The sequence below is a fragment of the Chelmon rostratus genome, chromosome 3 (assembly GCF_017976325.1).
Source record: "Chelmon rostratus isolate fCheRos1 chromosome 3, fCheRos1.pri, whole genome shotgun sequence".
Taxonomy (NCBI): domain Eukaryota; kingdom Metazoa; phylum Chordata; class Actinopteri; order Chaetodontiformes; family Chaetodontidae; genus Chelmon; species Chelmon rostratus.
Window position 1 is genome coordinate 13,566,763 of NC_055660.1, and position 142,529 is coordinate 13,709,291.

Consider the following 142,529-nt stretch of genomic DNA (forward strand, 5'->3'; position numbering starts at 1 on the left):
CTGTCAGCTGCCTTCTCTGGCTCGGAAAACCAAACGACTAAATTAGCCTCTGATTGAGAGATAAGTCAGAGCGACGAGGCGTTTTTTCTTTTCTAGCTGTACAGCTGCCCTCCAGAAAACCTCAGTGTTGTTTTCACTGAAGTTTGAAATGGGATTTTACAGAAATACCGTCATGCACTTCAGTGTTGTGCAGCTGTTCATCAGCAGAGTACTGGGATCAGACAGCGCAGCATTTTCAGAGAGTCACAGATTAAATGGGTCCCACAGTGACCCTGACCTGGACTTTCACAACCTGGATGACATGCTAAAGCAACCAGGAAGGACGGAGCCCAAGACAAAATTCTAGAAATGTATGAATGTCACAGACATGGTGTTTTATGGCACGTCGTAGATGCTGTCAAACCAGGTGAGGGAGGGAAAAACATTCTGACGTGCCGTCTTTTTGTCAGGCTGATCGAGGCACATTATTGGTTGTCTTGCTTCATGAAACTCACGGGACAAAACAATAAATTATCGTGTTGTCATTTTTATTCGTGCAGCCTCGTGTCTGTCAGATGTAGGTCTGCACAATATGAGGAAACGAGCAATATATGATAACATTGTTCAATATTGCAATGGCGATGTGCATTGTGATTAAAAAAAAAAAATACTGATGTGTGCGTATTAGCTATAGGTTCCTGCGGTCTTTCTGCTTTAATAGGTACACTGCGAATATAGACCCCAAACACTGAATTGCCCATGCCCGCTGAATAAAGAAATGAAATCAATTATTTCAAGCATGCTTTTTTTGAACAAATTGCACATTAATGCCGTGCTAGCGAACCTCACGGTTGTGACCAGTCTGACCGCAGTCTGAGAGGAGCTGAAGGAAAGGCTAGCTGGGGCTGATTCTGATTGGCCAAATGTTTGCATTTTCTGAATCATTGCATTTCAGGCATGTTCATATTGTGATGACCATTGTTGGGCTGGTGTTGTTAGATCGAGGGTTTGGTTCTGAAAACCTGTTGGATACGATTTCTGGTCGGCAAAATGTCCAGGTTTGCTCAGCTCAGACACTAATAAATGTCTTGCAGAATCCCTTAGCTCCCTTCGCTCCTTTGTTTTAGCAAGCGTGCTTGTATTTTCAGTACGTTATATCTGCTGAAGTGGACGACTCAACAACAACAAAAGAGCAGCATCCCTCCTCATCGAGCTGACTTCTAGTTAAACTTTCATGCATATCATTTGAATAATTTAAGCATATCAAATTAATAGTTGTGCATCGAGCTCGCCAATCTTTGGAGCAAGTAGCGACACAACAAGCTACAGCTGTTAATTGAACGTGTCAGTTATGTTTAATTTACATTTCATACATTATGCTGCCCGTCTCATTTCCAGGTCGTAACCGCAGGTTGTGAACATTAATCAGGCTGCTGCTCTAAGATGTGGTTCTGCCTTCTCCACCAAGTAAAGGTGAGATCTTTGAGGTTTGGTTATTTTTAACTTTATTTACTTGCAAAGCTTGAAAACTAAACCTAATTAGATGCGATAAGGGGTTCAAAAGGGTTTGGAGTTAGTAAGTTATTCAAAACTGGACTGTTGGGTAGAGCTGTGAGGCTTCGGCATTACAAGGTACTCTGTTACTGCAGTTTCATGATAGTATCTTACAGATTATAAAGCAGTATTATGGTAAGGAATTTACAGAAAGCCCAACATCATTGACAGATACACTGAATGCCATCATTGTGATTTTCAGAAATATAATATCTAACATCTCTCACACATGCACCAAACAGCACCAACTTCGCAGCAGCAGCAGTGAACATGAACAGACTCCAGATTTTAGTCATTAAAAGTTTAAATCATGTTCTGAATGACTCCTGTGCCTCTGTCCTCCATTGACCGGCCTGCTCTGCTGGCTCAAGAAGAGATTTCGGCTCGTTTGCACAGACCTGAGTCTGCTCGTCTTTGCTCAACTCATGACCTTCACCGTGAGATAAAATAAAGCCAACGGAGCATGGAGGAGTGTCTGGCAGTGCCATGTACCTCCTCCCCTCCCGCATATTTGACTCACCCAGCAGCACTCTGGCACTGCTCTCCAAAGAGCCATTACCCAATTATTAGGTAGTGAGGCTTTTACAAGGGAAACGGAGAAGAGTGAGTGATGAGGGAGAGACAGAGACATACTGCAATGGAAAATGTGAAAAGGACACAGCAGTTAGATCACATCATTCACTGTCGCCTTGAAAGGACTGAGACACTTTGATTGCAGTCGTCTTTCATTCTCAACCTTGAACTGAAAGATAAGTGGAACTTTTGATTATGCAAAAACAAAAATATTTTATATATTTGGTGTTGCCAAAATCTATAATGTATTGTAGATCCTTTAAAATCCATTATGCATGAAATATAACACATGTAATGCACAGTTGGATTTTCTGTATGAAGTGTTTTCAGTGGTGGCCTTGTGTGATATCAGTACACTCCTACTGTGAAGGCGTTACAACCATAACAATAATCTCCTGCTATCATTGTTAAAGAATAAACTTTAATGCTAATTAGGTAAAGTGAATACGTGCTTTTGTGATGTTTGTGCCTGTAAAATATTAAGATCATTTTTGCATTGTGTGCCTTGTATGACATCCTAATCACCTGTTACCAATGAACCTGCTTACCTGTGGAATGATCCAAACAGGTGTTTTTGAACTTTCCCAGTCTTTAGTTGTTCCTGTCCCAACTTGTTTGAAATGTGTTGCTGCATCAAATTCAGAATAAGCAGATATTTACAAAAATCAATGAAGCTGATGAGGTTAAACATTAAATATACTCTCTTTGTGCTGTTTCAAAAAGGATTAGCAAATGATCATGCTATATTATTTTGTTTTGGACGGCATCCCAATGTTTTGGGAATCAGGGTTTTATTTGACAAAGTAAGCTCGTCCTAACCAGCAATAAGCATGGAATGACAGACTCATCATTTCTGTCTATAAATGTCTCCCATAATGCTGCCTATCACATCTCTTCTCATATCTTAAAGTACAGTTCATGAGAGAAGTCTGCAGGACTGATAACCCATGAGTAAACACTGAATTTGAATGAATGTTTTCTAATATTATGCACTATGTAGTAATAATAGAATAATCAAACCACAACGTCTCATCCCATTGCATTCCATCTGCTGTCTCACTACCCGACCGAATAAAGATAAACTGCACAACATATTTGGACGTCACTTTCCGGAGAACTGTCACCAAATAATCTCACCACTTAACGTTTCTCTCAGTTCCAATCCAACACGCCAAGAAAATATCACTTACTTTCAATTTTGATGCAAAAAAAGAAAGAAAAAAACAGCTGCAAACTGGTGCCAATGTAAAACTCAGACTGACCTCAAAGTGTCTCCATTAGGTAACACGCACACACACGCACACACACACACACACACACACACACACACACACACACACATACACACTGTAGCTCTAAACGGGCTACAGCTCTCCAACCCTCAGAAATGATGTTGCTTACTTTGGAGGGCATATGAAAGGTTAGTTGGCTCCCTCTCGGCATGCCTTCCTGTCTGCTCTGCTTATGCAGCAGTGGTGGATTGTGGATCTAGAAACTGTAGATTTTTGAGATTTATGTCTTGGGGTTTTTGCGTTTTAAGGAGTCGTAATTTTGTAATTTCAAGGAACTGTCAGGAACTGGGTTGTGTCTTTTCCTCTGCTGTACATATTTCCACTCAACTTCCTCTTTTATGATTTTTCCCTCCCATAAACCCCCCAGCAGCTCATTTGCTCCTACCTGTTTCCTCTTCCTCATCCCAATTGCTCTTTTTTTCCCCCTCCATCCACCCCTCGGTCCAGTCTCCCTCTGACTGATGAGTTTGGTCAGAGGTCATGTGGTTGTAATTAGGAGATCCCTGCCTCGGCTCTCTGCCCTGCTTCCTGTTTCTAATCTACGAGCAAACAGGCTTCAGTTCAGTCGGCCCTGAAAACAGCTGTTAGCCGCGGGGCTCAGCCTTCAAACTCCCAAACCTAAATAAAACAGTCTTTAACCTGTCTTCATAGTCTCATAACATTTATCATAAGCTTCCCCCAACCACGCCAGCCCCACCCTCCAATTTCCCTTCGCCTTGATCAGTTACGTAACTGCTGAACTACAGAGGCACTGGAAAGCAAAAGGCCTCCCGGTGCATATATGGTATTAATACTGTTACTGCTGATAATGACGGTAACCACTGAGCTGTAAATCTTTTTTGGATTTTTTTACAGAGGAATATTATTAGTGTGTTAGCTTTGGATCGCTAGAAAAGATCAGAGGTTTTGCTCCTTTTTTCCTTTTTTTACTACTCCCAACATCTTCTGCTCTTTTCACGTTTCTTCACTCTGCTTTCGAGGTGGCACTTGTTACCCAGGTGAAGTGTTTCTCCAGCTCTCAGCCTCTCAGCCTTTGTTCCAGTGCATCTGTCAGTGTGAAAGGTGTTGCACTTTAGTCCTGTGTTAACGTGAGAGAGCCACCTTAAAGAAGCCAGAGGTCTGGGCTGGAGGAACAAGATGAATTCGGTTAATGGCTATTGGCATGCAGTAGAAGAGTCGCTCATCTTTTAACCTTTTTCATGTCGTGCAGTATGATTTTTATGCTTCCTTAATCTTGACATTTCGATGAGAAATTGGTTACAGGGACTTTTATTTGAAACTTTTTGCATTCTCCTTTGTGGGAACAATGGTTATTTCAGTGACGTGACCCATTTACCAATTACAAGCTAAAGCAGCTGTGATATATAATACCAAAACATTAAAACATATTTGTTTCATGAGACCACTGCACAGGTGCAGCTGAAACCTCTAGCATGGCCTACAACCTGTCACAACCCAAAGATCCCCAGGCCACAGGTGAGTGAAAGAATAAGAGGCCACCAGCACCCAGTGGCCTCTTTATTAAGTACACCTGTACAATCTAATGCAGTCCAATACGACAGCCCTGCCAACAAAGTAAGTATGTTTACCCAAGTCCTGTACTGAAGTAGTTTTGATGTACTTTAATTGACTTTCCATTCTGTGCTACTTCTACTTCTACTCCACCATGTTGCAGAGGGAAAAATTTGAAATTTTCTTCCTCTACATTCATATGACACTTAACTTTGCTGGCTACTTTTTACACAAGGACATGTAATCTGCTATACGTGTTGATTTTATTTTTGGGTTACTGGATCAGAAAAAAACCAACCTTTTGTTGGCTATTTTTCTACCCATGTGTACTTTTTAGGCCAGTATTTCATCAGTGCTACATTGACCTCACACTCCATTAATGCCATTTTAACCGAGTGTTTTTTTGGTGTGTTCAGTGTTTGGTGACATTGTCAGTAATTAAACTGAACTTTAAGAGCTTAGCAGAGAGAGATGCTGCAGCAGGGCTGTTGTACTGGACTGGACCTGAGTTCAACTGCTCAATAATTTCCTCATTTGACGTCAAGTTGAATTTATTATCCAATAAGACTCTACTATAGCACAAGTACTGGAAATTATTTTCCATTTTTGTTGTAGTATGTTTAATTCAATGTCAGATTAATAATTTCCCAGTTGTCCAAAGAGGTACACTCAGTAGACACTTTATCCACACCTGTACAATCGAATGCAGTCCAGTACAACAGCCCTGCTGCAGCATCTCTCTCTGCTAAGCTCTTAAAGTTCAGTTTAATTACTGACAATGTCACCAAACACTGAACACACCAAAAAACACTGGGTTAAAATGGCATTAATGGAGTGTGAATGTGTAAAAAGTACACATGGGTAGAAAAATAGCCAACAAAAGGTTGTTTTTTTTCTGATCCAGTAACCCAAAAATAAAATCAACACATATAGCAGATTACATGTCCTTGTGTAAAAAGTAACCAGCAAAGTTATATATATATATATATATATATATATATGCTTGAGTACTTGTACATCACCAATAATTCCTGTGTGCAGGATGAGCAGTGAAGTGCTTATAAGAGACCAAGACTGTGCTCATATCCTACCACTCACATTAGTGTTTTACACTCAGCAGGGATAAGTGAAAGAAAATCTACAGCACTTGATTGTTTATTGTTGAACAGGATAAGACGAACAGCCCAGACTGGCCTGTTGTTTTCAGCAGTCTTGTAAAAGTTGAGGTAATTGGGATGATCGCTGCAACTGACTGTGATGGTACTTAGCTAAAGTGCAGCATGTTGTTATTTTTAATGGCCAACTAAGTGAGCACAAATAGGTTTAAAAGGTTTGGGCATGCACTCGTTCTCTAGTAAGTGCTAATATTATCGAGTTTTTCCATTGTTTTTTATCATTCGTTCAGTTTTAATTCATTTTGTTCATGTGGTCTTAATGCATTTTTGTTGTTTCCGCCCTTTTTGACTCCACTGCTGCATTTCATTGATTTGATGTGAACTGTTTTTTTTCCAACACATGCTAAAATTTTTATTCCGTCAATTTATGTTCCCTCGCTCTTGACTCTTTCATTTTACTAGTGTGTAAATATTCCGTCTTTAATAGCAAAACTAAGTTAGACGATGCTAAACGAGGCCAAATCGCACACCTAAAATGAGCGAAACCAACAGTTTGTCTACTGTGCATGTTGGAACAGCCAACACTAGTCTGGGCTGATGGTACAGGAAACTGTTCAGATGTCCTGCTTTGTTTCCCAGTAGAGCTTTTCAGATCTCCACTCAAGGCTTAAAGTATTTACAACGCTGCAGTCTGCTTTTCCTCTAGCAAAGCCTCCCTGAGGACAGCATTACAGCTAATGGGAGAGATATGGCCAAACAGATGGAGCTGGCATGCTGCAGAGCCATCCGCTGTCTCTGAGAGTTTGAGATGGGTTTTTGTTTGCTAGTTTGTTTGTTTATTTTAGACAGTTGGCCAATTTTGGGGGGTTATATCTCAAATACAATTTCCCTCATCGGATTGAGTGGCTTAATTCAGAGCCAAACCCTGAGCTGGATGGCGTCATTGGTAAGGAGTTACAAAGGTGACATATGATGATGTGCATTGTGGTGCAAAAAAAGTGACATTTCATATCTTAATTGAATAAACAGGCTCAAGATTCAATATGAACTTTTGAAAATGTTTAATTTTTCATAATCAAGCTTTCTGGTGATCAGTGATACTGAACAAAGAGAGACTTGGTTAGTAAAGGAAGAAATACTGTTTACAAATGAAAACACACACATACACAGTCCAGCCCCAACAGCAGGAATGGTAGCGCAGCTTTAGGCTATAAAGACAGCTATAATACAGCTATTTACATGAACTGCTCTGCAGTTTGAAGTCTCTGTGAAAATACATGATATTTAATCATTAAATTTAGTAATGAAGCACCATTATGTTTTTTTTTTTTGATATGTTGGGACATACTTTTGTTTAAAGGGTCAGTTCACCAAAAATGCAAAAAAGACAATGATGTGCTATCAATTAACAAGCAATCTTGGTTGAAAAGAGCAGCTACAGTACTTTTATAAGAACACATGCAAAGTCATAAACACTAATTATAAATTTCCAAAGACAATCAATTTAAAAGTTTTAGTCTTCCTCCTCAATCAAGGCTCATCTACACCTGATCCTCATGCCAATCAGCCACCACAGCTACAGGCGATCCATGAATCACCAGCCGCAGGATAAAAACCTGTTTCTCCTCACCAGGCTTTGCCAGATTGTTGTGCTCTCTAGCCTGGTAACACATCTTAGCTGCTCTCCTTGTGGCATGTTCTTTGCTCTACTTTTTTGCCTTGCCTTTTTCTGAATACCTCAGCTGTGTCTCGGGGTGATCGGTCTCATGTATCTGTCCACTGTGCCCAGCTCCAGTCCTCCACCTAAAATCCTGCTGCCTAACCTCACCTGCCTGCTCCCTCCTGGATCTGCACGGATTGTCTCCCAGTGATCGATCTAGCCCTTTTTGTGACAATAAATCCCTTTCTTAATTCAAACCATCTGAATCTGTGTCCTGCATTTTGAGTCCAGTTATTTACTCAGTCTTAACAGAATCAAATCCAAAAAAATAACTAACTTATTAGCTTTAGTTAACATAGGATACCAATTTCCAAACATATTTTCATCCACTGCGATTATGACGTACTGCATAAAACTGTTGGTACTGAATTACTCTGACCAGATACCCATAGCAGTAAAAAGAGACCCTAACCCACCAATCTAAATATAATTTAGACCTGGTTTCAACCCAGCCCGTCAGAACTAGTAGACCTGTGAAAACCTCTACTAAGCTCTACAGTGGGGGCACATCAGGTGGAAAAATTTCTTGACGTACCTGAATGTATCACTGTGTAACATTATTGTATCAGAACAGGTTTACAGAAATACATATTAAAGATATGTTGGTGAAGCTAAATGGCTATTTGCATGGCTAGACACCATCAGAGGTAAGTGTGTTTGTGGATTTTTGGTGAACTAACCCTTTAAAGTGAAGTGTTCTTCTACAAGGCACAAATGAACTTTTTTTTGAAGATATCTATTCCTGTTAAGGAGCACCATAGAACAAATACATACTTGATTGCACAGATTTATGACAACTTGTGTTTCTGCACAAAGTCCCTGAAAATAGTGACCAAAGAGGTAAACTAGCACAGCACAGAAGTAGGAAAAAATGATTTGCTTTGTACAAAAGTGGATTTCTAGTTGAAAGGAAGTAATTCAGCATTCCTTCCTAATTGTGTGTTCTGCTACCTTTCTCTTTTTTTATTGTTCCTTTTGATTCTAATACTTTTTGGGCAGTCCTCATATATGAAAGCGCAGCACGTTCCTCTTCAGGCTGAAAGGAATCCTTAATAAGCACCAAACCTGGAATGTTCTCTGTTTAGTTCTTGGCATAAAGCAGTATCCATGGCAAAAACACCCAATAATCCCAGAGATTCTGCCACTCCTTATTCCTTCTGTTCCATTTTCATTGGATGCTGGGTGCCACCAGATATCCATTGAAGGTGATGTAAACATCCACGTCGTCACTGTAAACCGCGTTCTCCCGCTCCCTCTTGTAGAGTCGAACCCAGACCTCGTCATTCAGCGCCAGATCCAGCATGACACTCTGGCTCTGCATGATGGACCTCTCACTGGGCTGAGCGTACAGAATCACCTGCTCTTTGTCGTTGTGCATCAGGTGGAGGTAGGTCTCCTTAAAGTTCCAGGTGTGGATGTTAATGTTGAAGAAGTAGATCCCCGGCACGTAGCAGTAGAACTTGCCCTTGAACATGTTGAAGTGCTCGTGGATGTTGACGAACACCGTGTCAAACACCAGCGCCTGGTAGTAGTCCACGCTGTGCAGGGACTTGCGACGGCCCACTGAGAAGGAAGAGTGAGGGATCTTGCAGGCGTCGCCAGGGGCACCCGCTTGGCCTTTGCTGCCTTTAGGGCCTATGGGTCCTCGGAAGCCAGGAGGTCCCTCTAAACCAGGTTTGCCAGGTGTACCCTTGTCGCCTTTGTCTCCTTTATCGCCTGGGTGGACAAGAGGAAACACAAAATGATGTATGATGTTGCTCATTGAGATAACTATCTGCTTTTTGTCAGTTGAGATGAAAATGAGTCCTCATTGTACCCACTAACAGTCAAATCTGATCCAAATTACATGGTTTTATCCCCAACTGGCTGTACCACACAGGTTTTCAAGAAGAATTCCTGATTTATAGATGTGAACTCGCCATTTACGAAAGTGCAGCTCTGAGTAAAAAACAGGTCCAAGACTTGATCAAAGCTCCGGCTTCATTGTGACATTCACACAATGCCATTAAGCTTTTTCTGTTGTTCACAGTGGTTACAAATCCAGAAATGGAAACAAATTGCAGCAAGGCTTTCACATCTGACATTCTCAATCCTACTTATAAATCTGAAGCAATTTTGTTAAACCAGTGCTTATCTTTATTTTGTGCTCCTCCTGGACTGTGAGACAAACTGTTCCAACAGATGCATGCACTGAGGGTCTGTCTGAATGTTCAGGTGCCAGGAGTATTAAATGCTGAGTCAATGCAGAGTTTTTATGTAATCTATGATCTTTATTGACCTCTACTGAAGACCAGTAGGAACTGCAATAATAGAATTTGCTCGGAAAGAGCTTGTAATGCCAAAGGGCATCAAAAAAGAGCACCAGGCTGGGAAAAGAAAATACCATGTTAGTTTAAATGCTTTCCCTCAACAAATACTTTCTCCTCATATGACCCTCACCCTAACTAAGGTTTGTTTCACATAGTGTGAACCCCGCTCTCCTAGGTCAAAACTGTGTTTGTTTGACCAATCCATCCACCCACCTTCCTCTGCTGCCAGACATTCTTGCTCTGGGCATCTAATACAGATGGGTTTATGGTGGACTGGAGAAAACCCAGCATGATAAAGCATTGACATCTAATGCTCTGGGAATGAAAGCAGGCTCGTACAAGAGATGTTGGTGTTCAGGGACTGAGTGATCACATGGCATTCACATTTACATATATACAAATATATATATATACAGTCAGGGGACAAATTAAAGGAATAAAGTGTCTTAGTAAGTCACTGAGCCACCAAGACCCGCCAAAGCAGCCTCAGTGCTCCTTGGCAGATACTTCAAGTTTCCAAAACTGAACTGGAAGAATGCTATTTTGATGGTGGTGATGAGAAGTTCAGTCTAACATGCAAGCATCCAAAATCTCCCACACTGTATGTGTCCAACTGGTTTGAGATCTGGAGACTGTGAAGGGTCACAGCATATGAGTCACATCATTCAAACCACCATCAACCATCTGAATTTGCTACGTTTCTCCACTTGTTTATTCAAGGATTTACTTTAATTTGCTACATACAAACCCCCAAAACCATTTCATTCAAATCCTCTGTTTCTGTGCTGTTAACCATGTTAAAATTGTGGTTGGATGCATTAAAACTCATGTGTTTATATCCTGCTTTCTTGTTGCATCCCTTCTCGCTGCCACTACAACACAACACTGTTTGTCTGGATTTTGAAATTACACTCCACTTGACGCCAAGCTCTGAAAATGATTAATGAGTTTCTGTACCTTCCGTCACCACTACTGACTGGGATGTCACTGGTTAAGTGAACATTTTGAGTCCTGCTTTTGTTCCAAGTGCACAAAAACCTCTTTGCTATGAAATCAAGTGACACTGCTTGTAGGACTTCATCACCATATCGCTCTGAAGCAGCTGTAACAAGGAAGGCCTGTGAGCTAAGCAAACACTCGCTGGATGACAAACAGAAGCCAATAAACTGAGAAACAAAACATCCATTAATAGTTGGGGGAAACGTTTTTTGAAAGTTTTAGTGATTTTAACATTCAGCTAAGAGGTCACATGTTCCTCTACTGGATGCTAAAGAGCCTTTAAAAAAAAAAAAAAAAATCTGGACAAAATTCAACACATCAAGGCTGTTAATATTCAAAATATATAGAAATATGAATATAATAGGTCTATGAGGATCTAAAGAAATCCTGCCATGCTGTTTTGGCTGCTTGTCTTCTAGATTTCTTTTTGCAGGTTCAGATGAGGTCATGAGTTAAACACCTCTGGGTTGGGTAAACCCCAGAGGAAGAAGCCACAGCGCTGCCCTCACTCACCCTGACCAACATTTCCTGGAGACCTGAGATAAATCCCAGTGATCCTCTGGACAGATGCTCAATGATCAGTACAGCTGTGACAAGTGTCCACACAAAGGGCCCTGAACAGGGTTACAGCAGTTTCCACAAACAGCAGCTTAGCAGCACCTCTACACTGGACGGCCATATAAGGGACTGAGCCTGCCTCCTGAAATCAAATAACAACCTCATGGCCACGTGACACGGTGTGAACATAACAAAGACTGTGGAACGGTAAGGGTGACATGACCAACAGAGCTGGTCATACAGTCACAGGCTGGTTGTAATGGCTGCGTGTTTTAGCATGGTGCAATGTTGCTTCAAAATAAAAATCACAGTGAAAATTCCCTACTTTTCAAAGTAAGAGTTTGACCCACATGCGTATGTGCAGTCCTAAAGTGGACCTCCGTCCATCATTTTGAAACCATGAATTAGAAGGTAACCTAACATCTTACTTTGGTCTCGTAACATCATTGAAGTAATCCAGTAATAAAAACTGACAGGAAATCACAAAAAAGCATTAAAGCAAATCACAGTATTTCAGAACCTAAAGGGATAATAAGGGAAGACATGAACCAAGATCTGAAGAATCCATATAAGATGAGAGCCGGAGGCCCCTGCTGATTAAAATATGTTGTAATTTTAGGCTTACAAACCACAAAGGTAAAAGCATTTCGTATTTGAACTAAACTTAAGCCAAGTGGAAACTCCTGAACATTTTAAGGTTGCGAAAATTTGATTTAATCCCGTAGCTGTAGATGTGATGTTAAAGATATGTGGGTGAAGAATCGCCTTTGTCCATGACTGAGGAATTTGGCTGACTGCTCTCTAAATTTGAGATTGGCTGACTAACTGGTTGTGGGTCACGCTGTTTAAATCCAATCACAGCAGCTTTGTGGGAGCAATCCCAACCGCACACACATACACAGCATGCAATCATACAAAGCACACACATACACACAAAGCAGTCAGTGAACCGGAGGAGGAAGAGGAGTGCTTGTTTGTGTGTATTATTTGTGCGTATCGCAAGAATCGCTGAAAACTAGATTCAGCCAAAGCCTAGCCTGTGCTTTTGCACATGAGTGCGTGACTACGCATATGTTCCTGCGTATGCATGCATGTTTCCTGCCACATAAGCAGGTTCGGTGCCAGGTGAAAGAGCCTGACCAGACCTCCCTCACCGCACAGCTGCAACTCAGTCACACTGTATACTGTTTCACTGCCTTGTTTGTACAGTAGAGCATCAATTTGAGCTCTGGGGTTGACAGCTCTCAAAATCTGTTATATCATCTTTTTTTTTTTTCACATTAGAAGCTCTTATTTTGTTCATTCAAGTTATCCAACCTTGAAAACAACTTATTGTAGCTGCACCCTGCACATGTCTACATGGTGTCAGTCAGTCATTTTTAATACGGTTCAGTTAATAAAGTATGTGGCCCAGTGGAAAGTATTGATTTGATTATATGATGTGAACTGTGGCCGAGACGTCAGAGCTTAGATTTCTTCACTGGAAAAGAAAAGAGCCTTAATTGCCTGAACCTACAGAGCGCATGTCCGTGCATTGTTTCTGCATGTTTGTGGGTGTGAGAGACAAAGAGGGATAAAGGAGGATTTTTCTGTTCGTGGTTCAGTAGTTGGACTGGTTCAGGGTTAATCGCAAGTCAGAACAGACTTGGCATGTCCAGTTATCAAAGGACCAGCAGATAAAACAGCAGAGTGATGACACATCCCTTGGACTGCTCTGGTTCAGTTGGCCGCTAAGTCTGTAATATTAGACACACATGTTCTCGGAAATCCCTCTCCAGCTGTAATTGTGTGGTTCATGGATATTAGAAAATCCTTGTATTTTTACAGCCTTTTCTCTCGTCACATTTTTCTGTCTCTTTCTGTTTCACTCAGCTGTGAACATACACTTGTGCATAAAAACGCGTACAAGTAAGGCCACACAAAAGCACAAACACTCAATTATCTTCTCATACAAGCTGTCACAGACTCGACTGTGACAGGACTCGCTGTGAGTAAAGCTTGTGTGACATGTAGCGGTCTTCATGGGTCCACCTAGTGTCTTAAGACCTGCCCCAAGGACTCGAGTCAGGCTGGGTAAAAATTATATTCAGTTTAACCTTGTTGGGTCTCCTTCTACTGAAGCAGCTTTTGCTTTTTTGTGTGTGTCAGTTTGTCTTTTGAGGCAAAACAGAAAGTGGAAATCGCTGCTCTGCTTGAGACTAGCTTCTGGTCCTGGTCAGGGCCAGATTAACTCACAATTAGATCTATCGAGGCCCCTCATAGCCCCAAAAACTAGATTCTGACCATAGATTAGGTAGGGTTTACTTTAGCATCCTCCACAGAGCAATTGGATTATAATGTTAATAGTACACACACGCGGCCTGGGGCCCTCAGGGCACCCTGATGGTCTGGGGCCAGTTGCCTGCTTGCCAATCCAGTGAGATCATCATGCTGCTGCCGGTATTGGTGGTCAGTGGGTTAGTTTGAGTCCAACGCAGTTTGAATCAGGTCTAATTCTCTTTAATTATTTTAAAAATTAATGTTTTCCATAGGTCCGTTCCAGATCGAGTCCAAAATTTTGGACTCATAAAGACATCACAGTCAGACAGTCACATGAAGTGAGGAGATAAGCCTGTAGTGCAGTGAACTGACATGGTGATGCCCTTCTATGACAGACGACAAACAGACACAATGATGTGTTTTTGTCTTCCGGTGAAACGTTTCCTTTTTCAGTCCAGTAAACGTTTTGGGATCTACTTAAACTTCATGGCTTACATAAATTCACATGTTGATATGCATTTTCTATGACAGAGACCGTCAAAGCTATTAAAGTCGCTGTTACTTGGCAGTCGGTTTCTTTCAAAAAATGCTGAAGCAAGTTGGATTTCTTTAAGTGGTTCCAGGTTGTTTCTGTCAGTGGAGCATCTAATTGCATTTTCAAAGACAGTCTCATTTTTGTCTCAATTCTACTTATCCATCAATGCATGATTACACTTACTGTTCCATTACAATATACATGATTAATCTTCTGATTAAACACTCGTCTTGACAGACACAGAGCCATCTGGGAAAGCAGAAGCTGTGAGCTGATTAAGGAAGTGTAGCTTGAAGCGGGAGACAGTAACACAGATATTCAAGGATGGATGGTTTTCTGTGAAAGAACATGTAATCGCAAACACTTTTTTTTCCACTAACAGCACTGTGCTAAAAGACACAAATGACAAAGGCTGACTTCTCATGTTACATCCTGAAAGACAAACGGGAAACGGAAAACTGAGCAACTGCCAAACAGACAGGAAGTGCCAGCCAACTTCCAGTCAGCAGCACTCAGAAGCTAATCCAGGGCCTGGTACCTTTGAGGATGGTCATGTTGATGACGGTGCGGACCTCAGGCATCTGATACTGGGCTGTAGCTGCTGGCGTCTCCGGGTGGTCGCAGCACCGCCTGCAGAGTCTGGAAGGAGGTCTGGAGGGGGAGGGGACGCAGCAAACCAGAGGGAGGAGCAAAAGCAGCCTCACACAAGCCGCCAACATGACTGTCACAACCTGAGAGTGGAATGAAACAGAGAGGAAGAAGAGTGGAGAAGATATAGGTCAGCAGAGTTTAATGCTTGTTTAAGTGAAGTCACGAGGAAGACTAATGACACTCATGGATCCATGTGACATCTAAAGCCTGTCACAAAAAACCCTATTCCCTTCTCCATGAGAAAGTCCAACAAGCTAAACTGACTGTTTAACCATTGACCCAAACCCAACATTTTTGGGGTCAGTTTTGTTGTTTGGTTGCTGTGTTTTTTTCACATTCCTGTGCAGAACAGGCCAAGTGTCAAAATATTTCCTGACAATAACAGTGGAGTCTGAGAGTCAAGAGGATCAACATGCAAAACTCTTCAGACTTCCCACTTTTATACAATAATCGCACAAGGAGAAATCCACTGTAAAATTAAAAATGTGGCGATGCCTTTTTTTTTGCAGTGACAGTTGACTCAATAGACCAGAATGCAATGCAGCAAAGACATACTGAAGTGTGAACAAAGGGTCCCAGTGTTCACAACCGTGCAAGCTAGCTGTCAACAGTTTCATCTTTGACGAACAAAAGTCCTCCACACCTCATCTCTGTCTTAAAAAGTTTTCTGGAAACTGTATGAAACCACTAATTAGACAGTGACAGTGCAAGTGAAAGCTGATGCACCAGAAAATAAAACGACCACCGTGCAGCTTTATGTGACTCCCGGCGCACATTGAACAGAGATTGGTGCAGCACCTGAGGGGCTTTTTTCCCTTTTACTTTCCTTTAATTTTCAAGGACATGAAGAAAACTGAGGCATGAAGGCCAAAGCTACAGACGGCAGATTGTTTTGTGACCTTAGAGTTCTCATATGGGATCCAGAGGTCTTTGATTAAGAAATATAATCCCAGCTCTTTGAGAAGATTTGAAAGAAAAGAAGGAGGGAGTTACGCGACCTTCCATATGTACACACATACATTATGCACACCTGGGCTCCATCGGGTGTGAAAACATCAGCCGCCATTTGATTCTCTCTGCCTGAACTCAGAGGAAGAAACACTTCGACACACATTTCCAAGGACAATATGTGCTGCTGAGTCCGTCACCCTTGGCACACCTCTCCTCTTAATCCAGATCCACACACACATTTCTCTCTATGCACATTCAGATACACCACAAACCAGAAGAAAGGAAAAAATAATGAGATCTGACAAAAGACAATAAAAAAAGATTTACTTATTTCACTACCCTGAAGCTTTCAGTTGTATTTAGCAAGAACAAGACTTTTCTGAGTGAAGGTTGCAAAGGCATTTCTAGTAGTTCTGTGTGGCTATGTAAAATAACATAACACAAAACATATGGTGCTTGTTTGATGATTTTACCCAGAATTCCTTATGGTAAACTGAGTGCATATGTTTCTAGGATGGATAGTCCTGGAGGGGGGCTGGAGTCTCCAACCGCTGACTCACAAAAGACCATGATGTGCCACGAAACCCAACTGGCTCAGAAAGTATTAAGTAAGTTTTAGCTGGTCTTTAAAATTGGAGTCAGCAATTTTAATCCTGTACGCTTTTTTGGCAAATTCAGCAAATATCTCCTCACAGTCGGCTAGCTGTCCGTTCTGTGTGTGCGCCCTGAAAAATAGCAGTTTTTTTGCACACAGCCCTGGCTCTGTAAATAAGAAACAAACAAGGTGGTTCAGACTGAGCCACACAACACTATTCCAGCCAATCAGCAACAGGTGGCGTTCATGCTTGGGCACAGGACAAAAGGGAAGGTAGCGGAGATGGGTACATGGTAACGTGTAATTGAAACGTAAAAGGGCCCTCTGTTTACAACCTGCCGTCATTTGAAAAGTAGACCGACAAAGTTGGAAAATACCTGGTGAACAAAGTGGATCATTTTGCAGCTTAAAGAGCCACCCTCAGGAGTTAGAGGAAACCAACATTGAGCTAAAAGGAGATTGAATGTTGGATTTACCTTCGCCAGGTGGCTATAACTACAAATGGATGGTAATGTTGTTCTATAGCTGCTAAATGCTAACACTCACTACATCAGCCAGGTCAGGAGATGTCGGTGTTATGTTCACAGCTTGTTTCCACTGGACAAAAAATTGGTTACTGCAGAATTTATGTGACGTCTTTTGATACAAAGATGAGCATTAGACAACAACATCAAATAATTAAAGTAGCATGGACTCATTTTTGTCCACAAAGGTGCAGAAGAACTCCAAGACGGTGACATATTACTGTATTATTACTGCATACCTATTTCCACACTTAGTTCTGGTCACCTGGCAAACATAAACCCAACATACTTCACTTTTATCTCGATTTTGGTTTGTGCTTTCAGATGCTAGATGCTCCACTATGTTCACTGGCTAGTCTCTTGTCTGTCTGCTGTTTGGTGTTGGGGGAGGTAGAACACAGTGGGTCTACCAGTGCTTATGTGCTGAAAACAGCTGCTCGGTCCTGTGGGAGACTAAACTGATGAGAATGGAATGACAATACAACCAAAACAATGAGAAAAAACAGTCTCAGGATAAACCCTAGCAGTCTTTCTGTTCTGTGTTCTCCATCCTTTGCTATCATGCCCTTCTTTTGTCTTTTTCAGTCTTCAGCATATCTCAGTTTCCCACTTTCTATCTCGTCCTCCCGCTTTTCTTTCCTCCTGCCATCCATCCTAATGTTTAGCCTCTGTAACAGAAATCCTCTGAAAGGCAAGATGGAGAGGAGAGAACAAAAACAAAAGGCGGATGAGAGAGAAAACTAAGAAAAACATTAACAGGAGAGAGAGAGAGAGAGATGAGCGATAACAGAGAGATTCCCACAGGGGTTTACAGTGACGGATGAATGTTAACTGGATTTGAGATGACGGATGGAGCATGACCGTGAGAAAATGAAGTGACTGGAGCTCTGCCACAATATTTATATCTGACTACTGATAGTAAAATATAATTATAACAGTTATTTTCTGAATCTTCTTCGCTATCACAGCCCGTAAGATTTCAAGGGATGCATTTATACTCACACAATATGTTTCAAAAGTTAGCTCATTTTAATTTTCAATTATTTGATGCCCTCCCACCCCCATCCCCCGCGCGTGCACACACACACAAACACACACACACACACATGGCTGCAAAAACAGAGCAGCTTCACGTCCTTCAATTTCTTCAGAAAATGTCCAAAAGCTGCCGTTTAGTTTGAGTCATGAAGGAAAAAGTATAAGAACTGGGTGGTTGTAACAGCTTGGAAGTACTCACATTGGATGGTGGGTGGTTCATCTTTACAGTAAATCCTGAATCACTTGAATGCAACAGGCCTCAAGGGAAACCCAGCTTTACTTCTACAATACTGATGTATGAGCAATGACTCACATATTACAGTTTAATGTCTCTGAGCAGCACTAATGCTGGTGAATGTAGAAGAAATTATATGCTTTATACATTTAAACATGATAAATGTACTTCCATCAAGTGAGCCTTGCTGCTACAGTATGTTGTCCCAGTGGCCAACCATGGTACTGCAAAATAAAATCCTCTGTTTCCATAAACCACTGTTGTCAAAAAGATGCCTGTAAATCTGAATACGCTGCATCCTGGAGTCCAGTATCAAGTCCAAATAATGCACCCATGACATGGACTTCATAAAATGGAATTCACCCTAGACTCCATCAGTCTAAGCGATATTTTTGTTAAACTACTTCACGTACTTCCCACAGCAAGTTCACCTTCTCAGCTGACGTAGTACAGAAAGCAAGGAAGTTCGCAAATGAAGGAAGCTGTATTCTGAAATACCTTAACAACTCTTGGATGTCATGACACTTTGTACAGGCATTCATGTTCTTCAGAGGATGATCCAGATCACTTTGTTTTTTTTCATTTAGTGCCAACAACAGGTCAAAAATTTCCAGTGAATATCTCGTTGACATCCAGTAAGATGAGATAAAACGTCTTGATTGCTTATGAATGCCTGGTGCGTCTCATACAGACGCTAGAGGATGTGACCAAGCGTTGGGATTTGCCGCTCTGGGAATGAGATCAAGTTGTTATGAAACACCACATCACCACATCATTTCAACCCAGTCGCCAGATTAAATGTTGGTGCCACATTTTCCGCAAACCACAGATAATTTAAAACTTTTCATTTTTTTTAATAATCAAACTTTACCTTTCTATTTTCAACTTTATGTTGTGACAATGCTGTAGTTAGTTCTGGCAAAGTTTAGGCAAAAAAAACTCCCCACTTGGTTAGGGTTAGGAAAAGACCTTTAGCTTTTTGTTTTAGCTGAAAATACCCAGTCTCACTGCCACAGACACGGCTGGAAAATGTTCTGACCTCTTGTTAAAAATACTCAGTCTCACTGCCACAAACAGGGCTGGAAAATGTCCCAATGTCTCATTCAAAATATCCGCTTTTGACGCGGCAAACAGGACTGGAAAGTGGCCCGATGCCTTCTTAAAAATACCAGGTTGCGTAGCCACAGATGGGGCTGGAAAAGACTGTGACATGTCATTTAAAATATCCGGTTTTGTAGCCCAGGCACGGCTCAAACAAACGCATTGCCTAGCTGTCCTGACCATCCCCACGGTTAACGGTTACACGTCCTGGTAATCTGAGCTACGTCACTTTGATAGCTGTTGTGGAAACATTGATGTGATACGTATGAAACGGAAAAAAATAACACATTCATGGTTTGCAGAAAACAAACAACGTCAACATTACATTCTGCTGACAGGGCTGAATATTTTGCACGTTTTTTCTTATTACCTGATCATGTAAAATGATCCCACGCACTGATTTCTTTGAGATATAATTAGGCCTACTTTATGCTGTAATTTGAAGCTGGCCATCTTGCATGTGTTGAGAGTAGTTTGTGAGGCATTTACCTGCTGGTTACTTTGTTTACTTTCCACACAGGCCATAAATTTCCATTCAAAATAATAATAATAATACCTGCTGTCTATTTAGTCTACTGACCAAAAGTAGGCGCATGGTTCCATCTGGGTCAAACTACTGTTGGAGGAAAAAGAAGTTTCCAACTCCAGACTCAGGATTAGACTTAACAAACACTGACATAGTTTCGCCATCCTTCAAAAAGACACTACCCTGAAACCAGATTTAACAGACTCCATAAAGTGTTTGGTAACCTTCAGGTAACCTTACATTTCCTGATACGGCACTCCTGTGTGCTAGGAGCCAAGCTGATGTCAAATCTATTATATCATAACCTCGTGTTAGCTCATCAGCCCTCCCCCCTTCCCACCCAAACACCGCCAAGACCACATCAGAGCCGCGCGCACGGTTTCGCACCATGATGAATGAAACACGCGGCTAATGAAGTAAACACGCGCGAGCCCAAACCGCACATGCAACAGTCATAATGAATCAATCTAAGAAGCCACGTCTACAACGCCAGAGCATCAGTTTGGCATGCAGCTGCAGTCCGGATAAACCGCACACACACGGCTCAGAACGCAGAACACACACACACTCTCTCTCTCTCTCTCTCACACACACACACACATGCCATGCACTGGAAAACCGTGCACGGCGATGTTAGGGGTAACTTTTTTAAAAGCTGCTGCTGAGTTGGCGACTTGTGAATAACTTCTTCAATCCTGCACGTCTCTGCAAGCGCGCAAACGCGCCGCCGGGTGTTTCTTCTTCTACTGTTTTTTTTTTTTTTTAAATAATATATATATATATATTTCTCAACGCTCCGGAGGATTATTATGCAGAGTCGTGTCGGCCGTGAGACGGATTGTCATAAAGTCGTTGTCACATCGTGTCAGAGTGTCTGGTCTCTTACCTGATGGAGTTTCACCACAGCGGAGGAGGAGAAAAAACCGACTGCTGGTGTCAGACTGAGAGGAGGAACTACCAAGGAGCAAACCTCTCTCACTCTCTCTCTCTCTCTCTCCCATACACACTCTCTCCCTCCCGCTCTCTCCTAACACACACACACACACACACACACACACACACACACACCTTTATTCCCTCATCAAAGAACATCAAAAGTCAGTCTCTCTCCCCCATTATGTCCCCCTTCTTGCTTTTCCCTCCTGTGATCATCTCCTGTTCTCCCCACCCCCCTCCATCCCCCTTAAACTCAACATCCATCACTCTTACTTAAGAGACTGCTGTACCTCTTTCCAGAAGTTTTGTAACAGAGAGCTAAATGCAGCATGAAGAAACTGGCACCACCCAAAGAGAAATCCAGGTCAGCTCTCCGTTTCCCTCTTCGCATTTTGCCTCACTGTGTGCATGACTCAGATTCTGGACAGTAACCACTGCTTTTCCCTCACTGTGTCCCATACCTTCATAGTCTGCATGCCAAAAATAACTACAGTCTATCACCTCTCATAAACTTGCACTGTGGTTCTTAAATCAGGCTGTAAAAGTCTCTGTTATATTGCTGCTGTTTCATCTGATCCTCTCTTTCTGTGGAAATGCCCAGCCCATGGATGAAACAAAGCATAGGAAATATGTGCTTGTACAGTGACTCAGATGAAGCTAAACAGAAAGAGATCAGCCTTTGTTCCTCTAACGCAGGAATTTATTTTTCTTAATTAAAGTTATTCTTTCGCTCGCTGTACTTAGCATCCCATCTGTGGGTTCTGGGGAGTTCGAGGAACAAATCACTCTAAAAGACGTGGTGCTCTTTTCCAGATGTAGTTCTAATGAATCCAGCAGTCACTGCTGGATCTAACATCTGGGTGTCCTGGGTGCCCAGAGGCCCAGTCTGCCAGTGGGAACATGCTTGTGCACAGAGATAATAGTTATATATCAAACCAGCAGCACAGAGCGCGCTCCGCATTTTTAATGGTAAAAGAAGAAGAAAACCAAAATCAGGCTCCTACGAACAGCCCCGGACTGTGAGGCAACTTTATGGTCGCGCTTGGTGTTGGAAGATCCACGTGACACAAACATTACATCACAGCAAACACATTACATTACATCAAATCCAAATATGATCAGATTTTACTGCATGGGGACCAATGAAAATTTGAACAGTCTCAATAAGCTGTATCATTAGATTATTTAATGCGTGTGGGACAACCAGGAAGTCGGCTGGCTCGTCTAGAAGTTGTAGCCTCTAACACACTTGATCTCACACAGCACAGTTAGAGTCCGGCTCCTGTGCTCTATGGGCCCCATAAAGCCTGAAAAACTTTTTTCAGCTTTAAGCACCCAGTGAACAGCTTGCAGTGGAATGAATGGGGCGCCAACTTGAAACATGGCAGTTTCCTGCTTATTATATCCATGGCCTAAACCAAAAACCTCAAAGTTGAAGGCAGCAGCTTCCTCTGACAATCTCCGACGTTTGTTAAAAGGCAATCTGGGGAATGCAGCCAGTCAATAATAGAATTTTGGAGGCAGGCTGAGGGACTCATCAAAAAAACCCACCAAACAGCCAGAAAATACCTGTTGAGGATGTTGTGTAAATCAACTGAGGGGGGAATTCCCCTTGATAAGCAGACTTGTGTGAAGTCAAACTGCAACAAAGTCGCTCTCTCCTTTTTAGTGGTCTTGGCCCGGAGCCCACTTGTACTAAGCAGCTCTCTGATTGGTTAAAACCCATATGGAAGGATGGCTGTGATGGTAAAAACAGCTAATTATATGGCAAGCCCACTCGCACTGCCTCTTAAAGACCATTTGTTGCCAGCTGCACTTCACCAACTCACTGCCTCTGTAAATTCCTGAAGTGTGCTTCAGTGCCGGTTCAGCAACCTGGAAACGCTGACCCCATCCACATTAGAGACTTACGGATGAGGTTGGTTGGCGGTATTTACTCACCAAAACTCTGCCATCATCTCTCTTCCTCTTCTGTTCTGGTAAAGAAATGGCAGCAAGAGAGCGACAGGCATTTTTTCTCTTCACATCAGCATATTTTTGGTTAATCACATTTTAGTTTATCCCTCTCTGTTATTCTGCCAAATTTCTCACGATCTATGTTTACCCGACTGTCACAGCCCTCCCTCTCCTCTGTCCAGCCGTCCAGCCCCCAGACCTTTCCTCCTTTCACTCGGGTTTTTGGCCGTGTTCTGCTTGCTCTGTTTCCTGTCGGCCTGCTCGGCTTGGTGAGCAGTCAGCCAACCAGACGCCACCGAGGTGAAAAGACAAACACATGAAGAAGAGTGGAATCTTGATGTGTGGTAGGAGGTTGTATATCTGTTGCAAAGACAAAATGTCCCAGCAAAGCTGGAAAGATGAGGAAAAACATCCAAGGATGCATTTTACCAATCTTTTAGATTTAAACGCCTACATTTATCAACAGTAAATGAGCAATATAAATATTTCCTATGTGGAGTAATGTGAATTCAACCACTGTCTGTTTTACTTACATATATCTTGCATGTTTTACTGACGCTTCATTCTACTACAATATCCCATTTGCTGCTGTAACACTGCAAACACCCCTGCTGTGGAATTAATAAAGGATTATTCCATCTCTTATCTTATTATTGGAGTTTGGGGTAATACGTGTCATTACAGTACATGTAATAGGGCTCTAACTGGCTGTGCAGGGAAGAGCTTTGATCCTTAGTGCAAACACAATTTGGCCTGACCTGATTTTGGTTCCAGTTCATATTCCTCTTGATAACCTGGGGGCTTCAGTTGGTCAGGTTTTGGTTAATTTGTTTTATTTGGCATTAATATTTGGCTTTTTCCCGCACAGATTAGGTCGTACTAGTTTTTTTTTTTGTGTGTGTGTGTGTGTGTGTGTGTGTTTGTTTGTTTGCCAGGCTTGTGGTTCATTGAGTGCTACAGCACTTGATATTCTGGTCAGGTCACCATTTGAAATTCCTGGCAATTACGAGCAAGGTCGAGCCTGAATTTCTGGGCTCATAATACTCTCGTAGGTTGGTGCAGGTCAGGGGTCAGTCGGGGCCAATAATGAGTTAATCAGGCCATGTTTAAGAGTTGGATTTGGGTCAAGGGTAAAGATTAAAATCAGGATTAGGCTCAGACTAGTGATCAAGCATGTGGTGATAAGAGTAAATGTGTTATGCAGAGTTCTAGTAACTGTAGACTTGTCGATTCAACAGCAGTGGATGAAAACAGCTGGTTTAAATTAGATACACACACAGTGATGAACATGCTCATGCAGGCATGTGTTATACACACACAGAGTATAAGACCTGCATTAGATTCTGTGAGGAGTGGACCTTGAAGCAGAGCTTGTAAGAAGAAATATCCTTCAAACACACATTCGACTCACCCATGCAATGATTACACTGACTGTGTGGGACTGTGTGTGCGTGTGTTGCTCTTTGACACTGAGTGGGCAGTATAAGTGTAAGTTATATTTCCTCCCAAATAATTGTGTACTGTAAAATCAAATTTAACACAACCAAACATTGCAGGCTCAGTTAAATTTCATCGTTAAAATATTCTTTATTTAGACATTTACTCAAGCAGCACGCAAGTTCAAGAGTTCAGTACTTGATTTGTGCCAAACTGGAAAGTTGGGTGCAGAAAAGCAGAAAACCTCACACATATTCACACGAAGAGAGTTTAAAATCCATAAAATTTAGACCAATGAACAATAAAGTGCAGAAAACAACACAAAAAGTGAGGGGACAGGGCAAAGAGCTCGCCCTTCATAGCCCAGCAGGTTTGCGGCACCTATAAATGTGATTTTAATGCTGTTTGTTTTCGTTTGTGGTTGTCCAAACCTGTGATGTGAAGGGAGTGGCTCATATTCTACCCACAAGATGTGACCGGGGAGACGCTCTGGGCTTTGGCAGAGCTCTTTCACATATACGCTCTCTTTTTCAGGACTGATTCATCTTCGTAGTTGCCCACATTCACACTTTGCAACCACAGTCCTCAGCTGCAGGCCGCTGAGCAGCGCCACTGCTGCTGTTGGGGCTTTTGCACCATTTACATCAGGGTTTGACAGAAGGAAAGACCCCCTGTACAATGGAACATGTATTGACAGGAACATTTGCCTTGCTGGCAACCATATGCTGGATACATTGAATTTTTGTTTTCTGTCGTTAATGGTGCATCAAATAGCTTAACGTGACAGAGGGCAACCCAGATAAATGGTTTAGGGGAGAGAAACTGTGAACAAACTGAAAATGATGGAAGGATTGATAGCGATGCCAGCAGCTTTGTGAGGCTGTCTTAAGCTAAATGCTAACATCAGCATGCTAATGTGCTCAAAATGACAGTAACTAGCATGCTGATGTTTAGCAGGTAGTGTTTATTATGTTCACCATCTTAGATTAGTGTGTTAGTGTCCTAATATTTGCCAACACTACACTGTGGATGGTCAGCTTTGCAGGTATTTGGTCATAAACCAAAGTTTGTATCAAGGACGTCTGGACCAAATTTCGTGCCAGTGCATCTGCTAGTCGGGGAAACATTCTCTAACATGACACATGTCAACTTGCTGGTGGTGCAAGTGGAAAAGACAAAAATTCAATCAAACTCTGAAAACAAAACGGTTCCCAGTTAATTCTCACATTAACAGCAGCATTCACTCCAGAAATTCAACATCACCTCAAAACTCTGTGAGCTTCACAGGCGTTGTTGTGTGCTATGACTCTACAGAGGATGATTCAGAATGGCAACATCAGAAAAACTAGAATAGAGTGAGTGCTAAAGCACTCCAGCACACCAGACTATTGAGGAAGGGGAGGCTGCTATCACTCCATCACTCCTCCAGTCCTGATTGAGCCTGGCGGGCTTGTAGGTTTAACCGGCAATCTTCAGATCTTCAAAGCAACTATCACCGAACATTTTCTTAACAGAGGAGGCCTGTTTGACATGAAGTTCTCTTCATTTCATCTGTAATCGCTGTCTTTAGTGCATTTGTCTTCCATATGTTCCACGTTAGTCCACATTTCCTCCAAGTTCCCCTTCTGCTCGCGGGCTTCCGGCTATACAGTGTATGTATGTGTATTATCATTAACAGCAGGCCAGGCAGGATCAGGGTACTGCATGACTTGGCAGCAGATGTGACTTTCTGTGTCTTTATTCATCTGATCTGGAGTTTATTGGGCTGATCAGTTCATCGTAAGAGCAGAGAAAGTAAATCAGGAACTGTTGCCGGGGGAGTCTTTCAAGTCTAAAAGACCCACTCTCCAGAAAATCAAGTTTTAACCTTGTTAACATGTCCATGGGATGTTTTTTATATGCTACAAGACATATCAGGAGCTGGAACTGCAGTGGACCAATGACAGCCAGGGTTTCATACGTCACACACCTAAGGGGTCATGATAGCATGATACTTGATTAATTAATTGAACATGTGTGGCTGAATTACTCCTGTTACAACCTGTCATTGTGTGGCGTACAGTAGCTAGCAAAACCGAAAACAAGCAGAGGTTGGTGTGATTGATGAGCAGAGTTGAAGGTGAGCAGGTGTGCTCCAGCTGCAAGCGAGCGGCAGAGGGGTGGGCGGAGGTGGAGACAGGGACGATTTACACATTCGTGCATCCCCGCATATTAAATGAGGGCAAAGGTGTACAGTTACAATTTAAGCCATTATTTTTTTTCATGGAAAAAAACTTCTACATATGTAGTTTTGATGACCAGAAATCAGTTTTTAAGGGTTTAATCAATGCAAGGTGAGGAACCTTAAGTTGGCTCTTCCTTTAGGTGGAGAAGTGTACTGACACCAGAAGTTCATTTGGGCAAATAGGATGTCTAGTTGATTTCTCCTTTAGCTTTACAATGGAACGAATGACAACATACTGTATATATGAAAGAAAAATGCTCGTAGTAAAAAAATCATCTAACTCTGCAGTTTCCCTCAGTTCTCGGGAGCATTTCAATTTCTTTCGGTTGATAGTTTTGGTTTTCCAGCCCACAGCTTTACTGACTTGGTTCAGTCTCATTGTTCTCTTCAGAGTTGTTTGTGGCCACAGCAGGCAGCTGTTTTCAGCAAAAAAGCTCTAAAAGCCACTGCACACTTTGGCAGACGACGTTAGCAATTAGCTGGTGGACATAGTGGAGCATTTAGCACATAAAGCTTGATATTTGCCTCAGGACTTGGTGGAGGGCAAAACAGAGCTAAGAGATTCAAAGGGTAAATATGACTGTTGGATGAGTAGATTAGCAACAGTTTTAACTTAAATAGTGATAACATGTCAATGTTAAATAGCCTCAGTTTAGTCAAAACTAGGCTGAAAGTGATAAAAACAGATTGAAATTTACTTGATTTGAAGGAAATTCAGACTTAAGAAACCCAAACAGGACGCCTGCTTACACCAGAACAAACACTGCATCCCTGTTTTTTTCAAACCCAGCAACACAGGAAGAGAGAATACCCAAAAGACCACACACCCAAACACAGGAAAAGCAGTCTTGAGTCTTCAATGCAATGCAGTGAGGAATGCACAGACTTGTGTATCGGGGGAGCTAAACAACCATTAAACAAACGCATGGATCAACACCGGTGGGCCAACTCCTCAGGTCAAGACTCAACAGTCAACAAGGTATATATTCTGGACAGGGAGGATAGATGGTTTGAAAGAAGAGTGAAGGAGGCTATTTACAGAAAAATAGAGGAGGAGGAGGTCCACGACACCACTTATCCACCACATACAACGCTGCCCTCTCATCCCTTCCCAGCAGATTGAACAACCATTCAAGTTCGGCCTTGGGTGACAAATCCGACGACTGTTTCTCACACTAGGCCTCAGGTGATTCTAGTGACTGTCACGACTGCTGATACGCAGCCAGGAGCACTAACGACCCAAGTGGTATCAGTGACCTTGATAATGACCCCACAGAGCTTAAATACCTGGAACTCCCTACCAATCAGTTACAACTAAACACTTTTCAAGTGTCTGCAACCAACTCCAGCTGCCCTAAATTCAACTTGCTTGGATAATCATGTCTTGGATGACTGAGAATCTTCACAGACATCTTATAGAAGGATTATGATCATTGATTTAAAAAAAGAAGACAAAACATCTTATTCTGACTTCAAAACTTTTTTTCATTATTTTTCTCTGAGTTTGCTCAAACTCCAATAATAATAAATAATACAACTATTTCTGAAGATTAAACCATCTACTGTACTGTACTGAAGATTTATTCTAGCTTTTAGGTTCGGTGCAACAAAATGATAGAATAAACAAGGATGAATTAGAATTTAATGCAGGTTTAACATCAACTTTGTGAAACCCATAGGCCTTTAACGTCTTGCATAGTGCAGCTGTGAGCTGCAGCAGTTAAATCACTGTGGAGAAATATTCACCGGAGGTATTGTAACAATATATCGCAGAGTGATGTAAGCGAGGCTCCTCCAAGCGACTCCACATGTCAAAGTATTCACAATCCATCTGCTACCGTGTTGCATCAGTATAAAACTTTCATAATGCTGCCTGTCTCTCCGTCACATCGCCTTTTGTTCTGTGTGTGCGTCTTTGTCTCTCCGCTCCTCTTTGTCTCTCAACGTCTTTACCAGCTTTTTTTTTTATTCCGGAGTTGTATCATCTCCCAGTTCTGCGTGACACCTTTCGGTCCCATCCGTGGAAACGCAACATGGAAGAAGACGAGACAGATGGTGGGAGAGACCGGGGGAGTTAGACGTGTGTGTGTGTGTGTGTGTGTGTGTGTGTGTGTGTGTGTGTGATGATAGAATTTAGAGGGGGCAGCGTTTGTGCTGCTTGTGTCAGCCGTGTCTCTCTTGCTCTCTGCATGTGTGTATTTGTGCGTGAGGGAGAGTTGAGAGTAATGAATTATTTGAAAGCTAAGAGCTACGCTAATTAGAGAGGAGCAGCACATGTGAGAGTGCAGTTATAGGTCTGACACACACAAAAACACTCTTTCCTATTTTTAATTCCACTTGACTTTAGACTGACTCCTTCTAAACTTGTGTACGTGTGTGTTGCACAAAGATATAAATATAAATATATATATATATTGTTCTTGAGAGCTTGGTCTCAGGCTCTTGTAAATCCACGAGTGGATGGAAGGCTTTTAGGAGGAAGGTTTTAAAGGTATCATAAGCAGGATTTTCCTGTAAGACAAAGTATAGTCTCTCACAGTAGTAATTCCTCTCAATCTTCACTGAAGACCCACTAGAAGTGTGCGGTGGTGTATTTATATGCAGAGGCTCTCCCTTCCACCTGCATTTTCTTATTGTTGGGACACTTCTTGGCTGCAACCTTTGGGCAGTGTGTGTGAAGCAGCATTCAGATGACGCCTGGCCTTTATAAAAAGGTAGCGGCCAGGTGTCAGACCCTAAGCAACACGCATCCATGAGGAAGCAGTGAGCACTGAAAAGATGCAAATACAGTGAGGTGAAACACCAAGAGCTCGTTCCAAAACAGGAGGGAATCTGGGGTTGGCTTTCACTCGCTGGTGAGCACTTATGGAGACGATGGAGATGAAGAGCTGAAGTTGGCCTGGTATCTGTTTGACGGGTAAGTGTGGGCTATTAGCGTAGCTAGCTGGCTAAAGTATCAACTTTATTACTCCAACAAATGCCACTTTCCTACAATAGCAGATTGTAGCGTTCGTACCAGCAGCGCGCTTCTGCTCGCGTTGAGCTGAGGAGGAGCGGCCAAGTTTGAATATCGTGTTTACAAACAGTAACCGACAATTCCTGCACAGCATACCTTTAATGTAAATGAGATGAATACAGATTCACATGCATGAAGCAAAACGATTTTGAGGATCTAGGTCTAACCACATGCACAATTTGGTTTCTGTCTCTCTCAGTGTTGTTATTTTGCCTTTCTATGTTTCACTTTTTTCTGTTTATCTGTCCTGTGTTTGTTTCTCTTCCCTTTACATCTGCGTAGGCGGTTACTGCATTCATATTGAATGATATTGCTGCATATAACTTGTGCTTGTAATGTCAGTGTTCATTGTCAGAGCAGGAAGATATGTGCCCTTCATGCAGCAGAGGGAAAAGTTGCATAATTATAGTGTACAGCCATAGTTTATTTACTGTAACAACGATCTTTACCTTACCATACTGAGGGTGCCAGTCTTTGGTGCTGTTGTCAATGAACGTTATCCATCTTTTGCACCTTCGTCTTGTGTTTTGTCTGCCGATAAGGTTCCTCCCTTGAACAAACACTTTCATAGCAAGAGCTTCAGTCAGCGACTGTGACACTGAGTGACTCTGATGCACTGCAACAGACGCAGCTCCGGCCCCAACTGTATACATTAAGTTTAATTTTGTTTACTTTACTTGTCTCCATGACTCTGAGTTCATGTTGTCTCCTGTCTGCTTCTATACTTTAAGCTGCTTTATGAGCTCACATACCTGAGGTTAAATTGTGTCTCTTAAGATGAAATACAGCACGGTTCTGCATGATCACCCTGTGAAAAAAAAAAAAAAAAAAGGTTTGGGTTGTTCTGAGTCAAGTCAGGTATGCCCAGCCCATTTCTCACATGTGGGACTGCATGAACAACCTGCTGCATTGGATCAAAGCCTGAAATATGGACAATATTTCCACGAACCAAGTGTAACTTCAAAGGATCTTCAAATCAATACTGGAGATATTCCTGATTTTTTTCGGTTATGCATTTTTATATCGTTATCCATAAAGATCTGTTTATCCTGAGCAGATTTTGAGAGGCTGGAAATGCATTAATCAAAAACATCCAAGTGTGCCTTTAAAATAATTCACTGCCATCACCCCCATGCTGATGAGAATAAAACACTGTCAACACTCAAGATTGTTGATTGAGGTGATTTTTGCTCCGCAATGACAAGTTACACTTAAAGGCTTTAAAATATGGATATTTGCAGCTGATGCTGCTTCTCATTTTCTCTGTCACCACTTGTCTCATATTTCTGCATTTTCCATTACCCTTCACTCTCTACAGCTAGTGTCCATTTCATTTACTGTAACATGCTGTGAGGAAGGGGAATGCTTCATAGCCCCCCCTCTCTCCAGTAACTCTGTGTTTATGAGTCAGACACATAAACCTTGGAACAACCTTCTGCAGATCGCTCTGCTTAGAATCAGTAATATCAAGCCAAATTTGGATGCACATGAGCTTAAAAGTTGGATATACCTCGCTTATAACTTTTCACTTCATTAAACTGCTATTTATGTGGGAATATGCATTGCAGTGGGAATGTAAAACAGGGCTGAAATCAAGCTGCATGCTCAGGCGCTCTTCCATGGTGAGTAATAGTGAGATCATTTTAGAACGCTGCAGTCTCTTCACATATAGCCCTTTCTATGTTTAAATTCCTGTTACATGTATGTTTAGGTTAGAGAATTATGTAACTGAACATCCTATTTTAAGATGATGCAGACACACATAGAAGATCCATATACTGTCCATGTTGCATCATGATTTTCCACCATGAAACTGCATGAGCACTTTTAGATATTAAAATAAGTGTAATGGAAGCTATTTGTGCAGAAATGAACAGGTATTACAATGCCGCTCAGGCCTCCAGGCTCGCATTAAATACTTGCTGCAGGGGATTTCAGAGTTTTACAATTTGTTTTTATAGATGACAGTCTGGAGTTAATAGATTTATATGCATGTGAACCGTTATAGGACAGAACAGAAACACAGAGAATATAACAATTAATGTGCTGATTCAGCCTAGAGTGTGTTTTTACTTTAATATCAGCAGTGGCTAACCAACAGTGGTGTAATGTGCTTTTTATTAGCTTCATCTGTACAATCTAATGTAGTCAAATAAGCCCAGAAAAATACTGATCAATAAATCTTTGTGAGGCTTGAAGTAAAAGGTTGCACTTTTTTGGAATGCATTGACTGACACACGTTTTGAATATTCTTCATGTTTGAAAAAAGGCGAACCTTTTAGTAAAATGCAGTCTGGTACAACAGCACAACTAAATATAGCCTCAAAAATGATCACAGACTTGAATCAGTTCCTCTCAAACACAGTGTCACACAAACCAAATAATGTAAGATTCAAATGTACAGAAACACCCAATAAACTGGTAAGTCAGTGTGGTTGCAGTCAAATTTGCAGTTCATTTGAGCATTTTGGCATCTTGCTTTACAACATGCCAGAGGGGGCAACATTTCACCTGTGTGTGCAAGATAAGGGCCTCGGTGCTTTATTTCCTGCAGCTGACAAACAGCCCTTTAATGATAACACTGTCAGGCAGAAAGCAACCCAATCAATTAAGACAAAGAAAATAGTCCCTTACCTAAACACTCTATAACACTTAAAAGGAGGCATTAAGGCTGAGACACTCAGTCACTCCATAAAAGACTGATAGCAAAGCACCATTAGACAACTGACTGACTTCAGCAAAGTGAAGACAGAAGAAGTGTCTAGAATAAATGCATACCTGGTCATTATTCCTGTTATTTCAAAGAAATTGCTCCATAAACAGTTCTCTTTTATGACAGACAGTTGGTGTCACTGAGTCACTGCAGGCCATGGCAGGAGAGTGATTTCTGATCAGCATATAGAGAGTAACAAGTGAGCTAGATTTTTAGGTTTTTACTGCTTTTAATGGTTTAAAGGTGTAACAACTGGCTACCTGTCAAAGCTCCCTCCAAACAAAAAGGGGGCAGCATATCTAGCGGTTGCTCACTATACTCTTTGCTGTAGCTGTCTTTGGCTGTAGCAACTGGCTGCTGCTAGCTAGTTAGCGCAGTTAGCTGTGCAGCTAACCCTGGCCCTGTTTGCTGACTGGAGTCTGACCCGACAGAGCTCCGAGCACCAGGGGATTGTTGGTGTTGATTGTTGGATCTGTGGAAAGACAAACCAAGATGGTTTGTTTTTTTTGTTTTTTTTGCTGTTTCTGTCTGAATTTAAATGATGTATGCTTTACGACAAGTTAAAAAGACAATTAAGCTAATCATTGTTTGGTTAAAGAGAGACACTTCAGAAGCAGTGAGGTTGTATTTTTCGGTTTAACAAGGAAAATAGGTGCAAGCTATCTCTGCAACACAATACATACACATCTTTGACATAATGTCAGAAGTGTTTGAACTTTTTCTCATTCTGTTGATAATGTAGTTCATTTTTAAATGTTTTAAACTACAATTGTGGCCATAAGTTACACATTGCACCGTCAAGCCAAGACATATTTCCCTCATGGGAGACAATAAATGTAATGTTGTTCTTGACCTTTTTTTGGTAATTTTTCTTTTTGCTTTCATTTCCAAATATGTGATTATATCTGGACTTAATCATCTGTTAAAAACACTTGTGTTGCAATGACAGGCTGCATTCAAAGCATGTTATTTCTTATTTCTGACTTCTCTGAGATCTTATAGAATATTGTAGTATAATGTCCCATCATCTGTCCCTCATTCGCTGCCTCCGTCCAACTCTGTCTTTTTACACCCACCATTCTCCTTCTTCCCTCTCTCTTTCACTCTAATGTCTTCCTCTCTCTTTCAATCCAATTTTCTCGTCTTCCTTCCCTCTGTCATCTCTTGCCCCCCTTGCTCTCCACCCCCACTCCCCCACATCGTTTCGTTCTTTTCATCTCCCCGTCATGCTGTCTATTTGATTGGAGCTCGCCTATATGGAGTTTTCCATCCTGTGGCTTTGGGGTCATTTTCAGTGTGTCTGTTTCATTCCCATATCCTCCTCTTATATTCCTCATCTCTTTTTTGAAGTAACTGATTCTTTTCCTCTAGCTCGCCCTCTGTCCCTCTTCCGCTCAGATTTCCTCCATTTTATTCATTCTTTGCCCTACCTTCTCCCATTTGCTGCGCTGTCACCTCCACCTCCTCTTTCCCCGACTCATATTACCGTTCCATCAGCTCTCTACTTCCCTCTTTTTGTGCTTGTCCCTCTACCTCTATTCCTCAACCTCCCAACACTTATATTCTCTCCAAATTTAATACAGAAGAGAAACGTACATTTTGTGCTAACTGGAGTCAAACTGTCAAAATAAATACTCATGCAAAAGTCATGTATATTGCTTTTTCTTTGAGTAGTGTAATGTGACAAAAATGAGCAAGAGGGAATGATCTTGCGTTGCAACTTTTGTGAAAAGGAGCCTTTTCTGTACGTCCAACTGGGACCAACAGCTCAGAACTTCTACTTGACAAATGCTCTAGTAGCTTAGTATGCTAACTGTGCACATGTTAACATGCTAACAGCACCATTAGCCCCCCTGGTGCCCCCATGTTCTAAAAAAAAAAATTGTAGAAGTTGTCTCTTGGATGCCAGTATGGTAAATACAACACAATAAAGTGCCTTATGTGGTGGTTTGACACATTTTCAAGATCTATTTGCTGCAACTGCCAACATTTAATTTTTTGTTTGTTTGTTTTTTGCCTATGGGAATCTCCTTCTCTTTCATTGTGCATTCAATTGTGGGGCAACCACAATTTTATATACTGTATGTATATTTGAAAAATGTGACATCTTTCAAATTACTTACTGTATTATTTTCTGTTTTCCAGAACGAATGCACTTCACAAGCTGAAGGCCAGTTATTGGTAGTGAGATGTATTCTTTCTTCTTCTCCCATATAATATCTCCCACATAATCCACCTCCTTCTCTGAAGCCACATCCACTGCTGATGATAAACTTGTGTTTTGTTTCAGTGTTGGCTCAGCATCCACATTATGCAACTGAAAACTTATCTCAACTGATCGATTTTAAAATGTTGTCTCGTGTTTTGTTGTAACTGGGCATGAGAAAACATTTGTATGGCAGGAAAAGTCTTGGGACCAGTTACTATGTGTCTATGACCAGTTAGTATTGAAAACAAACCATTAATGTGAAGTAATCTTTTAGAGAACAATCTGACACTGATGCAATGCTACAAACAACTAAACTTCACTTTCCAACTGATCCAAATCATCCCTCCTCTTCCTCTGCTTGCTTCCTCTTTAGAGGTAAACTGCTGGCCGTTGCCATAAGCTGCAGCCTTTCAGAGTTGTGATTAAACGCCAGTTTCTGAGGGAGTGGATGTGGGTCAGACTAATCAGTGCTCTTCATGCTTTCATTCACAAAGTCACAAAATGGGGTTTCTCTATCTTGGTCTGTTTTTTATTATCTCTCATTCTTCCTCTTTCCTCCTCACATTTCTGTCTTTCACTGCTGCACACAAGGAGAACTACAGAATGCATTTCAGTATGACTCACCCATGTTCGTGTGTGCCTCTGTGGTTGTTTCATGTTGTGATTGACTGTGATTTTTGAAGTTTTGGTTATGAATTTTATTTTGTGCGTGGGTGTCTGTGTTCTCCTTTGCCCCTTACAAATACTTACATACTTTCAAGCAAAGCATTTATTCCCTCTGTTGTCACTGTTCTCTCCAACTGGCCTGCTTTCCCTCTTTGCACCCTCTCTACAGTACATTGATGTTTACTAAAACATACATGCACTCACTCGTGTTCACCCTGTTATGCTCCTGTTTTTCCTTCCTCCCCTTTTTTCTTGCCCTTCTTCTGTCTTTTCTTTCTTAAAAAAACAAATGTGGCATCATGGCGCCTGTCAAGGCGATCCAGTACCAGTCAGCTGGCGAAGAGAGCCACCTGATCCCCATTAACTTGGACGTGTATATACACAAGTGGTGTCCTATTCCAGGGGCCTGGCCACCTCCTTTAAAGTCTTCATTTCAAAGCTGGAAATGTCACAATGAAAAAGTTTTTCCCCACACAAAAGGCTTTTGAGCAAAGCCTTGTTTTGAACAGGAAGAACTGTAGATTCAACCTACCAACCCTGAAATGGGACACAGCTGAAGTTTCAGACATTTTGAACTTAGGGGTTATTACTTCACATGAGAAAAATGCTGAAAGACTGAACTGAGGAAGATCGTCATGACACCAGTCCCAAAAAGGCTCAGAAGCCTAATAAAAAGAGTTTCAGCAGCTGGAGGTTAAAGGTGTTATTTTACTTTTTATGTTAAGCCACAGTCAGACCAACCATGACGTTGCTTGATTTGTATTGACCTATAATTTGCTGTATATTAAAGTAATTTAAGAGATTAAGATTTCCTGCTTTTGTACATGTGTACTTTATTAATATACACCACTTTTCTTTTAGGGAGCATGTAGCTTCAGTAACTCAATGGGTTTTATCATCCAGTCTTTCTGAGCTATTACATGCCTGTGAATATTCTCATTCATCCAGGTCATTGTAAGCTTTAGGGCATTCAATCGTTCGCAACTGACGAGGTCCAGTTGCGAACGATTGAATGCCCTAAAGCTGAGCCATTACATGTTTCTGAGGTTTTCTAAGCAATATTAGAAGGTATGTTATACCGCGCTTGTTAAGGAAACTTAAACACCACAACATATCCTATAAAAGTTAGAAGCTGGATTTATACCTGACAGAAGGGGTTAACAACAGTTCTGCCAAAAGTTTCAAGGCTATAGTTTTGAAATGACTTTACCATTTGTTGCTGAAAAAGGAGAACAATACCAAGGTTTTCTTCAACTGTCTGAATGTTGTCTTCACCCTCAACAATCTCCACATGCACCAGAAACTTATAGACAAAAAAAAAACAAAAAAAACACAAGCTTTCAAAGCTGACCAGTCACTGTTTTTGCAGCCTCCATGTGGAATCTCCGTAGCCCTGATGCATAGTTAGACTTTCAGATGTATTTTCTTGACGGGGCGCACAACACCTTTGGCATAAAAAAGGTCCAGTGTGTAGGATTTTGTGGCATCTTGCACATTGCAACCAAGTGAATGCCCATGGCCTCACTCTCCAACATGGTGGCAGCTAAAAACATAAAAAAACGCAAAAGGCACTCTCTGGAGGCAGTGTTTGGTTTGACCGTTCTGGGCTACTGTAGAAAAATGGCGGTGCAACATGGTGGACTGGAAGAGGACACCTTCGCTCTCTAGATCACCCCATACCTGTCAACATTGGGATTTGAAAATACAAGAAATTTTCCAGTGCCCAACCCTGGACTATCCAACACCTTTACCGCTGTCCACATACCCTTTACATGCAGAGAAGGCAGAACACATCCCTTTCCCCTCCATGTGATACAGTAAAATCTGTGTGGCATATTTTTTTATTTTGCAGGTCTGGATCCCCATTAATCATCCACAAATATGTTTCTACAGTAGCCCAGCACAGACAAACAAAACACTTCAGAGAGATTGATTGAAGAAAACTTCTCTAAAATTTCTATTGAGTTGCAGAAAGTTGTTGGAGGCTAGCAGGGACAGGGGGCAGACCTCAGCTCTGTATTAGCATAGACATTAAACATAGCCTGAGGAAAAATGTGTGCTTCAGAGTCATGCCTCTCTCCTTATCCATCTGCCTGTCTTTGGTCATCTTTTGTTTCTCCTTCTCTCTCCATATTTCCTGCTGGACCTCTGCTCACACTCAACACCCTCCTCCCACGGCCTCCTCCTCTCCCAGTCTAACCACTACTCCCAAGATAAATCGAAACCACAACGAAAACACACACAGCCTTCAGCTGTTTAACCCATCATCGCAAGAAACGAGAGGGAGAGGAACCCAAGGGAGCAATGGAGAGATGGAGAAAGGAGAAAAATGAAACAGTGCTTTTTTCTTGAAAAAAAAAGAAAGAGAACGAGCTACATGTCTTTTCCATCATGGCAGCACCACAGTCGTGAATCAAAAGCTGTCTGAGATTACAGCAATGTTAAATCCAGTAAACCTAAATATGGCACAAATTTTGCAGCTGTTAAAAGTGTTGTACATTTAAAGGATGTAGCACTTTGTTACCTTTGTTTGATTAGTACTGACTTTTTTAGTGATAAGATAAAGCACATCCAGGACATTTAAATTTCAGGATTTGAAGTATAAAGACCAAATGAAAGCTGTCCAGACTGATCCCTGTTTGCTCTTTTCCATCACCATCAGATTTTGACCTGCTGGGCTGCATGTGTTCCATTTGTTCCAGTTGAGCTGCCTGTGAGTGGGATCGATCTTGAACAATGCCTTCCTGTCACTCAGAGATCTCTGAGTAGCCCTGACTTAGTTGTTGGGTTTTTATCTAAAAAAAAGAAAAAATAACTGAACAAGGCAGAATAACTGCTGGGGTTTCACAGCTGTAGGTTTGGGACAGAGCTATTAACCTTCATCAGTCCAGAGAAAGTTACATGTGCAGGCAGCTGTTTTTATCCACTTCGACGGTTTGGCTCTATGGATGCCAGTGACAGTCCATCACTACTTGTCCAACACCTTAGTCCAGAGTGTCTTCTCAAGTTTCAGATGGATCACCATGGAATTTGTTACACACATTTGCCCACAGATAAAGCCTTTGGTGAACCCCTTTCCATTCATCCTGCGAGCACCAAGAGATGAATTTTCCACTTGTCCAATGCTTCAGAATTCCTCTCATACTAATCTTAACCTCAGCCGCAACAGATGCTGGATTAATGGAGTTAATATTAAGTTAATATAAGTTAATATTAGCAATATTGGGCTAAATGCTTCGACAAAAACATTGCTTCAACCACAAGCTTCTTATAAACAACACTGAAAGAGCTACTTTGCTATGACTCTGAATAGCATCAGAAAGTCCAAAGGTGACCACAAAGGTCACAGTCGAATTTGGCCATCATTGCCTCAGAGTACTGCAGCCAATTCAAAGATGCTTGTAAAGTGCCCTTTACAGGAGCTCTTTGTTCAGCATCCTCAATGTAGGACGGGAAAACAATGCAGTAAAAGCAGTATTTATCAACATTTTAAGGCCTGCATATGCTCGGCTTCGCAACAGTATGTTGTGTCCTACCTAAAAGCAGCTGAAGTGGTCATATAACAACCATCCCATAGGAGTAAACAGTGGAAAAGCCCAACATGTGTTCATCTGATAACACTGAAATAAGCAAACAGAGACCAGTGGCTGACTCTAGTCAGTAGTCTGTTTTATATAAGTTTTATATAAATAATTAATCACACTGTTCCTCAAGGCTCCACTTGTCCAGTCCTTCATTTTCATTACTCACAGTTTACAAAAGGTTTTCTGTAAATACAGAACATCAAATCTATTATCCAACTAGAAATGCTCAGCAAAGCATCTGTTACTTTGCTGGAAAGGGTACAGAGTCTGGATTGTTAAGTAATTAGAATTATTAAGATAATTCAGTATGATTGTGGAACTAATGAAACTAACAAACAATCGTTAGTCACTTAATTCTTTGGCCGTGCTAAAATGTTAGCTTATTAGCATACTTCCTTTCATGCATCATATTTGGCTTTACTCTGCAGAGAACTCTCCAAACCCTGTCTGTCATGTCATGTGACTGAGAGAAATTATGCATATTTGTGTCTTACAAGGGTTAAATATGTTAACAGTCCTCTGACATTTGGCAGTGCTGCTCCTCTGCTCGTTAGCAGTGATAAGGATGCAAACTTTCCGGCAAACATTATAGTACAGAAATTATCACAGAATTGAAAAGCAGAATTGATGTTCGAACCCAGTGTCTGAACAACCAACTTACTTTCTCCCGCTTAGTAATGAGGTTACTTAAAATTAATCATCTTAATATTATGTATGTTAAACTTTCATTTGAAAGCCTTAAAGTTGCCCCAAGTTCAAAGAGCCAAGTAATGAGAAGTCTGTTTTTATGAGTTTGGAGAGGGGCTTTGCTGCTTATTGCACATTGGCCCAAAGTCTTGACTCTCCACGATGATGCTGTTGACATTCCTATTTCATTTCTGTAGAGGTTTGTATAAGTAATGTGTAACTTGATAATAATAATTAAAAAAAAGATTTCCAACTTATTTAGCGGTGAATGCAACTTGTGCCACTTTCGACAGCCTGCAGGTCTTTGCCAAGAAAAACAGCAGCTTCGCTTCACGCTCCTGTGTTTTTCTTTGAGTTATGATGATAAATGCAATGTATCTTAGCCTGCATCCATGGCATCCTTTAACTTTTTCCATAACTGTGAAAAATTGGTTTGTAAATCCTATTGTGCACGAGGACAGTGCTTACACTACTGCAAGGCCAGTATTCACGGTTCAGTGAGTGCAGTGAAGATGTTTTAATCCAGCAGCCCTGAGGACAGCAAGTAAACTACTGGATGGAGATTAAGTGGATTTTATGTTGCTGTGGACAAAGTTATTACCACACACGCCCGCACGCACACACACACACACACACACACACACACACACACACACACACACACAAGCCTTAGCTATGCCTGCAGTGTTATTGGAAAGACTGAGCAGAATCTATGTTGTAGTGTGACCCTGTTTGTGAAGACGCATCTGACGTGTTAACCTCTAACCGAAAGTTTCTGAACATGTCCAAGGTTGCTAGATATTAAAACCTACACACATACACACACACACACACACACAAACCCACTTTGATCCAGTCAAGGCCAACGCACAGTTCACGCACTGCACATTTCACCGAGCATGGGTGAATAATTTGAGGGAATGTTCATTTATTCAAACAGATGAATAAAATGTCAGATCTAAATTTGCCCTGCAGCAATGAAATGTGTTTGTGTACTTTGGCCTGCTGTTAAGAGCAACATATGTCTGTTGAGTTGTGTAATGAGAGATGTGTCTCAGTGAATGAGACCTATTCGGCCCATGTTTTGAGGTCAAAGAGGCTGTTTGGAATGGCTGAATATCTTAATACTGTTTCAGGGTGTTTTCAGACTTCTGAGTGATTAATTCCGATTCAAATTAAATAGCAACATAATTATCATTAACTTCTATCAGTCAATCTCTGTGTCTTGTGCTACACGGTAAAGCTGCAGTATCTACAATGGCTCCCATGATAAGCCATTGGGTTTTATATCAGAAAAACGTACCATTTTAACATCTAGGGAACGCTGTGTAGGAATGTTCAATGAATGTTCCCACAACCAAAAAAAAAAAAAATCCCAGAATGCTTTGGGAACCAAATTTTGCTAGTTGGAAACTTCCTCACCAGTGGCTTGGGTTTGATGGGTCTCTTGTCTTTAGCGTGATGAATGCTGCTGTAGACTGGTTCTAATCATGTCAATCTTACCTTTTCAGCAGTCGCTGGTGATGCCTCATCTTCTGTGGTTCCCCAGGGCTCCATCCTTGTCCCTAGATTTTTCTCCAGCTAAATGAAAACAAATATTGATATCGTTCTTTCTGGTCCCTGTGTTTCAAAAGCATCTTACCCATCTGCAAATGTCAAACCTGCTGCCAGAAATCAGGGTGTAATGTCTGACAGTGACCTTTTATTTCAAGAACAAGTCACAAAAGTTGTTTGATTGTGTTTTCATCAGCTGAACAGCATCTCTGAAGTCAGGTCTTTTCTCTCTTGGCCTGATCTCAAGAAGGTCATACAAGCTTTTATATAATCTCAGTTATTTTACTGTAATTGATCATAGTCTGGGTTAAACCAAAAAACCCTCATGCCTTCAGTTGGTACAAAACACAGCTGTTCAGCTTTCGACAAACACAAGAAGACAAGATCACACCAGCCCTGCTTTAGCCTCTCTTCACTGGTTATCAGTAAGTTTTACAATTGATTTGAAGATTTTACCTTTAAAGCTCTTCATGGTTCAGCTCCCAGTTGTTTTGCTGAATTGCTGCTCCTCTATGAGCAGAGCACAGCCTCAGATCCTCAGGCAGGGCTCTGCTGTCCTGGCTCGAGACTAAAGGTGACCAGGCTGTTGCAGTCAGGGCCCCTCAGATGTGGAACTCCCTGCCTGAAGATCTGAGGCTTGATGAATCAGTGACATCTTTCAAAATCACTTCTCAAACCTTTTTCTTTTTCTAAAGCTGCAGACTATATGCCTCAATCTATTCACGCATTAAAGCTGCAACCAGTAAGTCACCTCACATCCATTCATTTCCCAGCTGAGTGACCGGAGAAGCACCTGTGGACGTCATCTGGCCGAGAAAAGTCGGCCACAGCTCGTTGTTTCCAATCATTAACCTTCAGGTTCATCTGGAAATCACTTCTGTGTTCTCATTTTCCTTTCTGATCTAATTTTTTTGTCAGGAGCAACAGTTTTGCCAGTTCAAACTGGAAGACAAGTTGATTCCAGCCATTCAAAGCTTCCAAGTATTCCTCAGCGTTTCTAGTCCAGAATAATAAACGTCTCAAAAACAATGCATGGAGGTTCATTGTCCAGTGTTGGCTTCTTTTGTAAGCTCTGATGTCATTTTTTAGGATTTTCTCCATAATTTTGATTATTGCTACTGAATTTGTGCCAATAACAGTGTGAACATAACAATGAAAACAGTGAAACCCAATGCAAAAATCTCCTGCATATTAGTTTTATTGCTCTTTGTTTTAGACTTGATGCAAACACACAGAATTTTAGGAAAAAATGCTCGGTATGACCCTAGATTCTGATAAAATATACTTCCCAGTCTTCATGTGGATGACATTTCAATGTGTATGCTCCTCTATACCTAATGTAAATATTGTGGTCAGTGTCTAATGAGGTTTGAGTCGAGGCAAGGCATACATTATGCTATCCTGTTTGGCTGGAATGAAAACAGCTCCATCTGTCCTCCTAACTGTTTTCGTAGGCAAAGCAAAACATAAGAGCAGCAAGATGGCCGATGTCCATAATTTAATCAACATCCCACGCCAAGTCTGCCGGCCTTTTCCTCCTGGCTATGTCCTCTGCATGATTTTGGTAGTCACTCCTCTACTTTGCATAGCACTCATTTATATGCTTCTACTCCCCCGTTAAATCTACAGATGGACGGTTAGGTTGGACTACAGTACATTATGGATGGATTGTTGTTGAATTTTTTGGCCACATGATTGATAAACTGACTGTGGAATAAGAGGCTAAGGGAGCTGCAGGCCACCTTCTTAACTCAATCATACATCCACCTTCTGTCTGGCACTCTCCTCCGCACTGTTGTTGATCAGTGAACTGAAAACCCCCAACTCCTCCAAGGCAGAGTGGGAACCAGCTCATTATGCAGGAGAACAATCTGAGCTTTAAGGTTTCCTCCCAGGGAAATAACATTTATGGTGTTTCATAGTGGATAGTGACATTTTTAAGAAAAGCATCATATTTTGGTGGGTGAACAGACACCTTGATGTTAAGACCTCTGGGGATATGTGCTTGATGTTCTCTGCAGAAAAGTGTGCATTTTTTATTGTGAGACATGCTACAATTTTAGCTCAGTGGCCCAGTTTGGTACACCTGACATCTAAAAAAGAAGGCAGCACCAACTGACACTGAAGCGTAGATGAAAATCACATGAAACTGTTTTCCTCTTGTTTATCTCAGTGGTTTTGGACTACATATGCAGACTCAACATGGGGCCGTCCCTGGCATTTCTGAATTCAGTGTTTCTGTCGTCTCTTTCTTTCTCTCTTTCTTTTTTGTTATTCTAAACTGTATACAACCCCATTTCCGAAAACAGTTCGGATGCTGAATTTAATTGAGTTTAACTGAAAATAGCACAAAGACAACATATCAGGTTTGAAACTGAAAATGAAAATGATATCCTCATTTAGAATTTGATGCCGGCAACATGCTTCAAAAAAGTTGGGATAGTGGCAACAAAACACTGGACAAATTTTGAAATGCTGAAAGACGACAGCTGGTGGAACATCTCACAGTTAATCAGGTTAACTGGCAACAGGTGAGTGACAGGACTGGGTATAAAAAAGAGCATCTCAGAGAGGCTGAGTCTGTCTGAAGTAAAGATGGGGAGAGCTTCACCACTCTGTGACAGACTGCGCTGGCAAATAGTGCGACAATTTAAGAATAATGTTTCTCAATGTAAAATTGCATAGAATTTGGGGATTTCATTGTCTACAGAACATAATATCAAGGGACAAGACCCAAGACCAGTACTGGATAGCTGTGATCTTCAGGCCCCCAGACAGCGCTGCATTGAAAACAGACCTGATTCTGTTGTGGACATCACTGCACAGGCTCAGGAACACTTCCAAAATCCATCGTCTGTGAACACAGCTCATCCCTGCATCCACAAATGCAGGAAACCATACATAAACCAGATCCAGAAACACTGCTGTGCTGCCTTTTCTGGTCCTCATTTAAGATGGACTGAGGTGAAGTTAGAAAACTGTCCTGCGGTCTGACGAATCAAAATTTGAACTTGCTTTTGGAAATCATGCCACATGCACTGTAACCTGCCAATTTGTGACGGCACCATTAATGCTGAACCATACATTCAGGTTGCACATGCTGCAAGTAGAAGACATCTTTTTCAGGGAAGGTCTTGCTTATTTCAGCAAGACGATGCCAAACCACAGTCTTCACATATTCCAACAGCAGGGCTCCGTAGTAAAAGAGTCCAGGTGCTGAACTGGCCTGTCTGCAGTCCCAACTGTCACCCATAGAAAATGTCTGGCACATTATGAAACATAAAATATGATAAAGGAGAGCCCGAACTGTTGAGCAGCTGAAATCAAGCAGGAATGGGAAAAGATTACACTTTCAAAATAACAGCAGTTGGTCAGTGTCATCTTAATGTGATTAAAAAATAATGTGAAAAATCTCCCAGCTCTCGATCAATGAAGTCTTATATTACTTCATTTATCCATTAATGCACACTTGCTATTTGTGTTGAATGGCAGCCAAAGGGAAGAGCTTAAAAACTAACTTCAAGAGCCCGAAATCCTGTAATGTGTTGACATTTACAAATAGCACTGGACAAACAACATTGAACAAATCCTTCTATTTTAGGCTTTAACTGTCAAAATGAGTCAAAAGGTCCTATAAAACGGAAAACAGTGAAGGTCATTTGAAAGCACTGAACATTACTGTATAGCCAACTGCCATGATGGATGGTTCCTGTGGCCCCCAGAGGCCAGTTTTAACACTGCTGTTATGCCTCATAGAGCAGAACTGTCATTATGGTTTACAGCCTTGTAAAATACCAATTACACTAAAAATGGGAACTTCCAAATATTGAAATATCCCCAGAGGATTAGGGCTCATTTTAAGAGTAAAAAGATGAGTGAGGGAGAGAGGGCAAGTTAATGAGACAAAGAGGATGGATGGATGGATGGATGGATGGATGGATAGATGTGTGTTTCTTTGTCTCCTGAGGACCTTGCTTGTCATTCAGCAGAATCAAATCCAATTTCTGAGGACAAACGCTTTCTGTTCCAGTTTTGTTTACAAGTAACAATGACTCAGGAGCATCCAGCCACAGAGAGTGATGCCAAGCTCTGGCACCTGCTCCCAGTCCCTGTGTGGATATTATTGTTGTTGTTGATACTAAAGTCAGCTGAAAAGAAAAATCCTCTCTCTTCGGACACAGTGATTCACAGACCCCCGAAAATAACCCCTCACACTTTCAAAAGCAGCTAGTAAAAGATTTATCTCATGAATAAGATGCCAAAGCATGAATTGACTCGCCTGCAGTTGCATGGGTCACAGCCCCATGCACTGTGCACACGGAGTAGCTGTTAGCCAAGGTAGCGGTAGGGAAATGTCGGTCTGTGAGTCGGCTGTGAGCTACGTTCTGCAAATGATAAGATGGTGAAACATTATACCTGCTAAACATCTGCATGTTGACATTGTCATTTTGTACATGTTAGCACACTGATGTTAGCATTTAGCTCAAGCATGGCTGTAGACTTGTATTGTTGTAATTTAGATTCAAACAAACAGTATTTTGCAAACTTGATTACAAACCTGAAGGATGTTTAATTGGGGGAAAAAATTCTTTGAGCTCAATATAAATATAAATATAGAAGGTTCAGTCTGTAAGAGAGTAAGTGATCAAACAAGGAACTACATGACCTTTTACAAGGCAAATTTCTTTCTTTCTTTCACATTTCAATTACTTCTCGAAACCGAGCTTTTCTTAGTCACCAAAAAAAATCTTATTTTATTTGCGTATTACCACATAACATTTCATTTCATTTTCACTATTTTGTCTCTTTTTTACTGCACGTTGGAGACTTTGTAATAGCAATTCTGAAAGATGCCACATAAAGAAGTTTGATTTATATTTGCTTTATTACTTCATGACTTTGGGGGGGAAAAAAATCTTTCAATACTTTACCACCTTACTGTCTGTCCCAGTGGCAATTTCAAACCATCTGCCATCATTTTTCATCCTCATGTGGATAATGTTTTCATTCGCATCCAGCGTCGGGTTGTGAGGACAATGACGTCAGGATGATGAAGATGCCCAGTGTCTCAGGGGCTGCTGATGACCTGCTTGATCCAGCCCGTGAGCCTGGTGATGCGAGTGTAGACGCCGTAGTAGTCTGGACGCCCGCAACCTTTGCCCCAGCTCACCACCCCAGCCAGAAACCAGCGGCCCGACGGCTCCTGGCAAACCAAGGGACCGCCGGAGTCTCCCTGACAGAGACAGGCAGTGTTAAAGGGGTGAATTTTTTATGTCTCTACTGCGCAAAATGACCACAGTTAATAAGACTGATGACCAACAGTGGTGACTCAACTATGATGTCACTCCGTGTTTGGATGTCTGGCTTTAAAACACACTTTATGTCCTATGTGTTGTTTATGAGGAACACAAGTACCCCATCCTGAGGACTTGATACACCAAACATACACATGTACTGTATGCATTTACATTAAGATGCAACTGCTAGCAGGGTATGTTGTGTACACATGATATTTGTAATTTGTCATAAATACAAATCCAGTCCACTTTTGTGGTTGCACATCCAGACAAAAAGAGAAAGAGACTACATGCACTTGATGATTCTCTCCTAACCACACAGCACAAACTGAAATTTATTATTATGTCAGCTATGAAATATTACAGGACTTTACAGGATGTTTCATAACTGTATAACTCCTGTTTTAAAACTGCATTAATTCCAGCATGTTCTCCTTTTTTGCCACTTGGGGGCAGTGCAACTGTAGCTCCGAACACAACACGGACACCTGGTAAAGTTGTCATGATGAATGTGTAGTAAAAGAACAGACTGTAAAACCAAAGCAATAAGTTTAAAGATAAAAAATCCCTGTAAAGCTGAGCTGTACAAAGATCTTGTGCAATATTATATATTTTTACTGTGTTGAATATTTTTTTTACTGTGTAATAGTACAAAAACACTATTTATTACCCATAATCTGACTCGTGTGCAATTCAATACAGCAATTATACTTTTGTGGCAGTAGCATTCTCATACTCTGATATATAATGTACAGATATATGTATATATAGATGATTTTTATTCTGTATCCGTTTTTGTCTTTTAATCTTTCTATGTCTCTCTTTTGTTCTTTGCAGTCTGCAACAATTTTATATCGCCAGTGTGGGATTAATCTGATTTTTCTTATTATAGTGCAAGTTTAAATGTCTTCTAGTTTTGCATGTATGTTTCTCTGTACCTGACAGGCATCTTTGTCTCCACTGCGGTAACCGGCGCAAAGCATTCTGGGAGTGACCAGGTGGCCATAGGAGCGAATGCAGGCTTCCTCGCTGACCAGGCGAACATCCACCTTCTGAAGCACATTACTGGAACTGCCTGAAGAGGTCAGAGGGAAAGGTGAAGCAGTGAACATCCTCTTTTCAGTCTGCTTAAGTCATATTTTTTAGGTAAAGAAAAAAGTCTGCATCCACCTCCCTTTCTTCTTCTTTTGACATCTGAACATTGAAAAAGAGACCACCAAACCACACAAGCCCAGAGTAAAATTTGTCGCAGACTGCAGTCATCAACTCCTCAGCTTCAGCAGAAATAATTAAAGTATTGATGATTGACACACTGCAATGACCAGCCTGAACATACCCAACATGGCTGTAGCTACTCTTTTATGTGCACACAGTTTCCCACCAGCAGTGAACAAAAAAGCCAGTAAAATTTTCGTCTTTACAGTGAAAAGAAACTTCATTGGTTTAACCACATTGAAATGGACACACAATCACCAAAGCTTTTTTTCCGAAGCTTTTTCCGAAGTTACAGAGCTGTGTTTATCTTGTCTGGCTGCGTCTTGAGAATCTTTATGCAACTGTCGGTGCTGATAGTTTCAAACACCTTTTCTCATCTTTCACCGGAAACCACAACCCACACACTTCCACCCACATCACTCTATCTCCTCTTGCCTTTTTAATTTAAATACTTTAATCTGATGTGTTTTTGCTCTGTTATCGTACAGTAATAGCGCACCTGCTTTCCTCCACATCACCATCCCCGCAAAGCCTCCCCACACGCTGCCCGTTAGGTCAAAGAGCCACTGACGATACGGGGGTTTTCAAATACTGCAGAAGATATCTAAAATCGCTTCCTGTGGAAATACTACATTATACTGCATGCTATGGTGGAAAAAGGTTACTGCTCTAAGAAAAAATTAAATGCTGCACTTAGACATCAGCTTTTATAAAATAAACCTGCAAGTCAAAAGCACCAAATAAAAGTTAATCTGATATGGTTCATGTTTATAAAAATGCATTGCAACTTAGGAGCAGAAGATAAATCATAAAGATGACTCATTGCATAGCAAAGAACACAAATGTTCCTTTTAAAGTTGTGTTGTTCTTTGAAACGTTGAACAGTTTTTTTCGTTGCCTTTTTCAAGTAACTAAACCATGCTCTCCTCGTGCCTCAGGATCATCTCTCTCATGTATCTGCCTGCCAAGTCTGCCAGGCTCCAGTCCTCCACCTGCAGTCCTGCTGACTCACCTCACCTGCCTGCCCGCTCCCTCCTGCATCTGCACAGATCGTCTCCCAGTGATCAATCTTCCCCTTTTGGAACAATGCATCCTTCTCCTTAATCATAACCATCTGGATCTGTGTCCTGCTTTTACTCAGTCTTAAAGCAAATTTGTATTCAGAAATAAGGACTGCAAGTTTTTTGGACTTGATCGAAATTATCGGGACGTAGTTAGCATTTAAAGAAAGAATTCACACTGAGCTGAGAAACCAAGCCACTTTGTCTTCGACAAAATTGCTAGCTGCACCAGATGTAAACTTCAGATTTAGCCTAGTTACAACAAAGGTACAAAATAAAAAAAATAAAAAATGCTCCACCGCACAAGCTAGTTCCAACATAAGATACTAAATATTTACACCCGCTAACTGAACATACTGGCAAAACTAGCGTAATATTTTTTTGACATATCCAAGCTGACACTTGATCAAAATTCTGCTTAATAACTGGGAAGATATCAAATTACATTTTTTTTTCCACAAAAACATTGAGCTAACAAAGTCGTAGTAAGTAGCTTAATAGTGTTGGTTAGGTTAGGCTATAATTAGACATTTCCCTCTTATTCCAAATTGAATAGATACACCAAACTCTGAAACAGTGTGCCAGTTTAAAAACAACAATAATTGGCTGTTTAGTCTCATACATCACCTGATCTCTAAAGCTGATTCTGTATTTTTGGCAGTTATACTGTGTGCTGTGATGCTGCAGTGACTTCCTGTTTATAACGCTGATTGCTCATGATTTAACCACCTGCACTTAAGAAGTAAACATATGCGTTCTTAAAGTCTTTGCTGTATTCCTGAAGTTGTGAATGTGCAACCTGATTTAGTAAATCACTACTTTGAATGGAGCTAATAGATAAAATTATCTGAGGGAGGACTTAACACACACTCCATGTTTGCTTGATGCCAGACTCCAGCTGTATTCAAATGAAGCAATCTCTGAGGTTTTGAGGAAAAAATTACTTTTTTTGGAACTTCTCACTGTTATTAAACATGCAGCCTGTGATGACGGGCAGCATGCAACCCCCCTTCCCTCTCTAAATCCTCACCCCCCTCACGGAGAGCCCCCCAGCCGGTGACCCAGCAGAGCAGGTCCGGCTCAAGCTGGTGGGTGGGCGGAGGCAGGCAGGCGGGTCGAGCATGTCCAGCCAGCACCATGGAGGCGGACCGGTCCAGCTTCAGCAGGGCCAGGTCGTAGTCCTGGGTATCTTCGTCGTAGTACTGGTGAATTTGGATCCGCTGAACTCGCACCACTTCCTCAGTAGAGCTGCTGCGGTTCAGCAGGAGTTTACCCAAGTAGACCGTCCACACTGAGGGGGAGTAAAGGCTGCCGCAGGAGAAAAACAGTTGCTATGAGTTACAGGGGCGATAAGGAAGAATTTTATTTCTGCTGCACAAACCAAAATAACACATCGTGACTTTTATATATAGTTGTAGTTGTTGACTGTTGTCAACAAGCCCGCTTTCTATTTTAGAACAAAATCTTCCTCATCCACACTCACTGAAAGCTGCAGAAGCTTCTAATCATCACACAAGAGAAGAATTGTTAATCCTCCTCAGGATGTTGCAGCTATAGTTTTGGCCGTGGTCCAGCCAGCTGATTCTGGCTTTGAAAGACACAAGCATCTATAAATACATAAATGCGCTGGCTTTGAGTCAAACAGGCTGTTACAGCAGCTCAACAGGACACAACAGCAGCACCGAACATAAAAAAGTTTGAAGAAAACAAAGTTAAACAGGACTAAAAAGTGCTGAAATGCTAAAAGTGCTTCATCAAATTCAGAGAAATAATCATATTTAATTGGAGAGAAAAAGCTTGTAATTGTTGCATGTTTTTGTTTTGAGTGTACACTCTATCACCACTTCCTCCCCTCTTCCTGCTCTTACTTGTCGTCATAGAAACAGTGGGCAGCAGAGACCACCCACTGGCTGGAGATTAGCGCCCCCCCGCAGATGTGGTTACCCCGCACCTGCAGGCTGGCCTGCCATGGCCACTCCCCCTCCGTGGCATTGGTACCCCCTACAATACGGCTGGAGAAGTGCCGGAGGCCACAGTCTGAAGACACATACGCAGAAATACTGCATTAAAACACACAGTTGCAAATATGGATTCATAGAGGTTGACATTAAGAAACCTGTCCAAGAGAGCTCAAAATTCAAAAGTATAAAGTCAAAATACACCCCAAGCTGAGTTAAAGCGAAATGGAAAAACATCAAAACCAGATGTTTATCTTCTCACCGCACTGTTTCTCATCAGAGGCGTCGGGGCAGTCGGTGACAAAGTCACACTCTGGATTCGGCTTCTTCAGACAGGTTCCATCAGCGCACACATAGGTCATGTCTGTACACTGCACACCTGGACACACACACACACAAACACACATACTCGCATGGTTAGTGCTTTGCTGAATGAGAATGAGAGTCTCAACACATTTCGGGACCGAGAGTTGGTTGATTCTTTTTAGTGAAAGTATATTTCTGATTATTCTGTACGCAGCAGGTTTGTATTTAGAATACCGGATCTCTGAGGTCAGACATCTTTATGTTCTGAGTTAAAATAACAACAAAGAAATTGCGAATCTTAAAAATTCAGGTACTAGGTGTTGCAAAAGGCTGTGTGAAACGTTGTGGGCATGTGATGTGTGTTACCATCAGTACAGTTCATCTCATCCGTTGCTTCAGGGCAGTCTGGGTGCTGGTCACACACCTTGTAGTAGTCCACACACTGACTGTCCTCTGGACACTGGAACTGTGCCGCACACACTAAAACACACACGTATACACACACACACACACACACACACACACACATACACACACACACACAGGGAAATGCATTTGTGAGTAGAGACAGTCTGCTGTGCTTTTCATTTTCATTTAAACTTTTCATTTGCAGCTTCATATTAGGATACTTGAATGTTTTTGGTAGATAAATTGATAACCAGTTACTGTGCATGGTGACACATTTGTCTTAATTTGGTGAAATGGCGAAAGGAGTATCTTCTTACTTTCATTTCAGTGTATTATATGCAATCTATGCTTTTATGCTACATAAATTCTCCATATGTTATCATACACCTACTTAGCAAAGCATGCAAACAAAAATGAATACTTTAAAATACTTTCTGATTTCTTTATATCACATGATAAATGCTGTTACTCCCGACTAAAAAGTGTCTAATTAATGGCCAATCCATGACCTACCGGTGCTCACAGCTAAAAAGCCCAACCAGTAACAGCATCGTATCTTGACAAGCTGCCAGATCTCACAGGTTTCAAACTGTGAGATACTGTCTGGCATCGAAATGGATTCAGTAGAATTAGAAAGAACAGGCCCATCAGATCAGATCAGCGTCACCCTCCGACTTTTAGACCAGCCAGCTTACGTGAGCAGCATGCTGACGAGGTTTTAAAAATCTGTGACGGACACAACGTTATTTGAGAGTGAATTCATCAACATCTAAATGCTTTGGGCTTCACTGATTTTGTGTGGTGGTCCGACATATTCTTTTTTTTTATGTTCTTCCTGCTATGTGCCACTTTTTCGACATAACACGCAACAAATTATGTGTGACCTGATTTAAAAAACAAGTATATACCACAGTTCCTCTCGTCAAGTCCGTTGGGACAGTCCTTGATTGCATCACAGGCAGGAACACACAGCCCATTAATGGTGCACAGAAACTGGCCTGGGCAAGCTGTATAACACACATTAACACACACTCTGTTCATCAACATAAGCGGAACACGGCAGAAACATTGCTAAGCAGTTAAGTTATCCAAATCTCATCCACGACGTACGATCTGATAGGTTGAAGACACTGTAGTGCAGCTGAAGGCCCGGCCCTGTGAGTGACACCTCTGATGTCATGACAACAGTGGCCGTCATGGAGAGCAGGAGGAGGCGTTCGTTGTATGGCTGCAGGCCCCTGGTACCACACAGCCTGAGAAATGGACAGACACGCTAAAATCAGGTGGAAATGTTTCCCTACAGCGGACGCAAGAAGACTCTGGTAAAAGACTCTCAATTTGTCTAAGGCACTCATGACAAACCTCTCCCGGTTAAACAGTGGTTACACTAACACAGGATTTGTCAGATTTAATAGAAATAGAAATGAAAATTGGAATAAAAAATTAAATGTTTGAATGGACATTTTAACAGGAAGCTCATATGGAACCCTGCTGCCCCCTGCTGTTCAGCACAGAATAGAATCACGTGATGATATGAGCATAATATTTTTTACTGTGTAATTTAACTTTGTTAATTTGTGTTTTTATTCGGTAGGAAATTAACTGAAAAGTCTGCACGTTGTGACCTGCGTGAAAAACTGTCACATGCAAAGATACTTCCTCTCAGACACCAAACCACACACAGGTGGCGGATCAGCATCACTTCACATACATGACTCTGCTCGTAATTGTAGCAGCATTATCGTGTCAGTAAATAAGTATATTGTCTATGTATTACTGCCACCTGCATGTGGTTTGGTATCGACAGCAGGATAAGAAAGTAGGGTTTGACCTACAACATCTGTGCAGGTGCATGTTTTTTATATATAAATTGTGGTGTGCAGACTTTTCAGCTGTTCTCTATTGAAAGTCTGCCTACCTGCGGTTCTGGATGATCCACTGTCCCTGAGTACAGACCTGGTTGTAGCTGGCTCTGCTTAGCTCGTAGCCGTCGAACTCCAGAGACAAGCCCATCCCCACACTGGGCATCTGAAATCACAAAATTACACTAAAGTGCACATACAAACATGCATTTATTGTTAATATGAGGTCTTGTTAATGGTTACCAAGAAATGAATCAATCAATCATTCAAGAAATGGAAGATGTGAGGATGAGGGAGTGTCTTACAGTGAAGCTCCAGGTACAGTTGGTGTCAGGGGGGTAGTAGCTGGGGAAGAAAGGTGTCCTCAGTGTCCCTTGGACCCCTGGTTCTGCCCTGAGCTCTATACTGGAGTTACACTCTGAGAAAGAAAGTATTTCAATCCATAATAGAAAGTGATTCTATGTTGCAGCATCAGTGAATTTCAACTACAAAACACAGGGTGAAAACTCAGAGGAAAAAAGATGATCCACTGTAGAATGGATTTGACAGAATGGCACCTGCTACCAAAAAACAGAGCCTGCAGGACTGGATCCAACCTCGCCTGATCAGGTACGAAGTGGTGTTTAATAGGGTATGTTGGGGATGCTTCGCCAGGCTGCATTTTAGGCAGAATAAATGTCATTCACTAAGTCTGGTTAAACTTAAGTGGGCGCAGCCGCTGAGTAAACATCTTTTAAGAGCGTCTGGCTGAGTGGAAAGTTTTACACCTCTGCTGAATGACAGACAAGAAAAAAAAACCCCATCAATGTCATTGAACTTATCTCTTCCATTTAGCCTTTGACTTGACTCGCACTTATTCACAGCTGCACTTCTTTTACAAGCTTACTTAAACTTACTTAAATTCACTTGATTTTATGCATTCTGTGTGTTTTTACCTTTATTTTATTTTATTTTCCATTTTATACTATGCATTTTCTTTGTTCTGCTTTTATCCTTTAATCTTATTTTTACAATTATCAAGCAAGTTTATTATCCTTCTAATTTTCCAATCATTTTCTTTGTCTTTTTATGTGACACACATGGTGCATCTGATTTCTTTGTTGTAAAGCTCCTTGAGCTGCATTCATTGGACCAAAGGTGCTATACAAATAAAGTTTATTATATAATTAATTAATGTCAGTGACAGTGGAATTCATGGTGATCATTAGATCAGCTATAGGCAAACTAATGTCAATATCTTGGTGGTCTATTGCTGGTTAACACTTCTAGCAGCATCATGGCAGTGTTGGTCTGCTGCTCTGTTGGTGAGTGTATCAGTTAATCCACCACTTTGATCCAAACTGAAACATCTCAACAATGCTGGATGGATTATCATCATCTATCAGCCATTTTCAGTACCCAGAGGATTAAGCCGACAGATTTTGGCAGTCCACTGACTTCTCCTCTTATACGCAATCAGCAGGTCAAAATTTATCCTGTGAGATATCTCACTCATCCACTGGATGAAATTTGGTACAGAAATTCATGCTTCACCCAACTTTTCCTCCAACACCAAGTGCAATGTCTCCTTTTTTATTGGATGGATTGCCCTGAAACTTGGTCAACACATGCATGCCCCCCTCAGGAGGAATTTCAAAAACACCTTTAATCTTTAATCTCTCCTCTTGTCCCATCATGAGGTTCAAATTTCACTTTGTCCAAAGTAAACTAGCACTTTGGCACTTTTAGCTTAATCCTAAATGGCAAAAATGCTAACCATTGTACCCGCTAAACATCAGCATCTTTGGATAGCATGGTAGTGTTAGCATTTAGCTCAAAGCGCCACTGTGCATGAGATCAGATGGTGACTCTTTGTCTTGTTTAGCAATCTGGCACCTTTCCTCCAACTTTAGTCTATCAATAAAAAAAAAGCGCTGTGGTGATTTGACTCTGCTCACTGAGGGTGAAATTAACTCATCATCTGTCTCCTCTCAGGCTGCGTGTGCAACATTGTATGAAAAATGCAAAACTGCTAAAAGAAAGGCTGGGTTCTCAGCTGGTCTTACCCTGGTGGTCCCAGGCCTGTGCAGACAGAGAGAAGGGGTCCTTGTAGTTGTACAGACCCTGTTTCCAAACCACCGTCATCCACTCCCCTGTGGACAGCACACGCACCACACGCTCATGTCTGCTGCAGCCGTACACACTGGGAGGCCAGAGGGAAACAAAAGCACACAGTGGGAAACATAGTTAGCGTGACCTCCTAAGTGTGATTAATTTAAAGGGTAAATGTTTAATCTCTTACATATAATGCAATGACAGTCTCTCCTTTGAGGTGCGATGTTCAGCAGAGGGACATTATTGGCCTGATATGTCACAATCTATACAAATGTCTAGCTGGATGCAACTCACGATGTGATGAGGTGAGTGTCCGTGGGGGCGAGGGAGTTGTACACCAGCAGCCTGTCTCGACACTCCGGCAGCAGCCACTCCATGTGGAGCTCCAGCTGGGAGCCGGGGGCGGCCTGGAGGTGCCACAGGCAGGAGGAGCGTTGCGTGTTGGGGCCACGGAGAGCCAAAGGGCTGCGGGATACCACCTTCTGGTAGCGGTAACAGCCTTGGGGAAAGGATGCCAAAAAGCTGGAGTTAGAAGCCGAGCTTTCAGATTAGATTTGTTGAAGTCATTTTTGCCAGATTCAGGTTGCAGCAGGTGATTGATTTGTCAAAGCTGGTCAGACATGAATTACAGCATCACGTGTCAGTGGCGTGTTTTACCTTGATTTTATGTTTGGAACTGAGCATTAATTCCAAGACCAGAGTCAGCATACCATTAGCTAACTGGCATGAGAAAGATTCCCATTCATTCCCACACGTAAAAAAACATCTAAGAATCCAAACAGGATTGTGTTCAACTCAAACAATTAATAAGTCTCACACATTTTGGAAACCATCATTTGCTTCCTAATTGTCATAAATAAGAGTTTTATAATCATAGATCTTTGTTTGTTTTGCAATTCAATTCTTAATGATGCCAAGAAAAGGATTTTTAATTGTCTCATACTAGATGATACTGTCTGTAACCATAAATGCATAATATTACATGTGAAAAGCACTTGCTTTTCTGCAGTTTTTGCTCAGAGAAATATAAATTGTGGTGCATGCTAATTAAGGTTCAATCAGAATGAATAAATTAATGCAGAATAAGAAATCATAAACAAGCAAATGACAATAAAGTGAGATACCAAATGAGGATTTCAAAAGCTCTATAACTTTGGAGTCAGTTTCTGTAGGGAGCAGAGAAAAAAAGACACACGAGACAGTAAAGTAAAACAGATCTTTTCATGTGTCCCCGAGTCTCACATTTTCCTCTTTCCTCACACACGTTTAATTTCTGTCTCACACACACACACACATACACACATCTTGGTGTGTGCTCCTCTCTTGCTCTCACCGCTGACAGACAGCGAGGGGAGGTGGAGGACGTATCCATTGATGCAGGCTGTCTCCTCCTCCTTCGATGCTCCTCCGTGCCACCTCAGGCCTTCCTCCAGGCTCCCTGTGACCTTCTCCAGCGTGACCCTCCCAACATGGCTGCATGGCACAGACATCACTATCCAGAAGTGAGCCACGACACTCCCCTCCCTGCAGCGAGCAAGGTCCAGACCAAAAATCACACAGCAGTTAAAGGTGCCTTGAAATGTCAAGAGACGAGCAATACATGACGTAAATGACTATTATCATTTATCAGGATGAAGAGCAGCTTCAAATGTGCTGTACCATCATCATGAACGGGTGTGGTCAGAAGTGTGCTGGGTTGCACCTGTAAACCACTTCCAAAAGTGATGTCACATGAGTAAAAGCATCTACTATAAGCACAAGACTTTCGCAGACACGAGTATTTACTGTAAACAACTTCTGTCACTCTAATCTTGCTGCTATTCAGCCCAATTGATCTACGTACCCAAAGGCGAAGACAGTGGTGTAGTTGAAGTATCGAGAGAGACTCGAGCCCTTCATCATCTTCTCTACCTGAAAGACAGAAGACAAGAATACCACCTGTTCTCATGCGAGTATACAACTGCAAGATACATTTAAAGGTATGCTAGGCAGGAATGCAACCAGAAACGTGCTGCTTTCATGCACACTGTAAGCTACTACTGTAGGAAAATAGCATTTGTTGTCGTGGAAAAGCTGACTTTTGCAACGGTGCAACATAAAACAAGCCAACTCCATGTGGCTCTTCACCTTTTGCCTCACAATATTTGCGTTTTTTTTCTGTGGATGCATGCTGCTTACGGTCTGGCACCTGGTTTCTTTGTGCACGCCGTTGGTGGCTGGAGGCTACAGCCCAAAACCGTCCCAACCACAGCACCTCTAGTGGGTCACAACTGATGATCAAGATGGATTACTTTTATAAGTATACATTATTTGCTCAGAAAATCCTGCATAGTACACCTTGAAGTGTTATTGGACATAATCTACGTACAGTCTTCACTATTCCAACAAGACTGCTGCTGGTTTTCATATTTGTCAGGTAGTTTTTGATTGCATTGTGAAGATTATATGGAAAAACAAGCTTCACTCGCCATCCCTGAGGATGTGAACCAAGTTATTCTAGTGTACATCAGTATCAGGGGAATTCATGGTCCCTGCTCACCAGCTTCTGCACTCCCTTTGCCTCTTTTTTGAATGCAGGATTGTTGTGAGAGGACAGATCAGCAGAGAAGTTCCGGTTGAGGATGGACAGGTAGGCCGTGTACTGCTGCTGGACACGATCCTCCAACACCCAAACCCTGTATTCTGTTACAGAGGGATTTATGAAGATTAACACAGTGTTAATAAACAAAAGTCAAGAGCCCACAGCCATTAGGGCAGCTCTATGAGACTTCTTAGGTGCAGCAGTGCTCTGACCTAAATGCTATAACATGTTAACATGCTCACAAGGACCAGCTAACATGCTGTCGTTTACCAGGTGTAATATTTGCCATGGCTAGCATCTTAATGTTCTAGCATGCTAACATTTGTTTATTAGCAGGAAACAAAGTACAACTCAAGCTGCTGGGTATAAAAGTCATATAAATACTGTATAAACGTAAATTTGCAAAAACGTTTACACCAAGCCATCAAACAGATGCTTCACTGGATACATGAAAACTTTGACCCGCTGGTCACTTTATGGTAAAAGTCAGGGCATCATAGAAGTCATCAGGATTCATCCTCTGAGGACCCTGAATACAGATCTGAACCAAATCTCGTGGAAATTCACCAAAGATATGTCTTTAAAAGCAAAAATGTAATCTGCTGGTGGCTCTAGAGTAAAGGTCAGGTAGATGAAGAAAGTCAGCAGGATTGATCCTTAGGGAAACATGAATATCCGCATAATATTTAATGGCAAATAAAAGTTGTTGAGATACTTCAGTCTGTGATCAAAGTGAGGGACGCACTGACTGACTGACAGTCATGCCGCTGTCATGGCTAAAAACTTAAGAAAAGAAAGCTCCCTACCCAGGAAGTACCAGGCCAGTGTGGCTCCTGCGGCTATGAAGATGATGATGACGATGATGGTGAAGGCCAGGAGACACTTGCAGGACCTCGTCTTCCTGTTGGGGGGAGTCACGGCCTGTCCACCGGCTCCTACCTGTCGACAACAGACAAATCTTTGACTTTCTTAAATGTAGAAGATCCAGTCTTGGCCTTTCATTGAATCTTACTAATTTTAATTATTTCTCCTTTCTTATTTCTCCTTATTATATTTTAGATTTATGAAAAGTTATGATTGTATGAGTCAGTACTTATAAAATAGTCATTTAATGTTCCATGCGGTGGCATGCAGGGAATGGATGTGTTGAGGGCCAGGAAGGGAATGTTCAGAATGTCTGGAAAGCACTTTGTGTTACATTGATTTGTCTGAGAAGTGCCACACATTTAATTTAAACACAAGATACTTGTGCTCAAAAAGAGGATTCATTCTCAGTGAAGAGCCTTGGAGCTCTAATCTGCCTCTATACATGCCAAAGAGCAGTGATTCTGAACACGTCTCTGGGGGTCATCAGGTGGAAACCTCCCTTCAACAGTGTTTCGCCTACTTAGTCCCACGACACCTCCAGGAGGCTAGGAATTCTGGCGTCCCAGAGTCACCCCCCCAGTGCCAGTTCACACTGCTCCTACACAATCCAAACAGCACTGTCACGTTCAACTGACCCAGGCCTGTTTAGGAGATGCTCCAGGTAGTGGCCAGTACTGATGCTACCATTTAGCTAATGATAATGATAATGCTAACCGCTACCTGCTAAGAGGAACAGAAGAAACGATAAAGCTAGATTCACCTATACTGTTAATGTTAACTGCTAGATGCCAATACTAACTGGCACTGCTTTAGCTATTGTTAGCTGCTACAATGCTACCACAGGCCTAGATGCCACATGCCACTACCATCATCTACCCCTACCTCTCACCAACTGCACCAATAAAAGCGGGGTGTGGGATGCAAACTCTGGTTCGGGTAGGGGGTTGAAAGTAAAGAGGTAGAGTCAAAAATGAAATTAGGGATTGGATACAAACCCTTGTTCGGGTAGGGGGTAGAAAGTATAAGGTCTGACTGATTAACTGATTGTGTGTGTTCATACAGTGTCTGTAGACTATGATTGGCCATATGGCTGTTGCGGTTTTTCTCTTTCTCTCTAAACAGCCAACAATGCCTTTACATTTTAGAAATTCAGATTTAATGCTTTAACATTTCTCATTGCCCACAACCAAGCAGCTATTGTTTTAGTCACATTCTTATTCTGATTAGTTATATGTTTCTATTTATAGATTTCTGACTTAACCATGAATTGTTGCTGCTGTGATTTTCACATTAGCAAAAGCAGTATGTGTATAAGACAAAAACATTTTTGTTTGCTTTTCTGTCAAACTACAACAATTCTCTCAAAAATGTTTTGCAGTTATATGGGTAATAGGTGAGTTATTTGGCTTTATCAAAGTGAATGATATCCTCAGTAAATGAATGTGTTGTGTAAGGGTCTGATGCATTCGCTTTCTCGACTTTTTCTCTCTCAACAGGTCCTAAATGCCTGTCTCAGAGCATAATTGAGGCCTCAGGTGGTGAGAATAGGGAACATTACATCATCATGGTCCTCAGCATGGGCAGGCCACAGGGCTGTGTGCTCAGCCCGGCCCTCTTCACCATGTTTACTCACGACTGTGCTGCCATCCACCCCACCAACACAGTCGTGAAGTGAAGTGTCTCATCTCAGATAACAAGGAGACCCACTACAGAGAGGAGATACGCCAGCTCACCCAGTGGTGTTCAGCCAACAACCTGGTGCTGAACACAGGGAAGACCAAGGAGGTCATTGTGGATTTCAGGAGGTCCAGGAAGACGGATCACGCCCCCCTCCTCATGGACGGAAAAGTGGTGGAGCGTGTGGACAACATCATGTTCCTGGGTCTCCACATCACATCTGACCTCTCCTGGTCCATGAACACCTCCCGCCTGGTGAAGAAGGCACAACAAAGGCTCTTCTTCCTCAGGAAACTGAAACGAGCTGGACTCTCCTCTGCCGCTGCTCGTCAATTACTACAGGGCCACAATTGAAAGCATCCTCTGCCTCAGTGTGACAGTGTGGTATGGCAGCTGTACGGCACAGGAGAGGAAACAACTGGCACAGGTGGTTAAAACTACACAGGGCATCGTGGGCCACCCCCTCCCTGACCTAGACTCTATATATGAAGGCCGGGTCAGGAAGAGGGCGAGATCCATCGCCACGGACCCCAGCCATCCGGGCCACAGACTGTTTGTACCGCTTCCATCAGGAAAGCGGTACAGGAACATCCGCACCACCAATAACAGACAGAGGGACAGCTTCTTCCCCAGAGCTGTTAGAGCTATCACCCCCAGCAGCCCCTCACTGCAGTGAGAGACTGTGAGAACTGTGAACCACTGCACACTTTTACACCTACACCTCCACCTCCACCTGCACCTTCTGTGTACTTAACTTTTAGGTACACACATATACTTAACTAAATTATATACATTTTAGTATATTGGCACATTTCATTTTCATTGGCATATTTTATCGTCCACTGGTATATTTTATTCTGTCGGTACATTTTACTGTGTATATTTTATTCTGCTTGTATATTTTATTCTGCTCGTATATTTTATTCTGATGGCACATTTCACTGGCATATTTTATCGTTTATTGTTTAGTATATTTTATTGCCTTAGTATATTTTCATTCTGTTATATTTTTAATTGCTTTTACGAATATTTCTACTGCATGTTAATTTTATTGTAGTTATCTTAATTTTATTCTTTCTAATCTTCTTATCTTTCTTACTGTCTGTTCCTAACATGGGGGTTGCAATGAAAATTTCATTGACATGCTCAATGACAATAAAGACTCTTGAATCTTGAATCTTGAATCTTGAATCTTGAATCGTGAAGTGGCATCCTTTTAGGCAAGATCAGATTTTGCGCTTCTAATTTTGGAATTTATAGGCTACAACTTTTTTCACATTTGCAGATGTGCAAGACCTGTGAATAGATGACTATGATGTGTAAAGGCTAAAGCCTTTTAGACAGATACATCATCTTTTTTTATTTTCATATCTTTTATTCTTATGTCTGTATTAATTGACTTTTCAGTCTGTGAAACCATCATGAGCCCAAAGCCATATGAAAGCAGCTTTAAGTTCACGACCAGAGCAAACATTCAAAACCAAAACAAATCCTCCATTCACTACATTTTCAAGAAGGTGCACATAGAATTCTGTTCAACACTAGTTTACTCTAACAACTCCACAGGTTTGACGTACACTAATCTCAACATACTGACTGAGAAATACCAGACTACATATGTATCTATTTCAGTGTTAGCATTACTGACCCCATCGATCAGGGAAGCAGGTGTGACCCCCTGGTCACATGAAAATGACTTCTTCGAGCCGTGCCCGAGCGCCATTGCATCACTCCTCGTCCTTTGTTCCTTCAGAAATCATCTCACCATCCATGGAGGCTCGCTGACGTCTGGATTTCCAATTTAACTGATTTTATTCAGCATCTCTGGTAAGCACATAACCAGACATGTTGCTCCGACAGACTCAAACGGCTCCCCTTCTGTTTGTAAGTCCAAAGGTAAGGGTAAAGTCAGTCAATATTTCCCAGAGCTCGTTTGGAACTGCACATTCTTTCAGGATAGGTTAGGTTATCTCTCTGCTATGGATGACAGTGGAATAAAGCTAAAATACATCCACAAAGTCATACCTGATGGCTTGATTATAACTAAGCATACATGTTGTAGAGCACTCTCTCATCTTAAAGGAACAGAGGTGAGTCAGGTAGGTACAGGTACGCTGATGTCATCATCACCTAGCAACAGTGATGCTCCCAATCGACCCCCCAGCACAAGTAAATCTGATGGGAATGAAGCAGGCAGGGACAGGCTTACGTACTCATTTCCCACAGTTCATGCCACTTTCCATGCAAACAGGGAATCCCAATGGGCCATGAAGTGCACGCAGATGAAGCTTTAGGGAGATTACACCATGCACAAAAAAGATTCTGTATTTTTACCTCAAATACGGAGTTTGTCTTTACACAAGTGAAACTGTAAGCAGGTAAGTTGTTTATGTATCTGCCAAAATTCACCCTCTCCTAATATCTTCATCAGGCGATCTGTCACACTGGAGGTTTTCAGCTTTCAGTGAGGACATTGTGTCGAACTTGTGACACTTATGAAGAAAGAAATCCAAGCAAAACTCTTTCTATGCCCCAAAACACTCACATTTATTTCAATAGAAATTTCACCACTTTTACTTCGTAGAAAACATCATAGTTATCACATCATTGTATACAGCGTACAGAGAAAACAACAACAAAACCAGTGACATGACCACAGAGCGGTGATTGTTTATCCCTTTTTCCCTTTTAAACATCTATTTCTATGAATAATCATAACACAACAAAATATAAAACCATCAAAAGTTGAATCAAACGATGAGTAATTAAAATAACAAGATTAGATAAGTGATAGCATAGATTTTCAACAACTTATTCATATTGACTGTCTGTCTTTCTTAATAGAGCTGCCATACAAATAGAGGTCAGTACAGTTTCAATTTACTTTACATATGACTGATGATGTGATTCCTAGAGAGGAATGTTTTGATGAGCGCGTCACTGTATTGTCCTATCTCGCCAGTGGAGAACACACATGAGAACAGGAGAGACTGCATAAACATGTCTGTTGACTGGAGAGTGCACGAAGAGTTGATGCACCAACAAAACAGGAGAAGAAAAAGACTGCAAGCTGGTGTAAATGAGAGAAATGATTTGCAAATGCTTCGTGAGGTAGGAAATGCATTTATCACCTTCAAGGACAAATATAATGCAGCCAGGCTGCAGTGGTCTAAGATAACATAACAACAACAAATCCCAAACATTTGAGAAAAGTGACAGTACCCTTTACAGTTAAGTAAAGGGTAAATTCAATATCTGATACACTCCTCTTATTTCTATAGGCATTGGTGAGACTGGCCTCCGACCCCACTGATGCAGCGTGCACGGATGTTTATTTAAGAGCAGGGATGGACACAGGAACTTTAAACACGTTAAACACGTGAAAAATGTCTCCAGAGCTGAAGTACTGGACAACCCATCAAGATATTTGGCACACTGTATCACCGGTAACACGGCAACATAAAAATCCTTTAAGCAAAACACAGGTAGACATTGCCTATTACATATTTCTCCCTGGAGAATGGCACAATTAGCAAAAAATATATATATATTTTTTCTATTTTTTAGTATAAAAAACGTAGATGGAAACAGTAAGACTAGATGTAGGCCTCTTGGCTTTTTCTTTTTGGTTCTGTTTCATGATGTCATCTTTTGTTTGGTTTTTATTTCCTGGTTCGTCACTGAAAAAAACTGACTGCACAGATAAATGTTTCATGTTACAAGATAAATAATTGTTATAAATATATATAATAAGGCCGTGTAGAAAAAATACATTCATTAAAATCAACCCGTCTTTGGGAGCATTGAAAAAATGTCCATATGATATTACACACTACTGAGAAAAAAATATGTGAACTGACTCTATCAGGCTGTCATGAATCCTGCACATGCTACATACTATACTGTCTGGCCTTGACTGTTTATCATTTGTTTCTGCTGGTTTTTTAGCTCTGTTCTTGTCTTACTGGCATGTATCCGTCACCAGAGGGCTCCACTGGCCTGTTAGCTGACATCAGTGCAATCCTCTCCAGTATTAGACATGGAAGAGGTGGCAGAACCGGACTGAAACCTGCCTCGGAGAAGTTCAACACCAATGGTGTGAAAGTGGGCGAGGAGCATGCCAATGCACTGGGAGGAGGAGGAGAAGGAGGAGGAAACAGGAGGCTAGTGGATTCAGTGGACTTATCAACGTCCTCCAGGCTCTCCTCCTGACTCAGCTGCTCCTCGCCCCCGCTGCTAATGCCTGAATCCAGGCTAGGGAGCTCAGCGGCATCAACCTGCAGCTTCTGGACTTGCTCGTAACCAGAGCAAACCTGCATAGACCCTTTGTCAAGCAAAACTTTGAACAGCTTCTGAAAATGTACTTCTTCTCCATTCCCTCCCTCCCTTTCCACCTTGCCTCCAGGAACCTCATCATGGCAATCAGTCACATTGATGCTATCTGCCTCCAGGCTCTCTTGACTGACCTCCTCACCACTGCACACACCTGAATCTAGACTCTGCAGCCGGAGGCGCTCAACCTGGGGCTTCTCAACCTTCTCATAGTCTGAAATTAGCAACATAGGCTCACTGTTGTTGCTGCATTTGAAGGGCAGTCGTAGGATCTCCACTTCTTTCCCTCTTACATCATCCCTATCCTGTTCTGCGCTTTTTGCTTCACCCTGACAACCAACCGGTCCATAAGGTGTATCGACGCCACAGGCCTCCAGATTCCCTGCAGTGAGCAAGGAGACAGGAGGAAGAGGAGGAGGAGGAGGCAGCTTAGAGTAACTGGGGTTGGAGAAGTTGGAACTGGTCGTCTCATAGCTGCTCTCGCTTCTCATCTTCTCTCGCAGCGCCGCCTCTTGCCCGCTGGGTGCAACAGCATCCACAGTGGAGGTTACCTCCACAGAGGTGATTTCCACCGGTCTCAAGAAAGATCGAAAGGAGTCACTGGTGAAGTGAGGGCTGTTCTGAAGGGGGGAAAGGTCAAAGGTGGAGGAGCGAGAGAAGGGATTGGAATGGTTAAAAACACAGAAGACTACTGTCTGTTTATAACAAATAGCATTTAAGGCGTTTGTGTCTCTATTCTGCTGCTACAGTGACACAGTTTTAACCCTTTGGATCAAAATGGACAAATGTCTAATGAGTAATTCTTTGGTTTGGTTTCACAACCTACACGGGCTGTGCATGATGCTACTGCTTTGTGTCATGTTCGTGCTTGGCCCTTTTTAACATGCATTGCTAGTTTTAAAGTCGAGATGAAATGAGAAACATCCTTAGCCCTTTCAGATCACATCCCCAGTCATACTGTGCACCTATTTAACAAAATGTGTGAAAATCAAGAAAACGATTCAATCATGCTTTCTTCCAGTACAACAAACTATGACGTGTTCTTCCATAGGCGTGAATCAACCAGTTTCAACCAATAATATCATGACATTCACGCATCAATCAAACTTTTAGCAGCACAGAACTAAGGTTCATTGGCCAGCTAGCTAGCATGGTAAAATGGTGTGTCTTTGGGTGTTTGTCACCCCACACTTTGTTCTGTTTCCACAAAATGTCATGGCAACAGGCAAGATGGCTAGAATTTATTCACTTTGAGGAAAGTGCTATCAGTCACAGCTGCAGATTGTGCACAAGGCATTTCACAGTGAACTGCTTGAGCAGCTGCATGGAGCATATGACGGGTTATATCCCGCCTAGCTAGAGCTCGATATACTGGAATTGCAGTTTCATCTGGACTTTAAAGCTGCACTAATCAATATTTTTCCATTAGCTGTGGGTGAAGTGTGTTGTCACTACTCGGGTTTGCTGGAAGCGACAAACCTGCACAGATTTAACCCCCAAGTCTGCAGTTCCCTTCAGCTGCATGGACCCTTTTAGCATCTTTCAGTTAAGGGCTTTTCTCACACTCTGATAAACCCACTGTTTGCCAATTGTCCAGCACCAAATGCTGGTGTTAGCGACTCGATGCAGAAGAAAGTTGATGAAAGCTTTTGCAGAGCAGAGTTAAAAGAAGAGTGAATTTTGGACTTACACACGTGTGGTAGCCCAGTCAAGACTTCATATGAATGTTAATGATAAATGATGAAAAATACTAACTAATGCAGTAGGAGAGGTCTAAGATTAGTCTGCAGCAAAGTCTGATTTAAATGTTACGAACATGAAGAAAAAAGATTTCATGAGCTCACCTGGAAATTTATACCCTGCAGGAAAGATTTTCCTGGGTTCGGTAGGGGCGGACCTCTGATTTTCTTTGCTATGTAAATCCTAAAAGTTATCAAAAATATACACTGCTCTTGAACAAAGAAGATCAGAATTTAACATTTTTTTGCCTCACAAGTGACACATGTTTTGGAAGAGTACTCTGTGGTCGTGTGGTTGGCTTACCAGGTGGTTTTGTCAGTCCTGAAGAGTATGAGCAACAAGACCAACGCTACCACGCATGCAACTGTGCCCAGAACACCCTGAGCAACATCTGACAAACACAGGACAGAATATGTCATGTTATAGGTGTGTATTTATTCCATTGTGATTGTCATGCAGTCATCCTGATGCACAATCACAGGGAATTAAAGGCACATTATATTGGTACTTGTCATGTAAGAGTACACCTCTTTAATCAACATAAAACACATATTTCTCATTCTTGGCAATCTTTACCTGATGGGGGAGGTGTTGGTTTTGGTTCTCCAGTGTGTGACACCCATGATGCCGTGGGGCTCCAGTCACTCCAGGTTGAAAAATATTCACCATCCTCTGCAGTTTTCACTCGAACCCGTGCCTCATATTTCTCGCCTATTATCAGCAGATCTTTACCTATCTCAGCTGTGCAGTGCCGTTGACATGTCTTGTTTATTTCTCTGTCCTTTAAAGAGGGATCCTGACAAGCAAGAAACAAAGGTGCGGCTGTTTAATTGGCTGATTTTCATGTCTGTTATATCCTTTTTCCTGGATTTCCTTTCCTTTAACATTCACTCTCAAGGTCTCCCTCATCTGTAACATAGACACATTCACACACTTGCATAGACACAAAATATATACACACACTCCATGATTGATCTTCTTGCTTCCACAGCAGTTGGGTTTTGTACATTGGGATTCTTGGCCTGGTAACTTGAGCGACCCAGGAAAAGGTGGTGAAGTTGATTTCTGGTTTTGGCGGAGGTTTCAGCTTTACTGCAAAGCGCACACACACACGCGGTTTGTTTCAAGGTCGCCATGAACAGCTCGCAAGGTTGCTCACAAGGAGGCGATATATTCAGTGTACTTACTGTGACAAATCGGCCGGTAGGAAATGCTCACATTTTGCATGTGGTTACAGCTCACATTAATGGTCAACATATGGGTGGACTGAAACTGATTCAAAGAAAAAGAATACAGCAGTTAAAAAACACTCATAAGAAAGAAAATAAGATTTAAATTAGTATACAGGCTTTGAACATGATGTTTGGCCTATGGACTGAGCCAAGCCAGCGTTTCCCTCTGTTTCCAGCCTTTAAGCTGAGATAAGCTAAGCTAACCAGCTGTGAGCTCTTATATTGAGCATACAGACTTGAGAGGTACTGGTCTTTTCATCCAAGTCCTTCCATGGCCAGTGATTCTTTATTCTCTAAATTCACATGTGCAGATAATAAATAGATATTCCAAAACCTGGGCTGGCAACAGCAATGTTCGGTTACCAGCGTCTGAAACTCACCCTTGCCTCTCTTTCGAAGTCCACCGAGCACCTCTGTATTGTTGGTCTGGAGACGTCAACAGGCTTCAGTTTACAGGAACCCTTGTATCTATTGAAACTGTAAAAAAAAAAAAAAAAAAAAATGATTTCATGTAAATTTCACTTTGCTGATCTCCACTCTCAGGACATATTTGTCCAGTTTTTTTTTATTTTTGTAAGTGCCGTGCTTACAGATGCACCCTTTCGGCGTATATTGTGCACACAGTGTCTGCACGGTCAGACACATATGTGCTCTTCCACACACAAGTGATGACACTATCGTAGTCGTTGGAGCAGGTGAGACCTGTGCAGACGAGATGGAATGCAAAGGATGAAACTGTCATTTGCATGAGCACTTTTAATGAGTCTTGTAAAGCTCTTTAAGTCAATGCTGGATGATATTAAAACAAAAATCAAAGTCATCAAAAATAAATAAAATCACTAACTTTTATCCGGGAGGCTGGGACAATGCCCCATTTTGATGGTGGTGACATGAAGCAGAACAAGGAGAAGAAGCAGCAGAGGGGTTTTCATATTTCTCTCCATTTACTCTGTCATCAGACTTCTTTGCTGGGAGATGGCTGCTTTCCAAAGCTGGATGACCAGGAGAGATGGGGGTCTGATGGTTTGTTCTGACTTCTGGCTTTCAGATCAGTACTTCCTCCTTCTTCTCATCCTGTGCTGTGATGAAATGAAAGTGGCAGAGGGATTATAACTTGTATGTTCCCCCACTTCCTTATTTTTGCGGTACTTTTTTGAGTTTATTTCTGGACACGCGCGGCCAAATACTCTCACTGCAAATACGGTAACAGGTGATCAGAAAACAGAAATGGCAATGTTTCAGATCCTGCCTGTGCTTGTTTGCTATGGTTCCACTTACACAGACTGATAACACACCTATTAGAATGGGACAGATTTATTTTGTGAAATAAATTAATAAAAAACAATGATGGAAGTGCATTTTCCTACTTTCAGCGTTGTATTATAGAGTGTTACCAGAAATTCCCTGTTAACTCAGGCATCACAGATCAAGATCACATTTGTTTAATCTTTTTGCTAATATGTCTTTTATCTTTTATTTCATTCATTTCGTTCCCACATAGAATGAAAACGGCACTCCATACTGACACTCAGTGTTTTGCTGCCCTCCATGGTTAACTGTTTGTAAATGCAAGTGTCTCATTCATCCAGTGTCCACACCCAGCATCACCGGCTGCTGCAAGGTGAGAAGTCAAACCTCTGGAAGTCAGCAAAAAAAACATCTTTTCAGTGGGTGTTCAGTTGTTCTTTAAGCATGGGCCGTGATTCTTCGTTTTTGGGAGTTGCATGCGTTGCAAAAATAATCAAAGCTCAAGCTCCATTTCAACCACATCTCATGGTCCACCGGGTGATAATCATCGCTGGGGGAAGCCAAAGTTGGATGTTTTCAAATGTGGCTTTAAAGGAAATTACCTTAAGGGTGAATTTCTGCAGTTAAAAGCATTAGCTAAGTATTAACACTCACTACTTCACCAACCTTTCGACCTGATGCAACCACTGACAAGCCAGTCGAGGACCATCATGGAAATATATCTTGGACTTTTTTGCATCTGTCTTCACATCTTTGTGGTTGTCTTAATGACTTAATGGGCTTCTTCAAAATATCAGATAAACTAAACTGGACATATGCTATTTATTATAAATTATCTTTAGACATGTAAAGAGCCAACAGCTCTGCAAACCAAATGCATTGTGCTGAAACTGAACAAAACATTCTCGATAATGTGCTTTATTGACATACAGTTATCACACTAGTGTCCCATAAAAAATGGGAAAATACCCTATAATTTGAGCCGATGACTCCTAACAGTATGTGATATGTCAACTCTTAGACATTAACATACTCAATCATAGAAACAAATGACATGAAATACAAACTTAAGTGTCTTACCTGTTGGTGTAGCTGCTCACCATGCTGCTGTCATTCCATTTGATGAACTGTGAAAAAACACAAGACAAATGAAGGTTTTCCTCTTTTAGCAAACTGCCACCAGAGGAAAGACAGAAGATAACGTCTGCACTCTCTGAAGGTCAGTACTAAGAAATGTAATCAGAAATCAAGATTGGTTGAGTCGTTCTCGGTTTTAATCCACCCCCGCTCCCAACTAACGCTTCAAGTCTGAAAGGTGTGGAAATTGAGCTCACCCTGGTGAAGCAAGTTTCACACCTCTGAGCAGTTTCCTCCCATGTATTTTCCTCCAACTTATAAATAAAGCATATTCTACTGGCGATACCTGTTGTGCACCTGCTTCTACAACTTAAAAGATAAAGAACACGGTCCTAATACAGTCTGGCTATTTCAGTGTTAATGCTAAGGCTTGTAACGCAGGCCTGTACAAGTTAATTGTTTGCCTTAATTTACTTCCCTGCAGCCCATCATTTCCTCAGTATGTTGTATGCATTTACACTGTGCACACATGCACTCACACAAGCACAGTGTGGTGTTTAATATCTCTTCTTGTTTTTCCATATTTGCCCTTTGTGGCAAACATTTAACTGATACACGTTGAACTGTTGTTGCATGTGATCACACTGACATTTAAACTCTGTCAAAAACAGGATGAAAAATAGAAACGTGTGTGTGTGTGTGTGTGTGTGTGTGTGTCAGGTATGATTTGTGTTATGTGGTGATTGAAAACCCACACACAAACACCCACAGCCCCAAATACAAAAACTTTCTCTCTGTGCAGTCACAGTAAAATATCTTTTTAATGGATGTTTAAACACTTTATATTTGTAAGAATACATTTCTATTAAAACAAACAACATTTATGTGTATGTGTTTTCTTTTTTAATTTACGTGGCTAGGTGCGCTTCCTGCTAACAGCACTTCCTCTTCTTAAAATGACATTAATCAGATTGTAGGTCATGTTCTCAGCAATCATAATTATCAATTTAATGAGGGCGTCAAAAAGCTGAAGTGTATTATATTATATGCCTTATAGGAGGGAAAGTCAACAAAAAGTTGCAAAAGGCACATTTTTTTTGCAGTGAACATTTGTTTAAAAGAAATTGTCACTCACTTATTTAAAAGGCAATTAAATGGAAGCAAACTGGTAGTGTTTATAACATAACATAAACCCCATCTGTATAACAGGTGCGTCAAGCCCATAAACTTAACTTGCAGCGACGCTCCATTTGTTGTCAAGGATCGAAGGGAATGATGGAGGGAGCTTGGCGTGGCCTCAGGATTAACTCTACTTTATTCACATCGCATTACATGTGATGAGATGAGAGATCTTATTGTCAAACTACAGGTGTAGTCTGTTTACCTTTGCTCTGTTGTCTGGGTTGTGCACGTAGATGTCGAGTGATCTGTACAAACATGTGTGATGCGATCACCGCAATCACAAGAAAATATGAGGCTGCATTAAGAAAGAATGGTGTTTAATGTTGGTGTATTATCATGCTTTTACCACAGCTGAGTGAAATCGGCTGTATTTAAATCATGAGATTTTTTGTCCGTTTAACTGAAAGTTAGGTCATCTTCAGTGCGAGTTATTATCTGATAAAGCATCAAGTAGCAGTATTGTCGGTATGGTTAACCACAGGTTAACTTACCCTATGAACAGTGGTTAAACTGCTCTCCAGAGCTTTGCTTGAAGTCTCAGAAATTAGTATTTTTGATTTGAAGTCACTGTGTGTACCCTCGGCTTAATAAAATCTTGCTCTCAGTCTGTGTAATTGTGTCTGTCTGTTTCGTTAAAGACTGATGGAAAATAGTTGCGGCATCAGAAGATGATGCCGATTCAAAGATAAAGCTTTTCCACTGAAAAATGTGCAGCCTCTGTGCTGCTGCTGTCAGCTCTCAGTTCAGTGAAGTCCATTTCTCATCACATTCCGCGGCCTGGGTCCCTCTACTATTACTGGGCAGCTCATTGCATCCCTCTCTTAGAATAATGATGTCATGATGGGGTCAGGCAGCAAAAGATTTGCCTCATTGAACTTCTTCTAGGTAATCTGGCAATGGGCGATGTTCTGTAAATCACAGCAGAGAGCCCTGCTTTTTGCTCTTACTCCAAAAAATATTACAGAAGCTGTTTCCATGGATAATGTAAATGAATATTCCACTAAAATTCACATTTGTATGCATGTGCATCCATTCCTTCAGCCACCGCCTTAAAAAGGTTGGCGGTGAGATATTTGTGCATATCCAAAAACCTGTTGATATCCAAGTCTTTCATAATGTTTAACAGTTAGTGCGTATCTGCTGGCAACCAGAAATGTGGGCTTTTCTTTTATGCATGTATCTCTGCACCAGCCTTGCAAACTGCTGGCTAGCTGACTGTAAAAAGGCAAGAAGCACAAAAGTCACAAACTGCGATAAAAACCAAATTTGAGATGCATTTTCTGAAAGTACGATACATACACATGTCCAAAGAATGCTCCTAAAACCTAAATAATATCAACATAACACACATGCTTAAACCTAAAAAAGGCCTGAGACTCGAGTGTCCACACAGTCATGACTTTGGGTTTCTAGTCACAAACAAATAATATGTTATTTGCCATTTTTACATTACTCAACCACATAATTTGAGCAACCTCTGCAATCTAGGCATATGTGGTTTGTCAGTGGCATTTACCAGGCAGTATTTAAGTTAAGACATCATCAAGTTGCATTATGGGAAGTGTAGTATCTAGTGTTTTTTGCAGCTTGATCGATATTAGGGACTAAAAGTCATGATATTTTGAGCTCTACCTCCTCAGTTTCTACCATTCTTTTTTCTTAACCTGTCTTGCCCCCGACTTTATGGAAGTGCAATACTTTCAATAAATTACCCCTTTGATGCCATTTCAAAGTGGCAGCATTTCAGCCAGGATTACCCTCTGCTTTGGTGAGGGTATCAAGGCACAAGAATCAGCAGTGCAGCTGCCATAAGCCCTCTTTGATTTGGTCGAATCAAGCCTGATGTCATGGAGATTAACGTTATGATTTGAAGTCACGCTGTACAGTCAACCAACTTCCCCGGCTCAAAGTCTGTACTTTTTCCAGCATTTCCCAAGCCAGCGCTGGAGATTTGAGTGACTCCGATCAGTCGGCACATGTCACGATAAGCAGCTGATAGAGGGAAAGGCCTCAGCAGGGAAGCGGCGCTTTGAATCACGCTCACAAATCAGCCACGCTTTCTAGTCTCACTTTGTCAGCCACTTGACAGTCTACTCTTTCTAACCACTTTCACCAAGACACTTTTTCATATATACCTGTCTTCTTCTGACATTTGGACTTCCCCTAACCTGCTCCAACCGAAATGAAAGAGCTGACACTCTCTCTCGCTTTCCTGTCTTTCTTTCTTTCTTTCTTTGCTCTCTCTGTGTCACGTAGAGACAAGCACAGAAATAACCACAAACTACACACACACACACACACACACACACCCACAGAAAAACCACTTCCTACCCCCCCTTCTCTTCCCAGAAAGCTACTGCCGTTTCCAAAAAGATAAAAGATTTACTACCCAGCAAGAACGCTCTTCCTTTCAAGCACTCTTAAACTGACAGTGATGCAAAGACTGCTGCGGTCACAGCTTCTAACAGCTGTTGTATTGGCAGGTAGAAAATAAGTCCTCAGTCCTGGGGGGCTTTCAGATGCGGTGAGGTGGCTAGTCCCATACAAACATTTCACCTCGTTCAAATCGTTTCTTGTTTAACAATGATTCAAGAATTGTGGCCTCCTCATGAAGTTAGTGGAACTACTAGAATCAGTTGGTGTTTATTGCACAAGATGGTCATTACTGATCCTTATACAAGTAAAAACCAGCCTAAAAAACATTTGACTTGTGAATGAAGGTGAAAAGAAGCCTCCAAATAAAGAGGACCCTCGTTGTGTTGTATCATCATCGATGAGGATTTAGGGTGTTCAGGTGTCTGGTGGTCTTGGTGCTGATGGAGCTGAACCTGGAAGCCTGAAGAGGCAGTGAGCCGGCTGTGGTGGATCTATCAATATCCTCCTGGCCCGCTGTCCATCTCTGGCATTGTGCAGAACGCTCCCTTCTCCTCCAGCGATGGAGGTGGTGAGGACACTCTGCAGAACTGGGTGTGAATTATTAGGGAGAAGTTTATCTTTCGGAGTGGTCTGAGGAAGGATGTCCTCTGGTGAGCTTGCATGATGACATGAGATGAGCGGCTCTCCAATTTCCGGTCGCTGGCAGACTCCACCACCTTTACAGCTGTATTGCTGTTGAGTAATGGGGGGTGCGAGGTAGGTGTTTCCATGACCATCAGCACTGTCTTGCTGACATTGAGCTCTAAGTTATTATCTGCACACTGTAGGTCAACTCATCATTGTCCTTGATGAGGCCCAGGACCATCATCAGCAAACTTGAGCAGCTTGATAAAAGGGTGGCTGGAGGTGCAGTCATTGGTGTACAAGTGTAAAGAACGGTGTATACAAAAATGCCACAGTTGGTTTGGTTATAAAACCATTACTGGAAAGGTGTGGGGTGATGGTGCGAGACATGAACTCACAACAGCAGCATGTAGCATGTAGGAGTAAGCAGCACAACCTGAAACAGCAGCAGCATCATCACGGCTGTTGAGTAGAATAAGTGCGTGGGCTTGTCAACATTTGGTGCAGCGATTCAGTGTTCACACGATGTATCTCGATACATTTTTCTCTGGTCCTGGATGAAATGTGACAACTTTGATGTCCTGACTTTTCCTCCACCGCCAGCATCTGGTCAGAGTTTGTCCAGCACTCGATGGAAACATTAGCATTTAGCTCAAAGTTCAGCCTTGCAGAGCCGCTAGTGTGGCTGTAGACTCTTGTTTATTTGGCAAAGGAACATCCTGATGTGGCTTTTTAAACACCACGTAATGAGTTTCTCTCTCTCTCTCTCCTCACCTCCACAGCTTCTGTCTCTTACTTTCTTCACCTCCTTTCACCTTCCCACATACCTAAGACTCTTTCACCCACATACCTGCCTCTCTTTTTCTCTCCCTTGTCCCTATCCCTATTTTTTTAGCATGGCAAAATAGTACGTACGGCAGGACGTGGCATTTATCTGTGAGTATCATAAACCCCCCGCTCTTACTTTGATACAGATACCAAGTGAAGAATTTGATGCCAAACTGCCTTCCAAAACATGACATTAGGTGGTTTTTAGATGGAACTCTTCACAGGCATGACTATGTCTCACCCTCTAAACTGTCTTCTGTATTTCCCCAAAGATAAACTTGACCACACCAAAGATTAGCATGATAGCATGAGAGGTCGTTGAAAGCCCAAGAAAAGAGGACCTTGAGCTCAAATGATCTTGTCAAACATCATCATTCTACTAACTCATGTCTCATTTTCAAAAGAAATTACAGATCAAAGGTTATCAGAAAGGTCCTGATGTTTCATCATCGTTATGGCGAATGTCACCATCATCATCATCATCCTCATTGTCACAGTGAGACCTAATCTATTATCAAAAATACCTCATGAACAGACACCAGTCACTTTATCGTCCTCTTCGTCATCATAACCACCTCTGCTCGAGCAGAATTTCCTGTCACAGACTCATTCATTCATGACACTGAAAAACATGTCTGATCTTATCAGAGAGTAGCTTGTGACCAAAATAAAGTAATACAAGAACTTACCCGTCCGGTGCCTCTCTGTGGAGATGTCCTCCCTCTCCGCGACCGTCCCTGTACATTCAAAGGGATCGACCGGTCGTTTTCGTGTCTGTGGACTCGTCAGAACGTACTGAAAACTTTTGTTTCCCTTCAAAAACTACACTCTGGCCTCGAGATCTAAAGTGACGCATCGGAAAGGTTTCAGAGTAAAGAAAAAAAGACAGCATGTGGTTACTGTGGTTTCCCTGACTGCATTATCTTTGAGATATCCATGTTTCAAGCACAAGTGTGAAACAACAGGGTGGAAATCCCTTGTAGGGTCTCTTTTTTTGTTGGCCTGCTTTGTTACTTTCCGTTCCCTTTTTATTGCTGTTTAACACTTTAGTTTCAGGCACAGTAGAAACTCTGAGGTTAGGTTAATTGCTGCGTCTTAAAAATGTCATTGTGAGAAGTAACCATTGTATGCTTTCCCGAACGAGACCTTCAAATACCCTTAAACAACCCTTAAAACAACACCGGAAAAAGCTTATCTGGCTCTGTCCAAAGATATAAAGTCTGCCAACCAGCACATCTAAACAATCCAAATTGACAAGTTGCATTCTGGTTTGTTTAATCTGTACAAAAAACTGTAAAAACTGCATGCTGTGGTTTAATAGCATGTGCAGGACAGTTTCTTAACCAAGAGAGTACACATTTTTTTTAAAGAAACTTCAAGACATGCCTTTTTAGCCTGGCTTTTATTCCAGGTGCCTCGTCACTTGTTGCCTTTAGTTTAAATTGTTGGTTTTTAACATTTTGTTTTATTATTGTAATTCTTATCTCTTGCAAAATTCTGTCTCTTGATTTTACTTTTTGTCTGTGCTGTTTTAGTGTTGCCTGAATGCTAGTATTAAAAGTTTTAGTGGTGGTTAATAGAAGATTCTGCTTGTAGAATATCTATACTTTGTTCTAAAGATGTATACAGTTATTTTACTTTAGAGCCCCCCAGTGGTCGTTTCAAGACACAGACACTGTGGCAGACTGCAGTGCACGCTGCTGAACCACATGTCACATCTATAAACAGATATCAGCATATGAATGAAGAATCTACAGGCAAGGGGCAAGATTTTGGTATGGGAAGCCTTCTGGTTTCCATTTGTAGTCTGTTTGTAGTCCGAAAAGATTTGACCAATCACGTTTGAGCGGGCTTGCATGCAGGTGTGATGTGGAGAGAAGCTTGTGCCTCACTTAACTTCAGCTTTTTTGGACACCGACATACACAAATGAAACTTCTGCTGTGTCAACAGCAGCTCTCACATCTCTGTTTGTCTCCTGCACATTAAATGATCCATTGTGATCACTGCATGTTTGCGGTTTAGTTGTCTCTGTGCGTGAGTGTTTAAAATATTCCACAATGACCTAATTCATATTCCCAAAAGCCCTTGGTTTGACCTGATTCTTAAACTGTAAAAGTTGGCAAACCATTTGTTCTTCAGGCAGGCCAGCACATGATTAATATCTAACCACCGTAATGTAATCTACCATTAAGACAGACCAGACATCCAAAGCAGCATTTTTACAAACCTTAAAATTCAGAAATGAACACCTCACAGGCTAAGAAAGTTATCTGAGACACTACAACGGTGCTGTAGGCCGATGCTGTGAGTAAAGAGGCCTGATGTTCTGCTGCCCTCATGTGGAATAAAATCTGGATTCAGTTGAAATCCAGATATTAAATAAATTGTCATTAGGAGATCAAAAGACCGTCATATATCGTTCTTGCATTGTTAAACAATTCTAATTAGAGTACACAAGCTACTGTCTCAAAATCTTAAAAAAGAAAATGGATAAAACAAAGTAGTTTTTAGCAGCGTACTCCCTCTGTGGGTCGATCTGTCTCCAGCTCAGTGGCAGTGGACCTCGTGTTCACAGCAAGATAACAGAAATAATTTCTTTATCAGATCAACACACTCACCAGTTAGGGCCAACACGAGGTGACCACTCCCTCAGGCTGGAAAAGTAAAGATGAAGACTTCGGTTGACTCCTATTTGTACTTTTCGTACACCATCCATAGAAGAGGACGATATAGTTCTCAGAATGACCTTTCGGGAACAAGTGGCCACGTCCAACAAAAAGAGGAAGGCAGGAACTTTGAAGGATTCACTTCCTGTTTCTTTTAAGCCACATAAACTGTGACTTTTATTTTAACAAGTCACTTCTGCTGGTGCCCTTATAAGTCATCTACAACTTCTGTATTCTGTGATCTGTAAATACGTGTGTTGTTAGTCATTGTTTTATTGCAATCCAAGACTGTTCACCATTATTTTCAGACAAGGTAAAGTCAATTATAAGAGGCGGATAGCCACTATGTTGAGTTGCTAGTAATATGAAATGTAGGCTAATATCAATTGTTACCACCGACACTGTCTGGATGTGAAAAAAGTTGCCACAGGTTTAAAAAATAATAACAATGAGCTTTCAAATCGGTGCATTGAAATAGCTGTAGGTCAAATTTGGGGGAGTCTGGAAAATAAATCTTAAAAGCTACAAAACTTGGCTGTAATTCTATTTCATTTCATGCATTTATTGGACTTTTTTATCTATATTTTATCTAATATTGGAATATTTTTTGTTCCTATGCTGACAAAGCGCAAGTGACAAACTTGTGTTTTGTCACTACTCAAGTGAATACTTGGGTTAAGGTTAGGGTAAGGGTTAGTTAGTAGTGCTGTTGTGTGTGTGTGTGTCTGATGGTCAAACTCAAAGTGCAGAGCTTCTAACACAAACTCATGTTCATTATATTTCGTGAGGATTTCCTCCTGACTCCTTGTGATTTAAAGTGCAGCTCTCTTTTATTCCAAGACAAGCACTGCAGCTGTAAACAAACACGTTCCAGTTTCAAACCTGATTGAAAAGTCAAGTTTAGTGTTCACATATTGCTTTAGTCAAGTCGTCTGTTGTATCTGGAACGAAAGAAACGTCCCTTATGATTTCACTCGGTATTGAACAGTTTTACATGTTGGCAAATTTTCTTATTTTTTGTGGAGAAATGAATGAGAAGATCCAGAACCACTCTCATATCTGTACACTAAATATGACAGCAGGCGGTTAGCTTAGCATAAAGACTGGGGGCAGCTAGCCTGGCTCTGACAAACACAACTTGTCATTTTTACATTTCTTTTTGTGCACAGATGAAACAAACAAGATACAACATGTGAATTAATACAATTTAAAGGTGCTGTATGGCTGATTCTGGTTCCAGTCTTTATGCTAAGCTAAGCTAACCAGCTGCTGGCTATTGCCAGCATAAGCAGGTAGTATTTCCCAAAATGTCAAACTATTCCTTTAAACTTCAGCTCACAAAAACAAGCGCAGAACATCATCCTTCTTTTTTTCGGCATCTGGTACCCGTCTGATCCAGTTTTAACTCCTCAACCTGGGATGCGATCACAAATGTTTGCCTCGTCCGTCAGATATGACGTGCTCGGGCACGGCGCGGGTGTACCATTCCGACCACCCGCCGTCGTACACCGACACCCCAGGGTGCCCGCATTCGTGGGCCGCCAGCGCCACGAGGCACGCAGTCACGGCCGAGCCACACGAGACACAAATTGGGCGGCTGAGGTCCACGCCAGCCTTGGCGAAGAGAGCCTGGAGTTGCTCCTTGGGCAGGAAGTGACCCGACTGGGACAGGAAGGAATGGAAGGGCATACTGATGGAGCCAGGGATGTGGCCCGGCTCTGTGTCTGTCAATCAGAAAGAGAGAGAATAGAATGACAGTAAGATATGTGCACAGGAGGCTTTTTATTATTTAGACCACTTGATGTAAACTCTCAATCAATCAGCAGCTTAGAGGTGATGGACACATGAAACATCTGGAACATTAAAAAACCCTGCACCACACAGGATTCTGAAGGAGCTCATAGTGTTCAGACGTGTTGAGGCTTGCAGAAGCATTGATTCAATTCAATGGTATTTATGAGGCAAGGTTTGGTTCTGTTGAATCTGCATTAATTAATTTTTTGACCACTTAGACCAGCACAGCAAGCTGCAAACAGACACATCATCAGAATAAAAAGCTGATGTGTGCCAATGCACCTCACGCTGCCGTGGTTTACTGGGACAACTGAAACACAAAGTCATGCATGCAAACACAGTTTGCAACTGTGTCATCATCAGACAGGCCAAGAGGTCAGAGGGCACAAGAAGTGTTACATCATTCCAGCTTCATCAGCATTATTTCATCAGTGGAAAGGGATAATACTTATGCAAACAGGCCAGATAAAGTTAGCGGAGCATCATTGTGATCATAAACAAGATTAAAATGCAGATAAACACGGCAGCTGCTGAAGGGGTCGAGTCTGTAACCTCCGGACTCCAGCAAAGCGAACGTGGATACAAACCACTCCACCAGCATGACAGAGCAAAGGTTGCACCGCGTTCTCCCCGCTCTTCTCCAAAAACCTTTGATTACTACAACAGCGATTCCAAAATGTGATTGGATGATTCCACAGTCTTAACAGGACAGACAGCACATTTAACAAGTGTTGTTAATGTATTACTCTGACATCGTGGAGGCTGTGCTGTGCATATAGTGAGTAGAAATTAAATGTTTCAATTCGATCACCAATATGTGGTTGAGTTTTATTACACATAAAACAAAAGCTTTTCAATACTATTCATTTAGCGCTGTTCAGTGCTGGTTGAGATAGAGGTTTTATTCTACAACATCTTTGACTCAATTTGACAAAACGGGGAATACTAGTCCCTGAACTATACACTGCATAGAAATCTTTTCTGTCTGTCTTTTTAATAGCAACAGCTGGTTTGCTTGAGGTCAAAGTTCACTGCTGGGGCTGCTTCCACAAATGGAGTTTCACCTGTGGATCGGCACCCTAACGGCATATCAAAGCGTTTCTCTGTGGGTATTATTGTCTGTGCTGTATATACAGTACGTGTGCAGACACAGGTGTGTGGATTGAATGGGTGGGTCGGGGTGATAAGTGTATGGAATAAGATAAGGCACGTACTATAGGCATCTTATCTCTGAATACCGACTGCTGTCTGTAAAGATCGCCCTAAGGGCGGACAATATCTTAATGCTAAACCATTCACTCTACCTGCTACTGTCTTTCTGCTGTGTGTGTGTGTGTGTGTGTGTGTGTGTGTGTGTGTGTGTGTGTGCCTGTGTGTGTGCGCATATGGTTCAGTGACTGTCGATATAATGCATGGTTATGTGAGCATGTCCTGTACACACACTCTCTTTATGTGTTTGTGTTTGTCCAGAGTAAACTCTGTGAAAAGCCTGTGTACAAGGAAGTCGTGGACTCAGTGGACCATATTTTTTTCTCCTGCATGTCTGCGCCATGCTGAACTCGTGCTGTCACAGAATGACACATTTGTTTTGATTTAGTTACGTGCACACAACAGTTATATCTCTATTCATTAGGTTGTTTGTTAATATACGGTATCTGTCTAAGCTATACATCTGCTCTCCATAGACAGAAAATGGCAAAAAAAAAAACAAAACAAAAACATTGATCAGTGTTTCCCAAAGCCCAAACTCATGTCCTCCAATGTCTTGTTTTGTCAACAACCCAAAGATATTCAGTTTACTGTCATAGAGGAGCAAAGAAAGCAGAAAATATTGACATTAAAGAAGCTGGAATCAGAGTATTTTTACTTCCTAAAAAAAGACTAACTGGTGATTAATTTTATGGTTGACAACTAATATTGCAGCTGTACATGCAATGCAACGGTTAGATCATCAAATGTGTGATTAAGCGTAGCTGTGCCACAATCTCAAATATCCTCATTAATATCATTTGAATTGTTTTCCAGGTTGTCAAGCAGTAGCAGCTGTGACCTGGAGTCCACTGCTCCTTTAAAGCAAAGGACAAACATACTGATTTACCATCAGCATCTTCATGGATTCAGCAAAAACCAAAAGACTGACGTGCCACAGCATCAAATGACTGACAGCCACAGGAAGACCGGATCAATGAATGAACAGTGTCTAATCAGTGAATCAGATCTTCAGGAATTCATCACAGATCATAGAGTCAAACATTGTTCTTTGGAAAAATCAACTCAGCATGTTTTGCCCAGCAGAGAGAGAACAACTTCACACACAATGGGACTATTTTTGGCTACACGCCTGTTAAAATGAGCTGACTTGGGTGTGAATATCCGGAGATGTGAAGTGCCACGACTGTATGACTCAAACCTCAAACCGTGTCATGCTCGAACTTCCAACACTGATGGAAAGAAATGAAACCAGAGTTTCTCAAGTCATCTTTCTATCTATTTGAAAATTGGTTTTGAAACTCTGGTAAGTTCGAAATCAATGAAAACACACACTCTAAGAAATGATTCACTGGGTTAGTTAATAAGTCTTAAAAACAAGAGCTTCTTCCACACTTCCACACACTTTAGTTAGTGGATGACTTATTTCAATTGTTTGGTCAAAATGAAAGTAAAGAAAAATGTCTTAACTCATTAATCTATTGATTTTTCTGTGTTCACTTAACAATAGTATTAGGTTAATTTAACTTCTATATCTCGTGAGTGTCAAGGCTTCGCTCTGGTTTCTACTTGTGATTTTGCCTGATGATTGTTTCTCCTGACCTCACACCTGCACTCTGTCTCTTTGTGTAGAAGATCCTCGTGCTATTCACCACCCGGATCCCCAACTCTCTCTCTGCCAAAGCAGAACCGCTGTTTTTGTTTTTGCCTTAGTTTGTTCAAGACCAACTTTCCAGTAAAAGCCTGCAAAGATCATAATGATCATAATACAATATACATAAATTGCGTGTAATGTGTAATGTATTAAATGTATGAAATAAGTTGCTAATACTGAAAAAAATAGGGTAACAATTTGCAGGGACATTTCTGAGTAACATTAAGAAGTTAGAATAATTTAAATGAAGTGATTTGACCACTTGGTAAGACCAAAACAGTGTTGTTGCCTTAATTTTTTTTTAAGTTGTGCCACCGTTTTTTTTTTTTTGTTTTTTTTTTTTGGAGTGCAGATTCCTTGTATGTGAACACCTACTTGGCCAATAAAGCTGATTCTGACAGTAAATATACCTGCACCACTGCTGTCAGTTTGTTTTGGCTCCAGCAGCAAGAGGCCTAAACACAGCGGTGTCATCATCATACGGACTCGGTTGCAGATTACTCACTGTCTCTGGGTTCCGGGTCTAGTCCTTTGAACCTCCTTGTGGGCCTGGCGTCCACCACCTGGAACGCTTTGGTGTCCAGGTTATCCAGGACATCCTCATAGGTCTTGATCCAGGAGCGGTTCAGGGAGGCCTTGAATTCGGTCGGTGCTGGTCTGGCGTACTGGTCACCCACCGGTCGCCCCTCCAGCTCCCAGTTCCGGAGCCCCCCGTTGAGCAACGAGACCGCGCTGTGCCCGAACACCCGGAACATCCACCACACACGGGGCGCAGAGAACGCGCCGAACTCGCTGCCGTCGTACACCACGACGTGCGTGTCGTTCTCTATCCCCAAATTTCCGGCATAATCTGCAAAAAACGTCTCTGATGGCAGCATGTGGTCCAGGGGAGACGTTTTATCACAACACTGGTCTATGTCAAAGAAAGCTGCTCCCGGGATGTGCCGCTTCTTGAACTCGGTCTTGGCGTTGCGCCGCAGTTTGGGTAAGTACCAAGAAGAGTCCAAGATGCGCACTTTCCTCTGGGCCTTCACAACCTCCGCAAGACATTTGGTGGTGAGCAGTGCTCCAGCTTGAAGCGCCATGGTTAACTCTGGGAGACAGGCTACAAAGTTTACTGTACTTGAATCAGCCGAGAAGGAGTAAGGTGCCAAAGGTCGAGAGTGGGAGAGAGAGCAAAGGCATTAATTAGAGAGAGAGAGAGAGAGAGAGAGAGAGACCAACAACCGACACGGCTCCAGGTTACTGTGGAACAGCTGGAAGTGAACGGAGGCGGTGACTAGTTACAGTAATGTGATTACTTTGTAACGAACAAGCAGGGTATTTCTGTGTGTAAACCGCACTGGGTATTTGAACTCACACATATATTTGCCCATAGTATTCTGTAGGCTAATAACAGTTCCTGCAGGTCGCTGCATCATATGTCACATTTAATTGTAGCTAAACAGAAATCTGAATTAGTCAAAATAGCCCAATAGTTAACCCCCTAAAGTAGTCCTGTTGTCCATGTTTCAAAAGTAATTATTCCCCTCCTCGTTAGTAATTAATTGTGTGAATACAGTTTTGGGCAACGTCTCATGCCTCTCTAATTTGGTACACTGCCTTAGCTTGTATTTTTATATAGTCTAAATTAGGTGTGACTAATTTCTTACTGCATATAAAGCGCTTATTTTGCCCATTAAAACTACAGTCAGTTTTTTCATACTTTTCTTCTGTGTGAACATATTCTGGAGGCTGTTTATTTGTATAATGACTGTTCTGTTTGTTGGTCTTTTATATTTTTCTTTGTTGCAGGACACTGATGTAGCCTATATCAATTTACTGTTTTCGTTAAATTACTCTAATGTAATCAAATTCATTTTATTATTATTATTATTAGTAGTAGTAGTAGTAGTAGTAGTAGTAGTAGTAATTAAAACATAGCAGGCTAGGCATAAGAGCTATTGCTATGGTGGAACTCTGGAACCTGCGACTGTTTTCCACTCGGTTGCTTTTAAATGGTGCACAAGAGTGGCTCAGCGGATGTTGATAGACCCGCACGTTGCTGTTCGGAGTTGAAGTTCTTGTCGATGTAGCTAAGCTTGTAGTGAGTTCAGCAAAGCCTCACTTTATTGAATCAGGATGTCGGCGTCGTTGATCAGGAGAGGACTGGAGCTACTGAACGATGATATTAAAGGTCAGTCTGCCCTTCTGCTGGCTAAGGTACAGTTAACAGCTACAGTTAGCTAATGCTAACATTAGCCTTGGACATCAGTGCCTCCTTTTAATCTCCGACCAATGGTAGTGATTATGAGTGTTGTGTCGCCGTCACTGTTTGATGATAGCACGCGTAGTTAACTTTATCCCACCACTGTTGTCTTAAAATAGGACACTGGTTAGTTAATATACAATATGCTTTGGTGGCAGTTGGTATCATCTCACATTACCATTGTTTTCTACCCTTTTCTATGACCTCTGCACCCTGACAGATGCCAGTAAAAAGACGACGACGAAGAAGAACAAGAAGCAGCAGCAGCAGCAGCAGACACCCAGCTCGGCCACGGTGATGGAGCTGGTGAGCACAAAGCGGCAGGGAGTCACCAAGCAGGTGAAGCGGCTGCAGGGTCGCCAGGGTCCCGGCAAGAGCAAAGCTACAGTTAAAGACAAGAGGATCAAGTCTGCAGTGGGTCAGTCAGCACTAGTATTCAGAGGAAAATGCATCATCTAAAGTAGAATTGACATGCATTATTTCAGTAGTGTGCAGCTTTATTTATATTTAAGTATATGTATAAATAGATATTGAACATACTGTACAAAATCATTGGAGCTGACCGGTGGTGTCTGATGTTCAGGGTGGTTTTTTGCTGTATTAAAACAACATAAAACTGATAGCCATCATGTACATTGTAGAACAGAGGTTGCTGTGTCTGATCTTATTCTCTCTCTACATTAGAACCACTAGGTGGCTCTATTATGCAGTTATCAACCTTTCAGTACTTAAGCAGAAGTGCAACAAAATATGGACTCTAAATAAATCCCCAATCGCCATCTCTTTTATGTGCACAGTAAGACAAAACTAAAAAATGACTGTAAGTTGACTCATTTTTATCTCAGGAGTGTTAATATTTGTGATGTAATTTCACTGCTAGTATCCCTCTAGTGTTAGTTTTGTTATAGCACCTGTTATACCTTCTTGCTCTAATCTTTTTTTGGTGTTCATTGTAGAGGAGTTCAGGAAGAAGCAGGGGAAGAGCCACATGAGTGCTAACCTCAAGTACTTTATGGAAACTGGCTATAAAGCAACAGATTCTGACACTTCAAAGGTAAGAAAGGCAGAGATCACTCACCTATTGCAGCTATCTTCAGTATTTATGACCCTATATATTACTTCATGCCCAGTTGAAATGCATTGAGTATAAACTAATGCCATTTTCTATCAAATTGCTGATAGTTCGTTGAAAGTCTTCTACTACAGAAAGATGATAATTCATTATTAATTCATTATTTTATTATTTGATCATCTGGCTTTTCTTTCCTTGAGCTTTCCATACAGTGTTGACTTACTGTCTGTCTCACTCAGATCCTGAACCACAACTCAGGGAGACAGTCCAGGAATCGCCGAGACCGACCGGCCAAGAAGAGCAAGGAGCCAGAGTCTTTGTTCACAGAGAAGGAATTCCAACAGTTCCAGAAGGAATACTTTGGCAGGATTGTCGAGAAGAAATAAAGCGTACGGAAACTGCAAAGACACTGCAGCCACGGTGGAAACGCCAGGCCTGCATTTGCGGATCAAAGTGGATTTCTGGACCAGATTGTGTACTGGAACTTGGTTCCACGTCGCATGTCTGACGCATACTACAGGGAACGTCTGAGCGACAGTGTTTTTTCTGTATGAAAGAGAGAGTGTCACTCCAAAATGTGTCCATTCTGAAAATATTTGCTTGAACTATTCAGTAGTTAACATGTAAAAACGTGTTACAAGTTATTTTATGAGAGAAAAGTGCAGCATACTTAAATGGTCGATCCCTAATATTGTAGTGAACGCTTCTTATTGCATCTAATGGGAGTCACTTCATGTAACCTACATAACATTTGTCAAGAAATGATTCAGACTTAGTAAATATTTTAATAATTGAAACTGTTAAACAACTTCTCCATAATCAGAATTTTCTGATATTCTTTATATAGCTGTGATGTTGTCCTTCAGTCATGAGGAATTTGTATGAAAATATAATTGTATTAAGATTTTTCTTTGTAATTAGCAGAAACAATTTTCAATATCAAGAATCACAGGTTGACTTTGTTCGTTTCATTCTGGGTGTAACAGCAACACATTTACCGTACGTGCACAAATTAATTTTAAATGGGTGGCTTTGTATGAGTTTAGCCATGATCACAGTTTGCTGGACTCTTTCCAGAATAACAGGTCTAACTATTAAATCAACAGGTGTGAACATTCAGTTTCGTTACCATTCACCGCTGTTTGGCTTTGGAATAATGCAGAGTTATCGTGCCATGTAAGGATGAGCATTTGCGTGACGTGTGGCCATCAGCTTGATGATCTGTCGGGACGTGGATTTGACTTTAGAGAATAACCTTTAACGGGTGCGTGGACAACAAGAATGCAGATGCTCGCATAGCAGTGAATGGAAGTCAATTGAGTCATAAGATGTCAGTCGTTTTTACGTCTGACCTGTTTGAGATTTGGCAATCAGCATTCATAAGCAGAAGGTGAGAATGAAAGTGAATGCAGCAAAGAGAGCGATCGCAGAACGACTACAGCAGGGAAAGTCACACAATGTCCCGGGTAAGAAATAAGATCATTAAATCATGTTTAACGATAGCTATTTAAAGTATTAAGCCGCATGAATGTTGAACCAAATGCAAAAGAGTTTCTGCTTGTGATGTGCTGCCATGCTGATAGTGTGAATTTGTTCTTTAAGATTTTGAGATTTGTGTTTTATGATGATACAAACAGTGGAGGTAAGCAGCAATCGGAGACATTTGAAAATTTCCGGCAGCTTAAGGTGGAAAGTTTCTCTGTGTTCACTTGGAAGCTCAGTTTAAGTCATGCATGCATGTATCAGCAGGGTTTGGAGACATCATAACTAGTTTGGAGCAAATTGTGGTTCAATATGCAAACTACACAAGTGTGATGTGGAAATTTGAACACAAAGGATTTTCGCTTGTGTCCAGCACTTCAACTTATATTAAAAATTTGCATAATTACAGATTCAGATTTTTTTAAATGATGGAGACAGAGTTAATGTGCTTTTATAAATGTGTAACCACTTAATTGAACTTTTCTGTGAGGAAAAAAAGCACATCACACACCAACTATTAAATAGTCATGTATTTTTACTCTAAAATTCTTATTATCCAAAGAATATTGTGTAAATATGTCTTTGAAACATGTTTCACAAATCGATCTGATTTCCATCTGTGTGTGGGAGGTTGCCAGTTTCAGTCACATTGTTTCTACCTAGTGTCCAGTTTGTAAAGTTACAAATGAAAGTTTTCTGTTCAGAGTGAAAGTGAAACCAGTGTGCCAACAACAGACAACAAAAAACCTCAGTGGGCAGTGTTCAGATTAGGAATGCAGACTAACAATGTTTTGTCTGGATCATAGCAGAGGAATGCATTTGACTCCAGTTGGATTCTATTCAATTAGATATATGCATGCACTCATGAACTTTCCCCATGAAGTCCCGTGATTGGCTGGACTTTTGTCATATGTCTCTGAGCAGCCTCAGTATTTAAATGTTTGTGATGAAGTGCTGGAGTGACACCCCCCTCTCTCTTTGCAGCCAATTCCCATGCCAAGGAGACAGATTTCCCATCCGGACAAAACTGAGGATGGCGAGCTGTTAAAATGTAGCTCTGCTCCTCAGTCTCCCACCAAATCTTCAAAGGTTGGTGCTGAATAATCTCCACATTCACCAACGAGAACAAAACTCAAACTGTCGTGTGAAGGGTTCATCATACTTTGGTCAAATTCTAATACTTTTAACAGACCTGATTTTTCTCTATGGGATAATGCGATATGTGTTGTCGGTATTTTGATATATTTCAATTTGACCTGTATTCTCAAAGAATTCATAATTAAGACTAATTGCATACTTTTGTCATTAACTGTGTGCTGTATGTCTCTATGGTCCTGCAATATAACCCTAATGTCATACACAGCTAATATTCAGTCCAAACTTCATGATGCATAATTCAAAACTTCCATAAAACACATCACACGTTCAAAAAGCCACCTATCAATGTTTCTGTTCAGCTACAGCAAAGCAGCTACAGTTATACATAAGCAAAATCTGAATATATTACAGCTACCAAAACCACAACTGGCTTCTACCTGGTAAACAAATGGTATGAAACTTACCCCAAATGTATATGCATTAAAAAAAATCTATTCAGGTGTGGTAAAAGAACTCAAATCTTTAATCACTTAATGGATTTCAACTCAGATCAAGTGGAATTACAAATTTTGCTAAATGAGGATGACGCAGAAATCTCAGGTAAGACTGCCTCCACCCCGTGAGATATCTGATTCTGTTTGAACAGCGGTCGCACGCAGAGCAACATGTTAACTGTACAGTCGCTGAATAAAACTGGATTGTCACACGTTTACTCAGGTGATATCTGAACAATCAGTTGAGGATGACTTGAAAGCACAACCTCCTCTGCTACCTCGGAAACCTCCCAAAGAACTACCTGACAACATATACGAAATCCCGGTAACTATTTTGCAACCATTAAGGTATTTCACTAAAACAATATCAACAGAATATGATGTAAAGTATTTGTAGCTGCATGAACCTTTCATCTTCCAGCAGGATGGCAGCAGTTTGATGGATTGGTGGAAGGATGTGACACGTGAGTCAGAAAGCCCAGTTTGAAAAGAATTATGTTTGATGCTCTGAGTGTGTTTGATAACTTGTTTTGTTGACCTGCAGCCTGGAAGTCTCTCTGCAGAGACCTCAGACTTAGAGGGGAGAAGGAAACAAAGTGAGCAAATTATTGCATCTTTCATATTTCTATAGTTGAGGCGGTGCTGCTTTAAGCTAACTGCTAACACGGTGCTGATGTTTAGCAGATATAGCGATTGCCATTGTTCACCATTTTAGCATGTTAGCATGCAAACATTTGCTAACTGTCTCTTAACATGAAGCGTATCCGAGGCTGATGGGAATGTTTAGTCTTTGCTCATCAAACCAAAGGATCCCCAAAGTGACATCAGTTCATCCTGAGGGGAACGGGAACATCTGCACTGAATTTCATGGCAATGCATCTAATACTTGTTGAGATATCTCAGAAAAGACCTCAAATGTGGACCTCATGGAGGCTCCAGGACAAAGTAAGGGGATCACGCCAGCAGGATCCATCCTCTTGGAGCCATGATTGTCTTTATAAAATTTAGCACTAATCCATCATGTAGATGCTGAGCTATTTCATAACAAAGATGAAAACTTTGAGCTGCTGATGGTGCTAGTGGAAAAGTCGGAACATCCTCTTGGCGCCATGGATAATTGTACCAAATTCAATAGCAATCGATCCAGGAGATCTATCTATACACTGCTGAATCCTTTGCAGGGTCACGGGGGGCTGGAGCCTAGATCCAGGAGATGTTTAAATATTTCAGTGTGGACCAAAGTGGTCCATCGACAGACCAACATTCCTATCCCTAGAGCCACACAGCGAATGTGTGGTGAAAACAACTTGATCTTCAGTATGAGACAGATTTCTGCATGATGCTGTGTCAAAACTTAAAGCTGATTTGGGTTCTTAGGTCAAAATGTTCTACATCAAAGGCCATTTAAAAGCCACAACTTTGTACTGGTCCAAAGGATGAGTGTGAATTAATCTGGGTGCTGGGGTCAAATTCAGTTTCAGACTAGACTGGACATCTGATAAAAAAAATCTTCTTACAATACATTCCAGGATCATCAAAGATAAAGCTGAGCACCTCTATAAAGCCATCCAGGTTTATATCCTCCTGCTGTCTGAACATGGTGGCTTCCTGTGGAAACAGACTGCTGAGCTGCTCTGCATTGCTGACAACTTAGACAAGGTAACAAGACCACATATGGTAATGAAATCGTGTATATTGCACTCAGTCAGTAAATCAAAGCCATTTAAAGAGTAATTCAGTACTTTCTGCGCTGAAGTGTATTTGGATGTTACACTCAATTTCATATGTTTTGAATGCTTGAGATATACATCTGTGATTAAAGTCATCTGAATCCCCTTTACTCCTAAGGTTTCAAAGGGTACAAAGATTGCTGGCATCACAGGAGGGGCTACAACTATAGCGGGAGGCGTGGCAGCAGCTGCCGGGGTGATTCTGTCTCCGCTCACACTGGGAGCCTCACTGGCCCTGACTGCCGTCGGCGTTGGCATGGCTGCAGCCGGCGGCGTCACTGGTGCATCAGCAGCCATTGCCAACAAGGTGACCAGACATGAAACAAACTTCACTCATTTAATGTATGACTCTGATTGTGGTTTCTTTCTGTGGGGTGGCTGAAGGATGTTTTTTGGAGGGTATGGCTTCGAATACACCATGGCTGTAGTGTCTCAAATATAAAATGGTAATGTCTATTTAAATGTTGTCATTTTGCCAACAAATGATTTGAGTTTAAGACACTAGGTGTAAAACCTGAAACATTTGTACTTTGGCGCCCCCAGTGGTAGTATCAGAAAACACAGTATGGCAGACAACAATGCACAGGATAAATAGGATCAAAGCAGCACGTAGACTGCACCAGTTTCTATCAAGACTGTTTAATTTCTCTGCAAACTCATTTTTATACCATCAGAATATTCAAAAGATGGCATAAGCATAAACAATCTACACACGGTAGCTTTACGTTTCCCTCTTTTAATTTACCATCATGATCTTAAAGATTCTGAGATTTGTTCTTCCAGGTGAATGCCACTCAGGACAAGAAGAAAATTGAAAAAACTTTCCAGGAGTATGAGCGGGTCATGGTGGACATTCAGAACTGCTTGAAGTTCATCAATGAGGGCATGGAGCAGCTAAAGCAGCATGATCTGTCTGTCCTAAGTGAAGCCAGGAAGAGTTCGGTGAGAGCAGCTAGGGTGGTGCAGCTGGCCACTACCGGAGGAGGAAGTGCCAAGGCCATAGAGGCTAGCAGTAAGGCATCTGGGCTGATGCAAGGCTTCGCCCTCGGCATGGATATCCACTTCACCCAAGGAAAGGATGGTCAGAAGCTGAAGAAAGGTCACGAGTCGAAGCTGGCGAAGAAAATACGCAGTCTAGCAGATGATCTCAACAAGGCTTTGGATGAGCTCATGCAAATCAAAGACTTGTTCAGTAAGCATTGTTCTGGGGAATAAATGTTTCCTAACTGGGCTTCTCTTGCCTGATATAATTGTCATGCTTTTATATTCGCAGCTATTTTTTTCAGATATTTGCATATCTTTTATAATAAGGCTGTTATTATATAAAATTGTGGCAATTGTGGTTAAAAAGTAAGTGTGTAGAAGGATGTAGACAGGGAACAGTTCTGTATTTATATTATGTTTGTCAGCATCCACTTAAATGTCTTTGGTTTACTCTCAAAAAATATTTTTTATTATAATAATAATATGTAATTATTAATTAAAATGTAAGAGATTACAGAGCAACACTTGTACACACACTGACTTTGACAAAATCATATGACTGAGTATAAATGGATAGGTTGCAGTTTTAGTAAAAAAAAAAAAAAAGCTTCTCTGCTGATAATTTTTTTGTTTTATATTCATTGTGTATTCTATTTCATCTTCATTCATTTTTTGAAAGACATACAATATCTGCTGTATAACCTGTTGCAGCTTCAGTCTGGACCTGGTATCTGAGTTTACTCTGATTTGACATAAATACTATAATATGGGATTTGTGCTAACTTCCTTTAAAATTATTTCTACAATTCTTTTTATCTGAATAATTTTCCATTAAATCTTTGTTTTAAATGCATTATGTAAAGAGTTTTGTTGCCTATGAAATGCATTACGCTATTAAAATTGCTTTGTTTTACCTGTCCTGCTTGTTGGTATTATTCATTACTTTGGATGATGAGTATAGTGTAACATGAATGAAAGATGAAAGGAAGTGATCCTCTCACACTAGCCTTAGTGTTCTGCCTATCATCTGTGTTATTGTAGAATGTCCTGTAATTTTAAGAGAATGAAATACATTTAATACGTACAGCTAACCACCAGGGGGCAGTCCAGGTCTCACCTCAGTGAACTATACCCGAGTTCATCAAGTTTAACCAACAACTTCAATGAATTCACAAGAGGCAGCGCGTTGCTGATGCACATACATACCACGACTAATATGGGAATACTGTAGCTATGATTCAGGGACAGTCCGCATAAAGGCCAAAGAATAGTTCAAGAACTGATATGATCTATCAAAATGATTTTTTATTGCCTATACTAATGCCAATACCAGTTCAAAATAATGTATCTTACTTTGTAACTGACGTGTGTACGTGTAACTGGAAGCAGGATAAAAAACGTAAAACAAGCTAAATTTAAGTGTTCTGACTATATTCAATTAGAGATATGCTTCTAAAACAAACAAGCATCTGATAAAAAATATAGTACTGATTTTTTTTACATGTGAAAACGTATCTTGAAGTATGTGTTATGTAATATTTGTCGTAGTTTATATCTCCTCGATGTCGCTGACATTTGTGTTCTCAGAAAAATGTTGATTCCTTTATTAATGTTTACATTCTGCATTTGACCTACATTTGACGTAGGAACTCGTCGTTAAAGCTCCATATAGATCTATTTTGTCAGCCTATACACGTTAGACATCTAACCAATCATAAACAAGACTCGAGTGGAATAATGTCAGCATGTTTGGGTTTATTCTACTACTACTACCGAGCTGAAAGGAGATTTGTTCTTTATTGCTTGTATTGCTGAAACAGAAACTCCTCTCACCCGTGATGCTACTTAGATTGAAAACAAACGCCCCCGCGGAGTGACACCGCGGAGGAATGCAGTCGGTAGTGCTTCGGCTCTTTATAGTCTAGTCTGCTCTCCCCGCCCGTCTGTCAATGCCAAAACAGAAAAGTGATTATCGGTCGTTAGTGAAAGCTCTTCCGCGCTAACATGGCAGTGTGAAGGCGTGCGGCTATCCCTGCAGCGGCAACACCCGGCAGTGCAACGGCTAAGTGCACTGGCTATTTCTGGCAAAATGGCGTAAGTGTTTTATCGATATTTCTGATAGTTTTGCATCCGCAAGTGCGTCTGGGTTAAACCGGCGCAAAAGTCCACTCCACTGGCTAGTGTTGATAAAGTTAACAACAGACTGGTTGAGTACGGTTAAGCGTTCTGGGTGTTTTCTATTACTGTACAAGACCGCTCGTAAAATTACAAGTGGGTGCCGATATTCAGACAGAGTTCCTGGTTTGGAGTTGATGGTCGTGTCATATTACAGACCATCAGCTGAAGTAGTTAACGTTCGTTCCGGCTGGCGCGACAGCCTGTGTTGTGTAGTTTTGTGTTAGTATTAAGTGCGGGAATGTTAACGTTTGTTTCGGCTAACAGTAAAAGATTTTCAAGCTCCTTATTTAAAGTTCGTGTATTTTATTGCGAGAACAAGGGCGAGTATTTATCAACATTGGTAGTGTTTGTGTGTATTAAACACTGACAACGTGGCGTGTCCAAAATGGCGCGCACTGTCCTCTTTACTCAGCCCTCGCACAGATGGCTCTGTTGTGAAAATGGCGGTTGCCCTCCCACGTTTCGGCGGTGACTCACGGGGAAGGCGGGGTTACCGGCAAAGCATGACCAAATTAGGAAATGTTATCCCCCGGTGGAGGGCGGGGCGTTTCCCATCAACACCGTTTTGACACTTCAGTGGAACGGATTAGCTAAAATTAGCCTCCCCTCCCCTACAGTAGAAACGTTACCATCTTAGCGCGCTAACAAGAAAGTTGTACACTTGCATTGTTTGCATGAGGGCTGTTGTAGTCACGACATGTGGTGTTCCAGGAAGTGCAGACACTAAGAGGATTTTTTCATATACACAGATGGGGTTGGCCCACTTCGATGTGTTACCAGCTGTGTGGCACAATATTTTTGGAGAATTTCAATAATTCTTATTGCATTTACACATATTTTTATTGCATATTAGTTTATTTTGTTCAAATCTTGAATACATTTATTTGGCCCTACACCCTTATCTTATGATTAAAACATGGCTTTTTAGATTTGTTGATGTTTTCTTTTGTAGTGGACATTCATTAGCTTGGTGGCAGCTCTTAACATCAACACTCAAAGTGTCTTTTGCCCTTATTTTCTCTCAGTAACATATGTGTATGTCCTTTACACAGGTCTCTCTCGACAACCACCCTCAGCTTTGCTGCCGTCGACAGCAGTACCGAACCGCTCGACTTCCTAACGTCGCCAGACTCTCCTTTGTTTTTATTCACCCTTTCACGGCCATCACTGACCAGTAGCAGTCATGACACTCTCCCAGCTGGCCTTGGAGGACGTGGAGGCCCTGTACTTAGGTTGGTGTTGTGAAGACAAATGTTCCCAAAGCACTGCTGCAAATATTACTGAACACAGAGCACCCAGTTTTAAAAACAAGATGTGAAGGTCGGCAAATATCTGATCTGTCCTTCATCAAGAATAAACAGAAATTTCAAACATTTTTTGGTCTCAAGACAAGTATATTTTGATTATTTTGTTCCAGTACCTTCACCTGTTAAGTTCATCTATTTTATTGAAGCTCACAGTGTGTCTGTGATTTTGAATAAATTATTTTAGTGTGGCACACAATGATTAGACTTTGCTAAGATAGAGGTGGAAACTACCCTATTTTAATGCTAAAAAAAGTGTTTTAATTGATGAAGTCCTTGTCCACAGGGCCCTCGTTTCTGATGGCTGACCCCATGGGGCCCCTTCTGGACCAAGATGAAGAAGAAGCTCTTTCTCCCTCCTCTTCTCTAGAGGGGAAGGCGCCAGCTTCGCCCCCCCTCTCTTTCTCCTCCTATGCATCTTCCCTGTCCCCCTACCAGACCTTGTCATCTTCCCCGCTCTCTTCTGCCTCCCCACCTCCCTCTCCTCCCACTTCCTCGTTCCTGGGAACCAAGGCCGGAGTGGACTCACTGTCACTCCCCTGGCTGGGTGCCAGCGACCTGCTCGACACCCAAGTTGGAGCAGACGATGGTGAAGGTGAGGGTGAATTATAATTCCAGTGTGTTAAATATTAAGGCAAGATTAATCCGAAGACGAATCAAGGAAGGAAATCTGTATCTTAAGTGTTGCTTGTGTACGATATAAAACTTAATACAGGGTAGAGGAACATTCTTTGTGTCAGTGAGTTCTTGCATGAAAAAAATTAGGGGCTAGAATGTTTCCACTGCTGTTCTCAGCACAGACGTTAGGAATGTTAACTGCTTTCAGACAAGCTGTAAATGTTTTATATGGGTGGTTTTGCGTTCGTAAAGCACAAATGGTTGACCTGCAGGCAGCATGTGCTGGATTTTACAAAATTAAGTTGAGTTTAAGTTTTTTCTTTTAATACAGTGCTACATGGATATTCTTATATTCTATTCTTATAGTCGTGAAGAGTTGAGGAAATGTCTCCTGACACTACACACTTCCAGTGCCAAAATTAAAGGCGCGAATGAGTAATTGGTAGGTGTGGTGGGTAAAGAGGAACTTTCATTGGTTAGCAACTGGCAACGCCTGTAGCTGAGACTGCCTCAAACTGGTTTTGTTTAATGACGTGCATCCCATTGTTGCAATGTCCGTGGCTCATTGTGGCTCTTGGCATCTGTAAAGCACACTGTTCTTGATATCCTGGATATAGTCTTGAGTATGTGGATCACAGAATCATATAACAATTACAATGCAGGCTGAAACATTAAGTTGCCTTTGCGATCATTCGATAGATGAAGACACCAGTATGACGTGAAATAAATTCAAGGAGTTTTTTTGCTCTTGTATTCACTTAAAGTCATGTTACCAGAGAGAACCTTCAAAATGCTTGAAGGGGTTTCTTGGTGTCATTTTTTATTATTTTTTTTATTTCATCATTGTTTTGGTCAGATATTAATGAATACATCCCCTCTGTCAGCAGAGGACGCCTTTGCAGGGATGGACTGGATGTCAGAAAAAATCGACCTGACTGAATTTGACCTGGATTCCCTCATTGGCTCCTGCTCTTCCGATGAGTCTCCCAGCTCCCCTGAGGATCTCCTGGCCTCCCTTGACTCCCACATGGATCTGAATTTAGATTCATTCAACACAGCCATCCCCACTCCGCATGATAGCCTGGAGCTGAGTCTGTCACTGCCCAGTATCCCCTCTCTCCCTCTGGAACTCCCTCTCCCCGGGGTAGCCGAGGCCAAGAAGACAGAGGTGGCTCCTGCTGAGGAGGTTATGAAGTCTGAGCCTCCCTCCCCAGTTCCTTCTCCTTCTCCCCCCTCCCCAACGTATACATTGGAGCTGGGGAGTGAAGTGGATGTCCTTGATGCAGAGAAAATGGCCACATCCCTCACAGCCGCCATCATTCCAGATCCCAGTGGAAGCATTCAGACCACCAGTCCCATTGTGCTCTCTCTTCCCACCTCTGGCCACATTGTGGTGGTGCTCGCCAACAAAGATGAGCCCTCCCTTCTCTCTCTCCCTGACCGGTCCATTGAAATCTCTCCTCCAGCAAGCGACTGCGACAGTGACTCTGGCATTGAGTCCGTTGTCAGCTCACCCACTCACCCCCCTTCCCCACCTCCCACCCCCTCTTCCACAGCTGGATCCTCCAGGACCAAACCCTACTCCAAACCAGAGCCCACCACTTCTTCCTCCCCTGCTGCCACTACCTCCAGGGTCAAATCGGTGTCTGGTGCTCCCAGGGTGGTGGAGAAGAAACTGAAGAAGATGGAGCAGAACAAGACAGCAGCTACTCGCTATAGACAGAAGAAGAGGGTCGAGCAGGAGCTGCTTGGTACAGAGCTCCAAGGGCTAGAGAAGAGGAACCATGAGTTGACGGAGAAGGCGGAGTCCATCAGCAGAGAAATCCAGTATCTAAAAGACCTGATGGAGGAAGTGCGGAAGCACCGCCGTGGAAAGACCAGCTCAGTGGCTTAGCAACCAGATTGCGTGTTAAGCGCAGTCTCCTGTTGCAGAGTAGTGATGGTGATATTTATGCTCCAATAGTTGCATGCCAAAACAGTCAACTTCAGCATTAGAAGAATGCTGTATGTTTTCAGCGATTGAAGAACGGCATGCAAGGTTGGATGTATGAAACCCACCATCGAGAACAGAATAGAGGGAATGGCTGGATGAAAAGCGAAATGCCTCTGGAAGTTGATGAGATTAGTAGTGTAGAGCCAGGGGGCTGGGAGGTAGTCAGGTGAAGCATCTGTACATGCTTGTCTCTCAGTCCCCTGTTAGAGCCCGGTAATGTTTCCCTGTCTTACTTGCAGTACTTGTACAAACAGGCAGGTGTATATTTGTTTTTGTAGACTAGGCATGCTGAACACAAGTCACCATAGCTCCTGGTAGTGTAGACTTGTAACCCCGTGACAGGATATTCCCTCACACTCCCAGCATTAGTCCATATCCAGACCCCAGCTCAGCTTCATCAGACTCCTGTGTCAGTAAGGTGAGATACCACTTCTACATTGTTACCCACTCATCTTTAACCCAGTATCACCCCACATTGACCTTCTTCTTAACAGCTTCAAGTCCAGAAAGGGGCCTCGACCTATTTATGAATTCTTGATGTTACACTGTCAACTTTTATCGTGTGTGTATATAGTTTTCACCCCCTTTGCTTGCCGATTGTGGCTCTTGTTATTTAATACTGGATAAAACCTGAAAATTTCTTGAGTAGCTCAGAGTCTGTCCGCGCAACTGTTTGGCTTGTAAAAAAGCTTTTCTTTTTTCTTTTTCTAATAAATATCTATCAGTGCTCAAGTCATGCGTGTGATGTGCTTTACTCATGGCAGAAAAAACGTCAAAGTGAAATTTTCATCACTATCAAGTATGCTTAGTTTTTTCTACACTAGGATCCACTTTAGGACCAACACCTCATATTTTCCATTATCCATTTATTTCATTGATTAATAGTTTAGTCTATACCATAAGAAAATTGTGGAAAAAGTCATTGTTGCTTCCCAGAACTGAAGGTTAAATCTTTAAACTGCTGGTTTTATTTCCACTGGCAGTTCAAAGATAATGATGGTGAGAATGATGAGTCAATAAAAACAAGAATTTTAAAGTAATACAAAAGCAGCAAGTCCTTAAATTTGATGAGCTTGAATGAAAAGGTTTTTGCCAAATATTTTAGATGATTCCTGGATTCTCAAATGTGGCGCTTGAGTACTTGACTAGTCTTCTAACAAAGGTTATAGCTCTGTATCAGTAAATAAAGCTGTCTGTCACCCAAAAAGGCAGTGACTACTAAAGTGTGAAAGGCATGTTTGGAAATTGTTCCTGCATAGTTTACTGACAGCAACTGATTCATGACAGTAGTGTATTTTGTGCACAGGAGTAACATACCTAATCGTGTCAGCTGTAAGTCACATAAGTACATAACAAATTACATTCTTCTGACACACAAATGTATCATGGTTACAAGATTTATACAAATCTTGTTGCACTGGTTCTATTATGCTCAGAGTTTTACCTCACTAGTATTTACATGTTCACGCGTGAGTCAAACAGTTTCTGTCTCTTAGTTTTGGTGTGTCAATGCAATAAAACAGTGAAATGAAGATGATTTATTGGTGCCAGGAAAAGGGTGTGAACACAGGATTGCATTCCACACCAAGACATGACAGCAACCACCAATATAAACGTGAGTGATGAACGCATGTTCTTGAAGGCCATCATTTGTCTTATTTACTCCATGTCCACACACAAAATCACTGATGGAGTTTGCATTAGTGTGTCTGCATTTTCCCCTGACTTAACCTTGCAAGTTCAAACTGGTTAACTTCGAGCAGCAGAAAGCTGAAGTGACACTACCGTGCCCGGAGCTAAATCTGCACCTTTCGACCAGGAAATGAGAGACGAGGTGGAAGAAAGCGAGACACACCTGGGCAAATGTTTTATGAGAAGGCCCTTGTAATTTTGAAACCAGACAACATTCTCGGGGGGGTGGAACGAAACATGACATGGGTGTTGAGCCACAGATGTCTCCACATGGTTGGCACAGATGTGCGTATCAGCCACCCTCTGATGTGTAAGTGGTCGCATTTGTAGACACGTCTTGCTCATTAAAGCAGTTGGACAGCCTGTATAACTGGTTCCTAAATGGTGCACAAATGAACAGTTTCTTAATCTTAATTGTGACAATATTTAGATGAGGATTGGTTAAACCTCCTGGGACTGAAAATAAAGTTAGTGATTCCCCAAAAGTGGTACTAGCATGTATGTGGCTCAGAGTCGGCTCAATGTGCTGACTATTGTCGAGCAGCTGTGTAAATTTAGTCTTGGCAGTAAAAACCCTGAAGCACGGACACACACTCCTCCCTGACAGATTCCACAGTAGTGAGGCCTTGCCCTCCTGAGGAGACAAAGATAAGAGGAGTATCCAGCTGTAGGCAGCGAGAAACAGATAATAAAGGCCACCTTTATTTTGTGGAGTACAAATGAGTTGCTGTTAATGCTCTCTTTCTTGTTCGCAAGCGTCATTAGATAACTTATTAAAAACATACACTACATTATTATTACATATAAATGCACCATGCTGTTTTTCGTATATCAGATGCTTGTCTGTTGTGGATTTGGATAATGCATTGACTATTTAAACAATCAATGGGAATGGGAAAGTGCCACACACTTCTCAATAATTAATAATCATTTTTTGCTGTCATATCAAAGGTGAAATTGTGTAAAATGTTGTCTGTACCACTTCTTAAAGCCTGAATTTGCATCTACCTGCTCAGCCAATTACATCTAAAGTATGATCTCATTATCGAAGAGAAAATAACCGAGGTGTGTTCATGCGTGTCTGAGTAGTAGGTAGGCTGAGCATGCTTCAGAGATAAGTTTCATCCTCAGGTGAGACGTGACCTTAAGGGTAAAGCTGAGGTTTGTCTGCATGTGGAGTCCTGTTACTGTAAGGGAAACCTCCAACATGCCTCACACGGGGGGTCTATGTGTGAAGCGTGTTCCAGGTTGAGAGAGAGCTTGAAAAAGTATGGAGTATCTGGCGAGAGTGATCTTCTGGAGCTGATTAATCTTTTTTTTTTTTAACCACGTGAAGGGATCATGGGTGCGGTGGCTCTGAGAAAAGCAGCCCAGATTATTCTTGTCTTGTCACATTCCTCTGCAGTCTGCAGTAATCAGGGTCACAACCGTCTCATTCACCTCCTTTATTCGCAGCGCAGAGACGGCGTGACATTTTCTCGCGTCCTCAGTTAGACAAAGACAGCGGCGGACCAGAGTCTGTGCTTGCTCACGTGCAGTCATGAGTTTTTCCTGACTGAGTTGGTCTGAACTGAAGCCTCTTTTTACATACAACACACAGCATGCTGCTTTGTAGTCAAAGCAGAGGCTTCTGCACTCGGAAAGGACAGAGACTAGCCTCGCCAGACAAAATATAACCATATTAAACTCACTGATTAGTTTTAGGTGTGCCTAACGAAATGGCAGCTGTAGCATTAAGCCCTCCTCTTATTTCTTTTCCTTCTTTGAAAAACCACATCTGTTTCGACCTGTTGCCTGGAGCCGACTCAAGTTAAACTGGTTTTGAAAGGGTAAAAACCGAATTGCACCCTCGCACAGCCCGAAGTGCCGGCTGTTGAGACAGTCCTCAGCTATATTTTAAATTAAACTGCACGACTTGATGGCATTTGGCTCAACAGGGGGTGAAACCTGAGGCTGTAAGGCTATTCATAGTTTGTCTACTGTAAGTCAGTGATAGCAAAGCGATCTGGCACATTCTAATATTCTGACCTCTGGCTGTTCACGGGTCTATTCCTGGCAGATTTGAACTCATGTACACCACGTGACGAATGATCATGTATGAACTCCACCTGTGAATATTGTCGTATTGATATGATACATTATGGCTATAACTTTAAAGTGTTAAAGTAATTTGTATTAATGATTGGAAAGCGTGTGGGATTTATCCTGGACTGCAAATGGTTATGTTGACACAAATGCTACAAAGCAGCAAAGTGCACATGGAGGCTGGTTCCATGTGCACTTTGCATGAGATCATTTTATTCTGATGGATTTGGATCTGCCTAAACACCAAAAGGTTGTTCAGTCGTCCAGCAGCAAGGGGATGCAGTTCACTACAGTTTACAGTAAATAATGTCCTCTCTAGTGGTGAACACATGTCAGAATATGCTTACTAAGTGAAAGTGAAGAGGACTAACGAAGCCACTTATATCAGCAAAGCAGCATTTGCCTTAAACACATTTAGATGTCCGTTCACCTGTATGAGAACATGTTTCTCCTGTTATAGCCAGTTTCACATTTTAGCCATTTTTACGCGCCTTAGCAGGGCGGCTTCAAACTAAAGTACCTCAACCATGGCATTTTGGACAGGCTGTGTTCCCCGGATGAATTGTTTCCCCGTATGAACTGTAATATAACTCACACTCCCAGCATCAGTCGCTATCCAGAGCCCAGCTCAGCGTCAGTAAACTCCTGTGTCAGTAAGGTGAGATACCGTTTCTGACATGAGTCATACAACGTGACTTTTAATTTAGCCATCACCAGGTTCAAATTGGTGCTAAGTAGCACATGCTAGCATGCTGATGTTATCATTTAGCTCATAGCTGCAGCTGCTTAAAAAAAAGTCAAATTTCAAACCATTTGCCATGCAAAGAAAGCTGATAGTATTGGGACAACAAGAAAGATAAAAATGAAAGATTAAAGATAAAATAACTACACTTTACAGATAATGTACGCCATCTTGCAATGGCCATGTTCCTTAGCTTATTTTTTTTTTTTTTTTTTTTTTTTTTCTATAAAGTTGACTCATACACCACCAATAATATAATTTGTCTGGAGTTTGGTGAGATGATGAACGGATGATTCAGAGGCTTTCCCACTCATGACTTCAGTAATTCAGACACAGTGCTTTCTTCTTTTCCCCAACAAATAAGCAGATCTGAATGAATATCATGACAAATCTCTAAAAATATCAGAATTGCTGGTATTAACCTCCAACAACCATATCAGCTAATGACCCTAACCAAACCATGATGAACTAATTTAAGATTTAACAGATTTTTTTTATCATTTGTAACAACAAAGCTAACAGAAGATGGAAGAAAATTAAGAGATGAATTAACAGTGCATGAGAAAGCTCCATCATTCATAGTTCGAACACATGACACTTAGCTTCTGCCATTTGTCAACATGACCCAGTAGAGCCGGATACACTCATAAAGTACATGTGGTTAAAGCATCAACGGCCCCTAAACAAGGTATATGTACAAGTTAATTACAGTCAAACAAAGAAAGGAACAGACCAGTTCCTCCAGATATTTTAACCCTCTCATTGCCCCAGGAGCATTACGCGAAGCATTCAGTGGCTTTTTTCAGTTTCATTCACACCCAAGGATCCTAATTGCTCCTACAGCCACAGTGTTTGTCATTCTTTGGACATCTGGGCTGAATTATGGCACAAGAGTTTGTTACACCACATCCTGTGTCAGTAAATGTTCCCTACTGTCCTGCATCCATAAACCAAGAAAGTATGAGGCAGTAAAAATAACTCAGCCTGCTCAGTTTAACATTTATGTTACTGTAACTAAGGAGCGTTTTTATGTGTGTTTTTATATGTGCAACTGCGATTTTATGTCTTTTTAATTCTTCTTTCTTGAGTTTCTACTGAAACTACATGAGCACTTCCATGTCATCTTGAGGGAGATATTTTTGTATTTATCTACTCCTCTCCTGAATTTCACCCAGTGTGACCCTCTGGCCACTGTGGCTGAGTGAATCACCGTGCTGGTCCTCAGCTGATATCCTCCACAGAGGATCTCTGAGCAGCTGAGCTCATTACTGAGGTCATGGGCTGCAGATTAGAAAGACAGATTTACTACCAGAAAGTGGGACGACACATTTGTTCACTGTGCCTCACTGGCTTTCATCTGAGACCATGTGACGTATATTGAAAATAATGTAATATACATTTAATATAAGAAAGAGACACCATATCCCCACATACCATATACTCTACAGCAGGCGTGTCAAACTGATTCCAGAAAGGGCCGTGTGGCTGCAGGTTTTTGTTCCAACCAACGAGGAGCACAGCAGGCCAACCAATCAACATCAAGGGATCACTTAGTTATCAGCTGCAGACTGAGATCAAATGATTATTTGATTCCAGCCTGGTGTGCTACTCCTTGGTTGGAAAGAAAACCTGCAGCCACATGGCCCTTTCTGGAATCAGTTTGACATGCCTGCTCTACAGCAAGAATGCATCACTAAATGGCTATATGTTGTATATTTCCTTAAACACACTGTGTACGGTAACTACAGAAAACATTTCTGCAATCTACGAGGAGGGATAATGACATGTGTAATTTGTTATATGTTTGAAATACAATATGTCAGAATCCCCCTGATTCCAAAAATGTTGAGATGCTGTATAAAGCATCAATAAAACAGAATTTGATCATTTGCTAATCCTTTATATACTCAACTGAAAAAAGCACAAAGACAAAATATTTAATGTTTTACCTCATCAGCTTCATTGATTTTTGTAAATATCTGCTTATTCTGAATTTGATGCAGCAACACGTTTCAAGCAAGTTGGGACAGGAGCAACAAAAGACTGGGAAAGTTGTAGAACGCTCCAAAAACACGTGAACATTCCACAGGTTAACAGGTTGACTGGCAACAGGTGATAGTATCATGATTGGGTATGAAAGGAGCATCCTGGAAAGGCTCAGTGGTTCACGAGCGAGGATGGAGCGAGGTTCACCTCTTTGTGAACAAATGATTGGATAAAGGATGTTACTACATGAGCTCAGGAACATTTTATGCATTTACAAACAGATACAGAAATGTGTTGTTCCTCTTTTCCTCTTCCTTTTATTTAATTCTTACTTCTCCAGATACTTTCATCAGGGTACATTCAAGTGAGCAAGGGCAGTGAAAACTTTCTGACAGCTGTGCACACATGGTGACATTAAGGTGTCCGTTTGTGTGTGTGTGTGTGGTGAATCATTTCGTAGAAGCTGAGAAATGGGTGGAGACAGTGGGGAAGCATGTTCATAAATGTACTCTGGGTTTTTTTTTATGTTAGCATTCTGCAGAAGGAGGAAGTCCTTCTGAGAACAAGCCAAAGATAAGCAGAATTCACACTCTGTTGAAATGGCAAATCTGATAGACTGGTGTAGATAGCATGTGTTTTGGACAAATGGTGCTGAGTTTAAAAGCGTTTGCTTTGTTGTGGCAGAAATTCTGTTTATTTTGTTTCTGAACTTTGTACCACTGAGCAGCAATTCTCTCCCCTTTGTCTGCAGCTCAACGGCGCCCTCTGGTGTAATTCCTTCAAAGTGCAAACAAATATTTCATGTTCCACAGCAGACGCGAAAATAAATAAACAAATAAGAAGTGGACAGTTATTGTGTTCAAAACATTTCTTGTTTGAGCCAGAAGCATGTCTGAAAAACACCTTGACATCGATGTTATAACCTTTTGTCAGAATGTCATGGCACACATCTGTGTCAACAGGTCATATGACTCTTAGCTGTGCTGACACAGGTCAAAATGACATGGTCTTGTGTTTGCTCATAAGGTGTCAGTGTGTCTAGATGAGTGGAACCTTTCAATTTTTCAAGCTTTGACATTTGGACAGAGACATCATCTGCCAGTGGTTGCCATTCATTTCACCGTGGCATTAAAAAAAACAAACACACACATAAAACCCTACTCTCTATATTACAGAACTGGATTTGGCCACTTGGCTGCTTTTATTTTTGGCAAATTTATGATTTTTGTTATGCAAGAGCTCCAACAGCGCAGAATTTTCAGTCAAGTTGCACTTTAATAATAACATGATAACACAATGTAAGTGTAACTTTGATGACACTCTAAGAAGATGATGAATTACCTAAATAAGGGAAAGTTTATGTTAGGCCCAGAGCACATTGATCCAGGACTGGATAAGTGAGAGAAAATGTATGAACGTTTTTGTGATGAAACACAAAGTGCTTAACATTAATTACTCTGTTGCATTTTATAGTTTGCGATGAGCAGAAATTGGAAATGGCTAAAGACTAAAAGTATTACCTGTGCTAGAATACAAAATGAAAAAACTGACCGACATCAAGCTAAAATGTTCTTTTTGTCGGACCGCTTTTGTTTCCCACCTCCCATGTGCTGGTCTACATTCCAGTCCAGTAGATGGTCACATTGTGCCTTTAAACTGGTTTGAACACACCAATAAATCTGAGAAAGAAGAAGAAGAGGGTGTTGTCAAGTGACTGGAAATGGGAGTCATGAGTCATTACACTGACTGGCGTGTACTGTTAGCGGACTGTTGGTTGAAAACGATTTAGTTTCGTTTTCAGTGCTGACTTATGTGGCGTGGTGCAGCCGCTGTCTCTGTGTCTTTGGCCGTTTGTGCTTATTTCGCCACGTTTTACTTCGAGCTGGGAGAAGTGGAAAACAGGTCGGTTTTAGCCCCAGTTCCTACGTTACTTTATGCTGTTTACAAGGTTCATGATTAGAAGGTAGGTCAGTTCAAATTATGTGGATTATTATCATTAACGCAGCCCCTTTCCTCCCGGCGGTCTCTCTAGTGGTCAGACTGACAAACCAAACTCCATTCTAAAAACAGGTGTTTTATGGGGGAGGCATTGTAAAAACTTCGTCACGCCTTCATTCTGACTCATCTGATTCGCTTCGATCTCCAGGCTCAATCGGCACACGTTACTTAATCAGATGCCCGTATTTCAATGCAACGTGGAGCCAGTTTTGATGAACTATGCTAACTGAATTTACACAGTCATAATACTTTGTGTTTTGACAGATTTACGTGAGCTAAAACCGCTGACGTGTAACTGTCCACTTTAAGATACAATATTGCAGCTAATAAACACACAATATTGTAGCTAACTGTGATCAGTTGGAGAGGAAAGTTAGCTAACGTTAGCATTTATGTCTGTGTGACTAGCTAGCTAAGGCTATACATATATATATCTATATACATGCTATATAAATATGGTTAACGACCGGTGGCGATGACGTAGCAAACAGTAAAAGAAAGTATTGTTACGAAAACACTTAAAACTTGAAATAGTCATGGTGTTTTTTTCTTTTGGGCAACAAAACATAAGACTAAACTTTGACATAACAGCATTTATAACGTTTTAGAAAGTAGCTACATTTTCTAATGATGTTTTCCATCCTCATAAATACAAAAAGTGTTGTAAAACAGTTGTGTGTCTCCACCATAGCTCAGGGGTGGCACAAGCATTGAGATCCTCTACTTCATTAAATACCAAATATTATAGTCTGTTCCATGTTGTATTACAAGTCTTCTAGTTAGAATTTTACTGAAATAAAATACATTTTACTGAACTTTTTCTACAAAGTTCAAACAAATTTGTAGAAAAAAATGTTCTCAAGAAAAAGTAAAAGTACAAGTTATGCAGAATAATGGCCCAAGTGAGTGTAAAATTTCAGTCTGATTCAATATCCTCTGATTTGTAATACTTCAAAAGGGAAACCTGTGAGGAGCACCAAACTGTTATCTCACTTTATGTACATCTTCATGCTCGTCCCCCCCTGCTCCACAGAATGTCCTCCTCTCTTAACCGTCATGTGATCTGGGAGTCAGAGGGGCTGGTGGCGTACCTCCATCCCCAGCCCTGGACCCCAGGATCTGTTATCCTGGAGCGGAGCAGCCCTGGCAACCTGGGAGGCAGCATCTTCCACCTGGAGAAGCAGGAGTTTTTATCCTGGCTGCTTGGAGCGAGAGCCGTTGCAGAGCTGCTGTGTGACAAGCTGGCAGTTCGCAGGTGTGCGCTGGTCAGCAGACCCCACAGAGACAGACCTACCCAGGTGAGGATTTCTATCACCATTGGATTGACTGGTTGGCTATACAGTAAACCAGTGCATGGAAAAAGTTTTTCCTCTGGGGTTGCAAGTAGTTATTTTATTAGCACTTCATACAAAGTTTATTTAAAAGTATCTGAAAAAATGTTTTGATGCTTTGTTTGATCATTTTAACTTTTTTTTTTTAAGTTTGAGTTAAAACATGTACATTTATTTTCATGTCACAGATCAGTGTCCTCCCTCTGCATGGTCTGGATGCAGAGTGGCGCCCTCATCTGGCAGCAGATGAGGAGCACAACGCCCATGACCCAGGATACTGCACCTCCAAGAGCGCTCCCAGATGGAGTGACTCCAGCCTGACTGAAATCCAGGCCAAGATTCGAGCCAAGCTCCCATTACCTGACGCCCCACCCAATCTGACTTTCCTCGGGGACAACCCAGCTCACCCTGGCTTGTTTTCACGCATCGTCCGCGGGGAGGAGCAGCAGTGGCGGGTGTGGGAGGACGACGGTCATGTAGCCTTTCTCACTCCTTTTCCCAACTCCCCTGGCTTTACTGTGCTGGTCCCACGCCGACCTTTGACCTCTGATATATTCAAACTAGAGAAAGGGGACTTTGAGGAACTGGTGCTGGCAACCTGGGAGGTGTCGAGGCTTCTTGTAGAGGGGTTGGGTGCCTGGGGGATGGGCCTTATTTTTGAGGGTTTTGAGATTGACTATGCTCATGCCAAGTTGATACCACTGTTTCTGCCTTCATCATCAGGAACAGGTGATTACACCACTAAACCACCACCTCCCCAGTGTTACCCCACTTATCCTGGATATGTGACCTCAGAAGATGGACCTGAGGCCAGCCTGGAAAGTCTGAAAGAGCTACACACCACAATCACTCAGACCTAATGCCATTACCTATAGTTTGATGCTACTTGCTAAACTTTTAATAGTTACTAGTAGTGACTATAAAAACCATGATATTTACTGTATAGAATCATTAATGTGCACTAATCGTGTCTTTGGATAATCATGACTGGTTTGGCAAGTATATAATATAGCTAGTAAAGTAGGCCCAAGTGATCTGTTTGAATTAGATAAGATATACTAAATTGACTAATTTCTGAAAGACAAATGTTTGATTAATAAATCAGATGTCTAATTCAAAAATTGAATCATGGCGAGGCTGCATAACTTGCAAATTAGACCAGCTCTAAAGTTGGTAAATATTAATGTGCCTCTGTCCTCTGAAGGACAAGATCCACAGTCAGTGGAGAAGTGCCACATGACACAATAACCTGATTAAAACGAAATGTAAAATTTAAGAGATCCTAAGTGAAGTAAAGCTGATGATGTGTAAGGAGTCTGGGTGAAGATAGAAGATAAATAAATGATTCCTAACACATGTTTACCTGTGAAAAGTCACACAAACCAAATAAGACCCAATAGTTAATGTATTTTGAATATTAAGTTGTTTTTTTAATTGATAAAAGTATCTGTGTAAAATGTCAAAATAGGAAATGCAAAAAACTTTTACACCTGAAGTGTAAAATGATGAGCGAACACTTTAGGAAACACAGTTTATTAAGCTTTTGTCAAAACACAAACTTGTTCATGTCCATCTACGCCAGCAGTCATTCATTATACATGGACATTTTCCTGCACCCAAAAATTTGTGATTTACAATTGAAAATGCTACAAATCCATTCTGAAGAGAGAAAATGTCAACCACAGATGTGAGTCACATTATAATCTAAAAAATAAAAATACCACAAGCGTTCTAATACAGTCAATGCATTGCCTGCATCCTCATTAATTACAGTGTTACTTATTTAGTTTCTTAACCACTCACATGATCTGCATGCCTGCTCATTACACTGTCGCTAACTGGTCCCACAGTGCATCTCTGATTATGAGTCTTAATTAATGACTGGCTAAGTGCTCAAACAGTGCTCTGTAAACCAGTTTTTGCCCCATTCTCTCATTAAAATGGACAAAAAGAGGTGTGTGTGTGTGTGTGTGTGTGTGTTAATCAAGAAGGGCTCCTAATACCGGTTACTGGAGAAGAGTTATTAATTTGCATTCATAATTGTGAACATCTTCCTTAATAATTTGACTGGCATGGTTGCTATTCTGCTAAGCAGGGTCTTAGCCTGGCAACTTCTCCATCATGACTACATCTAGCTACTGCAGCATTTACTTTTATTTGCAATAACAAACTGAAATAGGGGGTGTAGGTTTTTTTAGTTACAAATAAACTTGGGAAAAATTAGTAAGTTTTTAAAGCTTTAGTTGTTTTTCAGTGGTGGAAAGTGCAGGAAGAGGTTGCACAGTCCTGGTTTCTAGCTATGTTTTGTTCTTACTGCTACTTTAATATTATTGCTCTGAAATTATACACTTTTGAGGCATCTGGTTCTTCATATGGTCAAACAGACACCAAAAAGTCAGATATCATTCTAACTCAATTTGACAAATATGTAGTTACGGCATGTTTGCATTGTTGGGCACATTTGCCCAGTTATCCAGGATAAAAATGGGAATATCCATAGGAATATATTTCCAAGATGGGGTTTGTTTATAATTGACGATCACACCTTGACGTCCTTTGACTTCTTGGAGAAACTCTGTCCACAGCACCTACCGTCCACACGCTCCATCTTGGTGATGTAGAGGAGAGGCTCAATGCTGCAGCTCAGGTCCATGATGGAGAACACACTGATGCTGATCTGGCAGCGGAACGCCACAAACGAGTAGTACGACACGAAGGGCATGAGAGCCACGGGCGGCAGGTAGTTGGTCACGATGATGGCCAGGATGATGAGCACCATCTTGAAGGCCTTCTTCTTTACCGGGTGCATCTCCTCCTTCCCCGCCACAGAACGTCTAAGGACCCAGATGACAGAGATGTTGCAGAAGACCATGACCGCAAAGGAAAACAGGATGACGCCGCTGAAGATCTCGTTGACGCTCATGACTCCCAGGATGCACTTGATGAGGCCGTAAGCCAGGATGAGGCCCCAGACCACCACAGAAATGCCAATGCGGATCTTATTGTCTCGAACACCAGCGAACAGTACTGGGTGGACCACTGCCATGTAGCGGTCCAGACAGATGCACACCTGGAACAGCAGGTCAGTGAAGGAAAATCATGTAACAGTATGATTACATGCATTTCTCTGGCTTTAGTAGCAGGAGAGTGTGGAATCAAAATTACTGGACTACACTACTACAAGCAAAAACTCACCAGAAAGAGTGGTGCGACGTCTTTTATCCCATATGCGAACCTCTGAGAGTACCAAATGCGACTGTCATCCAGCAGAAGCCGGTTGACCATCTCTATGGGCGTCATTAGGCAGAAGTAGGCGTCCAAGATGGCCAGGTTGAAGATAAAGATGTCAGAGGTGGACGCATCACTTTTCTTGGAGGCGATCTGCCAGATGACCAGGATGTTAGAGGGCGTCCCTACTGCCAGGTTGAACACCTTGACCCCAAAGTAGAAAATGAAGCCATAAGGGGCCACGGCGCATACAGCGAACTGGTACCATGGTGGAGGTCCACGAGGTCCACCAGCAGCGGTAGAGTTCATGTAGAGGTTGGTGGCAGGATTTAGAGTGGTGTTGAACATTGTGGCTGACACTGGAAAAAGAGAAAGAAAAGGTTAGTTTTGATCTGCGTCTATTTTTGAGCCCTTAAGAGTGTTACTCTAAACTTTACAGTCAAAATCATAGCAACAACTACGTCCTTGCGTATGATCTAAAGATAATTTCTCAAATTAAATGCTCCAAAGCATAAAAAGATATTATCTTTTCTACAGTTGTGCATGAGTACTCCTCACAGAGGCCTATACAGTGGAACCAGACATCACATCAATCCATATTACCTTAACGAAGTTCACGTTGTCCTGCAGTCCTCGTCTTCAGGCTGAACTTTCCTGGATGTCGCACCAGATCACTGAGGCCAGGGGTTTAAAAGCACACTCCACATGATGGAGGCTATCTCTCCTCAGCATCGTGTCCAACCCAAGCTGTGATTGGGCAGTAATGCAAAATAGTGGCTGAGGCATCTTCAGTAATTGGATGGTTTGGATATGTACAAACGGGTGTGTTTAGGTTGAGGGTTGGCGTGGTGTGCTAATGGCTTTCTTGTCGTGTTCTTTAGTCTTTGCCTTCAGGGCTCCCTGATTGTTGAACAACCTGTTTGAGGAATGTGGTGTTGCTAAGTCTGTATCATCCTTTAAGTTGCTCTTAAGTGTGGCAAGAAGGTGTCTGAGTTCACCATTTTAAATACATTAGTCACATAGTGCCCCCCCCAGCTGCTGGCCTGTGGATGCCTTTTTCATTTTTCTTCTTTATAGTTAATGTTAGGGCGTAAAAAGGTTAATCTGATCCCAGGTCTGCTCCTTTGGGTACTTGTGTATGTACAGCAGCAACACAGTTCAACATTTGTTCTCACTGATGCAACTGTACACTGTTCAGTAAACAGGTGATGCAAGGCAAGCATAAATGAGAAATCTAATGCAAGGTGTTACTAACGTGGTAGGTGCTGATAAAACCCCTGCTGGGAATGCAAGCTTGCAAAGTCACGATAAACACCCACATACGTTAGAAAAAAATGTTTCATTACACAACCAACATTGGGTGTACTACTCAGCCTGTAAAAACAGCTGTGGTCTACGAAAGAAAAAAAAATCCCGATGGTGCCATCAGGGTGATCTCTGATGGAGCCTGAGATGTTGAATTTATAAGAAAAAGCCTAACAAAGGGAGGATGTGCAGTTTAAAATATGTGGGCAGTTATTAGACATATAAAGTCTAATGAAGGATGCGCTCAGGTTGCAGTATGTAATGTAAAATGTAAATGTAGGATCCAGAATTTTTATTGGGGAACTAAAGTCAGGATATCTCTGCCTCTATTACTCTGATGCTTCAATCTAGATAACTCTTTTTAAAATCTGTCTCATGCAAATCACTCAACAGAAAATCACTGAGAACTCATGTGATTTAGACCGGATCTAGGGTTTTTCTAAATCAGGGGCCATAAAGGAGCCACGTTTAACACAAAGGGGCCAAGTATATGTCCAACATCCATACAAATGTCTTTACTCTGTAAGGTGTGCATTTCACCAGTCATTCCTTGAAGCAGCATATCGCCCTGTTCGGAGTGTCACTGGCATTTCGAACCGTTAGTCATCTGCAAAGTCGGCTGTGATTGGCTTGAGCTTCACACATAAGAACAGAAGGCGGTATTTGTGCTCATCTCAGTAAGGGGCTGGCTCTAAAGTCAGTTAAAGCAGGCAGGCTGACTTAAATTGATTTATCATTATGTGTGTTTTCATTGAATTTGAGCCATTGGCTAACAGGAAATAATTTGCAGATTGTTAACATTTGTTGTGCGACTTGGTGCGAGCAGAACTTGATGCAGAACGCCGTGTCATTTCCAAATGAGAACACGCAGTGTTTACACAGCCACATTGTGGGGACTCGCCTTACTTGTGGGGACAAAATGCAAGTCCCCATAACTTATATCATTAAATTTTAGGGTGAAGACCTGGGTTGAGGTTAGGGCAAGGTTAGGTTTAGGTTAAGAGTTAGGGTTAGGAAAGTAGTGGTTATGGTTAGGGTTAGGGTAAGTCTCCAAAAATGAGGGAAACAAGTTTAAGTATAATGAGTAGTTCTGTGTTTTCTTGCCATTGTCATTGTTGCTAGTGACGTTGTCACAGAGAACCTGCTTTGCATTAAAAATACATGTCGTCACACATCATTATTCAGTCGGCAGCCTTCCTCACTTAAACCATCTTCCCGCACATCTGTCTCTCTGTCTCTGCCTCTATCGCTTCTGTAGATGCTTCAGTTTTGATAATTCTCTTTGAAATCTTTCTCACCCCAGTCACTCATCTTTATGTAAGTTGAACAGAAAATCACTAAGAACTCCTTTGATTTAGAGTTTCACGACCCTCCACACTACAGACGGCGATGATAACGATACATTCAGCTATAAACACAAAGTAACAGGCAAATACGTGAAAAGGAAAGGTCACAATAATCGTCCCCTCCCTCGCGCCTCCCAAAATTTCTTCAGGCCTATCACAACATTCCATTTACATAAGTGCACAAATCCATCCAACATGAAGGCAGTTGTGATAATATCACCTATCAGGTATGACTGCGGGTATTCAAATGAATGAATCTCCATGAAGAGGCTGGCGTGTGTCAGCAGTGCTCATCCACACAGCACAGATCTCTGCCCGGATCCTGGCGCACCTGGTGAGGAACACTTTCTAAAAGGTAAAGTGACTGTAAATGTTGCTATGAAAAAAAAGTTTATTATTATTATTATTATTATTATTATTATTATTATTATTATTCACTTAAATATCCAGATTCATGAAAATGGAAAATGTTGCCCTAAACACAATTTTTGCTTATTTTGGGGAGGAAAATGTGACCTTAATGGCATGATTGAAGATGTCCCCAATTAAGTAATCTTAACTTGTACAAATATGTGCCACTCTTATATATAAAAGTTTTATCAGAAGATATCTCATATTTGCGGTGCAGCCTTTGTCCATTATGCCCCAAAGCTCTGGAACACACTACCTATAGAAATCAGGGAAGCAGCTCGGCTTTCACAAGAAAGCTAAAAACTTCTCTCTTCACTTAAGCCTTTAACCAGCTCTGACTTCCTGATACAGGCCTGAAACTTTTGTGCTTTTCCTCACACTTCTGCACTGCTGCACATCTTTTAAAATGTTTTTACTTGATTTTATGCATGCTGTGGACTCTATTTTTGCCTATACTTTGTTTTATTGTTTCAGTTTTATGCATTATCTTTATTTTTATTTTCATCCAAATTATAATTATCAAGTGGGTTTTAGTCTCCATTGTATTTTACATTCATTTTTTTGAGCTGCAATTCCTATATAAAGGATGGTATTTTACTATTATTATTATTATTATTAAAATAATAAAATCTATTGATTTAGTAGGTAACCTATAACTATACTAATAACAAGGAAGAAATTTAACTCTTTTCTGATTTTAATGTGAATGCCTGTTTTAGTTTTAAATACCATTTAATACTATAGACTAATGCATGCATCAAATGCATGACAGCTGCTTCGTTTAGATCACAAAAATAATTTGTTTATTTCACTTTGTTGCATTGTACAAATACCCATGTATGCCTTTATTTATTTGAGTATTTTGCCTTTCAGGTGTTTTATTTTTTACATAGGTGCACAAAGACATTAAAAAGGGAAGTTACAGTCACATCGACTTTATAATGTGATCTGTCAGCAAAATAAGTCATGTGAAAACATAAAAACAAGCAAAAATATGAAACGGAGTTAAACTATTTCGCTCTGTGTACAGAACACGCGATCACTCAGACCTACAACACGTCTGAGCACAGTGAGTTGTTTTAAAAGACTATTACAAGTCATTGTTTCTTCCCCAGATTTATATATGGTGTACTGAAAATTGAGCATTTAGAATTAATATTGATAAATGGCAGCATACTCAGTGTCAGAAAAGTTGGTGGAGCCCATCAACTTTTGTTGGTATTATTGGGCAGCTCACACGAGATTATGTAACCTGAGCGAATGGAAGCTGGACATCTCAGAAACAACATGCACGCTCAAAGATAATAAAAACATTCTGTGGCGTGACCACAGCACAGCAGCAAAAACGTTCCCATCTCTATGAAAACAGAACTGTGATAACAATAACGATGTGAACGCGCATCATTAGGGTGAATTTGCATTATGTTTACAACCTGAATACACTTTGCAAAACAACACCTGGCGTAAGACAAATGTAGCCTAATATGCAGAGTGGACATTTGCTTGGGGAGACTAGTCAACATGTTTTAATCTGTGGCACCAAACATGAAATTCCATTAAAGTGAGCCAGTCCCAGGCTTATGGTGGCCCACTGGAATGACTTACAAGGACAGTTAATGGGCCAAAAAAATCAAATCTAGAGTAGTGGAGCTATAAAGGGAAAGGTTGCATGTTATCTAAGCATCCTCTCTTTTCATAGATACTGAGCACAGACAGCACCTCGTCTTAAAAGCAGCTACAGTGATGGACATCTGTCTGGATAACAAACCCATCAACCACAGCAACACATTCAGGGAGACCTCTGATCTTGTCTGGTACTTCCTGCCCACTGTGGTCACAGTGCCACCCCTGGGATTGCCTGCCAACACTCTGGTCATACGCCTCCTGCTGGGCAAACCCGGTATCTGCTCCACCTCAGAGATCTTTACGCTCAACCTGGCACTGTTCGACATGCTTTTCTGCTTCATGGTCCTCGCAGAGTACATCCATTTCCTGTGTCATCAAACAGTGGAGGCTTCTTACTTCTTAGCTTGGGGTTTGAATCAAGCAGGAGGGCCCATGTTGCTCTGCATGTTGGGTTTGGACAGCTACATGGCCGTCTGCCACCCGCTGCTCTTCCTCCGGCTCAAGGATCCTAAAGTGCGGCTGTCGTTGTGCTTGGTAGTGAGCGCCGTAACTGCTGCTTGTTGCGTTCTGGTGAAGGCTGCCACGCCAGTCAAGTGGAAAGTGATGCTGGCGCTCCTGTGCAGTGCCATAGTGATCATATCGACATGCAACATCCTGATTCTCAAGTCCCTCCGCCAATCAGGGCCCAGCAGGAGGGAGGTCCATCCAGTGAAAAAGCGAGCATTCAAGATAGTGCTGACTGCATTTGTGTTGGTCAACTTCCACTACCTCCCCCGACTCACTGAGCACCTGCTCAGCCAGCTTTGTCCTGGTGTTTTTAAGCCCGTCTCGACAATCACCTGTGGGACCTACGTTGCCCTCTCCTTGAGCAGTTTCTTCCAGCCTCTGAGTTATCTGGTCCGGACCAATCAGCTGCCCAGACTAAGGTGTCCCCGTGGCTCAGCTGCTAAAGCAGAAACCGGCAACAGTAAGAGCAGCCCGGCTTTCCTGACATGAAGAAGAAAATGTCAGGGATAACCGAGACTATAACCTGGATCGTAGGATGACAGTACATCAGCATTTCATATATTCTGGAAACTTTATTGTTGCTGCTTTTTATATATTTTTGAGAAATTATAGAATTAACTGTGGTGATACTTGAAGTGGTTTTTAGTTTGTATCTTTTGTCTTAAATCTGGAACGTTTGGACTTTCATTGTTTAGAAATGTTTCTTTAATATATTGCCACAGTGCCTGTGAATATGCTCTCTGATAAACATGTTTCTGCCCAAAAAGTCTACAGGCAACATCAGAAAATAAGACTTTTTAAGACTACAAATGCAGCAACAACAATATATTCCGATGTTTTATTCAATGAATCAGACAAACATTCCACTTTGGCTTACAGATAGGCATTGATAGTCTGCAGAACAACTCAGGCAATATCTGACACATGGATCTGTTTAATTAAGAGAAAACAAAAGTTATCTTTTTGGCTTTTTTTAAACTGAGAACCTGAACCTAATAAAATCTCATAAGCTAAAGAACTGTTCTCTGTGTTGCTTGTACAGCTTTACACCAACAAGAATCTGAGAGAAATACACTTTCTGTATAGTGTGTTCAGGAAGGAGCATGTCTACACACATACACACGCATTAGGACTGTGAGGCTGTTCAACAGCTTTCAAATCCAAAAACAACTTTCACCTCTTTTAGGTAATGCGCACTGTACTGTGCTAAGTGAATAATAACACACATTTGACATCTTCTGTCTCTCAAAAGCCAATCAAATTTGATTTCAGCATAAAAAATTAAAGTGCATTTACCACAATGAAGTTCGAGAGATTAAGCAAATATTGATCCATGGTTATGCATAATCAACCTACATAACAAATTAAGTAAAATGAAAAATATTAGAACTGTAGCAAAGTCCTTGTATCACCAAGAATTATCATCAGCTTAAATACAAAATGCAATACATTAACATTATAAATGTATGTAACCTACACAAATTCTAGCAAAAATAATTTATATCCACCCTACACCACTCAGAAAGTGAAAAATATGACTTCATCTTTACCAACGTATGTCTTTAAAATGTCTTTTCCATGTCAGTGCCTCAGTTTATCTCCATCTCCGTTTAAGGGACAGTTCACCCCCAAATCAAAAATACATGTTCCCCCTCTTACCTGTACTGCTATTCATCTATTTAGATTGCTTGGGTGTGAGTTGATGAGTTCCACTATAGTTCTATATATATCTGAACATTTACTGTGAGCAGTTTCAAGTAGGAGCAATTTTATATCCGCCCTCTTTTTATATATGTGTTTTTGAGTTTGAGTGAACTGTCCCTTTAAGAAAAGCATATATTTAATAGAGGAAAAGAGCGAGAAATGATGGATTTTTACCTGGATTCACCTCCAGTGCACTTCATAATAAGAACAAGTGTCTAATATTTGCCTAAATGTACCGTACAACAAACAAAGAACACATGAGAAATGACTGAATGACACTGACGTACACAGTTCTGAGTATGCAGCGCAAACAATATTCATGCGAACAGACACTCTGTATTTTAGAGATACTGAATGGTAAACTCAGGGATTTTGCACATGTCTAGCATGTTGGAACGTTATAAAAAATAGACATGACTTGAAACATGAATTCATAAATGAATACTCTCATTTTACAAATAAATAAGACTTTTTCTTCCTGGTTGTGAAGCTCATACAAAATACAAGTGTTATGTACAAGGAAGAGGAAACACAGATGTCATGACGTTAACACGACATCTTTCAAAGAGGTTAGAAAAAGAGGTTTTCAAGTATTCAAGTACCAGAGGTCAAACTTTCTAAAAGAGAAAACAAAAGAAATGTCACAAAGCTGCATATTTGATCTTTCAGAAGAATATTAAATCAGATTGAATTGACGAATAACAATCAATACTGATTAGAAAACATTCACTGCTGCCCTCTATAAAATTTCTACCTATTGTTAATAGGATGGTACATCCCATCAGTCACATCAGCAACAACCAAAAATCAGAAGTTTCCTGTCAAAAATAGCGTAACAGCTGTTTCAACCATTCCAGATAACAAGAAAACTGCACGACTGAGAATTTTAAAAACTAGACCTTCATATTGTAAAGATGTTAAATGTTGAAATGAATTTAGTCCCACGATGGAGGCGTTAAACACATTGATTGGTCCACTGCAGCCGCTCAGTGGTAAAACACAAGAAATGTCATTTTATGACAAATAGCAACAAGAAGGAATTAAACATATTCTGTGGCACTCCCATATGAAGGAAAGCATCAGGTTTCCAGAACTGAATGCTCCCAAATGGTTTTACTATGTAGATTTGTGGTTTTTAGAAACTTATTTTACACTTCTTTGCATTTATTCAAAGCTATGTGTGCACTTTAAACTGTGCATAAAAAAAAACTCTTCGTCTGATTTCTGTCACTTTCACAATAAGCAATCCAAAACACAGCAAAGCCAGCTGACACACAGGTGCGGCATTACTCAACACACAATTTTTCAGTAGCATTTTGCCCTGAACATGACCATGAACGTGCCCTGAACACACCTAAGAAATAATTTTTTTTTTTAATAGCGTACGGTGTAAATGTACTTTCTGATTTGGTGGAGTGACCATGAATGTCGCAGTCAGTGAGTCTCGAGTCTCATGTGGTGGAGATCTGTCCATGCACGCGGAAGCGGTAAAGACACGTATATTCCACGTGACCCCAGTTAGTGAGGACACGCAGCTCCACAAATCGGTACACCACGTCACTGGGGTTCTGCATGAGGGGGGTGGGGGCACCAGAGAGAGGAAAAGAATAGAAAGAGAAGAATAAAAAGGGAAAGACCGTGAATTAGAGGTAAGGATGAAAGAGACAGAAGAAAAGAGAAGTTGTCAAATTGTTTCCACTAACAAGAGCAACAAAAACTCATGCTGACCTCACACTTTTTATATAAAGATCAGAAAGTAGTTAAGTCCAACTCATATTTATCTATTTCAACTCACAGGCAGCTTAAACGTTTGCGTTGACTCTCCATTTTCATCGTAAGTGAACGTCCCCAGCAGTGTCCCTTCTTCTGTGTCATTTTTCATTCCCTGGGAAAGAGAAAGCGAAATCACAACTCAGAATTAGAGCTGGTAAGCCACTCTGTGGCTTTTAGCTTTCTTCGTGAGGTTTAATAATACTAACAGGACATTAAAATGACCAACAGTCAGAATTATCATGACTAAAACGAAAAGCAGTCTCTGAAAAATCCAATTTTGTTTCAATAACCACCGTAAAATGCATCTCCATTGAGCAGGCGACAGGCTGTGTTCTGTGTAAGATAATGAGCAATACCTTCCCACCTTCATCAGCCAGTGCTACTCTTGTTTCATGTGTATGTGCCAGTCAGGCACGTTTTCCAAAATGTTCATCCTATGGTAACCATTTTTAAAGAACATTATGTTTTTATTTGATTTCCAAATGACAGATGATGTAAATGCCAAATCCGGCATCCAAACTTTGCCATCTGAACTGAAATAATATCACTTTTTTAAAGTGCTACTATCATCTATCAAATACAGAATTATAATAATATATGATTTTTCATTTTATCTGTCAATTAAATAGGGTTTAGGCGCTTAAGGTAGGTTTGTGTATGAAAACACAAAAACACAAAGAGCTGTCAAGAGCATGCCAAACCAACAGGTGGCGATACAACCCTCACCCTAAAGCCATGCTGGCCAATCGGAAGCCTGGAAAAAAGCCATTACTGGTGAACAGAGTCTCGTCAAAAATGTGGGTCTGTGTTGTGGGAAAGTGGGATTATGTAGCAGTGAACTCTGTAATGCATTCTGTTCCTCAGTGTGGTGGAAAAACAACTGTACTTTTATGTAAATCATAAATGGGGGCAGCCGTGGCCTAGAGGTTGGAGAAGCTGCTTGTGACCGGAACACATGTTGCATGTGCATGTGTGTGTTTCAGTGAATCAGTGATTGGTGAAATGCAGAGAATAATTTCCCAGTTTGGGATCAATAAAGTGAATAAAATTAAAAAATAAATTAAAATTAAAAAGTCCCGTTAACAAGGTTTGAATCAGCACCATTTTGGCCACATCTGCCATTGCACAAATTCACCTCATGTGAACAAAGGAGATAGCCACGCTAACGCTTTTCCAAAAGCTCCAAAAAGGCCAAAACGCACAGAAAAAGCCATGTTTTGAAAAACACCCATGTACATGTGGACAAGGTGATAGACTGGAATTACTCACATAGACTTCAAAGTCTTTGGGGGCAGAGTCGATCCGGCCGGTGGGGGAGTTGTAGCGCGGCAAGTGGTCCAGCGTCACATGAGTTATCGTGATGGGGTGAGACAGAGAGATCACAAGAGTCCCCTGGACACCGTGAAAAGCCCAACATTTCCCCGGAAGCAGCACCGGGTAGCCCTGCGAGGGAAGGAGGAGACAGCTGTTAGTATCTTTTTCCAAGCAAGAAACGAGGAAAGGGGTTTTCAGAAGATAGAGGAGAGGTGAAGGTGCTGGATGATGACTGGTTTAGGGGAAATAAAACGGATCTGAGATGACAGATAAGGTGAAGGAGGAAAGTCAAGAAATAAAACAGAGAAAATCACAGTACCTGAATGACAGTGCGTGGGCTTTCAGATGGGTACCACAGAGGGAATCCAAACAGGGTCACACATGCTGAACGGATACGATACGTTTCTGAACACCTGGTACTGATCACACTGGCACCTGCACGTACACGCACGCACGCACGCACACACACAATAAGACCCATTTGTAAACAACAGCCATGATGAATCTGTTACAGCTGCAAACTAGAAAATGTGCACTAAATAGAATGCAGATCTCAACCAGACGCTTGGCAGAGACAATGAACATATTAAAACTAAATGACAACTTGGAAGACAAACGAATGGCCATTAAAATATCCACATATTTGATTGTTGTTTTAAATGCAAAAGCGCTCGATTTTTGCAGGCGTGACCACACAGAGAATTAAATGTTGGTAAATAAAACCAAGTGACAGTGACATGGAGATGTTCCCAACCTTGAGTCTCCAGCGCAAAGTCTGCCATTTTGTCAGCCGTGGGGCGCCCACAGTCTGAGCAGCTTCCTTTGTCAGCAAGCCTAAGAGCATCCTGCTCCTGATTGACATTCAAATACAGTACACACCGTAAGTATGTGCACATACAGACACATTGCATTGAAATCAGATCAGATAAATCAGATCAAAAACTAGTGATCACATTACGAGGGTTTTAGAAACAGTGAGCGGTCTTGAAAGTTATCTACGGTATCTGTCCCTCCACCCACCTTGATACGGTCAGTGAGCCACTTCTCCATGGCCTGTTGGAGCTCTGGGGTGAGGAGGTTGTGGACAGGGGTGGCGCTCGTATCAGGACAGGGGGCTGGAGGAGGCATCAGCTGGATGGACAACCACTCCTGGGACAGCTGCACGAAACAGGCGGTCATAGTACAGACCAAACAAGAATGAACAAAATGCAGCATGGATGAGGGCTCAGTCCTTCCACGCATAAATCTTGAGTCTAGCAGTTGTGTTCATCTCTACCAGCACTGGTACCTTGGCATTCTGGGCCTCTAAAGCTTGGATCCTGAGGCTGAGGTCGGCAGCAGCGGAGTGGCTGTCTGTCTGGTAATCCACCAGCTGCCTGCCCAACCCAGCAAGCTCCTGCTTCAGATGTAGCCGACTCTCCGAGTCCACAACCTCCAGCTTGGCTTTCATGTCCTGCATGTCCAGCTGCAGTTTCTCCTTCATCTGAGAGAGAAACACATGATGGGGTCAGTCATTACTGGACTGGTGGAGAAGTGCGGGGTAATGTCAGGGAAGGTAAGTGTGGCTCAAATCAGTCTAGGGGGTCTGCGCTGTAAGAGGCTGCTGCTGAGGCTTCTAGAGGCACCAGAAGTCTAATTAAACACTGTGTACAACGAGCTAGGTTTCTAAACAGAGATGTTCAACCTAAATAAAAACAAAGCTACCCCTGCATGGAAGCTGGTTAGCTTGTTGGTGCATTTCTCAGCAAAAACTCCAACATACAAATGGTTTCCTATCAAAATACATGGACATACTGTATATAGCTTGGACCAAGGAGCTACTGACAGATTGATTTCATATCAAGATAACCACTGAAAGCAGATATTTTTTAATATTATCCTAAAGAGATATGAGACTTCTAGTACTTCCAGAGTACTTGTAAGTCACACAGCACAAAATAAGATAGTTACAAAATCCAGTGGAAAATCTGCCTATATTTCTCTGCAGATCCACATCACCACCACTAGATGTTACTCCCACACAGCTGGCTTTTGACCCTGTTGTTACTCCATGCCCGGCTTCCATCCTGGCCTCACCAGGCAGGACGTTTCACCACAAACGCAACATGTTTGTTAATTACAAGGGGAAGACACAGATAAAGAAACCTGCAGAAACTGAGAGCGACATTCCCTCACCTGAGAGAGAAGGAGTTCCTGCTTCAGCTGCAGCTCCTGCTGCTTCAGCTGCAGCTCCTCCTGCAACAGACACACATACAGGTGACGCTTACATTTCATAAATAACTCTTAACTTCATGTTGTTATATTGAGCCGGCTTAACTTTTAAAGCTAGTGACGCTAATACGTCACACCTTAAAATCATCTCATATTTTTCAATAATCTGCAGACACCCTGTGTCTTACCATAACGTGCCGCATCTTTGCTTCTACAGCAGCAGACACAACGGCTGGATCCTAGAGGGGAAAAAAATACTCGTAATACATCAAATCATGCCAACAACTCTCAAACAGGTGTTTGTCATAAGAAACTCCATGTGTGCAACACTTGAGTTATTAATTATTCATTTATTGTAGTCCTCCTTCAACATTCTATCATATATAAATAGAAATAAATATGTAGATGTATGTATGTATGTATGGGCCTCATAATAGTTATGATGCTGAAGGCTCCAAGATCCCATTTGACCTCCTACACAGTACACTTTCTTCTCTTCTAGCCGAATTGTTCGCTGCCAGCTCCCTTTACTCTACTGATAACGCTGTGTGCTCTTGCACAATCTTGCAGTTGTTGTCCCTCTATTAAATTCCCAAATGTGGACTGGGAGATAATCACTGCATTGTTCATGTGCAGGCTTGCAAAATATAAACAAGGAAATGGACATGTTTCACAATAGAAGTGTGGGGATCTAAATTCTGCAGTAGCTAAATTAAATCGGTTTTAGTTTAACACACACAGACACACAAATTGAGATGGAGATGATCTGCCATACCACCACGGGTGTAGGATGCATGACGTTGAGTTGAGGTGGAGGAGTGGCAGGGATGACAGGTTGACTCTGAGGTTTTGTCTGTGACGGGGTCTTTGTGACAGCCGTGCGGGAGATGAGAAAGGTCAACAAAGGAAGGAGGAACCAAATACCTGGAGAACACAGGAGGAATTGTGCCTTAAGAACAGCACTTAGAGAGACACAGAGACACAGTCACAAAGTCACCTGACTTCATGAACCTTCTAAGATCAAAGGCCCGCCATGTGAAACTTGTAAAGACTGACTCATTCGGTCACACTGAGAGGGGGGGGGGGGGGGCAGAGGAGAACAAGCAGTGATGCTGTACAAGTCAAATACAGATTGGGGCAGGCCCAACCACTGCTGCTAACCAGTTTCCTGCGGGAAACCCTGTGTATCACTAATTACTACACTAAAAAAGAGCAAGTGCCATAAAAATAGCTAAAAATATAAACAAAACTCTTTCTAACATTGAAACATGGACAACAAGACTTTAACATGTAAGGCACAGCATAACTAAACACTCCAGATGTGTCACTTACACAGAAGTACAATGAGGAGGAGGAGAAACAGACCACAGGCCTTCTTCACGCGACTGCTGACTGAAGCATTAGCTGCAGGGACGAGAAGAAAAGTTGATTGGCCGGGGATTGTGATAAGCCGGAGCCAAATCACATGCAGCGATTGTGAAAACACGAACCTGCTGACATGGGAAAGCAGCATATACGTGAGGAAATGTGGACGCATTCTGCACAAATCTTCTTAACAAAAGCTAGAAAAACAAGCACGAGCATGTGCATGCTGATAATATATGTGCAAATATACATAAAATTTAAACATGTAAACCAGCAACATACCTAAAGCTGCCAGACGCATTGTTTCTGACTTTACTGTGACGGCCATCAATGAGATCGAGTCTGCACAAACCACACGACACAATGGTATTATTATATAGTAGGCATGCACAGACACACACACAAAACAATCACTTCATACTCACCCAACAGACTGAAGAAGGCACTACAGATTCTGTATCCAATACTGGGAGCCGCACTGTTACCATGGCTCCTACTGGTGCTGCTGGTGGCGGTTGTGGGCCTCCTGTAAGGGCCCTCAGAGGACGAGTACCCTGAGCTGTCCAGGCCGCTCTGACTCAGCTCCTTGTGGTTGGGTCTGAGGTGTAATCCTGGTATGTTGGAGCTGCAGAGCCCAGCTTGGGGGCTCTTCTCTGGAGGTACCGAGGGGCAGCGAGTGGGCGTTGGACTCCGGGTGGATGATGGGGTCAGGGCAGGCCGAGGGGTGGCAATGGTGGAGACGTAGGGCACGGTCCTCATGGTCGGCTGGCTCTGACTGCTCAAGGGAGAAGGACTCAGGCCTGAGAGGCAGAAAGAGGATGAGGAGAGACAAAAATAAGGAGCAGTCAGCTGTGAATAGTTATATGATAATTTGCTTTCTTATGCCAAAAGTTGCAAGACTACTTTTCTAAAAGAACATAATATTTTATCTTGCATTCACTTTTATGGTGTATGATTAAGAAAAGACCAACAATTCCAATTTTCATTTACTGGCATAATTAAACCTCTGAAGTAAAGCTGCACTATATATTACTTGTACATGAATCATTAAATTTGATAGAATGATTTCTTTCTTTTTCAGACGTCCCTCTAACCCTTGTTTTTTTCTTGTGAAATATTTGACAATTTTGTCTCTTCATGCCGCTAAAAAAACTTTTTTCAGTAGAACTGGTCACAATGGGTAGACACACTGTCTGAAATCAGTGACGTGGAGTTGAAAGAAGGGGCTAATGGATCATGAGCTAAACAGTTTTACAATCACTTTGTTAATCAATAAAATGACAGAAAATAATAAAAAATGCTAATCACAAATTAAGCCAGCTCATTGCGACACGTTCTCATTGCTGAGAGTTTTTTGTCCAACTAACAGTCCATGTTAGTCTCTGACATGTTTCTGCAACAAAATTTCCCCAATCCTGTTTCTTTCATTCTTTTATTATTACTTATGTATTGACAGGAGTCTAATGTCATTATTACTCTTGCACTGATTGGATGTCGTGTTCTTTTTACCATCATACTGGCCTGCAGTGTTAGACGGCTCGGGGCTGGCAGTACTAGCATTGCTTTTGGCTCTTGTGGGGGTACGGGAGCCGGATTTGCGGTTCCCTGCCTTCTTCTTGAAAACCCTGATGAAAATAAACAAGACAACACACACACACACACACACACACACAGCAGAGAGGGAGATGGTGTGGGACAAAGGACAAATATTGCTTAACACAATTTTACAATTTGTAAATTAGAGCTGCTGACTACAATCCAAGCTACAGACATATGAGCGCACACACACACAACACACACACACGAGTCAGTCAAGAATCAGAGATACATACTTGACAGGGTTTTCACGGTAGGATATGTTCGTTACGCTACTCGAATCAGATTCTTCATCCGAATTATAGTAGCCACCGGACACCAGGCGAGAGCTCCTACGAGACATGACTGAAAGACACAGAGAGGAAGATAATAAGACATGATTTATCAATATTTTACATAGTTCCTCTGATCAGTTCATGCAGGCAAAAGGTGGTCAGCACACTAACATACTCATGACTTTAATTTCATGGTGTTCAGTCTGCAGGGAACACAGCTGCATTGTGTATAGAATTGTGTTTTCAATAGCAAACTTTAACTACAGTGCTTTAACTACAAATTGCCTCTTTTCAGTCTCCTGAGTTGTTTTGTGACCAACTCAGCCGCACTTGGATTTCAGACTCAGGCCCATGACGTCAAGTTGTTTAAACAGATCACCAAAATGGTTAGGAGGTGGCAAGCATAGCATTACATTTCTTAGAAATGTAATAATGTCTGCTGATGTGAGCAGCGGTGCTTTTTAAGAGATTCCTCCACTACAACAATGCAAGAATCCCTGAATGATGCCATTTAACCCCTCTTACACAATACAAAGAGCAGCACTAGCAACCACCACTGGCTGCATGCTAGTTAGCAGTAGCAGAAGTAGGCAAGATTGTGGCATCAACAGCCGTGGGTAATTATGTTCTAGTAGTGCCTAAAGCGGCAGTAAAAAACAACAGTACATGTGGTACTGGTGGTAAATGCAGTGGCTAGTACTGCTATTAAAAGCAAGAATAGCAAGCGTTGAAGTAGTAGCAGCAACTTAAATACTAGAAGCAGTAGCAGCTGCAGTAGCCGTTGTAACACTTAGCAGTAGTCTGACAAGAATGTATAGTTGTCAAATTAGTTAAAGTAGCAGTGGTAACAGTGGCAGAGGCAGCAGTAGGAGCAGTAGTAACATTAAAGTGGTTACCAGTACAGCAGGAAAATGCAGGACCAGTAATAGCAGTGGCACTGTGGCAGTTGATATAGTAGTTGGAGGAGTATTACAAGCAGAAAGTCTCTGACAGATGCTCTCTTGGTTAATCTCTGCAGTCTGTAATCCAGCTAATCTACAGAAGCTCAAACACTCACTGAAACTCAGCACAGCGCAGAAATTAAACACACAAACAAATGCATTTTAGCACACAAGCTTAAAGACAAAGACAGACACTGTTGGACAGAGCACATAGAGTTCAAAACAATACTGCAGAGTGACAAAACACACACAAATGCAACGTACCTTAACTGACTAGCCATTCTTAAAGTGAAGGAAAATGTGGAGAAAGTTTAACAGCAGGTGATGTAGACGTCCAGAACAGAGATCTGAGTTCAGCTGCACTACGATGTGCTTGTGTTTGTTAGAAGGTGTTCACTTTCAGAAAAGCTTCCATTACCATCACGATGTAACAGGCATTTAAGATGAGCGACCTGATTGGTCTGTGTGATCTTAAACTGCAGCTGATTAGCATAAACCACAGCTCACAAGCTTTGCTGCTTAGTGCGCCGACTCCTGTGGCAAGCAAACTTTTCTGGCCGTGGCCTGGAGGTTGGAGAAGCGGCTTGCGGTCGGAAGATCGCTGGTTCGATTCCCCCACCGGACCGGCAGAAAAATGTGTGTGTGGTGGAGTATTCCCTCCCCCTCCATTAGCCAGCTGATGTGCCCTTGAGCAAGGCACTTAACCCCCCCAATATGCTCCCCGGGCGCTTGATTGCAGCCCACTGCTCCTGTGTGTGTTTCACTGCATGATGCATGTTGCATGTGTGTGTGTTTCCCCAGTGATGGGTTAAAAGCAGAGAATAATTTCCCAGTCTTGGGATCAATAAAGTAAATAAACTTTAAACTTAAACTAATTTGAAGAAAACAGACAAGTAAAAAAAATGTCTTCCTGCTAAAAATAACTATCAAGTATGATAGATATTACACTTCTGGTATTGATGCTGCAAAAACACATTTTCTTTCTAATTGTATATAGAATTCTTAGAGAACCTGCCAAGCACTGCTGTGCCTACAGTAAATAGTAGCTTTTTGCTTTCTGCTAATATGTACATCCATTCAGTGACCACAAAAATGCAGCAGTCTTGCAAGTATTCTTCTTATAAAAAAACCCCAGCACATTGTAACAGCATTTAACTTGCATTTTTACAGTACATTACTATGTCAAGAGTGCATTTCTGCTCAACCTCGTCTCAACCTTTTTTGCAACATTTACATCTTTGACATCTTTGATTTTCGGCCAGACTTCTGCTGCATTTATGCAATTTAAGTTGCACGACAAACTGGTCGCTACAAGTGAGATGTCAGAAAGTAACCTGATTTTGACAGTTATACACGTAAATCTACACACTCCACTGGTCGTTATTCAGCTCTGTGACAACCGTCAATTTCTTTGACTCCACGGCATCGAAAATCCTACCACTCTTTAGAATCTGCTTTGCAAGCCAGTCTTGTAAGTTAACGGCACATCCTGCATCCTACTGTGCCTCCTCTCCATTAAAAGAAAAGTGTGCTCTCAGAAGAACTAACCTGGTTACGGTTTGAATTAGCCTTCAGTAGCCGGGGACAGGACGACAGCAGAGCAGCAGCTCAGTAACAGTACGGAAAAGAGCGGCAGAAGATGACAGAAAGGGAAGCTGTGGCAGTTTGTCCTCAACAGACAGAGACAGGAAGTGAATGTGAAAGCACGCACACACAGTAACCTCCACTCCCAAAAAGGGCGTTAAGGCTTAATTCAGCTAAATTTGATTATCTTGATCTGTGACTATTACACTCATACAAAAAGCCTGTCTCAGTACACATGCTCAACATTACTACACTGACCGTCGTTCACTTAAAAATTTGGGCTGACAGACCGAAAAGAGCAAAGCGGACAGAACATCACCAAACTGTGTCGATGCTGTAAACAGGCAATAATAGCAACATCACATATGACTACGCCCACAGCAGTCCATTGCTGTGGTTGCTACTGCCAGCAGACAGGCCTCCTCTGTTTGCTGTAAATAAGGACAACACACCGTCGTGCTGGAGGGGATTTTTCTGCAGCAGCTGCAAACAATCCATAAGCCAGGTCTTACTCTCGTAAAAAAAATCTTGAACTATGAAGCTGCCTATTACACCACTCTGCTTATCAGTTAAACTATAAAGGACAAAAATGCCGCACTGGAACAGTAACAACAGCATGAAGCAGCAGCCACTTCTCAGCTGTGAATGTGTGTATTATATATGTACTGTATGTTTACTTCAACTCTGCCTCTGGTGTCTATCCAACCACCAGGCTGTTTATGTAAATGAGCTGTTGCATCTTCCTTTTGCATATTAGCCTCTGACGCTCATATCCTGTGGGATTTTTCAACAAGTGCAATGGTGAAATGATCATAAATTCCTTTACGACACACATATATTATCACATTACCTGCTGTAAATATTAAAGATTTAACTCTTTTCTTTAGCATGTTTGATTAAATAAGGATTAAAAAAGAGGATGTGGTAACTGAACTGCGGAGGGTGAGACGTTCAACACTGCTATCAGACACAAACCTCAGACTTCACATATAACATTTGTAAAAACTGAGAACAAAATGTATTATTTTTTGTAATTACATCATGCGTTAGAACCATTTAGCAGACCCACAACAACAAACAAACAGCAACAGGGGTCTAAAATATTTTGACTCCACAGCAACAACCGCCTGTTCATTTACTTAGCAACCAAATGCCTCTCTTTCACACAATTAGCATTTTCTCACAGCACGTCGAGAAGCTTTAGCTAAGAAGAGCCTAGAGAAAAGAGCAGTTTGTACGATAATTCCCTCAAATCCTCCCTTCCACTTTAAATGGCTTCTCAGTGCAGCCTAGCTCAGCACATTTCCCCTCCTGAACATACCAACCCCCCTCCTTATTAAAGCAGAGGGCACCCCTGCACACAGCAATTTCTCCTCGTTTTCTTTTTCTTTCTCTCATTTCACCTCCTCATCCTTGACCATGTTTCCCACTACAATACAGAGAAAATGTTAGATCCTCCATTCTTCTGTAGCTGCACTCTTTTTGTTTCTTGCTAATTAACTTATCCCCTTGATCGCAAAACTAAAGTACATTTTACAATTTCTTATTAATACTTTAAGCTATGAATGCATTTTTGTCCTGGAATGGCTTAGAGTCTTTCACTCAAGGGCTGCAGGGAATGCATGTTTTGTCTTGTTTTTACCTCTCTTGCATCGGACCACTCTACGTGTCCTTGAGAAACGATTCCTCCTTGTGTGTGTAAGTCAGTGATGAATAAACAAACCTCATCAGGATCTCCTTATAGAGTCCCTGTTTCATGTGCAGACAGACACAAGCGGTGCTGTTCATGCACAGTCGGAAGCACAAACAAACATTACAGGTACACTTGCAGTGATTTTACCAGCCTTAATCATGAAGAAGGACAGCAGTCAAGAAGCACATCACACCTGGCTGTAAGTTCAGGTGGATTTGTCCAAATAAAACTTGTGCGTGCCAGGTATAGTTAGTGTTCTACCCACAGGAAGTGAATGAGAAGCAAAACTGGAGGGTGAAATTGTCTCCTGAACACCAGTGAGCTGCCTCAGTCATCCCTTTGGTATCTCACACCCCCTTACAAGATTTATGGCTAATGAATTATTGTATAAACACATGAAAGTGAAATTGTTTTGGGCATATGAGCATTGCTTAATGCAGGCTGGACCCACTCTGGCGACTTAACAGCAGTGAAAATGTGGTCAAAACACCAAACACACACACACACACACACACACACACACACACAGGTACAAGCACGTGTGAGGTCAATAAGCCACAGCCAGACAGCTATTGTGGGTCTAAGTCTGACGGAGCAGAGATTGGGATGTAGTGGTGGTGTGTGCTCAGGGCTGGGCAGGGCGGGGCACTGTAACTGGTCCGATATCCTGACCGCTGACACTGGCAGGGCACAGACAAAGAAGGAAAAACGACAAGAGCAGAGAGGTAATGAGAGAAAAAAGAGAGAAAGAGCTAGACCAGATTGGGACAAAGGCACTGGGAGGGTGGAGGGAAAGATGAGCAGCGCAACACAGATGAAGGAATGAATGGCGGACAAAGGGATAAAATGACAAAGGGGAGAAAAGTTGAAAAAGGGTAATGTGTGTGAGCTTGAAGTCACAGGAGGGAAAATGTGTAAAACACTCTTGTGGGTTTAAAAGCCAGCAAGCGAGTTTGAGTTTTCTCAATGAGTGGAAACATGTGGAAAAAAGGGGAGAAAAAAGCACAGAAATTAAAGGCTGGAAGAAGAAAAGTGAACACAGTGGGAAGGAGTGGGCAAAGAAAGGAATGCTGAGAATTAGCCCTCTTCAATCCAAAAGGCACTGGCACACATTTGAATACTGTGGCTAACTTTAGGACAGTGCCAGTGAAATATGACTCAGACATACAGAGCACATGAGTCATCTGTGTGCTCTGGCTTTCGACAAAATTACCCCCAAATCTTCGTAAAGTAGAAGGGTAAAACACAAACTGCAGTCATTTAACTGAGCAGCTACCTAATAAGGTCTATTTGTATTAATGCGAGCCAGATGCTCACATTGCATTCTCTCTGTCTCTCGCCCATGTTGCATATGCTGAACTTCGGTAAGGCTTACAGTCGGGCTGGTGAATACGAACAAGCCTGAGATCCTCAGCTGCAGAGCCTTTGTTGTCTAGGCCCCTCAGCTGTCTGAGGACCCCTGCCCGAGAATCTCAGGCAGGCAACATGCCCTCTGTCCCTCCTCAAAACTCATTTTTATCTTACAGTCTTCTCCTAACTGTTGCAATTCATTGTTGTATCTCTTACATTTTATTTGATTAATTTTAACCATCTGTTACTGCAATATCCTTTTTTAGTACTATGATCAATTTAATAAATATGGATACAATTGTAATTATCATAAATATAGATTGTTGCTTAGATAAAGAATATATGTCTTCTTATACTTAAGTGCAGACTATTATAAAACTCATAATTTCTCTCAGATCTCATTTTGTCATAGATTTTAACTGATATTTTACCTTTATCTTTAAATAAAACAACAGGACAGCATATCACAATATCTCTGTATTAACTAAATGTTAACTATTAAACGATGGCCGTTCCTGCAACAGTAACAGAAAGCCTGATGTTCAAACAAACCAAGAGGTCTGCAAATGAAAATTAGCTTTAAGATAACTCTGGCATTATAAATCACATGGTAACATTTGCATGCAGTCCATTACAATCAAATTAAATACATAAAAAATATTCAGCCTGATAACTCCAAAGACCAATCAGATGCACCTGTTTTAGACTAATACAGTACAGTCCCAAATTAATTTTTGCCATTAAATATTTACTTTCCACACACTTGCGGTACTGACAATGGGAAAACTAAACTTTTTAAACAAAGCACTCAGTGTCATCCTCAGTTTAGCTAAGTTTAGAGACTCCTGCTGAATGACCCTGGTGGTCTCTGGATACCCTGTGAGACCTCTTGACAAATACAGCTAAACTGCAGAGAGAATAAGCCTTTGTATATTTTAACCTATGCCCAGAAGGTACAGCAATTAAGAGATTACACAAGTACACTCTTGTTGGATCATATGTAATACTACAGCACACGCTGATGACAGAACATGGTCTTGTTTTACTTTTGACAGACATAAAAAAGGTTCATAATGTGTTAATCCAATGGAGGAGTATGAGGTTAACAAACTATTCAAAACATATTACATAAACATGTTGAGTACCATGCCCAGTAGAAATATCAAAATAATTTATGCCTGTATTTTTACATTAAATACATGAAAAAGTTTTCATTAAGCAATGGCAGAAGATGGACTACACAAAAGTAGCAACCCCAAAATGTAAAATACTTTGTTACAAATACAGTTCCTGCATTCAAAACTTAATTCAAGTAAAAAAAAAAGTACAAAAAGTAAAAATACTCATCATGGTGGATGGCCCATTTCAGAATAATACATATTATTGGATTACATATAATGATGCACTAATGTGTAACGTGAAGCCTCATTAATGTGGAAGCAGGTAAAGGTAGAGCTAATTTTAATTACTTCATATACTGCCTATAATACATCATAATGTATGAACTGATTAACTCACATTTTGGATAAATGATCTCACTCTGCAAAGTAACTAGAAACGAAAGCTGTCACATTCAGTAAAAAAAAAGTAAAATATAAAAGTGGCATCAAGTTTTAGTGGAGTAAGTTAGAAGTATAATGTATCATGACATGTAAACACTCGAGTAAAGTTGAAGAAGTTACCCCAAGACCGACGGTGGCAGTAACAGAACTGTTTCCTGAGCAGGACGTTACTTGAGTAAAATGCACCTAAAATCTCATCACTGTCAGCTACTCAGCCTCAGGTTAAAACTAGATAATAATGTGGAAATAATTGTAGTCGCTTGAACTGCTAGTTGATGCCATTTAATGCGCCCCAATAATGTAATATACTGCCCCGCGCTGTTAACATGTAACGTTAAGGTAAGCTACATTAACGAGTAAACAGTAACTGTTGGTCGTTCACCGCAGCAGGTAGTCAACTAACAAAGCATCCCGAAGCAGCACACACGCAAAGTAGACACCGAGACGCGAAAACTAACTGTTTTAACAGCTAAGTTACCGACATTAGACATGAGTTGGGCTAATGTGTCCTTAACTTACCCCGTTATGCTGTGAGCTCTGTCGCAGTTGAACAATAACACCACGTCAACCACCAGCCAGGCGGTTAACTGTCAAATTCTCTGTCAGGAAATGATAATCCAGTCTTCAGCCCGCACGACCACCAAGCTGCGTTTAAAGAAACATCTCCACTCTGTTCAACTCTGACAAAGTCCTCCAAAACAACAACTTAATTACTGATGCGTTGCCAAAAGTCAAGTATGGGGCTGTCTGGCACGAGTGTGGGCTGAGGCAGAGAGACAGACTGACGCTCGTTGTGACAGCTCGGAGGCTTCGCCGTTACAAATGTTGACATTAGCGAAGTCAAGTTAGCCAGAATAAAGACGAAGACTTCCGGTATAGCTTTGCAAAATAAAGTTTGCACCACGATTCCGAGTCTGTGGACAAAAAAATGAAAAATATTTTAAAATCTACTTGTTTACCTTGTCCATGTAGTTTAATTTATTATTATTGTTATTATTATTATTATTAGTAGTAGTAGTAGTAGTAATAGCGTATTGTTATTATATGATTCTTCTTCTTCTTCTTGTTATTATTATTATTAGTAGTAGTAGTATTTAAGTAGTAGTAGTATATAAGTAGAAGATTTTTTTCTAGAGAGCAAAACATAACAGAGTCCGCTTTTAATTTTTGTATTTTTTTTCTATCTATTTATTTATTTAATTTGTACACGACCATAGAAATGATGTTGTACACTTTTTAAACTGTTTCCGGTCTCGTTCTCGCAGGTTCATGGCACAGCGAATCTCGCCATAACAAAACACAGGGCGCCCTCTAGTGGTGATATATGTGCTCCCATACTCATGAAACTGCTCTCTTCAGCTACAATTTAGGCCTGCTGACACACAGGGGAGCCATCCGGCCGTGAATAACTATGTCCTGAACAGCCGAACTGCCGTGTTACATTTTACAATAGGTCCTCGGGCACCATTAAATTGCCAATTTAATGTTTAGGACCAAAGTCAAGTCTGAAGTGTAAAAACATAACCCTATTTGCTGTGATGAAACTCAAATTCTATTATCATTTTAATGAGATATGAGAGCAAAATAAATGGAAGGCGTACCCAACCCAAGCCCAAAACCTTTCTCTGTGACATCTTAAAATGAAGCTGCTCCAGATCATGCTGCAGGGTTTTATCAAGCCTATCTAGAGGCAAACTAAACCATCTGACATCGCACTCACCTCATTTCAGAGGGAAAATCTATTCAGGAGGGCAGGAGGTGAGAGATATTAAGCTTCTACCACTAAACCCGGAGCTCTCACAGGTGAGCAGGAATGACACAAATGGTGTGATATGAGGCAGAGCCACGACTACTGTGCTAAGCACACCTTCCCCAAAAAAAACACTTTAAAATAATGCTACACTAGCATTAAGCAAACTGTTGCCAGTTGACTTATTCAATAGATTTATTGACACCTTTGTCACCTATACGATACCTTTTTTACAGCAAATGAGGATGAGGTTTTGGGATGAAATCCTCCTCACACATGGCCCATGTTCATCTTGATCCATGACACATCTACATACATACTTGCATGAATGCAGTATTATTTGCCAACCTAACTTTACTGTTTTGGCTGTGTTAACTGTCATAGGAACTCAAGCATTAGCTGCAGCAGTAGCTGTATGGGATATACACGATATAGTATTATGTGTATAAATATTTATTGCACTTGAGAACCTTGAGACCATGAGGCACTGTGCAGCTTAATTGTTTTCCAAAAATCTATATAAAAGCTTTTTATATGTTTTGATTGGAATGCAAATATCGTTGGCATGTCCATGCTCAATGACAATAAAGGTAATCTTGAATCTTGAATCTCTTGAATGTTGATAGAAGAGAGGCAGCGACACACACTAGAGGCAGGTAATGCAACCAGTTAAGGTCAAAGCTCTCAGAAAATGAGACCAGGTTTTAGAATTGTTCCCTCCATCTATTCGCCACGTGTGAGGGACCGAATCTCCCCCAAAACACAACAAAATGCTTTTAAGGAAAATCCTCAGGGCTTTGGTACTCTTTGCTGTATTGCCAGCAGCCCAAAATAAACCCAATCTGACCTTATCACTGGGCAGACAAGGTCCAGGCAGGGGGAGGGAAGGAGGTAGACGGATAATTCTTTATTCCAACGGGTCATTTTAGCGGGACAAAAAAAAAAAAAAGCGTTCTGAAATGCGGCTGGTATGTCCGGATTGTTCCATATTTGATAAATAATATGAGACGGACTAGAGACTATCAGCAGCCCAGGCAGAACCCCTGACCCCTGGGCTTCGCCAGCACAATGTGTTTGTATGCACTGTGCATGTGTGTGTTTGTGCGTGTGTATTTACGCCCGTTGAACCCATTGTCTCTGGGTCTGTTATCATTATGCAGCAGTTTCCTCCGGCTGGGGTGAGGGTGAGAGAGAGACAGAGAACTGGGAATACACTCAATCATCAGATGCTCAACAATGAAGAGTCTATAAAGTTGACAAGCTCATCACTCCTGAGGCCACCTCCACCGACGTTCAGCAGAACATGCTTTATGCACTCTTTCATGTCTGGCATTTCCCTTCTCTCTTCGCTCCAACCCACACACACACACCCAGACTCCCACCCTGCTTATCTACCAAGCTGATGCCCCAGACACAACCACAGAGTGCAAACAAACGTCATGGGCACACACGCACTCACACACACAAGCTTTCCCATTTCTGGCCTGAAGTCACTGGGTTGGAATGTGATCAAAAATAGAGTGAGAGTGAAGTGTGTGTGTGTGTGTGTGTCTGGGGGGGGGTTGTTTTTGAGAGTTTGACAGAGGGCGGGTGGGAAGATGGGGGTGCACACGGGGTGGGGGCGGGGGGGTTTGGGATGATGGGGTGAGAGAGAGTGAAATCTTTAAACAGACACAGGGGCAGACCTATAGACAGTGACACACACACACACACCCACACACTTACCCACCCCCCCCCACACACACACACACACACCCACACACACTGTCTGAGTCATCAGCAGGGATCCCTTATCATGGCCTAATAGGCAGCACAAAGTCAATCCACCAGTCAGACACAAGCAGACACTGTGCTGCAGGTGTGTACACTGCATAGGTTTAACATCGTGCAAAGCTAAGTATTTATACAGGATACATTTTATTTACACAGGTAAACCTGGTGAGGCGTCGCTTTGTTTATTTTGCTCATGTGCGAACAAGAAAGTTCAGTCATCCAGCTCATAAGAAACGGATTGCTTTATCTGAATTAATCCGACCTTTATTTAGTTTCACGGAGCAGCATGTCTGTAAATTACATCCCCATAGTCCAGAGCTGCTCTTTGCCCATTCAAACTATGCACTAATGTTAGGCCTATGTCATCTCATACACTCACACTATCACGACTTTGGTGATCCCCTGGCTTTTCCTCTAGGATTACTAGCAGGTCGAATTTTTTGCTGATTCAGATATGTATCTGAACATCCCCTCAGCAAAAAAAGACATGCAGACATCCAGGCTTCCTCCCACATCCTCCAGACCTCGTTGATCCCCTGGCTCTTCCACGTGGTGCCGCCATGAGGTTGGCATATTTGTTTTTTATTGACATATCTAGAGGATGGATTGCTGTGTAAATTTGCTACAGACATTTATGGCCCCAGAAGATTACTTGCAATAATTTTAATCCACTGACCTTTCATCTGGCACCATAATCAGGTCAAATTTGTCCAATGCTAAACATAAGCATGTTAGCATTATTATTGTGAGCATGCTTACATTCTGACTGAAGCATGGAGCTTAAAGCAATGCTATGCTAATGTACAGCGTCGCAACATGCCCATATCCTAGACTATCTTGCATGAATCACATAAATGTACTTGACCTGACATGGAATGATGTGGGAACCGCAACTATGAAATGATTCCTTTAAATGTCCCAAACAGATGGCAAAATGTCCTATTTTAAGATGATTTAACCTAAATTTTTCACCTGTCTGGATCCTCGTCTTTAAACGCAACCATCATGCATTGCATTGTGGGACTGTGCATCAACTGCACACTTAAACATCAGAGCATTTAGGATCTAGTTTGTGTACTACCTTTTTATAAATAGAAAGATAAGAGTTGGGTATTGGCTTGCTTAAAATCTGCATATCAGCATGTAGTATGGAAGTGGGACGTAGCTTCATCTGAGAACCTTCAGGTGGACTGGGGAGGTGGAGGGGGGGCGTACAAAATGCTTTGAAGCAGCAGCAGTGGTACAGAAGTGGTAAACCTTTGCAGCTGTGTTAGGGCAGAGTGCTCAGGTCATTAACACATTAAATAGACAACCCTATTGCAAAGGGCGTGTTGGATATAAGTTGAAAACAAATAGAGCATGTCATGTGAGTGTCACACTCCCTGTCTGCCTGATCGGGCTCGCAGGCTTTGCTTCATTTATTCTAGGTCACATTCAATAAATATTTGATGGCGCAAGTCTGGTGAGAAGCTTAAATTTAGATGGTTAAATCTGGGATGGAGTCCAGACATCTGCGGTTACCACCTGACGAGTGTTTGCACTGTAATAAAGAGACAGAATAACCCCATAACCATCATGTGGCCTGCTGAAGCGCTCTTGAGCGAGAGCCTGAAACTCTCACTGCAGAATGAACCAATCAGGGTAAGAGAATAAGAGCTGAGAGTGCCTTCTCATCTGTATTCATCCTTTTGGCACTTCTTGGCCGACACACACCCCCCACCACAGGCTCCATCTTCAAAGTGGCGCACAGATCAGCCAAAAAATGATGTTTCCCTTTGATGTTTCATTTGGTGATTAGGTTTTAATTATCAGAGGAAGGCAAGAGGCTCAAAACTTGTCGGTGCTCACAAGAAATATATATCTATGAAAACAATAAGAAACAGACATGATAGCAATATTTTTTCCATCTTATGCAGGAAAAACTACACAATCGTTTATGTTGTGACCCCCTCCTCACCATGATGATAACCGCTGGACGTCAGTGGGGTTTCCCTAATATAGGAAATAAAGAAACTTCCAGCGAATTGTTGACAAAGTTGCCATGTTGACAGCTGCTTTTGTTTTTTTTCCAAAGCACACCCAAATGTACAGTCTTTCATGAGACAGCCGAGTGGCATTTCCAGCCTCAAATCTGTTTTCCTGCTCGGAAGATGACACAGAATGACCTTTGTAATTTTTGGAATGTGCATAAACAGGATGGATTTTCCTTCCGTAGCAGCCGACAAACATTTTCAGCAGCGCAGTTTACTTAAAGGGACGGTTAACCTGAATGGGAAAAAAAACTTACCCTGAATGACTTACTTAGCTGTGAACTGTCTTCACTGGTAGTTCCAGTGAAAACAGTTCTATTGTGACAACAACATGTTGTGTAATGGGGACACTGTTCACTGGAAAAGGATGTTGCTGTTTTTCTTTAAGTATCATTTTCTAAATGTTGCAAGCACCAAAACAAACTTTCATTTATCTCTGTTGCATCGACTTCAATCTGGGCAAGTTAAGCATGTTAGTTAAGCATGTTTTTCCAGAATTTGTGAACTGGTCTGTTAACATATGCTATTTTCACACCTTTACTGGAAACGTCTACATGAAATGCAGAGAAAGACTGATCGCATGCAATATGGGTCATGAGCAAAGCTCAACTTCATGACATCACCGGCAGCATGGCACACATTTTAATCTTCTGAGCAACACACACACACAGAGTGACACCGCGTGGTCAAGCTTAAGCTACCCTGAGACCAGTGTGACAGCAGCGTACGAGACTTTAATCCGCTCCCAGTCTAACAGGACACTGACCCCACCGCAGTGATGTCATCAAGGTGAGTCAGAGATGTCTGTGAGAGAGTGAGGGTTGGGAGGATGGGTGTTATGGTAACAGACCTGCACCTGTGGTATGTTGCAATGCCAGAGACACTGTGTACTTGTATTGCAGAGACACAGTAAATCTGTGTTTGTTTTCTGTTCACAATTTTGCTCAGTTGTTTTACAACCTGCGACTTTGCTGCGGTGATTCAGTCTCACTGCTCACTTCAACTGCATTTTCAGCAGGTAGAAGCAGCTGTTTTCTGCAACGAAGCTCTGATAAACCTGCATTATGTTACCCTTCCAGCACCAAGTGGCGCACAGACAAAGTTAGCAACTAGCTGGTGAACACTGCAAAGCATTTAGCAGCAGCAGAGAGCCATATTTTTCCCTCAGGAGATGGCGGAGACCAAAAACAAAGCTAAAATAAGAGTAAATATTCAACTGAAATTCCTCAGCTGTCCATAAACAAGACTGCAGATGTAAGCTAATGCTGCTCCTTGTTTGCTGGGTGTGTAACAGGCAACTGTTTGCTAAGACAACTTTACAAAGAGATGATATATCAATATTGTTTTGTCTTGTTTGCAGTGCTGCCAATATGCAATGAAAAAAAGGTGTATGTAGGTGTGTGTGTGTGTGTGTGTGTGTGTGTGTGCCATGTATTCCTTATAAATCTGTTTACACAGTCACATTGTGAGGATTCGCCTTCCTTACGGGGACAAAATGCAGGTCCCCACAATGTAAATCATTAAATTTTAGGATGAAGACTTGGGTTAAGGTCGGGGTAAGGTTAGGGTGAGGGCTTAGGGCTAGGCAAGCAGTGGTTATGGTTCCAGAAAGTCTCCAGGAAATGAATATAAGTCTATTGTCTAAAAAATGATGGAAACCAGACTGTGTGTGTGTGAGAACAATAGGCAATGGGACAAATTGGGTATGACATAAAATATTAGACATTACACATAGTTCTGTGACTTTATGTCTCCGCCTGTGAGACAGACTGAAGAGAGAGACTGAAATCAGTCAGCCTGTGTGTGTGTGTGTGTGTGTGTGTGTGTGTGTGTGGTGGAGGGGCCTGTAAGTCCTTGTCACATATTGTCACTTATTAACGAAAGCCTCCCTGCAGTCTCGCCAGTGGGGAATTCTTTATCAGTGACATCACAGGTAGTGGACAGACAGAGACAGAAAGAAGGAAGAGAGACACAGGGAGTTTCAGGCAGCCAGCGGAAAGACTCCTTAAAAGGAGATCTGTGTTGTTTTTCGTTTCGGTCCAGCAACAACATCCATGTGCACTTCCTCAAATTGTCCTGAGGATGAGTAGGCTGGCAGGTGAGTACCGGTGACCTCAGTGTTGTTACGAATCCTCTGACAGTGGGAAGAATTAGCCACTGATAGATCAGTAGTTTATTTTTTAACAGTGAATGGGTGTCAAGTTTGACTTCTTGAGGAACTCATAGCTCTTTGTCACTAAATAAGGCAACAGCAATAAAATGAAACCCATATTTTGGTCCTATTTGGTCCTTTTTGAAATCTGATTTGAACTGATAAATTAAATTGAGATGATATTTTACTGCAGTTAATCATTATTTTATGAGGCTAATCTGGGTTTCTGGAGTATTATTGTGAAATGACAGAGGAGTAATGGAGATGTGAATGGACAGAAAGATGGGTTTTGGATGGATGGATGGTTCAAGTAGTGTAGTAGTATATTCACTGACAAAATACTTCATTTGTGTTTCCTACAATATCTGTTCCTAGCAACTACAGCACAAGAATGGATTTTCTATGGTCATGTTTAGGCTCTCACAGCACTTGGTTAAGGTTAGGGAAAACTGGTGGCCTTGGTTAGGTATTGAAACTGACCGAGCAGGAGGCCTGATGTGCTTTCTTTATTAACATTTAACCTAAACCACCACAATTTTTTCCTAACCACATTGCTCTTGTTGCTTAAACCTAACCATAAGCAGGACTCAGGCTGGAAGTCCTCCAGGAGTCCCGTGCTTTGTACGCCTACTTTCCACCCTAACCAGCTCTATACATAATGCATGCCGTACAAAAACGAACCTTTTCCTTCACTTGCAAAAAAAAAAAAAAAGATATTCCAGGCAGCAGTTGCATTTCCTCATCAACAAAACATAATTTCTAGTTTGGAGATAGGGTTTGTCTTATGTTGTGGTCCACTACTGAAAACTAGAGACTCAGAATATTGAGGTTGTTGATTTCTCCATCTTAATGAATGGCTAAATCAAATTCCCGTAACCCCTTGACCACCTTTGTTATTCTTCAACTTCAGACATTATTGTGGCTTTTGTTGTCTGAGATTTGGTCATCGAGTCTGTTCGAAGTAAACCACAATCTTAAAGGATAAGTCTGGTCTATATTAGGTTTATTATGAACAAATCCCTCTGTGGTATAGACGCCCATTGTGGTCCAAAAACTGTTAAAAACACATAAATGAGTCACAGAATCGCACTGTAGAATGATGTGCATTGATCCCACATACTGTACACTGTCCTGTAAATACTCACCAGAGCGTGAAATGTGTATTAATCCACCCATCCATCCTGAAAATAGTCCTCAACAAATGCTCTATTTGCTCTTCTTTGAGTGATGTTTACTGAAAAACCACAGTTCCCAGCTGCTTTAGTATTTTACTGAGCCTTTTTTTAAATTAAGACATGTATATTCATGACTTGTTTTTAAATATTCATGCTTTCAGTACAAGCATGAGCACAAGGGGGCTCGGAGCCAACAGGCTCAGGAAGTTAAACAGAATGAGGCACTTTTGGTTGTGGTCTTCTCACAGGATTTGTTGAAAATAATGTAAATATTACCAGCTTTATCATTTAATGTGAGCTGTGCTTTATCTAAAACAGTCTTAAGGCAAAAATAAGTCCAAAACAGGGCGAACTGTGGGCTCGACCTGTAATTTGGTTGCTGGGAATGATTTATTTCAAATACAGACAACATAATAAACTTGTATTATCAAGTTAGACAGATAAGAGTGTGAGCGAGAAACCTGGGAGTGAGATGCGAGTGAGACCTGTGTATCATTGTAGCCATTAAAGTTTAAATATATCAATT

The 142,529-nt window shown here is 41.5% G+C and overlaps 9 protein-coding genes across 17 annotated transcripts; 3 read left to right on the forward strand and 6 right to left on the reverse strand.

Moving 5' to 3' along the window:
* Window positions 1-7,094: 7,094 nt before the first annotated feature.
* c1qtnf6b (C1q and TNF related 6b) lies at window positions 7,095-20,958 on the reverse strand. Its single transcript, XM_041933515.1, has 3 exons — window positions 20,913-20,958; window positions 14,944-15,136; window positions 7,095-9,461 (listed from the first exon to the last, which is right to left on the reverse strand). Exons 2-3 carry the CDS (start codon window positions 15,122-15,124, stop codon window positions 8,914-8,916), a joined length of 729 nt encoding a protein of 242 aa, XP_041789449.1. The 5' UTR covers window positions 15,125-15,136; window positions 20,913-20,958; the 3' UTR covers window positions 7,095-8,913.
* Window positions 20,959-45,945: 24,987 nt separating this feature from the next.
* Window positions 45,946-62,057, reverse strand: LOC121604414 (transmembrane protease serine 6). Its single transcript, XM_041933922.1, has 18 exons — window positions 61,979-62,057; window positions 58,597-58,725; window positions 57,749-57,891; window positions 57,053-57,120; window positions 56,543-56,733; window positions 56,334-56,375; window positions 55,504-55,708; window positions 55,161-55,297; window positions 53,421-53,533; window positions 53,172-53,281; window positions 52,364-52,506; window positions 52,162-52,260; window positions 51,212-51,325; window positions 50,802-50,918; window positions 50,450-50,618; window positions 49,612-49,889; window positions 47,244-47,380; window positions 45,946-46,241 (listed from the first exon to the last, which is right to left on the reverse strand). The coding sequence occupies exons 1-18, from the start codon at window positions 62,055-62,057 to the stop codon at window positions 46,077-46,079; spliced, it is 2,439 nt and encodes an 812-aa protein (XP_041789856.1). The 3' UTR covers window positions 45,946-46,076.
* Window positions 62,058-62,859: 802 nt separating this feature from the next.
* Window positions 62,860-77,697, reverse strand: LOC121604104. 2 transcript variants are annotated; one of them, XM_041933510.1, is made up of 12 exons: window positions 77,593-77,639; window positions 75,663-75,710; window positions 69,967-70,013; window positions 68,483-68,717; window positions 68,229-68,340; window positions 68,019-68,115; window positions 67,594-67,678; window positions 67,368-67,498; window positions 66,983-67,202; window positions 66,710-66,797; window positions 66,511-66,589; window positions 62,860-65,286 (listed from the first exon to the last, which is right to left on the reverse strand). In XM_041933510.1, the coding sequence occupies exons 4-12, from the start codon at window positions 68,580-68,582 to the stop codon at window positions 64,279-64,281; spliced, it is 1,920 nt and encodes a 639-aa protein (XP_041789444.1). In that variant the 5' UTR covers window positions 68,583-68,717; window positions 69,967-70,013; window positions 75,663-75,710; window positions 77,593-77,639; the 3' UTR covers window positions 62,860-64,278. The 2 variants fall into 2 exon arrangements, with proteins under 2 accessions (XP_041789444.1, XP_041789445.1); XM_041933511.1 differs by lacking the exon at window positions 75,663-75,710 and having other exon boundaries at window positions 77,593-77,697.
* Window positions 77,698-78,605: 908 nt separating this feature from the next.
* LOC121604485 (3-mercaptopyruvate sulfurtransferase-like) lies at window positions 78,606-83,382 on the reverse strand. Its single transcript, XM_041934010.1, has 2 exons — window positions 82,803-83,382; window positions 78,606-79,364 (listed from the first exon to the last, which is right to left on the reverse strand). The coding sequence occupies exons 1-2, from the start codon at window positions 83,380-83,382 to the stop codon at window positions 79,066-79,068; spliced, it is 879 nt and encodes a 292-aa protein (XP_041789944.1). The 3' UTR covers window positions 78,606-79,065.
* Window positions 83,383-84,329: 947 nt separating this feature from the next.
* On the forward strand, window positions 84,330-92,323 carry LOC121604484 (apolipoprotein L3-like). Of its 3 annotated transcripts, none has more exons than XM_041934008.1 (8): window positions 86,011-87,083; window positions 88,084-88,188; window positions 88,915-89,016; window positions 89,113-89,155; window positions 89,236-89,287; window positions 90,221-90,350; window positions 90,540-90,728; window positions 91,205-92,323. In XM_041934008.1, exons 1-8 carry the CDS (start codon window positions 87,024-87,026, stop codon window positions 91,634-91,636), a joined length of 1,113 nt encoding a protein of 370 aa, XP_041789942.1. In that variant the 5' UTR covers window positions 86,011-87,023; the 3' UTR covers window positions 91,637-92,323. The 3 variants fall into 3 exon arrangements, 2 of the variants coding, with proteins under 2 accessions (XP_041789942.1, XP_041789943.1); XM_041934009.1 differs by having other exon boundaries at window positions 89,116-89,155; XR_006006751.1 differs by lacking the exons at window positions 89,113-89,155; window positions 89,236-89,287; window positions 90,221-90,350; window positions 90,540-90,728; window positions 91,205-92,323 and adding exons at window positions 84,330-84,473; window positions 84,766-84,963; window positions 85,502-85,599 and having other exon boundaries at window positions 85,857-87,083; window positions 88,915-88,951.
* A 1,020-nt stretch (window positions 92,324-93,343) lies between these two features.
* On the forward strand, window positions 93,344-98,230 carry atf4a (activating transcription factor 4a). 2 transcript variants are annotated; one of them, XM_041934175.1, is made up of 4 exons: window positions 93,344-93,499; window positions 94,636-94,815; window positions 95,174-95,482; window positions 96,390-98,230. In XM_041934175.1, exons 2-4 carry the CDS (start codon window positions 94,767-94,769, stop codon window positions 97,397-97,399), a joined length of 1,368 nt encoding a protein of 455 aa, XP_041790109.1. In that variant the 5' UTR covers window positions 93,344-93,499; window positions 94,636-94,766; the 3' UTR covers window positions 97,400-98,230. The 2 variants fall into 2 exon arrangements, with proteins under 2 accessions (XP_041790109.1, XP_041790110.1); XM_041934176.1 differs by having other exon boundaries at window positions 96,393-98,230.
* A 7,506-nt stretch (window positions 98,231-105,736) lies between these two features.
* LOC121604239 lies at window positions 105,737-109,282 on the forward strand. 2 transcript variants are annotated; one of them, XM_041933700.1, is made up of 3 exons: window positions 105,737-105,905; window positions 107,035-107,299; window positions 107,521-109,282. In XM_041933700.1, exons 1-3 carry the CDS (start codon window positions 105,814-105,816, stop codon window positions 108,190-108,192), a joined length of 1,029 nt encoding a protein of 342 aa, XP_041789634.1. In that variant the 5' UTR covers window positions 105,737-105,813; the 3' UTR covers window positions 108,193-109,282. The 2 variants fall into 2 exon arrangements, with proteins under 2 accessions (XP_041789634.1, XP_041789635.1); XM_041933701.1 differs by having other exon boundaries at window positions 105,788-105,966.
* Window positions 109,283-109,871: 589 nt separating this feature from the next.
* On the reverse strand, window positions 109,872-110,908 carry LOC121604433 (G-protein coupled receptor 4-like). Its single transcript, XM_041933945.1, has 2 exons — window positions 110,528-110,908; window positions 109,872-110,402 (listed from the first exon to the last, which is right to left on the reverse strand). The coding sequence occupies exons 1-2, from the start codon at window positions 110,906-110,908 to the stop codon at window positions 109,872-109,874; spliced, it is 912 nt and encodes a 303-aa protein (XP_041789879.1).
* A 5,496-nt stretch (window positions 110,909-116,404) lies between these two features.
* Window positions 116,405-133,929, reverse strand: si:dkey-92f12.2 (SUN domain-containing protein 1). 4 transcript variants are annotated; one of them, XM_041933323.1, is made up of 16 exons: window positions 133,643-133,929; window positions 125,955-126,063; window positions 125,644-125,747; window positions 124,548-124,922; window positions 124,405-124,464; window positions 124,090-124,161; window positions 123,533-123,681; window positions 122,946-122,996; window positions 122,722-122,781; window positions 121,835-122,029; window positions 121,567-121,704; window positions 121,301-121,397; window positions 120,866-120,981; window positions 120,502-120,675; window positions 119,255-119,344; window positions 116,405-119,027 (listed from the first exon to the last, which is right to left on the reverse strand). In XM_041933323.1, the coding sequence occupies exons 2-16, from the start codon at window positions 126,059-126,061 to the stop codon at window positions 118,911-118,913; spliced, it is 1,905 nt and encodes a 634-aa protein (XP_041789257.1). In that variant the 5' UTR covers window positions 126,062-126,063; window positions 133,643-133,929; the 3' UTR covers window positions 116,405-118,910. The 4 variants fall into 4 exon arrangements, with proteins under 4 accessions (XP_041789257.1, XP_041789256.1, XP_041789253.1 ...); XM_041933322.1 differs by having other exon boundaries at window positions 121,835-122,040; window positions 122,733-122,781; window positions 125,632-125,747; XM_041933319.1 differs by having other exon boundaries at window positions 125,632-125,747.
* Between the last annotated feature and the right edge of the window lie 8,600 nt (window positions 133,930-142,529).

Excerpts from the sequence above, each read along its gene's own strand:
- LOC121604239 (XM_041933700.1), top strand. The coding sequence starts at position 105,814 with ATGTGGCGTGGTGCAGCCGCTGTCTCTGTGTCTTTGGCCGTTTGTGCT. Across the intron at positions 105,906-107,034 it reads CTGGGAGAAGTGGAAAACAG|AATGTCCTCCTCTCTTAACC; the intron begins GTCGGTTTTAGC and ends CCTGCTCCACAG. Across the intron at positions 107,300-107,520 it reads ACAGAGACAGACCTACCCAG|ATCAGTGTCCTCCCTCTGCA; the intron begins GTGAGGATTTCT and ends TTCATGTCACAG.
- c1qtnf6b (XM_041933515.1), bottom strand. The coding sequence starts at position 15,124 with ATGTTGGCGGCTTGTGTGAGGCTGCTTTTGCTCCTCCCTCTGGTTTGC. Across the intron at positions 9,462-14,943 it reads CAACATGACCATCCTCAAAG|GCGATAAAGGAGACAAAGGC; the intron begins GTACCAGGCCCT and ends TTGTCCACCCAG.
- LOC121604433 (XM_041933945.1), bottom strand. The coding sequence starts at position 110,908 with ATGTTCAACACCACTCTAAATCCTGCCACCAACCTCTACATGAACTCT. Across the intron at positions 110,403-110,527 it reads ACGTCGCACCACTCTTTCTG|GTGTGCATCTGTCTGGACCG; the intron begins GTGAGTTTTTGC and ends CTGCTGTTCCAG.
- LOC121604104 (XM_041933511.1), bottom strand. The coding sequence starts at position 68,582 with ATGGAGAGAAATATGAAAACCCCTCTGCTGCTTCTTCTCCTTGTTCTG. Across the intron at positions 67,679-68,018 it reads ACTTCGAAAGAGAGGCAAGG|TTTCAGTCCACCCATATGTT; the intron begins GTGAGTTTCAGA and ends TCTTTGAATCAG. Across the intron at positions 67,499-67,593 it reads CTACCGGCCGATTTGTCACA|TAAAGCTGAAACCTCCGCCA; the intron begins GTAAGTACACTG and ends TGCGCTTTGCAG.
- LOC121604414 (XM_041933922.1), bottom strand. The coding sequence starts at position 62,057 with ATGGCGCTCGGGCACGGCTCGAAGAAGTCATTTTCATGTGACCAGGGG. Across the intron at positions 57,892-58,596 it reads ACTGGCCTGGTACTTCCTGG|AATACAGGGTTTGGGTGTTG; the intron begins GTAGGGAGCTTT and ends CCTCTGTAACAG. Across the intron at positions 56,734-57,052 it reads ACCACTGTCTTCGCCTTTGG|GGAGGGGAGTGTCGTGGCTC; the intron begins GTACGTAGATCA and ends TGCTCGCTGCAG.
- si:dkey-92f12.2 (XM_041933322.1), bottom strand. The coding sequence starts at position 126,061 with ATGTCTCGTAGGAGCTCTCGCCTGGTGTCCGGTGGCTACTATAATTCG. Across the intron at positions 122,997-123,532 it reads TGCATCCTACACCCGTGGTG|GATCCAGCCGTTGTGTCTGC; the intron begins GTATGGCAGATC and ends TTTCCCCTCTAG. Across the intron at positions 121,398-121,566 it reads GGCTCACTGACCGTATCAAG|GAGCAGGATGCTCTTAGGCT; the intron begins GTGGGTGGAGGG and ends AATGTCAATCAG.
- LOC121604484 (XM_041934008.1), top strand. The coding sequence starts at position 87,024 with ATGCAGCAAAGAGAGCGATCGCAGAACGACTACAGCAGGGAAAGTCAC. Across the intron at positions 88,189-88,914 it reads CTCCCACCAAATCTTCAAAG|GTGATATCTGAACAATCAGT; the intron begins GTTGGTGCTGAA and ends ACGTTTACTCAG. Across the intron at positions 90,729-91,204 it reads CAGCAGCCATTGCCAACAAG|GTGAATGCCACTCAGGACAA; the intron begins GTGACCAGACAT and ends TTGTTCTTCCAG.
- LOC121604485 (XM_041934010.1), bottom strand. The coding sequence starts at position 83,382 with ATGGCGCTTCAAGCTGGAGCACTGCTCACCACCAAATGTCTTGCGGAG. Across the intron at positions 79,365-82,802 it reads AGACCCGGAACCCAGAGACA|ACACAGAGCCGGGCCACATC; the intron begins GTGAGTAATCTG and ends TCTGATTGACAG.
- atf4a (XM_041934175.1), top strand. The coding sequence starts at position 94,767 with ATGACACTCTCCCAGCTGGCCTTGGAGGACGTGGAGGCCCTGTACTTA. Across the intron at positions 94,816-95,173 it reads CGTGGAGGCCCTGTACTTAG|GGCCCTCGTTTCTGATGGCT; the intron begins GTTGGTGTTGTG and ends CCTTGTCCACAG. Across the intron at positions 95,483-96,389 it reads TGGAGCAGACGATGGTGAAG|CAGAGGACGCCTTTGCAGGG; the intron begins GTGAGGGTGAAT and ends CCCCTCTGTCAG.